At 36.5% G+C, this 104,016-nt stretch overlaps 1 protein-coding gene and 1 non-coding gene across 3 annotated transcripts; one reads left to right on the forward strand and one right to left on the reverse strand.

The window, feature by feature from the left end:
• Nucleotides 1-398: 398 nt before the first annotated feature.
• LOC144246458 (uncharacterized) lies at nucleotides 399-58,429 on the reverse strand. Its single transcript, XR_014955731.1, has 3 exons — nucleotides 58,317-58,429; nucleotides 57,336-57,401; nucleotides 399-3,338 (listed from the first exon to the last, which is right to left on the reverse strand). It is a non-coding gene; the product is annotated as an uncharacterized LOC144246458 (transcript).
• Nucleotides 58,430-58,493: 64 nt separating this feature from the next.
• Nucleotides 58,494-100,705, forward strand: TDP1 (tyrosyl-DNA phosphodiesterase 1). Of its 2 annotated transcripts, none has more exons than XM_077783988.2 (16): nucleotides 58,494-58,539; nucleotides 59,128-59,678; nucleotides 61,098-61,141; nucleotides 61,801-61,856; nucleotides 63,854-63,950; nucleotides 65,055-65,089; nucleotides 66,165-66,257; nucleotides 67,886-68,056; nucleotides 69,634-69,712; nucleotides 72,531-72,716; nucleotides 73,474-73,522; nucleotides 76,650-76,716; nucleotides 81,591-81,698; nucleotides 83,223-83,325; nucleotides 92,783-92,897; nucleotides 100,228-100,705. In XM_077783988.2, exons 2-16 carry the CDS (start codon nucleotides 59,132-59,134, stop codon nucleotides 100,299-100,301), a joined length of 1,824 nt encoding a protein of 607 aa, XP_077640114.1. In that variant the 5' UTR covers nucleotides 58,494-58,539; nucleotides 59,128-59,131; the 3' UTR covers nucleotides 100,302-100,705. The 2 variants fall into 2 exon arrangements, with proteins under 2 accessions (XP_077640114.1, XP_085436771.1); XM_085580645.1 differs by lacking the exon at nucleotides 58,494-58,539 and adding an exon at nucleotides 58,746-58,991.
• Nucleotides 100,706-104,016: the final 3,311 nt, after the last annotated feature.

The following is a 104,016-nucleotide window of genomic DNA, read 5'->3' on the forward strand; positions in this document are numbered from 1 at the left end:
ATGATTGCAACTGGCTAAGCATAAAAAGGACACATTTGAAAATAATTTAAACAGATGATCACAGATGATTATTTGGAAAGTAAATATTTTTAAATGGATACTTTTAACAAGGAAATCCTGTTTGTTAAGCAAATGAGGTGTCAGAATACAAGAAAAACTTTATGTAGTAAGAAAGCAAATGTACCCAAATTTGAAAAGACAGTATAATATTCTGGTAAGCAAATCCTGAACATCCCCTGTTGCATAAGGTACATGAATAACTATTTGTTAGAGAGCAATGGCTCTTTAGCTACTGCAACTTTTTTTTTTTTTCAGTTCTGGAGGTTCAGACAGTTATGGCTCCCAGGAGCAAAGATGGCAGTGATCAAACAAAAAAAAATTATTATCTTGGCCCATACCACTTCCATCATTGATTTATTTACAGTCTTGGAAATGTTGCAGATAAGAATGTAACCTGCTAATGAGTGAATAATCTTGTTTTATATCACTCTTGTTAAACTGAGTTGTCAGAGTTGCAGCTTGTAGGTTAAGGTTGATCATAGCTCTTAGCTCTGCCAATCCTTCCATGTTGACATTTGATGTTGAGCTCTAACACCAGCAGCAGAAAACAAAAACTGAGGAGCATGTAGCCTCTTTCACCCAATGGCTGGGTAGCTATTGCTTTTGTTTAATTCCCAAACCATTAGTAAGAAAGGCCATCACCTAATAAGTGTCACTCCTAATTTTATCTGGTTTTAGCCAAGGCTGAAGTGTTTCTGCAGTTTGCTAGCCAAAACCCAGACAAGCAGTAGCTAGTAATTAATTTCCATTCTAGTATTCAAAAGGAATATGGCCTATTCATGGCCACGGCCTATTCAGTTCCACTTCACTGTGGTCATCAGCAGTTCCTTTCTGTCAGTCCCCGTGGGAAGAGAAATGAGAGTACTTATCATCCTTTAATATAGATCTGCTCTTTTCTAAAAAAATTCCAACATGGTAAAAAAAATGTCATTGGCCTCTCCTGGAGTTTATGTTGTCTCAGAAATTCGAGTTCATAGCACCTTTTCAAATCCTTGAGAAAATGAGGATTGAGAACATATGAAAATAAAGGAGATGAGAGCACTTTCCTCTCTAGAGTTCCTTGCCATATATACAAGATATATACATTACTCACTGTTAAAAGCATACAAAGATCTTTCTGTTTGGTAAAATATTTAACAGAATATTATACATGTACAATATAACATATACATTGGCAGCTATTTATACAACAAATCACACATATAGTAGAAATATAAACAGGACCCCATAGCATTTTTAACTGCTCCTTATGAACTAAATAATTCTTTTAAAATAAGTAAAATAATAAATAATGATAAAATAATGTATTACAATAAAATAATACTGCATGGATTTAGTGTTTTGGAAGGGTACAGGGTCTGGGCACCAAAAAACTGAGGTCTACTGAACAAAAAAATACAGTCTAAATGATAACACAGCAAAGTGTCATACATTTTCTCATGACTGTGCATAGACCTGTAGCAACTATCCCTGTGGGATAATAATTCCATCTCCTGCATCTCAGAAGAGCATGTGATGATATTGCTAATTAACATCTATGGTGATGATTTTCTTATGAAAACATTCATCTATTGGGAAATGGCATTTCTAAGGCAAAGCTCCAACTTATTAGCATGTCTTACCATCACCTTTCAAAGGCAACACCAGTTTGCTCCCACTGATTAGCCTGATATTTGAGTTACAGCTCATTTCATCTAGCAGGTACCTGGTTTTTATATACAGAATCAGGTATATCTGCTGATATACTCCAACTTCCTCTCTTTATTTACATATCACCTGCCCTATAATTGTAAAAGAGAAAGATTCCAGTTTCATTGTACCTAGAGAGAAACATACATGTAACAGGAACAGAAAACATAGACATTATTTTATAAATACTTCACCCATAAATTGCACTCTGGAATGTCTCACTGAAATTTGAAAAAAAATTGGGGACTCTCTTGACCTAAGGGTAAAATTGATACTCTCTTCCTCTTACTGATCATTATTATTATTTGTTATTTTACTCTTTAAGCAGAATTAGGTACATGCTACAGACTCTAGGCTCTCTTGAGGAGAGGATTGCTTCTGGGCAGTTAAAAAAAAAATCTCTACAACAAGCAACTTAACAACTGGCAGGTAAATAGAAATGAAGCCATGGCATGGGACACATGATCAGAGACAGTGCCCATAATGAAATCCCTATTTTCTGTTACTATTACTGCTACTAATATGAACACAAGACGACAGTAGGAAGTGATCACAGATAAAATAAATAGAATAAAAAGGATTTCTCTCATTATAGCACAGCTTGGATAGATAGATGTATATTAAGTTACAGCAGGTAAGAACATCTCCCAGTTACTGGACAGAATAGACTGAGAGAGAGAGAGAGAAGACAACTTCATAACCAGTGAAAGCTTCTACCTTATACTGTCCCTCAACTGTTGGCAAATTCTGTCATCTTGCTAGTGTATATTCATCTGTGTGTCTACAAATTCTTCCCTAAAAGTCAGCTGGAGGTTTGAATACACAGAATTTTCAGCCTGCCAGGCTGAGGTCCAGGCCTAAAAAAATTATTTTTAAATCCATTAAAAAACTTTAAAAAAACCCTAAGTACTTATGATTGCTTCCTTACATACACAGTTCTTGGGAATTGTTCAGAACTAAATAATGTAGCTAATTAACTAATAAATGTTAAATTAAAAAACAATGTGTAATACATAAAAAAGAGCAATATATGTACATAAAACAATAAAGGGAATACAAATATACTACTGATAAAAAAACCCAAAACCAACAGGCATTTTCTACCATAAATTCAATCTACATGTCTCTATACATGTGAGATATTTTGGTCTACTGAAAAAGTGAACAAGTAAATTTCACAGTAACTGAAAATTGTAATTGCTCCTTTCTTGTCTGTTAAGTCAAAAAGAAAAAGTACAGAGTTCCAACCCCTAAGTAGTGTGATTGTGAATCAATTGAGATTTCAAATATTTTAAGCATTCTACACACATATACACATGTAAATTAATACACCCAACTTGTCAACAGTAAATCTTCAAAGGCTGCTCTTCAGAGCTACACTTACAGTCAAAGTTCTTAAAATGCTGGCTGAAACAAATGAAGTTTCATTGATTTTTAAATATCTTGAGATCTAAAGTTTTCACTTTGTCTTTTTACCAGAAAATATTCCTTAGGCAAAGTACACTGGTGATACTTCATCTTGTCCATACTTCATTGCAGATTCAAAGTCTTTGAAGCTGATGCAGCCATCAGAATCCTGATTGACTTCTCTGTAAGGAAAGAGATTTGGTATTTAAAACCCAAAAGACTATGCAAAACAGACATAATTAACTGTAGATATCCAACACCAAAATTATTTTTGATGAGCTCAATAGTCCTAAAATTTAAATACTGTATGAAGAAATAATGAAGTAAAAAAAGTTTTTTGTGTAGTGCATCTATATGAGGAGCTCAGTTTTTTTAAAAAGAAGTATCATTATATATATTCAACAGGAGGTAAAAGTTAATTACAGTATGACCTGTGCAAGTTTAGCACTTCTAGCACTAATTTAGATCCTACACCTCATGCCTAATTCCCGAAATTCAATCACCTGTGGCAGAGACCCTCAAAGTTGCATAGTACAGCATGCAAACCAAGACCTCTAGGCCTTAAGATAGGTCAAGCTGACATTTAAAATTTCAAGTGCCCCATGACCTTCCACATGCTGCAAGCTTATGTTGAAACAAAGATTATGTTAACGGAAGACTTACTCCTTGTGACTGTAAGAAAAATAAGCTAATTTGTATGTTATTATATCCTAAAGTGAATATTCCAATAGTTAAAAAAGGTCTCTGAAGAGTAACAGTTGTTAATATTTATTTCTGAGACAGAAGCTGGTAGAAAACAGCAATTCAATTAACAACAGAAGCACACAGGGCTAAGTTTTATTAAACACATCTGGCAATATTATTTGATGCAGTGATAAATTAGGCTGATAAAATGGTATTAATGGTATTCTATAAAGTATTTGTCTTAGTTCTCCATAGCTTTTGTACTAGAAATTCATTTATGCAAAAGTTAAATAATTTAAAAAACTGATTAATTGTTGAATCTCAACATTCATTCATCATTTAGAAAAATATTTCATTGGTTTATACCAATGTCCAGACCACAGCTTTATTAATAATTAATTCATAATAATTCAATTAATTTAATTAATAATTATGTTTTATTAATAATTTAGTTCAAAATTGTTTATTATTACTGTCAACAATTACAGATGACAAAACATTGCTGGAATTATAGTGCTGCAAACTCTTCCATCATCATTAGCATTTGATGGTAATATTCCTGCCATCTTGCAGCATGCAAAATGCAACTTCTACATAGATGAAACTGAAAATTCCAGAATGATCCATTCTCTTTAGTAGAGGTACATTTTATTATCCTTTGGATGCTCTGGAAATGTCAAAGAAATTCTATACTGAAGAAGTAGTTTTGTAATTCAGTTTTCAACAAAGCTTTACACAAAGGTATAGGATGTCCTGTTTAACTCCAAAAACACCCTTGAGAATAACCTAGTAACATTAAAAGAAAATAATCTATATACAACAGCCTAAAATGCAGAAATTCAGTTTGTACTATGTTCTTCCCTTTTCGCTAAAGAAGTCTTACTTAGATTAAAATTTCATTATTTTCCTCATCAATAAATATTATTAATCTTCATTTATTTCAAGAATCCCTCAAACTGTCAACTTCCCACCTTTTTTGAAATTTTAACATTGTTTGGTAAAATTAATCTATTGGCAATAAATAATCTATACTAGTGCTTAATTTCACTATCAATGAACTATTAACCTCTTGTGATGTACACTTGATCAGACAAAGTTCAAGCCTTATGGTGCAATGATGAACTTTACATGTCCATAACCATTCAGAATGTCAGCCTGACATCACAGAAATACTGAAATTAAATTCCTTCAGCTCATTTTTGGCTCTGGTGTAAGACTAAAACATGATGACATTCTATTGCTCTTCAGGTAAGGACAAGTTTGAAATGTGGCCACACTTAATCAAGTCTTTAGAGAAAACATGATAGCCGGAGATAGACCAGTCACACAGTTTCTTAATGAAAAGGATCCTTTAAAATATCACATATCATAATATAAATGTAAGTTTATTCACCAGTGAAGGATGAATGCAGGTCATAATCACAAGATGGAGATGCTGTCCTGGAAGCAGGAACTGAAAAGGCCGAGGAGTCATAGAAAGTAATCAAATGAAGATCATCTACTCTGATGCTTTACCTAAGACTGTGAATACAATCCTTGAATGTATAAGTAGGATAATATCTAAATTTAATGCAAGAGTGATTTTATTTCAGATTACAGTATTAGGAAAATTAGGAAGGAATTACTGTATCTACTTTCTGGTGCCTGTACTTCAAGAAGGACACTGAAAATAATTGAGAAAAATATTAACAGTAACTATACAACTTCCAAAAAACATACCTAGCATGTTACATAATGTCTTGTTATAATGTTACATAATGTCTTGTTATAATGTCTTATAACAAGTTTTTAAAATACTCTGGAGAAAAAAAAAGATTGAAGAGATTGAAGGACTGATCCTTCCATCAATTCAAATCAAGACTATAATGGTATCTCTCTAGGAAATGTATTTTGGATAGTAAATACCGTTTTATGCTTACAAGGAATGCCATACAGATAGGTGCAAATTGAAGCCAAAGCTAGAAAAACTCTGAACTTAAATTAGAGAGTTTTTTTTAAAAAGAGGTTGATGGGCTATTTAAGTAACTTACCAAGGGGCCTAGGAAGTGATAATTCCTTTATTTACCTTCCCTTGCTACATTCAGGAATCTCTAAATCACACATGTATGGCTGCAGGACATCATGATGTATATTTATTGCATGGATTTGTTTAACAGTTTTTTGAACTGTTGTGAAGCCCCTGGCCTGAACACCTCCTCTAGGATTCAGCACCACCTTTCATTTGTTTTGAACCTGCAAGTGATTCGGTGCTCTTTATAGCTGAAGCGCCCTTCTCAGTGGCTCTGTGTGTCAAAAAATGCATAAAATGCATCTATGTTTAGAGATCACCCACTGAAGAACCTTTCAACAAAATAAAAAAATTGTTATAACCTATGCAATTTGCAAGTAATTCAGATCATTCAAAGAAAAATTACAGACTTAAATACCTGAGAGATTGCACAATAACCACATAGCAAAATGTGTTTTTTTAATATTATGATGAAATCTCAGAATTTAGCACTGGAAGATCACTTCATGAGTGTTTTAGAAGTTAATGCCGATAACCTGGCTAAATGGAAGTTAACTGGAGTTTCGCTATTAATTTTCAGAAGGCAAAGGTTTCATCCAAAATATCTGAGTTATAGCCATAAATAAACCAGGACACATGCATTTAATGTTTGGAAGCTGCTCTTGAAAAATGGCCCTCAACTTTACATGGTGTTTGTTCAACACCCTGAAGGCCACTGACTCTTTGAATTAAGAGTCACTTTCTGAACAGCCTTTCAGCAGAGATTAGCAAAATATGTTGGGTGATAAGTAAATGACAAATAAACTGCTAAGTACTTAGCTGTTGTAATCTGAAGAAATGCTACATTTATTTAAAAGTTGTGGAGTTTTGGAATCTTGCCAAAAGTAATCTGCAAGCGAGATGGCCTTGGAGTGTTAAATTTTCATTTTCATTTAGCTCAAGCAAATGCTAAATTCATCCCTGTGATTATGAAAATACTGTGTCACAGCATATTGATCTTTATTTCACAGGTCACTATTCATTTGACGCTCTTAGCAAAATATACTGAGATATTTCAAGGTATGTAGTGCCTCAGGTAAGCTGTCTGATCTTACACTGAAAATTGATTAATAATCAGCATCTCAAGTTACTGACTGTGAGATCTAAATTATTCTCTTATACAATTAGGTAATTGAAGTCTTCCAAAATCACCTAAGTGTATTTTCATAGGAAACTGGATTAGATAAATGGCACTTTATTTCTGACAGGAATATTTTAACCATAAATCGAAATGGAATAAATGAATAACCTAAAAGACTGATGTTTAATATAAGCTGCCTTTTGAAGTTTTATGTTTATTAGTTCACTGAAATAAGTACTTTTTAGAAAGGAATGCACATTCTAATATAGCCTAGTCTTTTATTTTATAAACAGCTGCATATATTCACCAGTCACTTCAGCTTTTTTCCAACAAACCCGACAACAATTTACATATAGTCAAATCTCCAAGTTTCTGAAATAAAACCATAAATATAGAATTTGGCCATAATATTTTTTTCTTTTTATATGGAAAGACTCTCTCATAGGCAGTACTTCTTAGTCATGCTTTTAGAAATATACTATATTTATCTGATAAATAATATTTTTTCATTAATTCATATCATTATAAAACATGCCAAAATATACAGCAGAGATTGCAATTCTACTCTGTATTTATTTAGATAATTCAGTATCTGTCCTAAGTGGCAATCAGGGAATTAAGCAACCTTCTCTATTACTTAAACAGAAGAGTAGTGAATGCACTGCAGAACCAGCAGAGACTGACACTGAGTTGGCTTTCAACAGGTTTGCTCAGTAGGACAAGTCTCTAAAGCCAAATAAGACCCAGGATAAATTCAACTGTGCTGAGATCCCTGATGCTATGGCCATACACCAGATATTTACAAATGAAGAAGGTAACTTCAAACTAGCTTAGATTTCCCCACTATGCAAACATTCCTAGCAGTCATTAATTTTACTACTTAAGATGCATGGTCCTCACTTTGACTTTAAAGAAACTGAAGCTGACCTTGGGAAGGAAGCTGTCATTTAATGTCTTTTATGCAGGCAGAAATTTTTACAGAGACCTGTGAGGAGCAAATGTCACACATATCACATAAATAAATACAGGAAGACAAATATAACATAAGTGATAAACTAATGAGAATGAAAATGTCAGGGTTCTTTCTCACAGCATTTCTACGTGTGTAAAGGTTCATTTTGGTTACTACCCAAAAAGCGCAAACAAACAAAAAGACTATTTCTTTAAAAGTCATAGAAATGGTTACTTGGCTTTCCAAATAATTTCTTGTCTAATGTATGGTTTAAATTGGGTAAAATAATATACATTTAAATTGGGTAAAATAATAATACATTTAAATTGGGTAAAACAGCAAAAGTTACCTAACTAAATCCAAAATTACTACTTTCTCTTTAAAAGTCATAGAGTTTGAAATCAGAGGAATTTCATATGTTTGTTTCCAAAAACTTTTGGTTTCTAGTTAACTGAGGTATTATGAGAAACAACAGGTTACAGAGGCCCCTACCTTCCATACACAGTGCAATTTATCAAATGCCTATATCTGAAGGCATAATACTTTGCATTTTAGGCTTTGCTATAGAACAACCATTTTTTAAGCAGAGAAAGGTATAACAAGATATATACCATATGTATAAGTAAATTATTTCTGCGGCAGTCCATGAACTAAGTTATTTTCTTAATTGTTCATATCTTTTTCCCCACACTGAAAGGCTCAGCAATATTATATCCTAGTCCTCCTGATTTAGAGACAGAAGCATGCCAAGCACATAGGCTGGGTCTTCAAATCATCATTTCCCTGCAATTTACATTTCCCTGCTTTTAGGACATGCCATGAATAGCAGAGTTTCCCCCCTATTTATTGTAGTCATGCAAATGAGATTAAGCATTCATAAATATTTCTATCATAACTCTTCAAAATCTATATATATCAAGTTCCCTACTATCTCATTATTTAGGTGTATACAGTAAGTAAAGTTGTGCATTTTCTTTAAATTATTTCAGGAAACTGCTAAGGATTGCAATTTCCTAAATTAACATACTAGATTGTATCTGAACTGCTTTTGAGTACTGTGAGCCATTCAGCAGCACTGCCTTGTTGCTTTTACAATACACTTATTGTCTCTTTTATAAAATATTTTCCACATTTCAAATGCAATGGATGATTTAGGCCTGAAGTCCTGGTTCTGGTGCCCCCAAATAAGGACATGGAACTGTTGGATCAAGTCCAGAGAAGTTGAGAAATGGACTGGAGCATCTCCCCTATGAAGAGAGGTTGGGAAAGTTTGGGCTGGTCAGCCTGGAGAACAGGTTGTGTGGAGAACTCACAGCAACCTGCCAATGTCTGAAGGGGCCTACAGGGAAGTCAGAAGTGAACCCTGTGTCAGAAACTGTAGTGATAGGACAGGGAGTAATGTGTTCAAACTGAAAGAGGGGAAATTTAGGCTAGATATATGAAAGAAATCCTTTACTGTGAGGGTGGTGAGACACTGGAACAGGTTGCTCAGGGAAGTTGTGGATGTTCCATCTCATGATGTGTTCAAGGCCCGGTTGGTTGGAGCACTGAACAATCTTGTTTAGTGGAAGATGTCCCTGTCCATGTCCATGTGCTAGAACGAGATGATCTTCAAGGTTCCTCTCAACCCAACCCATTCTATGATTGTATGATTCTGAACATAGTTCTTTTTTGCCTAATTTCAAGTATAGTGATGTCTCCCTTTCACTCTTCTGATCTGCCCATGATAATCCAAAGCCCATTTTCTATTAAAATACCTTTTCTCATTGTATAATTCAATGCAATCTAAGTTGAATGCCACAGGGAGCAGCCTACTCAGAAAACCCACGGTGACTTCACAGGGAGAAAGGACCTAAGAATCTTACTGCCTTTTTCACTAATTTCAAATTATGTTAAATTTTGGTCTTACATTTTCAAGGAAGCCAAAGTACTGAAGAAATGCTACTTACTTTGTGATTAATTGATTTTCCTTTACTGCTTCTCCACAATTTCTTACACTATCTTTCCTCTGCTTCAGTCAGAAAGTTTGGATTCAATTTCCAAAGGGACCAGCTTTCCTGTTAAAAATATCATTCATTGTATGTGGCCCAGTGAAAAAAATTTCCAAATCATGTTTGTCTACTGTATGAAAATTCTATTTAAACCTTGTACTGACATCCTTTTCTTCAATATTCATTTGCTCTATAGAGCCACTTGTTACAACACTCTCACAGCTCTCCTTGATGCACTGAGCTCCAGAGTAATACAGATATATTATATTTGGCTCTCATACTGTTGGTTCTTCTTCCAATTTATTCCTTGTGACTTGAATAATGCCAAAAGGTCTGTAGAATAACATGTTGTCTGCCTGCCATGAGGCAGAGATGACTGCTTTACTGCCTTTTCATTAAAATAAATGATATTAACTGGAAAATGCCAAGCCTCCCCCCATTTTTTTTTTAACTTCACATGCAAACTGCTTATGGAAACATCAATGAAAAGAACAGAATTTTTCACAGACTTTCAAAGCAACAGCCTGTAAAACAAACAGATTAAAAAAAAATTTCCATATTGTTTACAATATAATTCAAGAATTTATCATCACTTGAATATACATTAAACTATACAATGATGACACAGGCATGAAATACTGTATTTCAGTTGGAATTACTCTAAGAAACACATGACATGAAAACTTCTCAGAAAACAACTACCACCACCAAATAACCTGGAAACAATTGCAAGAAACTGCAGAAATTGACCACATACACTATCTCAATGGTTTAAGAATAATGTTTACATCCAGAGTTAAAATTTGATTATATCTGGCACATCCAAATTTTACTGCTTTTCCATTCATTTGATATTTCTAAATAAATTATCAGGGAATAATTTAAATTAGGGCCAAGACTTTCACTGCATTCAGAACCAAAGCTGTCATCCTGATTGAGCAATGAGAGAAAAAATTACACTTAATGTAAGGAGACCCTGCCAATGACAAAATGACCGACCAATTGAAGATTCAGGGATGACAGCTTCTTCAACAAGCTGCCCTCTCTTCTGATGAACCAGCTGGTTAATTCTACTCATCCTGCTTGCTTCCCTGTTGGTGGGATTCCTGCAGGGCTTCACACCTGCTTTGTTACTAATGTGTATATTAACTTCACTTCTTTAAAAACCTAAAAGTGGAGAAAATACTTTCTGATCGTTAGTAAACACAGAAAAATAATTAAGAACCCCCTGGTTCTGCTTCCTAAAACAGCACCTGCTATCAGAGTAATAGCAGTCAGAAGTTTTAGCTAGGTAGGAGAGCATCAGGAAGAATTTAAATTGTCACAGAATTATATTACTTTTAAGATAGAAATGCACTTCCCTTTAACTTCAATGCTGTTCAGTTTTTTTTGCAATTATTTTGAAAGGTGGACAATAAATGAATTACTAACAGAGAGGAGAGCTGCACCAACAATATATACTACCTTCAGTTATTTCTTCTCTGTAATAAATAGTGTCCTTTTTTTATGAGTGTGCTCCCTCACTCCTGCTTTCAGTACATTTTGTTCTTGATGCCTGTTTTCTACCTGCAATATACCTTATCCATTGATGTGTACTTTCCCTGATTTTCTTCTCTCTGAACGATGGAAGTAGTCTTGGACACCCTAGACCTGCCAAATTTTGTCCCTTCTTTCTTAACTGGTCCAATTTTCTGAATTCCTTATGGGTGATGACATAAAGAATGGCATCCTTATGATTGATCCCACTGTGTCAGTGGAGGTACTTGGGTAGGTAACGTTTGAGTGAATCCTTCTCAATGACCATACTACCCCAGTCCCCTCCTCTCAATCACTTTTGCCTTCTTTTTCTACTGACAAGGAAAACTCCATAGAAGAACCTCTGAGCCTCTGTATCTGTGTGCTGGCTCATCTTGCATTGTTAGGTTGTGCAGTTCACCTTCTCATATCTTCCCATTCTGTTTCGCTTAGGAAAAATTATTTTTCTGTTGAATATAAATGACCCTTGCTTATGTGAGTCTTGTTTACTGCTTGTTTTTAATCTTCTGATCCTTGGACCAGATCTACTGAAATGCACAAGGATCTCCAGGTTTTATAGGCAAAATAAGAAATGTCTTGGAGAGCTCAAGAAAGAATTGCCATTTGGAACTAGCACCAAGTGTGTGCCTCTGGTGGTTTTATTTAATGAGCAATTGTTGGAACAATATCATTAATAAATATTTTAATCCCTGATTTGGAATTAAGTAGAACTAATAATACCTGTATTATTATAATATCTAATAATACAATTGTATGTACCACATAATCGATAATACACTCCATAATTCTTACTAGGTAATGTTTGATGTGTAATACAGAATATAATAACTGTATAATGATAAAATGTTATGTCATATTATAAAAAATATTTTTTATGGATTAGTCAGAGAATAATGCAATAGCTTGTAACATGGAAGGCATGGTACTTGGATACAATAAGCTGAATTGTGGATTAAATTTGTCTGTTCAAACAAAATACTTATTGTAGTCAAATCTAGACACCTGGAGAAATCTGTCCCAAATGGGAGGTTTATCATAGAAAGGTGACCATACAGAGCTCTGGAATCTTACTGGAAAAACAACCTGGCATGAGCTTTTAAGAATCTTACGTTGACATAAAGAGTGAGCCCATATTTAGTTACACACATAAGAGAGAAGTGTTGTTTATGCTGCAGATACAAAATGCCCTGTATAACACCAACACTGGAATACTGCCTTCAATCCTGGTATCTGCTCTTTAAAAAAGAATACTTAAAATATTAAGTGATACAGAAACCTAACCTGCCAAAAAATCATCTGGAAATAGAAATTCCTGTTCCATCAAGCCCTTTTGACATGACCATAGTATAGCTCCATTGAGTTATTACTTAATATCAAAAAGCTGGTGAACAAGAACCAGAAACAAATGTTAAGAAGAGATAAAATGAAGAATAAACCAAAAATGTTTAGGAAAAAATGTGTTAAATGATATAGCTTACAATGTACAAATATTCAAGCTAATATTTTGAAATAAATCTTAATCGCTATACTTAGGTCAAAATAACATAAAATTCCTCATCTTTTCCTATTTCAATGAGTGTAGAGTTGTGTTTGCACTGTATAGCCCCTCATAATGGTTTGTCCCTCCATATGCCTTCTTTGTACCTGTTTGGTCCATCCCAGCTTTCCCATCAGTACCTGTATGTCCATCAAACCCAACCCATCCCCCTGTCTCCTCCCAGGGGATGTGTCCATCACCTGGTGACCCTTCCCCTTTGTCCAGATCCTTCCCCCAGGGTCACAGGGTAACTGGACCCTGGCTGGGGCTCCTCCCCAGCCCCTCCTCAGGGGTCACTCTGAGGCCTTGGCCCCCGAGAGCCGCTCCCATGTCCTTCCCCATTGCCTGCTCGGGTTTCCTGCCCCCCTATATCGGCTGCTCTGGGCAGGGAGACTCCCTCTCTTGCTCGGGATGTCCTTCGAGGTCAGATGTGGCCTGGGATCTCTCCAGGCCCTCATTAAACTTTGGAACTAATCCTGAGGGAGAGCGCCTCTTTCCTTTGCTTGTGGGACCAGCTCATCTTTGGACTCACGAGGGAGCTTCTCCAACCCCCCCGGGATCCAAGAAGAAATTCCTTCCCTCTGCCCGCTTCGCCCACTGCCCAGCTGGCCGGGCTCCACAGGGGATCTGTTCCCGTGGATTCGAGGGGGAGACGCAGCAACTAAGTGTTACTGCTTTAAAACCATCATACTTGCTGAGAACTAGATGCCTAACTTCAGAGCTTTTAATTACTCCGTAAAAGCCCTGAGGCTGATTCAGAGACTGACTATTTGTTCCACTTGTCTGATGAGGAAAAAACGCAGGAATTTAAAATTTTTAGGTATATATAAAGTATTTCATATTTTTTATCCTTTTATCTCTTCTGAATAGATTTATTTGAAAACATGAAATGCTTTGCTTCATGGTTTACACAGTTAACTATTTTTATCATTAGTATCCATCTACTGCTATTGCCTTAAAGTTCCAGTCAAGCTTGAGGTTACATTTAACAAGAAACTATAAAATACAACAGACAAAACTTGGGAAAGAAACGAGCACATACCTATAAAAAAAGACATGAAAAAACCTAATCAAAAATAGACGAGTAGATTAGTACACTGAAGTGCTGTCTAAATTGGAACTTAGTTTAAAACTCCCTTAAACTCCAAGTGGCAAATGGTCACCCTGCTTTTCAGTGCTGCCAGATCTCTAAATCTGCTCATTAGACATCGCTTTGCTGAGCCAAGGGTCCACTGTATGACAGCTGTTTACCTCACTCACCCAGCTTTGGTAGATTCAGAGGAGGATGTGTATGTACCCACCTAAAGCTCCAGTTTGAGCAGATGAAACACCTGCAATCTCCCCATGTTCCTTGGAGAAACAAGTTAAACATCAAGCAACATTCAGTGTAGCTAGATGGTGTATAATTTTTGCCTCCTTCGTATCTTAATATATTTTATTCTAGTACTGAAAAAAATACTATTCTCTAGCTTACTTGCAGACTCTATGCAAAAAAAAAAACACACACACACACACATTTATATATTTCATGTTTAGCCTTACTATTTAAAGGTGCATTCAGATCTTGCAAGCTACATAGAGTCAGATATGGAAAGATTCAAATAAAATGCATACTCTGTAGAAAAACAGAGTCCTGCTAATGGTTCAATACTCATTCCTCTAAGTCATTCTTGAGACATTCTTGTTCTAGAATGGACAAAGTAGATACTCTGGGACACAGGATTCTGTTTTTATAAAAGGATCAAAAGTTGAGTATTGAAGGTTATGGGCACATGAATAGGTTGAGAGGTGGTCAGTTGAGTTCCCCTATTTGTTCAAGGCTGCAAACCCATGGTGCAAACTTTGAAAGAAGTGGCAAATGTCCTCCAATGAGCCCTGCAATTTTCTCACTGTCTTAAATGTTTATCTTTTGTGAACAGTCTGCTTGGTTCTCATGATTTCAAATGCACATCTGCTCATTGCTGTGCAGCTGCCATGTTGCAGCAGAGTTTATGCTTTGGGCTTCACAAGTTAGGACAGCACTATAAGCACACATCTGAACCCAACATCACATTCAAAGTATATTCTTGTGATATCTTGATTATTATATTCTTGTTGCCTACACTTTCAACCGGGTACTAGGAATCACCTGTCATGATTTGAACTTCTTTCAGGACATGGGCTAGAAAGGGCATTATTGTCACTGTTAGACAACCCACACCATGAGCATTGAAGTCTTCCCCACTCCTTTTTATTCAGCCTCTCTACAACATTTGACATAGCCAATGAACTATGAAAAGCATGTAAAAGTGGCTGACTGATTTGAAACAGTTTATTTCAAGAGAGTCATAAGCAGAGAGAAGCAGTTCTTCATGGCTCTCTTTTTCTTCAAATTTATTTAAAATACACAAGTAGTGAAAGAACTAGAAAGATGTCATGAACTCCACTGAAAACACTGTGTAGACTGCCTCAGTACTTGAGCTCATGGATCAAAAGCAGAAAGTGGAGGCAGAAACTGAGGAAAAGATAAGTTACACTTGGTAGCTGGAAAAAACCATTTCAAAGAGCTCATGGCTGATATTACATAACCCCATTTAGACAAGTCAGTCTGCAATTTAGAACTGATCCTGGACATCTCTCTCTGACAATGAAACAGGTACAAGAATTTATCCCATCTTTACTGTTGATGATTTGGCCTCTGTAGCACATACCTTTGTCACCTTTCAGCTGGGCTACAGCAATGCAATATCTTGGGCATGGAGCTATTAGCCCTTGGGAAATCAAAAGAATACAGAACATAGCAGCACATTTCCTTTGCAGCCCAGGGGACTATAAGCACCTCAAATCTGCTTTCATCTGCACTGGCTCCTATGAAATACTGGGCCAAGTTTGATGTCTCTGTCTGTCCAATAATCCAGGAGCAGAATACCTAAAGGATCAACTGAGAACCTGCAGCTCCATTAAGGACAAAACTTAGTTTTGCTATAGATAGAGATTTGAGAGAGAAGCGTTTAAGCAGTTGAATGTTGAAAATGTGCCTAAAATCCAAAGCATGACCTCTTGCTGTTGAGTACAAGAAATACTGTTTTAGATTTTAATCTCAGTAACTAGCTCTTTTATAGTAATAATAACAACACAGGAGTTTGAAACAAATTCACAAAAATACAGCAAGGTTTTCTTGCTGTAATAGGAGCCAATGAAGGATAACAGAACCACACTTAAGTGTTACCCCTATTTGTTCTGAACAATGACTCAGCTACAAAAATAATAAAGTACATAAAAATATCTGAATGTAAGAGAATTCACTATTTCATCCAAATGTAGTAGCACTGCCTGTCTTACATGAATCTGGATATTCCAGGTCAGTTATGTTTAATATAATTGTAAAAAAAAAAAAAAAAAAATCCTACAAATGACAGCAACATATTTTAGAAACCCTCAGGAAAAAAACCCAAAATATTAGGAAGTGTAGTAAAAATTTCCAAAATACTTAAAAAGCTTGAGGACCAAAGTGTAATTTATTTTCAGTGAGACAGAATTGTAAATGCCTAACAGACCAAGAAAGTAATGCATGTGTTAGGCATTTTTAATAATACCATTTAATTTTTATTAGACCATAATATATTTAAGATTATATAAAAAACTGAATTTCTTATGCCACATCTCATGAACGAAGATTAAATTTTTAAAAGGACTGAAAAATCTAGAAACACTATATTCAGAAAAGAGTGAATATAAATGAAAATTTCTTGAGGAATATATGGATCTTAGCAACACTGTATAAATTAGCAAAATGAAAGCCGTACAATATTAACTAAAATATTGATTTTATCAATAAAAACTGTTCTGTAATCAATTCAGATTAGAAACATTAACAATTATATAATCACAATGTAAAAAAAGCTTTTGAAAACTGGTGATTATTTAAGTGAAAGATCCTGTCTCCCATTAAGTCTTCTCTGAAATACTAAGCTTCCATTCTCTATACCTAACTCAGGTACAGAAATATTTTGTAATTTCTTAATTGTGTTTATTAGTATTAATGTAAATAAGAGAGTTTAATATTTTTCCCCTACCATATGAGTTTATGTGAGACAGGTTTATGCTCTGAATGTCACTCAAATATTCCAGTAAGGGAACAGTTATAAGGAACCAGAAGTGTATTAACATTAATGGAAAGAAATACACCTGTTTAAACATGGTTAAAAAGGAGATCAAATACTTTCTAATTCAAATATCTAATCACTTCACACTGAGTTATCCAGTACCATCTTGAAGTTGATTATAAGATGAAAGAAACACGACAGAGATGATAATAGTTTAATCCCTTAAGAACAGCTATTCTGAAGAGCTTTTCACTTTGTCCACAACAGTATTCCAGAATGCTACAATCCAGCTAGAAAAGAAGTATAATGAAGAGGAAAATCATGCCTCTAGCAAGAGAATTTTCACTGTAACATGAAGTCCTACAAAAGAAGCAACACAGGAAAATGGACCACTTGAACAGATCACAGTCTTAATGAATCACAGTCTTGGATGAGTGTGTCGATGCAGTCCTTGGCAGTGACAAGTTCATAGCATCAGACGTGGAAAGGATTTGTAGCTTCTGATCTCATGTCATGAGAAGCTTGTCTTATGTAGCTTCTGATCTCATGAGCTTCTGATCTCATTTGCCAATTCTGGATGCTGAGAACGTATGCAGATGGACTGGTACTGACTGCACATTCACTGATATGTTCAAATCCTAGTTGTGGTTCCCACACTGAAGGTGCAGCAGGTGACACATGAATACACAGGCAGTTCTGACTTGGACTTCAGGAAAAGGCTGTGCAGTTGCTCAAGAGGGAGTTTCAAGCACCCACTGAGGATGCTGGGCTAAACACAACCTTCCTGTCATCTTCCTGGAGTTCCTGGCTGCTCACAGACTGGGATGAAGCCCAAGAGAAAAGGCAGGTCTGGCATGTCCTGAGGTCTGCAGGAACTGTAAGTGTTGTTCCCATGGAATAATAGTACTTCTTCCATGGTGAGCTGCAGAACACACTTCAGAAATAGCTCACTACAGGGAATTCCTTTTCCTACAGATTAAAATACCATGAAAATGACTGTGTAATCTTTCTATCAAGTAGTTTTTACTGAGATCACCTTTATATTTTCAATTTCAATTTTGAAATACTTTGGAGAAACTTGTCTACTACTGTGAAATGTTATAAAATGTTTTAACCAGATGCTCCTTAGTGCTTGAATAAACATAGAGCTAACATTGCAATTGAATCAGATTTGCCTACAGTCTAAAAGACCAGTAAAAATGCCACTAATGCAACTAGCACAGCAACATTTGATTAAGCTTGACTTCTAAGATCTGCTTTGTATACAGCTTACCAAATAGTTATAACTAATACAACTTCTTTCTTCTAATAGTATATGTGATCTAGGGAGGACAACATTCAACAGATGGTATTCTTTCCAAACAATAACACAATTTTCTTAAAGAACAAAATAAAACCAATGGGAAAAAAAAGGAACTAATATCATTTACTGTGCTACATTAAGGAAACAATAATCATCATAGAGCTCAGGTTCTTGATGCTGCCATGTGTTAACAGCAGCTGGAATTCGTAAGTACCTCTTGACTGAAGCCCAGAGACAGAGCTATAATAGATTTCTATTAGTACTTCACTTGGTAGACCTATCACACTGCATCTTCTACCTTCAGTAAGTATTACATAGCCAATTTCTTAAACTATGCATTAACTCTAATACTATTTTAAAGATGCAGTTTTGAGTTGCAAACACAGTATTTTTGCTTCATTAAAAAAAGAAAGAATGTGACAATTTTCTTACATGCACTATTAGAAAAAATAAAATGTCAACAAGACCTCTTTTTAAAACATTGGCATTCATATGAGATTTTGTAATTTGTTATGTATTTGGCTTTAACAGCTATGATTTTAATAGATAAGAAAGGTAGTGGGAAAGAGTAAAAATAACAGGATGAAGATTTCAAAACCAGAATCTGTTTGGACTCAGTGTAAGTTTTCACTGGCACTTCAGAGTTTTGCAAAATTCATGCATTCCTACCACAATCTTTAGAAAGCTACTTCTCATTTTATGGATAGATGTTCTGGTACAACTGCACGCTCTATCATAAGAGGATTTAATGCAAAACCTAACCATTTGCATGGCATCTGAAATGAACTAGCTGTCCCTTTAACCTTATGTATTCACATTGGAAACAAAGAATGTAAATACAAAAATTGCCACATTAGATCAAATCACTGTTTTAGCTTGTACCCAGCCTTTGACAGTTACAATGGCAGATACTTCAAGAAAATATACTAGTACCTGTCAATAGTTCTAAGAATGGACACAGGCATTTAGAGAATGACTGTTCTTTCCAGTGCTCATTGATAGGTGGCTCCCTTTTACTCTAAGTGTTCTTATTTTCTCATCTAAGTAAAAATCTAATTAATATAACTTTGTGTACTCATAAGAGTAAAAGACCTGAGCCCTTTCTACTGTTGAATTTAGAATTCATATGTTTTGTGTTTGTGCAAGGCTCCTTGCATTTTTTTTTCACAAGATGGTGTTTGGAGTTCCTTGACTTTTTTAACATCCTCTCTTTTGTTAATTTAATCACACCTGCTCTTATTCATCTCTTATTTAAGATGATTGATCCTAATCTTTCCAAGTTCTTCTCACATGCAAGTTTGCCCTCATTAATAAGAATTTTTGCCTATTTCTGTAATTGTTCCATTAAAAACAAACCCCTTCCAAGCCAGGAGGTAGAATATGTGTGGCCAAACTTGTCATTAAAAAAGATTTGTATAGCTGAAACCAGTTATCTCAGTTTTATCTAGCCACTGAAGACAGGGAGAGGATCTTTCTGAGAGGGAGTGATCCCATTCTGCAACAGGTATCTACAATAGGTGAGATGAATCATTCCCTGTAAATAATTCTTAAAAGAAGAGGAGAGATGAGACCATCAGTTTTCCACATGGAGCAACCAAAGGAAAGGAATAACAACAATTTACAACACTGTACAACAAATATTCCAACATTGGTTTTTCTTGCTCATTTTACTTTTCAACATCTTCACATATTTCTGATATTGCTGAACACAAGCAGAAATATGAAATTACACATCTATGATGGTATGGACGTAATTTCCTTGGGAGTTGCTGAATTAATTTAGAATTGAGAATGCACATGACTATTGCAAACCTTTGCCTTGGCTATATATAAACACTAATTCTGAGGCAATGGTGTTCATCTCACATTGGGCTAACAATTTCCTTTGCACTGAAGTTTCCACTAGCTATCTTGATAGACTCACACAGTCTCAAGCAGCATATATTATCTGACATTCTTTACTGAGCAGTAACTTTGTTATTCTCCCCTGTTCAGTTAATAAATTTATATTAAAACCAGATATTTTAATAAAACGCCATCCTACTATTCAAGTCTGTACACTTCTGTTTTCCAGACATAGGCATGGTCCTATTCCTGAGAGTGCCCAAAGCTCCTATCAACATGGAAGCTTGTATGGACCAAAAAATAAAAGTCCACAGAGGATCTCTAGCATCTTTGTGGAAAGAAATGTATTTTTGCCATCCTCAAGTCCCTTTCTGAATGCAAGTGTGCTTCTTCTCCTTCTACATCTACCAAGACCAGGTAAAAAGGTAAAAACTGATTTAAATTAAATACATAAAAGCAGAAAGGTACACTGGCTTCCCCATGCCCAACGAAAGCAGTGTGGATGTAAAAAAGATCATGTGAAAAAGGAGGCAGACAATCTGCAATGGTGTAGAAGCACAGAAGATAAGAGGCTGATGTGCATGTCCCAAATGCCGATAGCTGCTTGGATGTGAAGCCAACCATGGACTGTTGGTAATAACTACCAAGGATTGTTGATAATAACCAAGGATTGTTGTGGGAAAGATCAAGATGTGTCTGGAGAAGGGGCTGTGTGGAGGTAGGGCAGCGTTTCTCCAGGACAAATGTCCTTGTTCTTGCTCCTGGAGATAAGCACAACATAGTCCAATGCAATCACAGGAATGAGACTGAGAAGTGGGCAAGGACTGTGGGGGGGATCAAGACCACAAAAGAGCCCTGAAGCCCTCAGACATATTTCCAGACAGGTCTAAAAGAGCAGACTGCACATGGTAACAGTTTGTATAGAAAAGAAGAAACCTTTCTCCAAGGCAGAGAAAACCTGTCTCTAAAAAGGGATCCCCACCAAGCCTGGGTGGTGCCTCCCAGGAACCTGGCATCCCATCAGCGGGATTAAAACTGGAGCCTGGACTGGTGATCTCCTCTCCTCCTTCCTTTCTTCTTCCACTCTTTCCCCCTTTTTCTCTCCTCCTCTTTTAATCTAATCTCTCTCCTCTCTCCTTCTCTCTCTCTTTTTTCCCTTACCCCTTAATCCAAAACCCACTGCCATGTGCTAATACATGAAGTCAGGGACTAAAATTCTATGCTAAGTGTGTAATTTACTCATAAGACTTTCTGAGTTATTGTGGACCCTCTGACTTTTATAATTCCTTTCAACAATGAGCATTTATGAATCTTAGGTGCTCCCATCCCCTTAAGGGTGGAAACAAACAAATTATCAATGTTTAAGAAAATTTTTTAAATCTTCTTCTATGTTGTATGATTAGTTTATATGTAAATTTATTTGTATTTTTTTATTAGAATTTTATTTTCTCAATGACAAAAAGTCTCTTTGATCAGATGCAACTGTTTATTTTATGCTGAAATACTGCTAACAATTGTCAACAGCCCTATAAGCAAAAAAGAAAGTCAAATGAAAGCAGAGTGGAAATTAATGTCTATTATACTATTTAGATATAAATACTATATTCTTTCCCTTGAAGGTTTGTAGTTGCTCAGTAAATAAGGTAAATTCTGTTTCTCAAAGGAAATCATAGAACTGGAAAGGCACTGCATGAACAGTGAAATGTGTCATTCCATTTAAAAAACTGATATATTAATTTAATAACTGGTCATAGACAGAATCATAAATAATAAATATGGCTGGCAAACAGATGGTCTGGTCTAGAACTGGAGGTCAGTGTTAAGTTACTGGTGCTTCTATTTGTTCCATGTGTGACACTGGCCAAGCCATTTAATCTATATTCTGTTTCAACCTTCTTGTTTACTACACAGAGAGAATACAACCCTTCCCTCTCCAAACCCCTCTTACTAAACACATTAGGAGTGGCTGGAAGGTACTCAGATCAGAGCCTGAGCACATAAATGTTCCTAAGAAATTCATGACACTCAACACTAAGGTAATTCATAACTCAATAGCCTGAATTAGCCTAATCTTAGCATTAAAAATGCAAGAAAACTAACTTCCTGAATTTCACAGGCAGGCTTCTTGTGTTCACAGAAGAAACTGCTCATAGTTTTTAATACAAAAGGGAAGACATTTATAGAAAATTAATGCAGCTTTTGTGGATTCTGATTTTTTTCTTCTTTGTTGATCGGCTGCTTTAAAGGCAGTATATGTAAATATAGAATGGCTAGGCTGCCTAATTCTTCCTGGAAAGTTAGACATGTTATGAAGGATTTTCATGTTTATAGAAGAATAATTTCCCCTGCATTTCCAAATGAGTAAATAGGGTTTTTTTTAAATTTGGAACTCCAACATTCAGTTGCTATAAGACAAAGAACTTCTGAGCTTCAGGATATCAGTTATGATAAAATCAGTGTAATATTGTTGCAACTGAGATAGACCAAAACCTGACAACTTTATGGGAAAAGATAATATCTTTCATCAGACAGCTGGATAAATAAGGCCAGATTTCAGGCATCCAAGTTCTCCAAATCTTGTTTCTTTTATTCAAATAAATTCAGTTTTATATACAGACACACACACACACATACAAAACATTAAATTCAAGACAATAATTTAAGTAGAAGTAAGACAAAAGGGAGCTTAAAAATAAATTAATTTTTAAAATGAAAGTAACACATTCTAGATTTTAGCACATTTGGAGGCCACCACTAAAATTTCTTTTAAGTGTCACATCTACACAGCTGTGGTACATAAAATTCTTAGCTATAGTGAAAAACAACAGGAAATAATGGTGTAAAGATAAAAAATCAACTATATTTGACATATGCAACTCTTACTAGAGCTAATAAAGATACTAATTCTCAATTTCTATGAAGAAATAACATTGGAATTTTTATTTTGTTATGTGACAATAGTGGTGGAATGTTTGAAGGAAAATTGTTTGATTACTTTCATTCTACAAAAGTAGTTTTTTTCATTGCATCTGACCAGCTTTACCCATTTGTGCAGAACATAGTGCAATTATTGTTTTAGAAATTACACTTTCAAAGATCATCAGTAGAATAGAACAAAACATTGAAGTGCTGAAAAGCATATAGATGTCTATGAATTCAGGTGGGTAATTATGCAAAATAAACATTATACATTTGTAGTAAATGGTATTTACCTTCCATTCCATCCAATGACTTTTTTTATAGAGGTGAGTCATACTTTTAATTTGTAGATCCTCACATTTTTATTATGTAAACCAATGAAGTAATAAATTAATTTATATAGAAGGAAAAAGTTCTGCCTATTGAAACTTTAATGATATCAGCATCACAATACACATTTGACCTGATAACTATGAAAAAGAACAACTAAACTAAATTCACATATGCACTAAGATATATTTAAAAAATACTCTTCGTCCTTAGCTGTGACCTGTTAGTAGATTGTTCACAGGTCCTAAGTTCACCATATTTTCCAATATTTCCAGTACTTATTAAGTACTTCTGTTCAGATAATATTGTTTAAATAATAATTTTTAAAATTAATTATTTTAGGGAAAGATAAACCATCTTTCTCATGTATGAACAGTACAGAAAGCAAATAAGGAAACTAATAAAAATATAAATCTGTTTAAAATTTCATCATAGTTTGAAGATATATGCTACCTGGTTCTCGTCCATTCATTAAGTGGTATTTGCAGCCCAATTCCCGTTATAATTTTTGAATTTGTTTCCTTTCTCTGAATTAGTATTCATCTTTCCAGACTACTGCTTAAATTTTCAATGTTATTAAATTCCTTCTTCCCTCCCCTTCCCTTCCCTTCCCTTCCCTTCCCTTCCCTTCCCTTCCCTTCCCTTCCCTTCCCTTCCCTTCCCTTCCCTTCCCTTCCCTTCCCTTCCCTTCCCTTCCCTTCCCTTCCCTTCCCTTCCCTTCCCTTCCCTTCCCTTCCCTTCCCAAGGATGAAGGATATTATTATGAGGATCCTAATGGCAGGAAATTTCTAAGTTACTAATGGAATTCCTTGCAATCCTGATTCCACACTGAACAGTCACTGCACAATATTCGAGGTAAGCCTTGTCAGGAGCTACAGATGAGTGCTATAACATGTGAGTGTAGGACACATGCTGCACCAGAACTGAGGGTTACAACACTCACGGATAGAACTGTCAAGAGGATTCAAGAGGAATTGACAGCAGAACTGAGATTTGCAACCAGGAGGGATAAGGAATCATGATCTAAAAGCTTCAGAGGAGAAACAGAGACACTCATCAGCTGAGAGAGAAAGTCATCCAGCCTGTCTACTTCCCTACTGAAGAAATTCTCTGAATTCTAAGTGATTTGATATTGAACCTTTTAGCAAGAGATTATTTATCAGTTGGTGCTCTTTATGCTTAGTGTTTGGATAGGACATTTAGAAGGTCCTTATTAAAGCAAATATATCATTTTGAGGCAGTGAAAAATTCAAGAAAGGGAGAAAAGGGATAAATATTCAGATTTAAGTGACAAAATTCTTGATGCATAAAATAACACCGAGAAAGGAGTTCCAAAGAAGGTTTTATTTTCTCGCAAATTAGGACCCACTTCTGGAACACTTCCATTATTTATATGACTAGGTATTTAAACACATTTTCAGAACTGAATTAAGAGTATTATTTCACATAAGTATAATGGCCTACACTCAATTTTTCAAAATGCAGAAACATAGCGATTCCTTGTTTGACAACAGTAGAATTGGTCTTTTACCTTGCAGTGGCTTAAAAAATCTAAAATTCAATGGGTTAAAGAAAGATTATTAATAGATGAATGAGATTAAAACGAAAATGGCTTGCTCTAACCATTTAGGCCCTGAAATTTCCAACAAATAATGCTTCTGATGAAGTAAATGACTCAGTTTGGCTTTACAGCTAGTTAATTTTGGTTTTTATCTTAGATAAAACTTCTTTATTTTCAGCAAGCTTTGAAGAAATAAGAGCTGCTTTCCCTGGGATAGGTATCTATATATTCATTAAATATTTTAATGAGCTGATTTAGATAAATGGATGAAAGGCAATGGCTTTGATCATAAAATACTGTTTTACTCTTGGAACCCATCTCCTTCACCATAACCTTGAATAATATAGTTAAGGAATATCACTTTACATTTTATACTGTTAAGTTACAACAGTATAATTTTATATTGTTTATGTTTGAGATATTCCCACAACATCAGTATATTGCAAATAATAAAACATTTAAAAAGCTAAATTTCAGTTTAGGAGACTCACTTGTAAGAAAGTTTTATGACAAAAATAAAGGATCAGCCTAATTTATAAAAATCCACTCCTGAAACACATCCTGTGATGAGCAGTTTATCACTCTGGGAGAGCCCAGATGACCACTCATACCTCCTTGGGTCTCAGCTGTACTAAGGGCTAATTTTTATCTGTCACAAGAAATAAGAAATCAGATACTCCTGTCCATGCTTATAAATGATATCATATAGGAATGCTTTTTAATTTTTATTAATATTATACCTGCTTGAGCCCGTGGAAAAAACCTGATTTTTTGGTGAGCATTAACAAATTGCAACACAGAGTAGTTTTAGTTAGTAAGGGCCTTACTTAAACATATACTGAATGTATTCTATCCCTCACAGACTTCAGCTCCCTGTAACTAAGAAATCTAAATTTAACAGTAAGGTTAGCTGCCAGCCTAGCTACAAAAAAAGTAACATTTTCTTTATTTTCTTTTCACATACAATTCCATGGTCACAGATGTACAATTCCTACCCAGAATCTTTGTGAACCATGTAGAAATGAAAAAAGCCCAGACTCTTAGCACTATATATCAAACTGTCCAGAGCTCAACTACAAAACTTGCTTATAGGAGAAAAGCTAGTAGGAATCATCATACTAGATTCTGGTTGCAAACAGAATGAAATATTTTATTTGACTACTCCCCTCATCAGTCTCACATGCTTATAACCATGGAGGCAGAGTCTATGAGGGAAAGATGCAAATTTTGCTACTGATTTCATTCAGCATGGCACGATGTTTCTTGCATTATATCTCTCATATGGTAAATTGAAGTAAAAGTTACTTCTTTCTGTCTGATGAACAAAGAAAATAGAACAAACCATAAATACAAGAAAAAAGTATAAAGTTGTAAAAAACTGTATCAAAGATTTGGCACGGTCCCAGATCATCCTAAGAATGGAACTAATTGTGTACAAAGCCAACACACATAAAGCAAATGATTCCTAGAATGGCAGAAACTCACTAATCAAAAGATTTGCATAATAATCATCCATCTGTATGATGCACCATATGGCAAACAAGACTGTAATTTCACTAAATATGTTTTCCAGGGGAAACAGGTTGCTTGAGTTTTCAACTAAGTGAAAAAACTCCCCCAACCTTAGTCATAAATGGCTGATACACCCAAGTCAGGGAAAACTTTTTATGTAAATATGAGGAAGGCATGGAAAGCAGCATGTTGCAAGAATCACACAATCTGAAAAATATATTTCATGTGTGTAACAGAATATGTAAAAAACAGTTTCAAGAAGAAGAAAAGCAGTGAGCTACTGGCAATGAATTAAATGTTCTAATCTTCATAAGATTTGTAAACACACATAATTCCGAGTTACCAATGTACCAAAAACTGAATTCCAGTTTTGCTTTTCAGTTACATCTGTAAAAATAAAATGAATACTTCAACATTACTTTCACATACACATTTGAAATAACAGAAAATATAATCAAGATTACACATGTAGGGATAAGAGTCAGAACTCCTGTATCTGTTTATGTAAATCCTGAGGATATTAATACTGACAGTTTCTACAGGAAGAGAATCAAACTGTGGAATATCTATATAAATCATGTACCAGTCTTCCTAAATTTAAATAGCTGTGCTTCAACAGAAACATGAATTCACTGATTTTATAGTAAACAACAATTTCAGCAAAGCAATGCTTTCAATAAGGATTTTAGGAATGCTAGGGAACTGCATACTTCCTCTTTTTAAACATTGATGGGACAGGTTTTTGGGAAAAGTATTTAAGTAGATTATTCTAGGCATTATAGCACATAAATTCATTGCTTGTCTTTTACAAATTCAGGTGCTTAGAGAAATGTCCAATAAAGGAATAAACAGAATGCAGCAATAGCTGAATGGGCCTATTCTGTGGATATATTTTTATACATGGGGTTTGGTGAGTGTGGTGAGGAGGCTCTTGCCTTTGGAGGACAGACAAATCTACTTTTGAAGGCATATATACTTAGCTGTTTGGAGCTTTCAACAGACCACTCACTAAGACGATACAAGAACAGCTGGGATTAAACTTTAAGGGAAAAAACCTGTCAAATATCTTAATCTATGGGAGTAAGTAAATAAAATTAAATAGAAGAACAAGAAGAGAGTATTGACTAGACCAAATAATTGCAACTATATAGTAGAAATATGTAGGATTCTTTTATTAATCGAGACTTGCATAATCAAATATCTAAATGGAACTCACACAGAAAGGAAGTACCTTATGGAACATGATTTTCATTTCTGGTAAAAGGAAGTAAAAAAACCCATCTATGATCCCAAGGGATGTTATTGAAAACATGTTCATTTTGCCTCCACTAATCATGATTTCCAGTATGATAGACCCTCTTGTCAGCTGACCTTGAAAGCACTAGAAACTGTCATAAAAACTACAACAAAAACAAATTGGAAAGAGCTTCCCAAGCTTATTTAAAGAGAGGCTACTGAGAACAGAAGAGATTCCATTCCATGTCTTTGGATGAAATCCTGTCCCACAAATACAATAGAAATTAATAATTGTGATGGAATTAGCCATGGATGTTTCTTCACATGTAGCATTTTTATGTCTTCATATTAAAATGGAATCTGCTCCAAAAGCAAAAAATTCTGCCACTGCTGGGTATAACACAATTTTGATCAAAGAAAGTTAAAGAATGCAACAAAGTATGGAATTTCTGCCATTTTTCTTACTCTTCACGCTAGTATTTTGAACAACTGTACATTTGGAGGAACTGAACTCTGTTCAAAGAGATTTGTAATTGGACAGAGGACTCCACCTTCAATTTACCAGATCTTATCTATATTATTTAAAATTATTAAACCATTAAACCAATTATTACCCAGTTACAGTGTTTATCTAGTTTCTTACAAGTTAATGCCTCTGCCAAAAACCTACCACTTACAATAGCTCCATGTGCAGTCTCAGTAAAGAAACTAGTGGGTAAAAGCCAGGAAAACACAGAAATGAAGTGATAAAATCAGCACAAAAAGGAATTATTTTCTTACTGTTACAGTGGGCTCCACTAGCCTAGGCTTGAAGCACAAGAAATGGGCAGTGTAGAACAGAACACAGTTCAATTATACCTACAGTAAATAATTCAGTTAAACATAATTTAGTCTAATTTTAGATATGGTCTCTCTGTATGGCCATATATTTATGGCATCTCTGCATGCCCATGCAAAATCTTGAGTATCTAAGAGACAGAGATGCCCTGATTTGGTTAATTTGAGATTATGGAATTACTTTTGAATATTTAATTTGATTACAAAGAAACAAGAGCTGTGAATTATTTTTCCTTGATTTGTATGACACAAGTTGGCCATGAGTCAGCAGTGCCCTTGTGGCCAGGAGGGCCAATGATATCCTGGAATGCACTAGGAAGGTGTGGCCAGCAGCTGAAGGGAGCTGATCCTCCCCTTCTACTCAGCCCTAGTGAGGCCACATCTGCAGTGCTGTGTCCAGTTCTGGGCTCCTCAGTACAGCAAAGTCAAGGAGCTACTGGAGAGGGTCCAGCAGGGGCCAAAAAGATGGTGAGGGATCCGGAGCATCTCTTTAATGAGGAGAGATTGAGCTGGGCCTGCTTAGTCTGGAGAAGAGAAGGCATAGAGGGAATCTCACTAATGCATGTAAATATCTCAAAGGCAGGTGCCAAGAGGATGGTGACAGACTATCTTCAGTGGTGCCCAGTGACAGGACAAGGAGCAATGGCCATAAACAAAACCACAAGAAGTTCCACCTCAAGAGAAGGGAAAACTTGGTTCCATTAAGGGCAGCAGAGCACTGGAACAGCTGCCCAGGAGGCCATGGAGTCTTCCTCTCAGGACACATTCAGAGCCCACTTGGATGAGTACCTGCTCTAGGTGACAGTGCCTTGGTTGGATTAGATCTCCAGAGGTCCCTTCCAATCCTAATAATTTTGTGATTCCTATGATAAAATATTGCTAATGTTGAAGGAATGTATACTAGGAAAATGGTTTTGAAACACTTTCTTCTGACCATTAATAACATTATGTTTTTAATTTTCAAAACTGGAGCACAGAATTTCAAGCTGTTATCAGGATCAGCAGAGTCCATAAAAGTTCTATAATTTTAACCAGTTAAAGAATTTAATTGTTATGCTTCTGGGGAACTTTAACATTCCCACTATTTATTTTACAGAAAAAAAAAGAAAAAGCATAAATACAAGATATTAATGGGTTTATGTGGACAAAAAATTTCACATATTAAACTTAAGAACCTCAGCCATTCCCAGTACATGTAAAAGAAACTGCTTCAGGCTCCATATTTAAGTACTTGCATAACTCCTGCTACTGATTATGTACCTTTATGAAAGAGAAGATGTGGGTAGAATAATTAGTATTATCAGGTAATCACGAAAAAGTACACACATAGGGCAGGTAGGGGACTCTAGTTAAAGACAGTCTTTTTACTAACAGAGTCTTCAAAACTTATATGGTTGCACATATCTATCATGTTCATTTTAATGAGCTCTACAAAAAGGTTACATTTTTGACCTGCAGAGCTCAAAGATCAAGTTATCACAGTTTTACTTCTTGTTAAAAAACTCTGGAATCTATTCATATCATGGGCATTATATGACCAATTGTTATAATGAAAATTGGGAAAATTCTGAAATATGAGTCAAAGTAACATGTTGCCTACAGCTTCAGTGTCCATAATTGATTCATCTTTAAATAATTACCATATCACCTATAACCCTGCCAACACATGTTTTAAGACCCAGGACTCTCTGGAGAGAATTGTGTTTTATTACTAATTGCAGTAGAGAGAAGAAGATGGAAGGAGAAGGCAGCTGGCTTTATCTCTACTTCTTCAATGTTAGTATAAAAAACGGGTAATTGTTTCATTTTCTGTTGGTCTTTAGCATTTCTATGTTTTTTTCAGTGCCCACCTTTATGTAACTGTGTAGCAAGACTAACTGCAGGTTAGTACCAGGTCTCCAATGACGAAACTGCAAACTGCCTAATTTTAGCAGCTATGGTGCAGTAATTTCAGTTTGCACTTTACTTTGCTTTCTGAGTAGAGTTAATGAAGGTGAGGCACACACAGAACCTGAGGCAAAATACAAACCCCCATGTAATTATTTCAAAAAGATGGCAGGAACCATGCAGTCGCTCTGAATTTGTTTCCTTTCATTAAAGGACACAGACCCATGCACACTGAGTAACAGAACTATGATGCTGAATGTCTTTGAAAATTTGTTAAACAGGGGAGGAAAAAGACCTGTCCAAGGAAAAGAGAATGACTTTGGGGTCCCTACATCTGTCAACTCTCATAAACTGTGTTCAGTTTATGTTTCACCTACAGATTTCATGTGTTGTCTTCTGTATGTCTCATTTCTGTGACTCAGTTTTTGATCTGTCAAATGAGAATTAAACCCCATATTTATTTTCCTTCTCATTTCCCTCAGCTCTGGTATAATTCCATTTGAGAATATGTAAAGAACCTGGATATACTGTCATAGTTCATATTACCTCTAAATGGTAGCTGCAAAAAGCATGGTCTTTCCTAATGGTACTTTATAATGTTCCAGAAAGCTCAGTTTTGAGCCAAAGACGAATACCAGACACTTCAGAAACTTGTTAACCAAAGAGCATTATTAAAACTATAATTAAATGTCATTCCTTTTGTCCAAGCTACATGAGATGGGAACTCTCAAGGGCACTTACGCTTCATTGCTGGTATGTGACCTTGAATTTAAAACAGATGGTTGGTTTTGACCCAGATCTGGAAATGAGACATTTGCATCTCACTGGACTGTCCCACTAGCATCACTTACAGTGCTGCTGCTAGGAGAGGTCTTGGATACATGTCTACATCATCCTGTGAGCCTGAAAAAAGGGCCTGAGGAGTATGCTGAAGAATTCTCTGAGAATGGTGAGCCATGCCTATGGATGTGCTTAGTAGCTGGGTACACCATTACAAACAGCTATATAGGCTATTTGAGGATTATCACAGAGATTAATATGTTAATCTGACCAATGACAAGTGTTTCTAAAAGCAAATTTAATTTCTTACTTGCCTTCTGCTACTGAAATTTCTGGCCACATGAGGAAAGGTTGAGATAGCTGGGTTTGTTCAGCTTTGAGAAAAGAAGGCTTAGAGAAGACTTTATTACCTGGTTCCAGTATATAGAGGATGGCTGCAAAAAATATGGAGACTCCCTTTTTACAAGAAATTGCATAGAAAAGATATGGGGTAACGAGTACAAGTTGCCCCTAATGAGATTTCAGTTGGTCACAAAAATAAATTTTTGCACAATGAGAAAAATCAGCCCTTGGAATATCTTCCTAAGGAAGTGGTGGATTTCCCAGTGATGGACACTTAAACGATCCAGATAGACAGGGTGTTGGAACATGTTACCTAGACTATGCTTTTGCCAATAAAAGTTGGACCAGATGACCCATGAGGTCTCTTCCAACCTGATATACCATGTACATGGTAGAATTATTTAAGATAATAATATACTGAAATCACCCTCTGGGAGTAATATAAAATTGGATTCTCATTCAAAACCCAACACTTCACTAGTCACTTTCCTGTTCAACAGCAGAAAAATTAGCCATCACATGGGTCCAGGAATGGGCATAGAAGCATCACAGTTCTGTTTTTGGTAAGGACTTTTATAAGCTGCAATTATCACAAGAGAGATTATTCCCTCCAAGCAATCACATGGCTATATCTGCTTTAACAAACATAATTTTAACAAATCTCTTTCTTCTCAGGTTAGAACTACTGCCTCTACAACAGGAAGTTTTTTACTTTTGGAAAGATTTTTACTATTAAAAAATATATTACCAATAAAGTCAGATGAAAGACAATATGAGGATTTGGAAGTGCTTTAAGTCTAAATTCCTCTTATCAACTCTACAAGAACTAATACTTTAAAGAATTTTTACCTTAAACCCAAGCCAAAGGTATTTCATTGTGTACCTGTGAAATTGGAGTCTTGCCCGTGTTTCTTCATGCTCAGTTCAGAGCAGCATTTGTTAAGCAATTGATTCTTGATTCAGCATATGCTGAAACACCAGTGCAGCTGTTAAAATCAATGGATCTCAGTCAAGAGTGCATCACTGATTTATCTACGTACAGGCCTACAGTCGAAATATATATTTGTACACGATTTAAAGAAAGATTGAAGAGTCAAGATCAGAAGTCAAATCCAAACCAGACAGTCACTATGGTAGAACAGTTTTCTACTTGCTGTTTTCTCTAGGCAACAACATGAGTGTGAGATGGCTAAGGTTTGGTAGCCCAGCCTAAGCAACTAGATACCCATTTACAACTGATGAATTCTGGCACAAATTCAGATAAAAATTGAATTTATACACAAGACTGATAAAGAAAGGCTTGGCTTTCTGACCTCAATAAAAGCTGTAACATGTGAAAACCTGAAGGTTTTCCAACTGCACCAGGTTTTCTATAGAAAGTATTATTTGCAACCCAGCTATGAGTTTGTCTCATCTATGTCAGTGCTGACATTTGGCCATTCTCTCAATATATCCAGGGAAGTTGAAAGTTAGCTCCCAACTCGAGGACCTTGTACAATCCTTAAATACGGAGAAACTTTGTTTCAACGTTCATAGCATAACAATCCTACACCTTCCAAAAACTGCCAACAAGAGTGAAGAGAAAAAAAACATAGCAAAAGAAAATACTTTCTTCATCTAAAGAACACTTAAAACACTTAAAAATGACAGATATTTTACCATGAAATCACCACATTTTATTTGTATGAAATGAAAGAATGACACTCTCTCTTATACAATGAGATTTGTGATCTGCTGATGAGAAGTTCTATATACTAATCAGGTATTTTTTATGTAGTTTCCACTGATCAAGCTCTCCAGAACTATATCTTACTCTAACTTTGATTAAAAAATACTTTATCTTCCACTACAGAGGAGAAAAAAAGGCTAATATTTGATACACTTTTTATACAAAATTCTTAACTATATTTGAAGAGAGTTAAGTGAACAACTGCACTATAAGATATTTTGCCTAATCATTTGAAAATAAGGCTTTAGAAGAAAAAACACACACTCTTTGGAAAAGTGATTCAGAGACAGGCAAATTGGATTCTTGCTAAAAAAGAATGTTATTATTTCAAATGCTCATTTCCTAAGTAACTTAAGTAATTAAAACTCCGTGATAATTCTATGTCGCCAAATAAACTTTTATTGTATTTTCCATTTATTATTTTGTGGGAGTGGTGTTTTTTACAGTTAATTCACATTTTCACATTTATTCTTCCTTAGAATAAGTTGTATTATAGTGAGGCATTATTACAGAGGAAATTGCTGCCTATTTTTTCCCAGCTAATGTTACAGGGAAAAAATCTGCCTACAAAGAATTAAAAAAAAAGTTTCAATATTTCTCTCAACATTCTTTAAATCTGCTTTTTTCCTCCATCTTTGCTTTTCTCATCTCTTTTGTATTTCTGGTTATTATCCATACCATGCCATGCATATGCCTTTTTCCTTTAATTACTTTTTGTACTCATCCACACTTTTACTGCTTGTTGCTAAGCAACATACATGACATTAGGATATACATTCATTTATTTTTTAACACATTCTACTTCCTGTTTGTGTCATTAATTTCCAGTATTTTATCCCATTCCATCCTGCTGTTATTTCCACATTTTTTCACACCTTGTTCAGAGTAACTTGCCTAAGAATACCATAGACTTTAAAAATAATTCCTAAACAGCCAATATAGTTTAGTATGCAGTGTTAATGGTATTTATTTGATTTTTATCTCTATTTAATTAAAAAGAAAGATAATGCACAAAATATTCTGTATGAAGAAATGTATCTGTTAATTTGGATACAGGTGCAAAGTCAGGAATACAAAAAAGAGAAAAACCTTCAAAAATAGAGCTGCAGGAAAGGTAGAAGACACCATGAGCTAGTACCCAAGATGGACCTTGTTTCGTAAATATGACAGTCATGGAGGTTGAGAGCAAATCTGACGTAGTTAAGACACAGGAGCAAATGTAGGAGTAAAAACATAGGATGTTTTGGATGAACCAATTGCTTCATCCACTGGGAAACAGAAAACTTTGGTACCCTATGTTTCTTTTAAGATACACAGAATAGCAAACAGGTTAACTTCAGTAAGCTTTCTCTGGAAGACTGTTAAGACTTCCTATAGAGACATCACTGGTGTCCGCTTTCAAGCATTCATATTAACATTAAAACCTGAAAAATCTTGGCCATAAGTTATTACAGAAAATGAAAGAAATTCAACCACCTGCCATCCTTCAGTCTCCTGTAACTCTATTCATTTTTGTTCTCTGACATTTCAGAGTCATGGAATATTTAATAAATTCTCTTCAAAAAGACACTCAGGGTTATAGCAGGCTAGAAAGGGGTTAATAAGGTCCTAAGGAATTAGCCTTGCCAATAACAGTGGCTGTCAACATCAATTCAATTTTCTCTTCTAGAAAAAAATTACTTAGAGAAGTAGAAACAAGTAGATTAATGAAGGGAGAAATTCATCTAGCCTTCCACAGACTTGCTTCATCTACCTACCACAATAACCTGGCTCCTCAGTGACTTGTCACTTACAGTATTTCTGGTTCTCTTCATGTTTCTCACTCTTTTCTTTTTCCCTGTTTGGCTAGTGCCATAACTGATTTAAGCTTTGGCTATGTTTAAAAATTACATATATGCAAGAAATTAATAAATACAGGTTTAACAGATCATTTGCTTCTATTTCTCAGACTGAATTTCTGCCTTAGGTGGAAAAAAATACATGTTGCTGAATTATAGAAACTTAGGAAGATTTATCCTCTATTTGTCTCTAATTCAGTTGAAATTGCACAATGTGTTAAAAAATAATTACGACAGGATAGGCAGAAAGTGTAAACACATTAGAATTTCTTCCCTAGAAAACCAGAATTGTATACAGTGAAAGAAAAAAAGAGAGTTAGTATTGATCAAAAATCACCATAGAGAATGAAAGCCAAGATGTCTCCCTACTCCAGAGTAGGCAGCATGTTGCAATGAGCTCCAGCTACCCAGTCTTAAATCTTTCTTCTACATGTCAGCACATACACAGTCCCTTCACAGAACTTCTAACTTTTCCTTTAACTTGGCACTGAATTATACAATAAAGATGGACCTCTTAAATCAATACTATATTCAAGAATTGACAAAAATATTCTGTACCCCTTTCTGAAAGTATGTCAAATGGCACCATCCACAGGCAATGCACAAGGTCTTTAATAAACTGCACTTATATGATATGTCAGTCTTGAATCACTCTTTTGACACAAAGAAGAAAGCTTTATTCTTTGGCAAGGAATTTCATTTCAACCAAGTTTTTCTATTTATTCAAAAAATCTTGTTCCACTTTATACATGTCTTCCTGGGGCTAAGAAGCATTAAAACATTAAAAGGGTTGAGGAGGAGGTAGTAGAAACCAGGAATTCCACAGATACAACAATTTCTCCTAAGATTTTCTCTAATACATTATACCATCCATATGGGAATACAGTTTGGCAGCACCAGCTTCAGCAAACAAGCCAACCAAACCAAAGGTCCCATATCCCTTTGGTCACCAAAGGTAAATCACAGCTGGATGTGGCTGGACATCTGCCATCATGCTGGATTTTCCTGAATTTTCAGAAGTTTAAACCCACTTAATCTAAATGAACTTAAAAACTAACAAGAACGCTTCATGATTCCCTATTAAAGCTGCACTTGTAGATAATATTTTCTGTAACATCTAAAAGACCTTATACTATTGGCCTGTTTTTGGCAGTGATAAATATTTTCATGGTAGCTGATACAGTGCTATGTTTTGCATTGAGTATGAATGTCATGTTGGTAACACACTGATGTTTTAGTTGCTGCTTGCAGTGCTTGCCCTAAGTCAAGGACTTTTCAGTTTCCTGTGCTCTGATGGTAAGCAGGTGCCCAAGAAGCCAGGAGGGAGCATGGCCAGGACAGGGGACCTGAACCAGCCAAAGGGATATTCCATACCATAGAGCATCATGGCCAGTATATAAACTGGTAGAATTGGCTGGGAGAGGCCAATCATTGCTGGGGAACAGGTCTGGCGTCACTCTGTGGGTAGTGAGTGTCACATGTTCCTCTCTGGAATTCTGGAATTGAGCATCATTTGTTCCTCCCTGTTGTTACACATCTCTCCTTATTATTATTATTATTATTATTATTATTATTATTATTATTATTATTATACTTTGTTTCAATAATCAAACTGTTCTTATCTCAACCTGATGCACCTCCCCACTGAGGGTGGAGTGACCAAGCAGCTGCGGGGTACTTAGTTTCCAGCTGGAATTAAGCCATGACAGTTATCAAGTCACAAGACTATGAAGGTGATCACATAAGGCTAGGAGGCTGTAGATGGTATCTTGTTACATTGAAAGTTCATGAAGATTTGAAAATGAAATAACAAATGCATTAAATAAGCAATAAATGCATATGAGTGCCTCCGTAGGCTTCATTATGCATTCAGTTCAGCAAGATAACATCATTTCAATTCATGCCAGTGAAAAAATCCTAATCAAGTAACATAAAAAGCTTTGGATAAAGTTTTAAGGCATTATCACCATATTCCTTGACATTGAGTTCTGGACTTAAATTAGAATTAGTTGTTACAAAAAATAATTAATCAAAATAACAGGAAGACATTATTTTCAGCTTCTGTGTAGATATTCCACTCCTCAAAGTGCAAGTATAAAGAGAGATAAAATACAAAAATGTCCACTATTACAAGCCATTAATATGAAGAACTGTTAACATGTAAGAACAGCATTTTCCAAATCCATTAAAGTCTAAGTACAGCCACTGCTCAGGGGAAATCAATGATATTTGAGTACTGATAGTATTAGTCACTTGACTTGAGAAGCTACTAAAATTCATACCAACCTGAGTTATCTGCAGGCATATATGTGACGTATGACTATTGCTTACTCTTTTCTAAGTGATGAACCTAAGCAAAAGGAAATTCACTATGACAGAGGGTTGATGGTGAAAATCCTGCAGTCCTATCAGTATTTTAAACACGAGAAACAGAGGAATGAGTCTGTAAAACAGTATAGCTGTACTACGTACATCCATGAAAACAAGCATAGCACATATTTACTAAGATAGACAGAAGAAATAACATTCAGGTGAGGGTCGAAGAAATTAGTTAATTCTTGTTACTGAAATGCATCTTTGACTCCTTACTGACCATTTTACTAGATGACTCCAGACATGACTCCATTTGAAGTGTTAATGAAGCACAGTTTGACAGCATGAAAATGTTTGTCTGAAGAATGTAGTCATCTTCCAACATAAGAAGCCAGGAGGAAAAGAACAAAGAGTAGATGTTCTCCGTCTTTCAAATAAAACATAACACGGCCTTTAAAATTACACTAAAATGCTACTGTTTTTGCAGAATTATTTTTCACTATAAAATTAATATTAATATTTTTAAAAATCTATTAGGTCCTTAAATGAGAATAACACTCATGCTCAAAAATTATAGTAATAGTGCATTATGTATATTTATGCATAAGCAGAAGACAATGCCTATGTATTTACATTCCCTTACTTAGGTAAAGAATTAATATTACAATTGGCATTGTAGTGCATATACTATATTTATGTTACTCAGGGGAGAAAAACCCAGCAGATAAAAACCAATAGAAGGAAGAAGAGATTTGCTGCCAAGTTTGTGATTTAGATGTGTAAGACAAACATCTTAGTATTTATTAGATTAAACAAGACACACAGTTAGTTGCTGTAGATAAGACAAATCAAAGCTATCTGTCATGAAAACAAGGGCTGTTAATTTGCTCATTTCCTAGAATTATTTGATTCCAAAAGACATTAACAGTACTAGGAGTTTATAATCAGGAGACAAAGACACACACATATAACACAGTAGGCAGAATATGCTAAGAATGACTAAGAATATGCAAAAAATAAAAAATAAAAATCCTTAATACAAAGTAGTTACAAAAAAATCATTATTTTCCTTTGGTAAATGTACTTACTAGTTAAATGACAGAGATAATTGATTGCTTTCTCAACAGCAAAACTGCATTCTGAATATGGGAATTGGCTTCCTTTCAGACTCATAAATAGCTTGGAGAATAAGACTTTCAATCATGAAGAACTCGAAATAATTTCTTTACCTGTTTCTGCAGGCCATTTGGGAGTATGAAGTGTTGGTTTATCTTGCTAGCAAGATCTGAATTTGTCTCTGTATGCATTTTTGAGTGTAGAAATACAACCTCTGTGTGTGTCTGAGCAACCCCAGGGCTGTTCTCTACTGCTTGAACAGTGCACACATATTCTAATGCCTTCTACTAATTCTGACAACAGGCTTTCAACAGTCAATCAGAGTAATTGATTGAAACATGACAAATAAAACCTTGGTTTTCTTAAAATTGGTTTAAATTTTCCAAACCAATTATTCTGTAATTCTTATAATCAAATTCTATAAAGAAAATACTTGAACAGGTTCAAGAGACTCCACAATGGCTAAAACCCACAATCCTATTTATCAGAGAAGTCTTAGTGAATTCTAGATTGTTAGCAGCCAGTTGGAACTGGAGAAGGGAAAAAAGAGAGGAATCTCTGCTTCTAAGCTAACCAGCAGTCTGAGGATCAGCAATGTGCCTTAAAGCTCTAAGCCTATTGGTACTTGATTATTATCTTAGAGGAAAACATCCTGAAAGAGAAAAAAAACAAATCTAAATATTAAATGAATTTAGAGTTTGTTAAACACAGCAAAATATTGCAGGAATACACATACAATACTCATACAGTATATGTAAGGCATATCCCATATCAAGATGGAAAAAATATGTCATGCCTAGTAGTCCTGACAGAGGACCCATAGCACTGGTGGTACATCAGATTTTTATAAAAGGTTCATTTATATTGTTAACATCTATCTAGGTCCAAATTTAAGTAATGAGGCCACATCAGATTAATCCCATGCCGTATCATGTGATGATAGAATTGGAAACTTAAAGCTTCAACAGCATTGGCAGGGTCTGAAAATAAATAAATAATAGGAATTGATTTAGAAGGGTCTATGCAGAGAATACAATTTCAGTTGTTCCAGTCTAGGATACAGAACCTGAACAGGGACATTTCCTGACTGAAATGGAATTTTGAGGAGCTAGGGAGAAAGAATGTTTTTCAACAGCAATATAGCAATAACAACAGGATATCTGATGAGTAACTAACATTCTCCCCCATTACCTATCTATCTCAGTGGGCATCATCAGATGTTCCAAATAAAGAATAATTATGGAGCATTTTGCTCTCTAACAAATTTTTTCCTATTCCTACTTAATAGCCAAAACGGACAAAGAAATAAATATCATAAAACATAGTTATGAATTAATAGGAAGGGTGTAGGATGGGATGAAGAACTAAAAAAATTTAAGACATTAGAAACCAAAGACCAACAGGGTGGGTAAGAAATTGCCATGAAAGATCTTTTTTGCAAAGGAATAGAGAATTTAGTGTGAACTAACTACCTTTCCTACAATGATTGCAGTGTATGAACACATTGAAGAAATCTGACTCAATTTCTGGTTCCATCTGAGAGAAGGAAATCTAGAGTGGAGCTATTCTCAACAATGAAGATTTTTTTTCTCAGTCAGCCAGAATTTTCCCTGACACAATGTGTACACTCTGCCTCGCGTCATGGTGCATTGTCACGTACTGAAGACTCCTCTTCTGTAGTATCATCAATGCACCAAAATGCAAGATGCAGCATGTGCTCAGGTGCAAATGTAATCTTATTTTTTCTAGGAAACTACGATTAAAAGGGAATATTCTCTTGACAATGTTTATTTCAAGACAATTTGAACAAGGTATAAGAGATTTGGAGGAAAAAATCAGTGGATGCATTTCAAAAATTCAGATATTGTCTTAAACTTTCAGAATTTATGGCATTATGCTTTTCAAACTTCTGAGGGAAATACTACAAGAAAAGAACACTGAGTTATAGATCATATCAAACAATTCTGGGAATAGTTGAACTAACAATTCCTAATTCCTTGTGTATTTGTATGCTATGACTGACAAAGTATCAAGTCTGATGAAATCTTTGTCTAAAGCTTCTTCACAGTAGGGCCTTCATGAAGTCATGCTTCCATGAAGACTCTGTGGTGCTTGCTAAGATTCTTTAACTCATATAACATCCCTTTCCTCCACTGGGGCACTTCCAGCATCTCTCTCTTCTTCTTTGCTCACCTATTTTTATAAAACTTTAAAACTTGAAGAAGTAAAATTATTTCTTTGATCTCAGCTCTCACTGAAACCAGCCTGTAGGCTCCACAGGTATCATTAAGTGGTCACCCATTATTCTATAAGTCTCATTAAGAAGACAGTTAAAAATCCCACAGAATTTCTTGTAAAGTTGAAACAGGAATATTTTAATAAACTTTGTTCAGTTCAGGAATATGAGGATTGCTAAGAGCATATAGATCAGTTAAATGTTATTAATAGCATCCTTAATTTAAACAAAATACTAATGATGAAGGGACACCATGAAGCTGTGTTATAAAGAATACATGTTGCAACTTGAATTTATTAAATTAAATAACAACTTACTTTGTCACGTTAAAAACAAGTGCTGTCATCAGGTATTTTTTAAACTAGTTAAGTTTTGTTAGAATGTAGTATTACAATATCCCCTTTTTAATTTTGTTACATTTCTGATGCTGATTCATTTTCTCAAAATGCAGCAGAGACTGCAAGAGAAGAGAAAAAAATCTAAACCTAAATAAAACTAGTTAACTATTTGACATAAGACTGTTATTTTATTATGCCACACACTGGCTCATTTTTATTTTTGTAATTTTTTTCCCCTACTATAAAGGGACCCTGGACTTTGCAAACACTTTTTTGCTACTGTAAAGGAGTTATTGCTATTTATCTTATTCATACTATTTGTACTATATTATTCTACCGTACTCTCTGTGGTTTTTTGCCTCAGTCTTTAACAACACTGCTGGACATTGGCCTGCTCAGGCCCTTGGCTTGGACTACCACAAGTGTGGGAACAGTGAATTTCCATTTGTGGACACAAAATTGTAAAGGATCAGCTGTATTGGTTGAATGTTTACAGGTACATGAGGCCCGATGGGATTAATCCCAGAGTTCTAAAGGAGCTGACAGATGTTATGGCAGAATCCTACTCTGTCGTCTCCTAAGGATCTTGGGAGTCTGAAGAGGTCCCTGCTGACAGTCAGTGCAAGTTCACAAGGGGAAAAGTCTTGTTTAAACAATTTGATATCCCTCTATGATATGGTCACCCACCTAGTGGATGAAGAGGAGGCAGTGGATGTAGTTTTTCTGGATTTTAAAAAAGCATTTTATACCATCCCTCACAACTTCCTTCCAGACAAGTTGTCCAACAGTAGAACTCACAATTTAGAATTAGCAGTTTCATTGCATTCTGAATGAAGAAGTGGCTGAAGACCTGAGCTCGAGGAGTTGTAGTGGATGGGGCTGCATCTGGCTGGTGCCTGGCCACCAGTGGTGTGCCTCAGGTTCAATTCTAGGGTCAGGTCTGTTCAATATATTCCTCAATGATCTGGATGCAGGAGCTGGAATGCACCATTAGCAGGTTTACTGATGATACAAACTGGGAGGTGCTATTGACTCTCTTGAGGAACAGAAGACAACGGCAGAGGGATCTAGATAGACTAGGGCTTTGGACAATGAGTGATGGGAGGAAATTTAACATGTCAAAATGCCGGATTTTGCACAAGGACAGAGTAGGGCCAGGCACTAGTACAGACTGGGAGAGGAGTGGCTGGAGATGAGCCCAGCAGAGAGGGATCTGGGGTGCTGGCTGGCAGCAGCTCAGTGTGAATCAGCTGTGTGCCCAGGCAGCCAGGAGGGTGAACTCCATCCTGGGGTACATCAAACCCAGCACAGACAGCTGCTCAACAGAGATGGTTATCCCACTGCGCTCAGCAGTGGTGGGCCTCCCCTTGAGTCCTGTGTGCCATTCTGGGCCTCACAATTCAGAATGATGGGAAACTCCTTGTATGTGTCCAGAGTAGGACAAAAAAAATCTGGAAGGAATGTCCTGTAAGGAGCAGCTAAGGACCCTGGAGAAAAGGATGCTGAGGGATGACCTCATTTCTCCCTGAGGATGGGAAATGGAGAGGGAGGTGCTGAAGCATTCTCCCTGTAATCCAGTGAGAGGACATTTCAATGGTTCAAAGCTCCATCAGGGGATTTTAGACTGGGCATTCTTTACCAAGAGAGTGATCAAACCCTGCAATGGCTTTCCTAGAGAGGTGATGGATCAGGTTTTCAGTCTGTCAGCATACATCAAAAACTGCACTTCAAATAGAAGATGCAGTTTATATTGAAATCTTTTTTTCTTAATTCTGGAGAAAAATCTGCTTTTAATAAAATGTATGCTCTGAAAGAACTTCAGTAATAATTCTCCATTCAGGGTAAATGTTCAGCTTCAGATGAAAATGAGCATGAGTTGTCACCTAATGGCTGTTCAATAGTTTATTCTAAATGAGTTTGGTTGGGTCAGTTTTTTCCAGTTTTTATCATCGAATGCAATTAAAAAATCATTAACATCTGTGTGGGTAGTCCCTGTAAAGACATCACTAAACTGAATAAATATAAGCTATTGCTAAAAGAACTGATTGACGTTTGAGGCATGTTGGCAGGTGTACTGCTATTACCACAGATGTTAATAATAATAAAAAAATAATATTTGATGCCTCTTTTATAGCTGCCACATTCTAATAGTTTCATTGTGTCACAGTTTTATTGAATATGAAGGAGAATAGCTTGAAAGAAGAGTCCTAAGGATATTCCAGCTAAGCACTTCCTATGGCATTAACATATTTTAATAAATTGTATTACCATGAATGTATTATGGCAACTGACCACATGCATATCCCTACTTGCAGCAATACAAAATAAAAGTACTCATGTTAAATAAGAATGGTCTCTGTTGAAACAATTTATGCTGAAGCTCAAGGCCCAGTGAAAGAAGGTCAGTGTGAAAGGCAGGACAACTAAGAGGTAGGAACTACTGACTTATTTAAATTTTCTAAAATAATTTTAAATACTTGTTTGGACATACCCTCAAAAATAGAAAAAGCACAAATTTTAAATTTACATATTAATTTAAATTAATAACTTCAAATATTGAAATACTTATTTCACATAGTACTTTTGCTAAAATTATTTAGAGGGGATAAATGTGTGTTGCACATTGTATAAGACTTGCATGCTTGGTTTTGCTTTCAAATCTGAAAAAATACACACCTGTACTTATGCAAAATTTTCTTTAGAAAAAGTGATAAGAAAAAAGGTCAGATTTTTTAAAGAATTTTCTGTAGGATTGGGATAACAGACAGACTTGGGTTATAACCAATAAAAATTATATTTAAAATTTTTGTTAGAATGCTTTGATGTCAGATTTATCTATAATAGTAGTGACAAGATAGGAGCAGTAGTTTTAACTATCAGAGGGCAGATTCAGATCTGCTGCAAGGAAGAATTTTTACAGTGAGGGTTATGAGACACTGGAACAGGTTGCTCAGAGAACTTATGTATGCCCCACACTTGGAAATGCTCAAGGTTCTGATCAACCTGGTCTAGTGGAAGGTGTCCCTGCCCATGTCTGGGGAGTTGAACTAGACAATGCTTAAAGGTGCTTTCAATCCTAAACCATTCTATGATTCTTTGACATCGTGCTCGGCAATTAAAGTTTAGGGAACAGACAAGGAAGGAAGGGAAGTTTGTGGTTATGGAGTTTATCTCCCAAAGTAATGATTAGCTGTGCTGCTTTCCAGAAGGCAGCTAAACATCTGCCTGCTGATAAGTTGTGAATAAATTCTGTATTCTGCTTCGCATGCTCGCGCAGCTTTACTTCACTCATTAAAGTGTCCTCATCACAACCCACGAGTTCTCTTGCTCTCGCTCTTCTGATTCTCTCCCCACCCCACTCTGGGGGCAGTGAGTCACTGGCTGGGGTCAATCCACCACAAATAGCAAAGTATGTTGTTAAGTAATTGGATAACAGAATTAGCAACAGTTAGAGAGAGGAAAAGCAAAACAATACTCATTAGTACTACTACTACCCAAAAGATACATCTATCTTTAGGTGTTAACTGAAAAGGTTTTGTTGCAAAGTATCACTCCACTTATGCAGAACCTGGGACACATATACTCTTAATTATTGTGCTGGTTCCCTGTGCAACCAATTATGAAACAGATACTGCCTCAAAAAAGAACTTGTGTTAGGGTACAGCCTCTCAATACAATAAATATTCAATTTGACTTTTGTTCCCTGTAACACCCTTAGTATATTTTTAGGTAAATTATGAAGATCTCCCTCTACTTCTCCAATTCCACCCTCACAAGCGTGAAACAGAGTGGGTATTTTGAGACAGCTGTTGGATTTTTGTACACTTCACAAATACCAGCCAAGGACAGGTAGGAGAGATTAATTTTCCTTTCTATCTTCCTTGGGTGGGATACTGGTTAGAGAAAATAATTCTTAACTCTAGTCCCTGACAGGAAATGGTAAATAAAGATGCTGACACATGTCCCTTACATTCTGATGTGCAGTCTGGTTTGCAGCTTTTTTTACCAATGTTAGGGCAATGGTATATTATTTTTGGGCATGGGACAAGCTTTAAACCCATGACTGAAAAAAAAAAAATACACTGATGTGCACAGGTAGAAAAAACCCCAATCTTTTCTATTAGATATGGTCCTCAAGAGATAAGGAAAAAGATTTGTATAGGTGATGAAGTGTGATAATATAAAAGGCTGCAAGACAGTTGCTTAAGAAACAAGAACAACAAAGGGATAAACTACTGCAGGCATCACCAGAGCTGAAATGACATTGTACTGTGTACTATGTTTCCATAGCAACTAGCCATAGGAAGATGAATGTCTCATATTCACTGTGCTCTGCAGTACATGTCTATAAATCAAACTTGCATAGAAGAGCATGAGATTTCTTCCATGGGGTGGTTCTGAAAAACAGGTTATTTTCTCATTACTGGATAATTACATGAAAGAAATATGAGACAATTAGGTCATTTTTTGTATGGAAAGTACCAATACATACAAAAGTACTAATATACCTCTACTGTGAGATACTATCAATCTAAAGGCACAGTAGCATAGAAAAACTGCTTGTGAATGCCTTCTTTTCTTCCTTAAGATCTGAGTTATGCTTGCTACCTTTAAAAACTGTATGGGAATTTTCTGTCCACTTTTGGTTTGTAAGACATTTTTCATAATTTATAGGTTCATCCACATTCACATGTGGTTGGCTTGCAGCTTATTTCTGTTACTATTCCCATTATCATGCTCTGAGTCTTTAACATACATACAAATAAACTATTTTTCTGAGCAAATGTTACAGCTAGGACAAATATTTTTTCAGCATCTGTCATTAATAATATTGTATAATTCAAATATGACATTCATATTAATAAAAAAAGGAAAACAGTACTTAAAATCGTTTTTTAAGAATTTGAATCCCACTTTAAAAGACAACATGCTCACTTACAGATGGCCATTTATCACAAATAATTGTTGCAAAGGACTTGACACACTTCGTATACTTGTAGCTACATCAAGATCAGCAGCACTAGTATAAAGCAATTCTTCTGTGTGCTACCCATTACAGAGAACCCCACCATGGAAAAACGTACCATTTAACTTCTGCAACTCCTGTGTCAAAAACATTGAGTTTTTATGGCACAACTGCATTCTAATCAAGTGCACATCAGGTGTATAATAAACCCTTGATCATTTTGTTAATATGACTGCAATATTAGATCAGAAACAAATATTACTCTACTGAAATGTTGTTCAGGCAAGATTACAGTCAGTTAATACAATCAAATATAAACTGGAACCCTGTCCACATTCTCCAAACTTCAGCAACAGCTGTGTGCAGTATATTACTGACATTTGTAAGAAAACAACCTCTGAGGAGAAAGAACATCTACATGAAATATTATTTTATCATGATGAGATGAGATTAGATATGGTCCTCAAGAGATTTCAGTCAATTCAGTACAGCCACTACAAGTAACAGGCCACAAACTCTGCACTGAGTTTGCAAGGAATGAGGCTTTTCAGGCTTTGTGTGAACTTGTTTGACCTGTCCTGGAGATTCTACTTGCTTTATCCTTTACAACAGTTCTTTCAAGCACCAGGTGGCTATGTCTAATTTGTTCTTAACTTTATACAGGATAAACATAGCTTTACATGGATAGTACTAACAAGAACTTCTATGTAAAATTTTATATTTATGTAGAGAAATATAGGCCTGGGGTGATAGCAGATGTAAAGACATGGCATATGGAGTAGTAAAGTCATGGGATGTTAAGACACAGGACACAGGCTAACACTGGAGGACCAAGACTAAAAATTCACTTATGGTCAGTTAAAGACATGCAGAACAGGAACTAGACAAAAATATTTTTATAGGTGACAGAGCAAAGAACAAATACCTGAAATATGTAGTTTGCGCCATACATTAGAAATTAGAATGCAGTGTGGGCTTGCAGACCTCAGAAGAAAGAAGGTGTAAACTTTATTTTTAAATAACCCAAAGCAGATGCTAGAGAGAGAACAAAACATGAATGTTATACTCCTTCTGGTGAAAAAGTCGGGATAATGGTAATTCACTCTAGCATGCCTGCCTTGAACCTGCCATCTTGAGGACTGAGAGGGACAGTGGAAGATTGAGAGTAACTACAGAGAAAGGATAGGTAGTAGGAGGTACATAACTGCATTGAGACATTTTGCTGCATAGTACTTTTTTATCTTTTTTTTCAATTATTAAATCTGTAAAAAATAATTATTTAATTAGATTGCTAAGATTTTAGTATGTAGTAAAGTTAAATACTGGTTTTAAGTATCAAGTGGATCTCCTCTGTAGCCATATAAAAACTTTGAGCATAAAAACTCTTTACATGTAGGTTAGAGGAATAATCCAGAATAATCCATTATTGTCTTGCTACATTATATTGAACATTTAGAGATTTTTTTTATATATTAACAATGCATATATATGGATGATAAACAAAAGGATTCAATTTTCAAGCTGCAAGTTTGTTAAAATTAGTTCAACATGTATGTATGCCCTTATTATGAGCATTTTGCATACCTACAAATCAAATCTACTTTCTCTGAAAGCTAAATGACTCTGGTGGGGCCCTTCACTCTTCATGCAAATTAATTACTGGTATTATTCCTTCCTTGTGTTCTGCATAGCTTGAATACACTTGTTTTCAATTTTACATCTCAGAATATGTTGAGAATTACACTCCATAGCAGGAAATTCCCTGCTCTGTATAGTAAGTAGATAAGTATCATGAATGTGCCTTGAACTTTTTTCCTACCTCCCTTCCATTCCTGCTTTTGTGACACTAGCCACAGACTTTGCTTATTCTGCAACATTTTACTTAATTTAAAGTATAAGAAAATAATGCATTCAACAATGAATTCCAAATTAAAGACACCAGTTTGAAGCATTTCCACCAAAGGGAAAATTTTATAAATAAACATAAAAACCCCTTTTCATTTAACAATATCACAAGCTCTGAAATATACAAATTAAGCTTTTTCCCCCTTGTCTCGATATTTACCTATGTTTTACTTTAGACTTGGAATGCTATTTTATGTTGAATTTCCCTGTCTTCATCACTGACTGTACTATGGGGAACATCACAGTGCTCACAGTATACAAACTGCATTTATTCCAGATGAAATTAAACTGAAGGATATGCTCCTGGCATGCACCCAAAGGACTCCACCTTCTGGGGATCATTCAGCCTGTTGACCAGACTAGAATTAGGCATAGAAACCCCCTCAATACAGATATTGGGTCCCCATCATAAACTTCTTGCTTTACAGACCTGATGCTTTTGTGCTGTATTAATTGCTAATACAGAGATAATTCTAGAACACACATTTGGTCAGTCATCACATTTAAAACCCCTAAACATCTTCTAAGTATACGTTATTTTACTTAACATAAAAGAAACATTTTAAAATTATGTTCAGTCCCAAAATTTAATTTTGATGTCTGTGATAAAAAGAGGGAAGAACAAGAAACATATCTATTGAATTTTTTTTAAATTTGAAAATATATATGCTTCATTTGTTACAACAATGTGTTGTAATATAGATTCTGTGTCACAAATACATGAAACTTCTCACAAATATCTGTGTCCAAAATATTTCTTACAGCTTTCTTTTCATACAGTCTTAATCCAATTGTACAGATCAATTTAGGACAAAAGTCTTAGGTCTGTTTCGCTAAATAAAGCTCAACATCCATACCTCTGAGCCAACCTCACCTTGCAAGAAATCTCAGTACTACTAGCTTGCAATATGCACGCCTGTTTAACTAAATTTTTTTAAGACAGCTCTTGAACATGGATTTCCTGATTAGAGGAGGAAAATATAAAAACAAATAGCTTTAAGCTTCTTAAGAAACAGTACGGGCAACAAATTAACTTCTGTGCCTGTTATGTATTATTTTTAAGTACTATTTATAAAATTTATATTCATTATTACATTATTTACACATTCATTTGTGTATTATCTTTATTAATAAAAGCACTGAAACAGTAATGGGGTGCTAAAGCTTTTATCTTCAGCTGCACGCTAGAATCTAATAATTTCAATTAACTGAAACAACAAAAGGACTGCTATCCAGGAATATGGATCAATTTGTTAATCTTACCTGGTGGCTTCAAATATGATTTTTTCAGATAACTTAGAAGAAACAGAATTGAAAGCTCTCTTGAAGTCTTCAAAAGCCAAAAATCCTCTATCTTTTAGATCAAGAATAGGCAAGAGAAAAATAATGCAAATGAGGGTGTTTTTTAAAACTACTTAATAAAATGTTTGCATGTAAGCTAATCAATTCCCAGTTTTGAAATGATGATACATTCTAAGTTACTGCATTATAAAATTTTTTTTAAAAAGGCAACTATATAAAGATGAACAATCTTAAACAGGTTTTATACTGACTATTCCCTTTTGCCAGTGTGAATTCTGTTCAAAAGTCATGTGCCTACATTTACAACTTTCTTATTTAAGTTTTCATTTTACAAGTAGACATTTTGATAAATTGAACAAACGAATTGAAAATTTCAATTTTGCAAAGCTTTGAAAATATAGACTACAAGATATTCAAAATTACTTTTCAAATCTACCATTTTCATTGACAACTTAGGTATTTTGAACATTGTGTTTCAATTTTTTTTTCCACAAATGTTACAATCTACTGTTTCAAATTATTAGTTCAGTTTAATCTTGCTGAAAGCATCATATCAGAGCAATATCAGCTGATCAATCAAGGTTAGGTTATGAATTCACTTTCAGACTCATCTGGAAAATAATGCATCTCAAAGAAGGCTACTGTGGACTGTGTGCAGCAGATAGTAAGGCAAACAAAAAGCACAGTGCTTGAAACAGTTAAGTCATTTGAAATAACCCACTAAAAATAACACTTGAAAAGCTACTTTTAGTTCATGGTAAAAAGCCGAATGTATGCTTATCAGATCATCCCAACATCTGATCTGCCATATGTTTCACTTTCCTCTTTTCAAGGACCATAGTCCTGTCTGAGTTCAGGAAGAAAAAGGCAGAGGATCTGAAAATCCATCAGGTTCCTGATAAAGTCTTCCCCTTTTCAATTTGGTGATGGGACATCCTCTGCTGTTTAACAGGAATGAGAAAGAATCTCTGTACCTACTTCCCAATGAGAATGAGCAAAAAGCCTTTGTTCCTTTGGTTTTGGTTCCTTTGGTTTCCCTTTCTTGGTCTGTTCTGAGAAGTAAAAAAAATCTATAGCTAAAACCAAGGAAATTGGTAAAACCTATGGCATACATGATTCAGGAAATATGAGTCATAGAGACATAATGAGAGGCAGTAACAGCAAATAGGAAAGGTGAACAGCCAGGGATTTCCTTTAACAGCTGGAAGAGCTCCTGCTACCACAGACAGAGCTACAGCCCAGAACGCCACAGTCCACTGACCCTGACTTTATTCATAGTCACATCAACACCATCTTTATTAGTCTAGCAGTGCTTTATTTAACTTTGCTGTATCCAGGATATCTTGTCTTTTTATTTCCTTCAGGTGTTCTATTTTGCTTAATTGCTTCAGAATTAAATTCATATTTCAAATATCAAGAAAACATCCTTATGTTGTGTATCAAGAGCTGTAAATATTTACTTGTTTTATTACTGTATAACTGTGCAATCTTCATTTTGCTGATAAGATTTAAAAAACTTTTCAAATAATGGACCTAGAAAAATGTAAAATTAAATAAATCTCCCTACCAAGAAAAAAAAAAAAAGCCAGTTTTATTTTCCTCCTTAAAGATATGTATGACTAAGGTCTAATGATTATGAATAATTTAAATTATATAAATATAAATAAAACTGAAATAATAACCTTCAAAGTTAGAGAATAACCATGAAATCATTTCCATATAGTTAAAATTTTCTCACATATTTTCTATACTTGAGTATAATGGTTCTGTTTACCTCTACTTTTTTCTTGTTACCTGCCATCTCATGTTTCTTTACACTGGAGAGAAACCTGGACTTTTCTATGCCAATAGCATTTGCATGCCATGGATAAAGATCCATGCTGCATAAACAATCTATCTGGCATCATTCCCAGAAGCAAAGTCTGAAATAATGTATAATTCTAGCTACAGATTCTTGTGAAACCCATAATAAAATTGAGTGCAAAACTGAATTGGTTATTCTTTCTGCATGCTGTATGAAAGTCTTGAACACTTAACTTACCTTTTTAATGAATAGAAAATTAAAGAAATTAAAATATAAATCTAGTTTGTAAGCTCTTAATTTACCATTTCCTCTAAAATCAAAGTAAAATACAAAAAGTAAGAAATAAAAATCTGACCCCCAAAAGTTAAGGCCTCTCCATAAAACACTCAAAAATCCTGATAGAAAAATTCACCAGATGTATGGTTTTTTTTGAAAAAGGGATTCCACTTCAGCTTAATAGGTAAACACAGATAAATACTCTTTTATCACGATTTCAGAGATATGACATATGTTAATTTTAAACATATTCATTTTCTTGAGAAGAGAAGATGACTGTATCCTACATGAATTTTTCCTTTATCTAGTAACATAACAAAAGCTCTGCACTTCTTTTTCTTTTGATTCATTCATATTCTCTTATTTCTGCAGTGGTTCAAAAGCACAACTCCTTCAGCCCCACCTGCTGTCTCAATTCAAATCTTGTGTACCAGTGTACAGATTTCCACTGCCTTTTTGCTTACTTCTTCTTTGAAAATCATGTATTAAGAACTATTACTATCTCAGTTTCCAGGATTACACCGTCTTGCTGCTTTCAACTGCTAGGATCTGTACATGCACCATTTCTATAATAACAGAGGTTGCCCAAACATGCTGAACTTGCCTGCATGGGCAGCTTTCCATTCAATTGGATAACTATGGAAGTGAAATGATAAAAAAGCAGTATAAGCTTTCCATCCATTTACTCCTTCTCTTTCATAGTAACATAAGAGCCCAGAAAATTACAGTATACAATTTTCCTTTTATAGAATGACTCCTATAATAGAGTCCCGCCTCTTCATTGATCTGGAGAGCTGCTGATTCATGTGCTACTAGAACAGGCTGCAAAGCTATGTCAACACACAAAAAGGACATCTTAAAAATTATAAAAGTCATTAGGTATTAACAAATCCACGATCTATCTTTTTATCTTAGTTCACTATTTCTGGTTCAGACATTCATGTGGTTTTTCTCCTGGGAAAAAATCCCAAACCTATCTTTTTTTTGTATTTGTTGCGTAAATTAAAGATTTACAAGAAAGGGCGTGGCTCAGTGAGCATGTGTTCTAGCATCAACACTAGAATAAACACAATCGCCTTCCATAATGCTTTTCAAATATATTGATACAAATACCTGTGGAGCCATATGGCAAAAGCAGAGTTTAGCAAAAAAAAACCACCTCAGTTTTTTGCAACTTCATTTTTTATATGAGTAATTTATCCAATAAGACTTGCCACATGACCCCACAAACAGAAGTTTGAGTGTAAATTGGTAAAGTCAAGAACAACAAAACCCAAGCAGGACTATATAAATGAAAAGCCTATGTATTGAATTATGGTGTAGGACTCCAGTATTTTCCCAAGTTAATAGTGTATCATTATCAAAAAAAATCATAGAAATTTTCATCACTTACCAGCTTAAACACTAAAAATTACTAAATACTTTTCTCTGTCATTAATCAGTACAATGTTGCTATTAAGAAATGCCGCTTTGAGTGGCAAGAATAAATTCAAGCTAAGCATAACATAGAAGCACAAAACTATAACAAAACAGGATGAAATCTCTTTAATAGCCATGGTCAGCTCATTTACAGAATCAGAGATTAGAATCATAGCATCATTTTGGTTGGAAAAGATCCTTAAGATCTTTTAAGCCAACTGCAAACTTAGCACTGCCTTGTTCACCACTAAACCATGTCCCTAAGTAGTGCATCTACATGGATGTTAAATAACTCCAGAATTTCCACCACCTCCACAGGCTGCCTGTCCCAATGCTTCACAGGCCTTTTGGTGAAGGAATGTTTTCCTAATATCCAGTCTAAACCTCCTCTGGTGGAACTTGAGGCCATTTCCTCTTGGACTTTTGCTGGTTATTGGGAGAAGAGACTGACCCACTTTCAGGCGGTTGTAGAGAATTATAAGGTCTTGCCTGAGCTTCCTCTTCTCCAGGCTAAACAATCCCAGACCCCTCACTAGCTTTGTGATTAATACATATTATACAACAGTAGCAACTATGGCATTAAAATAAGAAAATATTTCATTCTAATTAAAATGAAACCACCTTCTTAGCAAAAAATTATATATGTAGTCCTAATAGAGTCCTAATCAATATCAAAATCTCAAACTCAATATGTTTAAACAAAGATGCTTAACTTTGTAGAAATTTTTATTTCTATAAAGTTCTTTATACAAAAAGTGTATAAAGTTCTTTATACACAAAGGAACTATAATATTTAAATCTAACTTCTGAAGCATCAGCATCCACATGTTATTTCCTCTAAGCATTGAAAAAATTTCTGGTTTAATATTCAGATTAGAAACCATATTTACTGAAGAGTAGCTGGATCAAAATTAATTTAGTAAATCTGTCTAAAATAAAAATTTAAATAAAAATATAGAAAAAAGGAAGAGGAAATGCAAAAAAAAATTGCATCATTTATGCTTCTACAGCTTTTCTGAAAACCATCTTATTTCATGCACTATATATTTCCTTTAGTGTCTTTCAGCAGGTTCTTACCTCAAAATTTTATCTGACAGGGGTACTGGAGCAACAGTTACATGTTGATTAGCAAATTTCCAAGATTCACTAATACTCACTAATATTAGTGTGTTACCAGTATTCATTTATAGTACAAAAGCAATAAGTTAATTACATGATGAAAACAATAAAAAAAAAGATTTTTCAGAACTGATTTAGGAGCTGACCAAGAGATCCGTGCAAAACATCTATGAACAATGTAAGAAACAGAAAGGGAGAATATAGCCAAGTAAAGCAGAGAGGTCCACTTTGAGCTATGTCATTTTTTGACATGACTGCATGCTCATGAGTCTAAACTCTTACATCTGTGTTATGAGAGTACAAGACTGCCCACAGCTGCAGCACTGAGACAGCCACCTGAGGGGATGTGAGCAGATTCCAGAGCAATCTAGGCTTATTCCACTCTGGAGAAAGAACAAGCCAAACATGATGAGACCACTTAAGCTAAAGCTGTATGTTCCACCATGCCCGAAACACTTCCCCCAGGACCATGTCAGATATATAAACAGACTAGGGAGTTCTGTCTAGAAAGCTTTGATAATATATGCCAGGAGAGCAGCTGAAAGCAGCCTCAAGCTCAGACTGCCCTTCTCTACTCTGGATCTCAGAGTGTCCTGCTGCTGGCATCTTGTTCAGCAGCAGCTGTTGACCTGCTGGTGTCCTCCTGCAAAGGTACAGCTTCGGGTCAAGGAAAACACTGGACACTGGGGGCCTGGACTCTCAGGAACACTGTAGAGAGTGCTTTTAGTTAGATCTAAATGTAACACTACCAGGAAGGGAACTTCAGCTTGGGAAATGATGTATTTTAATGACTACAATTCCTGAAGTCTCCTTTTCATTTGGAAGATGAAATGCTAGCAGCTAGTTAGCTGAATGGTTGCTGAAATATAAGAGCATTTTAGATGACTTTAAATAGTTTTGGGGAAAAGAGGATCATTGAACCAAACTGACAGAGAATGAAAAAAAAGTCACATAGACATGATTCCTACAATGTTGCTATTTCCCAGAAATGACAGTATTTATATGCAGACATACATACAATATCCATTCAACAATGAGTTTAATCTCTGTTTACATTTTTTCCCAGTTATTTGCCTCAGAAGATTTAATTATAAACATTAAAATTATATAAAGTTCAAATTTCTATTAATAACCACACTAAAATAGTATTTTACTCACAATATAGCATTGTTATAACAAATTATTTAGAAAAATCAAGCGGAGCAGGAATGTGATTCAAATTCTTAGAGTTCACCTTTTCCAAGGAAGAGTTCATTCATGACATCTAGCGGGTAAAGTTAGTATTACTTTTAACTTACAGAATAAAGGCAAACGCGACAAAAAAAAAAAAAAAAAAAAAGCAGCAACAATTTACTAAAAACTGCTTGATTGCAGTTGATGATGCTAAGCAATTGCCATTTCTACTGAAAAAAAAATGTTAGTATGTAGTGCAGCTGAAAAACAGTTTCACCTTAAGAAATAATGTATGCACACTATTCCCCATGTCCTGCAAAAACAATTGAAAGGACTCTCCTTGCCAGGGCTGTTCTTAACCATTTCCAAAATAACAGAAGGGCTGTTCCTTTAGCCTAGGATTTTGTTAATTTTGACAACAAAGCAATACGCACAATAACATGCTCAAGAACTGGATCTTAACAACTTTTAGGATTGCAACATCTGCATATGGTTCCTCTCTGGTACACAGTGAAAGTTGTGTCTCTCAGAACCAGATTAAAAACCATACGCACGTTGAAAGGAACAAACTCAGGACCCAGTCATCAGCAAAAGCAAAACATGTGGTTGTGCTACAAACCTTGCCTAATGCACACTAGCAGAAGCCACAAAAAGAAAAGTATCTGCTTCCCCAGGGACCTTTTAGAGATCTTCACAATGAGCAGTAATTGGGTAAAGGGCAACAGTTGCTGGAATTGGGCCCACTTAAGGAGCTAGCAAAACCACTAGATGACAGAATCAGCCCTAGAACAAAGGTTTCTTAATTAATTTTTGTGCAGCTGCACAGACCAAATGGTCACAGTAGTGCCTAAAGCCACAGCAGGTGTGATTTGGCACCTTTTCAGGAAGAAATAACTAAACCTGCATCTCATGTCTTCCCAGGAGTCCTCTACTTGTATTCTCTTTCCAAGGAGATGCCATCAGTGACTCATACACAGCGCCTGCTCTTGTTTAAATGCCTTAAGCATGTTTTGAGTACTCCTGCTGTAAGAAACACTCAGGGAATTTGACAGAACACTTAATTTTTATATAGTAAAAATATCTAGGAGAAGATAGATAGGGAAGAAGTTGAGCAGTTTGAGATTCATAATTCAATAGTTAGGACTCACATCAGAAGCCTTAAGCATTTTTAGATCTGGCCACAGTTCATTGAAAAAATGTTTACCCACAGCTGAAATATATAAGAAATTACTACTTTCATAGTTTACTAAAATATTTTTGTGGGTTTTACTAAATTATCATAGGTACAATTTTGCTTATGACCTTATCAAGACAGTTTTTGTAAACTATGTGCTTAATGTAAAAATAATAAAAGTAATTATTTGCAATCAGTCATTGGGGAAGAAGATTGCTCAAGCTGGAGAAGAAAGATGATTCAGCCTTTCCATACTTTATATATATAATACACATTATAGTAATTGGTCTCATTTATTGACATGCCATGAGAAAGACAGACTCACAGATACACTATGTGTATTCTGAAATCTTTTGTATTCTTTATACTCTTTTTAATTCACTTGTACTTACTTGAGTAAAAATATTACTTCTAAAACTACATCAAGCCATACAATATATCCTGTATTTTCCTGTAAGTATGGAAACACATTATTTCTCTCAATTAATCTTTCTTTTCTTAAGATTTCTATAGAGCTGTAGATTTACATTTGAGAAGTCATGCCTAAAAATGTCCAACTATTAACTATTACCTGAAATCAAAACCAGATATATTTTTGAGAATACGTGTTTATTATTGGGACATGTAGCAGTTTCACAGTTACTGAGACCACTGAATAAAATTGAATGTACCACTGATAAAAACCAGTAACAAGCTCAGTAAGTCACTTATGTATCTTGTACACATATGAAATACAATACAACTTTCTACTGATCACAGTCTTCAACAGAAAAGCCAGGGTTTTGATTATTTTCTTTTGGAATAAATATGTGCAAATTAGAAAATTAATTTTAGGGTTTGTAGGCATTTCTGTTTACCACATCTACAGCAATCCACTCCAGTTAGTGTAGGCCAGTCAATATATAGTATTTTCAACAGTGAGACATCTATAGGCTGGATCTTCAGAACATAAATGGAAAAGTATATACCTTTGAGGGTTTCTAGAAAAAAAAAAAAAAAACATTACCAGACCAACTGTAGAGTCTTCTCTGCTTAAATAGCCTTTGCTATCTTCATTGCACACTTCAAAATCCTGCAGAAAGAAAGTGATTCACATAAAAAAACCAATAAACCTAACCTAGGATTTTTTATTTTGCAAAACTGTTATGGGGGAAAAAAAGAGGCACTTGTTGAATCACTTCTATTCATCTACTCTGTTCCAGTAAAATTGAAAGTGGGAGCACATTCAGTTTGGGATTTTAGGTTAAAATAAAATTTTTCATACTATTACATTTTATGTGCTTATGATGAAAAAGCTTTTTGCAAACTTAGACTACATAGTACAGACTTATAGGAAACAAATCACATGAAATTTCCTTCTACCAGACTATACTTTTTTTTTCTTGAAAAATGCCAGATAACTTTAATTCTCAGTTAAGTCACCACACAGACAGGAACTATAAGGAGAGAGTGCAATGAAAGCATAGTCAGAAGCCATCAAACTTTCTGAGGTACTTGCAGAAAACAAAAAAACATTTCCAAAGAGAAGAGACTACACAGAGAACATACAAAGCCATCCAACGTTCCTAAGAGCTTTTCCCACAGAACACCTTCAGGAAGGGTTGACAATACAGCATCATATCAGCAGCAGAACATTTCAGGGAAAAGTTACGTACGACTCTGCGGACAAGCACTGAGAAAATTACACAAACCAGCGGAATTGTCAGGAAAGCTTTTCCTGGAGTAACCTGCCGTTTTCATTGCGTGTTGGCACTTCCAGAATTTGTTAACTGCAGCCACAAGCTTGCAACAAATTAGAGTAAGGAGAGCCGAGCGCTCAGTTCACCGCAGCGCGCTTTGATGCGGGCCGCGCTCCTCCTTTGATTAATTTCACACCTGCTTTCCTCCCTCTCCTTCCCGAACTCCTCACGCACTTATCTCATTAGCGGGGCACTTCAGACACAGTAATTAACACCGCGCCGAACGAGCCATTATGCAAATTCCGCACCTGCCCATAATTAATATTAAGGTCCATGACGGCTGGTTAGAATAATTCAGCTCGCCAAGCCTCGGCCGCCCTGCCGCCGCAGCTCCGAGGCCCCGGAGCGCCTCACGGCGGCCGCGCTCCGGCGGCTCGGGGCGGGGCCGGCGCGGGCGGGCGGGGCCCGGGCCTGCTCTGGCTCTCGCTGCCCTGCGCGGGCGCTGCCGGGCGCCGGCGGTCGGTGAGCGGGGTGAGTGAGTGAGTGAGTGAGTGAGTGAGTGCTGGCGGCGGCCGGCGGGCTGCAGCCCCGCAGCGGCTGTCGGGGCTCTTTGCCGCGGCGCCGCCGCGGACGCTGCCTTCGCTGCGGGGCGGCCGCGGCCGGGCTCCGCCGCCGGGGCTCGGCGGGAGGCGCGGCGGAGGGGCGCGCTGCGGGCGCGGGGCCGGCGGAGGAAGGCCGCGGTCCCGGAGGGTTCCCGCGGGGCCGCCCCGTGCTCCTGAATCCGCTCAGCAGACGCCTCAGCCGCGGGGAAATACCTGTGTCGTGCAGCTCGCACCTCTGATTTTTAGAGTGCTTTCTCATAGGAGTCTGTGTCTTATCCCGCTTTCCATGTGTTGGTTTTCACATTTGCTGCTTCCCATTTGATGGTTGCCACCATTGCACGTGTTTCTTTGTTTCCCGGGCACAGAAACAAGTCGTGTACGGTATGAAGTTTCCCAGAGAACCTGCCAAATACCAAAGCACGGTTCTTAAGTAATAAACAAGTAGGAGGTAGGAAGGGAGACAGACTTGAGCGTAGCAAAAACGTACAATTTTTGTTTGGTGTTTTTTCATTCCTAGGAACATGCTTCAGGAAGGTGCACACGGTAAATGGACAGTATCTAGCAGCGATGAAAGTGCCGATGAAAATTCTGACAGTGAAAAACCATGTACATCTTCACTATCAGATGCTACATGTGGTAAAACAAGTGGACCACAATATCCATGCTCTGAAGCTAGGAAAGCTGCTCTCAAGAGAAAAACTTCTCCCCTGAAGTTCACTGATAAAAGTCTTTCTACAGATGCACCTCCAGCAGTAAAACAGAGACCAAGCCAAGAAGGCTCAGGTTGGTGTCTTTCTAGTAGTGATGAAGAGCCTGAAGATCAGCAAAAGCATGTTCACAAAGAAACAGTGAAAGAAGAAAAATGTGATATGCCTGAAGAGCATCCTCTGAATCTTTGCAAAGATGACAAACTCTCGGAGAATCTGAAAGAAGAGGAGTATAATGTAACACCCAGTGAAGCCCAGGATACCTGGGATTTGGTGACTGGAGGCAATCCTTTCAGGTTTTTTCTCACTAAAGTCAGTGGAATTGAACAGAGCTATAATTCTGGAGCCCTGCACATAAAAGGTGAGCAAGTGTCTTCTACTAGAAGAGGGCTTTTGGGAGAAAGCAAGAGAATGCTTATTTTTGGTTTGTGGGTATTTTTAAATGCATGTATTTCTTAGTGTTGCTGATATTTCATATTCTAAATGGGGTGGTTCACAGAAATTGTTTCTTTTATTTGGGCCTTTCTCTTTCAGAGGTATAAAGCATTATTTGCTGATACTTTGTTGTAACTTGAATTAGGTGGCAGAAATATAAAGTGTATTTAGCCAAGACAAATCATGCTGCTTCTTACTGCTGCTTTCTTTATGAGCTAGTCTGGGGAAAACCACTTGTGGCATTTAAAGGGATGCTTTTCTTGGGTGCATAACTCTGAGTAGTTGTTTGCACCTGCCTCTGTGCTGTTGATTGGTTTGGACCTAATAATTCACTATTAATAGGTGAAGTACTTCTGAAGTTCTGTGTCTGGGGTTCATGTATCTGTTTAAATTCAGCTGTGAGAGAGCTGTCCATCAGTCAAGATGGAGTGGAGCCTTTGGTGTGCAATACTGATGCTTTAGGAATGCTCTGTTGTCATTTGATGTTGGGGGAAGAGCTTTGTGCACCTTTAAACATCCCTGTAGTTAGAAATAAAATTTTATACATCACAAGACAGAATCAGAAACAAGTATCAGTAAGAGAATTGTGTACAGAAATACAATAAAATAAAGCAGAAAAAAATAGTAGTTCTTTGAGGGAGAAGAAATTACTTAAGACCTATATATACAATTAGGTTGTAACTTTTCCTCAACCTCATGCCTACTAGCACAAGCAGGCGTGAGGGACTTTAGAGCTTTAGTCCAGGATGTTTTTATATGCTTTGTGAATTTGTGGCTTTTGGACTGTCCTGTCCTGGGAGTCCTGCTAGGTGATTAGTTGAGCTGGTGGACAGGCAATATTCTTTGTTTAACCAGCTAAACCAGCTTCAGTTGTGGTTATAAATCCCCAGTTGGATTAGTTTCCTGTGCTACTGTGATTGAACTATGAATACACATATCCCACAGTCAGTCTGCAGCAGATAAATAAGCATTGACTTATTGCTTTTAATACTTAAATAAGCATGCCCTTATTGCTGCCACCCTGCCACAGTTCTTCAAGTCCACTCAATAGTGGAGAGAGTAATTTAATGGCCCTTTCTCAAGATGTTGTTGAACTTTTTCCCTATCAGCTTTTAAAACTTGTTTAATACTTTGAGAGGATTATTAATTTTTGTAAGGATATGATCCTAAATGATTCACAGGGGAGTCAGTGACTTGAATACTTAGAACAGTAAACTTGTGAATGCCTCTGTTACACCAGGTCTATGAACAATCTGGCCTTTGTGCTGTGGTATCAAGCTGTTCAAGATGCAAAACATTTACTTGACGTCTTTTTTATTTATTTATGCTTTAATATTTTTAATAGATATTTTGTCTCCTCTTTTTGGAACTCTCGTATCTTCTGCCCAGGTGAGTTTCCTGTTTGCCAAACTGATTTCACTTGCTTGCTTCACTTCATTAATCTTAAACTTGATAATCCATGCTTGTGCTACATAGCTGCTATTAACAGGGAACCTTGTTAAAATACAGAGGGAATTCTAAATATTTTCAACTGTTGAACAATTTACTGAATATAAACACTGTCCTATGATCTGCTGTAGAATTCAGGGAATTATAAGACTACTTTCTCCAGTTTTTGAGGAAAGTGAAACTGAGAAGCATGTATTTATGCTCATATAAATGAGGATTTTTGAAAGAAAGAACACCTTGCAATTTAGGAATAATATCTTTGTTATTGCCTAGAAGTTTTGCTATCATTGATGATATAAACACATGGCAAAGAGATGATCCTTCAACCTAAGCTTTTACATTATGTGCATTTGATTCTTTTTTTCCTGGATGGTAAATTTTATGAGCATTTTTGAGAAACTTAAATTTAATTGTTAAAGAGAAATGAAAGGATATAAAAGTTAAAAATACACCTGTTTTTAGAATATGCTATATTCTATATTATATATGAGGTAAGTAGTAATGTATGATTAACATAAAAAGCTTTTTTTTTATGTAGTTCATTGATCTAGTTGGTTTTTTATTTTTAATTAATCTGTTTTCTTTTTCTTTCATACAAGTTTAACTACTGTATAGATGTGGGATGGCTTGTAAGACAGTACCCACAGGAATTCAGGTATGTTCATTTTACAAAGGTGAAATGATGACATTTCCAGATCATTACTGTTCATACAAGGTCCCACTATAAATGAATGATAAACACTTCTTTGCAGTGCAGATGATTATTACCAATTTGCACAGACTCTTAGTTTTCATTCTTCTCTTATTCCACAGCTGTAGTTCTCTGATTTATTGACTCTTTTCTAGACTGGAAAATAGTCAGAGTTCAGGATAGCTGGTTTCTGATTGTTATTAGTTAACACTGAGGACTAACACCTAAGACTAACATAATGGGACTGAGGTGGTCCCATTATGGGCCTCAATGACATGGCAGTAGATGACCTGTAAAGATGGAACAAGAAGCTTTTTGCCATACAGTTTACTGAGTCAAGAGCCAGATAGTGCAAGAGAAAAGAGAGAATGTAGGAAGGGCACAAGAAAACTCTGTAAAAAGGATCAGGATGATTTCATTGATATGATAAAGTAAGTTTATGGGTATTGTCATAAAAGCAGTTCTTGTTTGCTTGAAATTCCTTTCTGATAATTGCAAATTCCTGCAGATGAAGTGAGCATATATTGTGCCTTTTCTTTTTTTTTGTTTTGTTGGAATGCAGTAGGACCAGATTTCACAGAATCACAGAGTGGGTAAGGTTGGAAGGTTCCACATTGGGTTGAGCAGCACACCATTCCTCGTGGGATCCTCCACTACATGTGTCAGAAAGCTGTCATCAGTGCTTTCAAGGATCTTCCTGTACTGTTTATGCTTTGCTGTGTTGCTTCTCCTGCACACATCAGGATAGTTAGTCCCCCACAAGAACCTGGGTCTGAGGCTGCTTGTACTGCTGCTGCACTTAGCCCTGCTGATCAGATGGCAGGCAGCAAACACCCACAACAGTGTCACCCTTGTCTGTTCTTTTATCCTAACCCATAACAGGGGACATATACACGTCCCATAACACTTGGAATATATCTCAATTGATACGTTCCAAGTGTTGCCCCGTGTAGAGGTCAACTCCACTACTGCACCTTCCTGTCGTTCTTAAATAGCATGTAGCCCTTCATGACAATATTCCAGTTGTGTGAGCTATCCCACCATGTCTCTGTAATTGCAATGAAATCAAAGCCCTGTGACTGCACACAGCTCTCTAGTTCCTCCTGTTTGTTCCCTGTACTATGCAGGTGTTTTATGGAAGTATTTGGGTGTGCCAGTATCCCAGTGGGGGTCATAAAGAGATACCCTATATCCTGTTCTGTGGTTATGTATTTGGCTACTTGTACTCTGTGCAGTAATCTCCATCCTTTCCCATCATTCCCTGTAACTGGCAGGAGAGAAGAGAGCACAACTTGTGCTCCAGATGTCTTGACCAGTTGTCCCAAGGCCTTGAGGTCCCTCTCACTTGTCTGCAGTCTTGTTGGGCCTTCGTTAGTACTCACTTGAAAAACCCATAATAATCAGTGGGCTGAGTTTTCTTGGTGGTGTCTCTTACCTGGACCCCAGGGAGGTAACACACCTCCCTATAGATTAGATCTGCTTGGCAGGACCAGAAGTTTACTTTGAGGAAGTGAACACCAAATTACTGCCAGAATAGACGTTTTCCTTTTCCCTATCAATCTTCCACCTTCTCTGTAAGATAATTACTAAATTGTCTTAGATCCACATTGTGTATATCAGTTTTTTGGGATCTTTGTTTCGAGCTATAGACACAAGAGTTTCTTTCATGATCTTTTGTTAAAAGTTTTTATTTTGATGCCTGCTTTACTCCACATTTCTAGTTTCCCTTCTTTTTTGTTAAAATTTTCCAGTGTCTATTCTTAAGAGGTTGTATTGTAGTTACTGCTATTTTGAGTTAGTTAATATTGATTTCAGTGCCGTCTTTCTGCTGGACTATCAGATTTAGGGACCAGATGTCATAGCTACGTGTAGGAATTAGGTTTAGGCTAATAGTCTAATCAATCATTTAGGCTAATTGCTGATTCACTTGATTTTTTAATGGTAATCTCCTTTTGTTTAAGGAAGAAGCCATTGCTGATAGTTCACGGCGAGAAGAGAGAATCCAAAGCTGAACTAATTGCACAAGCACGGCCTTATGAGAATATTAGCTTTTGTCAGGTAATCAACATTTGTATCATCCTTTGGTTGAAGTTAAGCCATCTCTTACATTCGCAGTCTTGTTACTGATGAAGACACACTTTATGTGGGAAGCTTTTTGTTTCACTTTGAGGAATATACACACGAGAACCATAGGAACATGGTAACAGTGATCTTGGTCAGATGTGATCGTGGTGGGCTTCACCCACAAAAGTTTGTATAGAACAGCTGCCCACAGACATGTCAGGGCTCACAGAAGAGCTACTCACCTTCTCCACTAACATGTTACGTTCAAGTTCTTACAGTGGCTGAAAAGGAAGCATTATTTTTGTGTAAAGCACAGATCTTAGTCCTAGTGTCACTATAATCTTAAATATCACTAAAGAGTTATTTCTCAAATATGTTCTATGCAAGAAAATGCTGATACAAATAATCTCCATAATAAGATGAAAATTGCTGTGAGCACACACTTCCTGGCACATGCCATTTTATCTCTGATGTCACGTTCATTGTTTTGCTGTCCCTAAGTGGTGAATACATTGGCTTCATCCTGGGGGAGGGTGTGGCTATGGCAACATGCCAGTGTTGCAAGATTTTTGCCAGGTGAAGTATATTAACACTCATGGGGATGCTGTGCTCTTTGTTAGGAGGAGAATGATCTTGGAATTTTGTTATCTTTGAAACAGTCTGCTAAGCCTGAGTTTCCTGTTGAATGTGGACCCAGTACTGCAGGTGTGTCTTCACTGGTGTTTGACAGTGGGGAAGCATCTCCTTCCTTGACCTGCTGGCAGCAGGCCTTCTAATGTAGGCCAGGACCCTGTTAGTCATCTTTCATGCAAGGGCACATTGCTGGCTTCTGTTTGGTGTCTGGCAGGAGCCTTGAGCTATTTTCCGCTGCTATTTCTGAAAATCCTGTTAGTAAGAGAGGCACAAATTTTGTAACAGTTCCAGCAAGAGTTACATTGCCATTTAAAATCTAGCTTGTAGAAAGTGGAAAGTACATTAGAATTATGGAGAAGGAAGATAATATATTTTGTGATCTGTCCACTAGATAGCAGTGAAATTACATAAAATAAGAAGCAAAGTACAATAGCAATTTTTAATGAACAACTTTTAATTTTGTAGGCTAAACTGGATATTGCATTTGGGACTCACCATACGTAAGTAACATTGAAGCAGAAAGGTCTGCAGCAAAACTGGGTTTCATAGAAATTGTTGACTCTTAAAGCTTCCATAAACATCTATTTAGAGATGGCAGGATTGTTGGAGTTTAATGAGACCAATTAGCTGTTGAGTAGATATGAGATGTGCAAGTTACACAGTTGAAGTTGAACTGGTCTAAGCCAGGTTGACTGCAGGTCCTGGCTCTTAACTCATGCCTTAATACCAGAACTGTAAAGTAAACTTGTTCAGTCACAGGCAGGACCAACACAACACTGATTTACTGATCATGTTTTCCAGTTCATATGGACAAACTAGTGAATCTAGGGCTCTTCTCAAAAAAGAAAAAGCTTGAATTAGATATAATAGAAGTGTCTCAAAGCAAATTTTTTGGATGGAAATCTGTAGAAAAGAGCAGATGTTATGTTTTGGCAAAGATTGGTTCAGTTTGGGTTTCAGATCTCATCCTTTGGGATCACATGGATATGCTGCCTTTACACAGGTAATGAAAACTTGGATATGAAAATTTGAGGAATTTTTTTACAAAATATACAGATATGTATATTTATCTCAGTTACTATTTTTAAAATTCCTTTGTGCTGTAGCTTGGGTTAAGAGTTATGATAAATAAATTGTTTTTTGCCATCACTCTGGCAATGATTAGCTGTATACATACATTCTTTTAAAGTAAAAGTCAGTTTAAGAGAAAGTAACTAGGTTTTAATAAATTCACTTTTAAGTAAAAGCCTTTCAGTGTTCCTTAGTTCTTTTTCTGACTATCTGCAAAGAGATAAGTTTCTAAAGAACTGTGCAAATAGAGGAAGTGTTCTGCAAATATTCACTTTGTTGTGGATAATTAGTTGCATGAGATGTTAAGCGGTACTCTGGAATAAAATATATGGGGATAGTCTAATGACTGCCATGTGAGCTGCGAATGCAGATGAAGTCCAAGGGCTTGCAGGGTGCAGAACATATTTTTGAAAATAATGATCTTGGACCCTTTTAATGAATTGCTAATTTATCTCCTACTCTGTGTAGTTAAAATACATGAAGAGTTGTATATTTTTTTTAAAGGAAAATGATGTTGTTGCTGTATGAAGAAGGTCTTAGAGTTGTGATACATACATCCAATCTTATTGCTGAAGATTGGCACCAGAAAACTCAGGGGTAAGCAACAATCTAGCAGGTGAATGTTTCATATTTTCCATAGGTATTTGCTTCTGCTGGCAAAGGGATAATAGTTGATCTAGTATTGCAAGCGTTACACTCTTAAAATAGAGATATTCTAAAACAAATATTTTAAAAATTTGACTTAGAATGCTGGTAGCTGTCTAGGTCTGAATTTTACTTGCTTTCTCCTGTAAACAAAACTATGTTCCTACTTGGCTGATAGTTTAAAATCAATCTGACTGATAAAAAGTTTTATTATTCTGTGCTGTCTCTTTATGAAAAAACTTTGTAGCTATAAAATGCTATTTAGATCTGAAGGAGCTATTTAAAACTTATCTTAATACTGCAAAAATAATATGGATGTGTACGGATTCTGGTTTTGTTGTGACTGTATCTAAAATATAGTCTGATACATTTTGGGCATTATTGGTTCTGTAATACAGTAGATGACCTAGTATTCACCCAGTATCCTTTCCTGGAAAGGAATTTTTTTTTCCTGTTTTATTTTTTGGTAGAAGTCCTTAAACTTAATGACAGGCTTAGGATATAGTTTTGTTGAGAGCACAAAAAGCAGGATGAAGTGGCATGTTAATATAAGGGTCCTCAACCTCTTCAGCTTTTTGGCTATTTTTATGGGAGCATTTTTTTAGTTAGATGACCACAATAAATCAGGGTATAAAATTTCTTCACTCTAATGGAAAGTTGCTTTTCAGAGGTTACTGTCACTTTGACATCCATTCTGCTGCCATTAAATATGGCAGGGTTTTGAGACTTTACTTGTCAGATACTAGCTCTTTGAGTGGCAAAATTACACACTGATTTTTTTGCCATTAAATCTTATGGGTGGCCTTAGTATCTTATGACAGTTAGCTTTTCAGAAAGCTAAGAAGGCATGAAAATACCTATTGGGATGCTAAATAAGTTCCCCTACTTGTCAAATATGAGAAATAGTTTTCTTTTTTTAGCTTTTGCATACTGTGGTGTTATGCAGGATCACAATATGGTGGTTCTGAATTTCAAAGGGTAGTATCAACACATTGTAAAGTTGATAATGCAGAATCTTTGGTTCCCATGGCTGCAGTACAGTGTGACTGGAAAGAAATGCTAAATGTTTTCCCTGTGTGGTGCCCATCCTATTTTACTGATGGAGGTTCTTGAGAGGCAACCTATATTGTGGGCTACTCTTCAAATTATATAAACCTTTCAACCTTTCAGATGCTTTAATTGGTGGTTTTCTATGCAGTTGCACAAACTGTTTATCAGAACACACTGCAGTGTTCTATTCCTATAGAAAATGTTGATGAAAGGACAGATGGTTGCTAAGTCTGAGCCTGACCAGTTCAACAGTGGTGAAAGATGTAAATGTATGTGTGGATAAATTATGAGAATGTTATTTCATTTAGTATTAGTAAGTATTAGTAAAGTATTAGCTTTATGATTTCAAGTATGAGCTGATTCTGTAGATGTAAAGACAAAGTATCTGTGGTTAGTATCACAATCAATCTGTCAAGTATTTGTTTAGGACTTTCAGTTGTGTTTTACTCCCATACTAAACCTGTGTGTTAATAATGCATGGTGTGCTTGTTAATATGGCTGATTTTTTTTTCCTTTTTTTTTCTTTTAAGAATATGGCTAAGCCCTTTATATCCAAGGCTACCTAAGGGAACATCTGGTTCTGCTGGTGAATCTGCAACTAATTTTAAGTCTGACCTAATAAGTTACTTGGCAGCTTACAATTCTCCTGCACTCAGGGAATGGATAGATCTGATTCAACAACATGATTTATCAGAAACAAGGTATATGTAATCTTAAGTTTTTTATAACTTGCACAGGTGGTTTTTTTTTTCTAATTTCACAAAAATTAGATATCTGTGTTAGGATCTGTTAGACGTCGTGCTTATTTTGTAAGGTAATCTTGTTTCAGGCTTGATTGTTCAAACATGACTTAATGTAGTTTTAAAAAAATTCTCTTATGTAGATTATGTCAAATAGACCAACTTCTAGTTTTATAAGCATGCATTTTAAAAGAAGAAAGACAGCTGCACCAGCAGTAACTTTGCAGAAAGTAGCTATAAAGTACTAAAGGCTTGGTTTCATTTGAGCCAGTCTGGCTCAAAATATTTACTCCAGTAATATCACCAGTGGAAGAAAAACTGTGTTGTATATGGTTTGTCATGTAAGAGTGATCATAGAAGCAAAGGTTACTGGAATGAGGGTTTTATTCAGAGTAGGTTTCTGTTTGTAAGGCAGAATTTAATCAACATACGTATCTGTAGAATTTTGCCTGTAACAGGCAAGGATTGGTTTTGGTGGGCAATGTTGTGTCTAGCGGGTCTTGGAATAGTCTTCTCTAATGTCACGTTCCTGATATTACTTAAAAATAATTCAGGATGCTTAATTTACTTCTAATAAATAGTTGCACTTAAATATGAGCATTTACTTCAAAAAGTGTAAATCTCCCTGTCAACTTAATTGCTCTTTTATGATCAGAACAAAAATTGTTGAAAAGCTGAAAATGGTCATACACTGCAGTGGTAATAGAGACTGAAACCTTGTCTAGTTTTTACATTAAGAAGTGCTTTTATCTTTACATGGAGTCTTAAAAGATCAGAGAGAATATTAAAAAGAAGTATGTACTTTATAATCAGGTGAGCTAACAGCTGCTCTGATTGCATTGATCCTCAGCATGAGTTTAAACAGATGAGTTGAACCCTAGCTAATAGGAATTTATGCGTGTGATAGGGAAGGGTCACTTGTTAGGATAAGGATTGCCATTTGATGTGCTGTAGGGGCCATTTAGTCATGGGTAAAGTTAGGCATGAGATGTATGCAGTAGGGAACAGTTTCTTAAGGCATCTGTTTGTTATGACTTAGGCAGGACTCTTCCCTGTTTTCAGGGCAAAGTCAAATAGGTTACTAAACCTATTATTAGGAAGTGTTGAAAAAGCTGTACTTTGCATCTGAACTATTAGATGCCCAAATGAAAATCATACCTGAATCTGCTGATTTGGATGTAGCAGTAGGTTGGTTTTACTCAAAATTACTGCCCAGTTATGTGTCAAATGAGCTATTCGTGTTTATTGCTAGTGTTACCTATCTTCTGCATTTTTGCACACTGAAAAAGATCTAGTTCTTGTCTCTGCTGTAGAACAATCTGGTCATGTGTGACAGCTGTGTAGGATGCTGATAATAAATTATACAGCTGAAAATACACTTTTCTTTTTCATTATAAATACCATGGGAGACATTAAATATTTCTAGTTGCACTTGAGTGTTCAATCTTGCTGGTAAGTTTTACTTAAATACCTTGCTACTTTGCAAACCAAAGTTCTTGAGATCTACAAAAATCTGTTGGTTTTTTTACTTTTTTTAGAGTATATCTTCTTGGTTCTACCCCTGGACGATATCAAGGCAGCGATAAAGAAAAGTGGGGCCATCTTAGGCTCAGAAAGGTACCAAAACTATAACCTTTATTGTTAATATCTCTTAAAATGTAAATAGAATTTTGGACAGAATTTTCCAGTTCCTTCCAATTTTTCCAGCTGTCATCATGAGTCTTTTAATACATTGTTAAAGTTAGCAATAACATATATAGGCTTGCAACTTAGAACTTAATTTGTCTACTGATGAAAAATAGAATAAAAATGCTTTTATAAGTATATTAGCAATAAAAAGAGACTAATGAGAATCTCCATCATTTATTGGATGCAGGGGGAGACGTTGTGACAAAGGATGAGGCAAAGGCTGAGGTGATTGATGCCTTCCTTACGTCTGTCTTTAACAGCAGGACCTGTTCTCCATATGTCCAACTCCCCAGACTGGAAGGCAGGGACAGAGGGCAGAATGTAACCCCTGTAACCCAAGGGGAACCAGCCAGTGACCTGCTGCAGCTCTGAAATGTACACAACTCCATGGGACCAAATGGGATCCACTGAGGGAGCTGGCAGAAGTGCTCATTGGGCCACTTTCAATCATTTATCAGCTGTTCTGGCTGACTGGGGAGATCCCAGTTGACTGGATACCCAGGTCATTAGGCTCAGTCAGCATGAGTATGAAAGGCAGGTGCTGCTTGGCTAATCTGATTTCCTTCTGTGACAGATTAGTGGGTGAGGAAAAGGCTGTGGATTTTGTCTACCTGAACACTAGTAAAACTTTCATACAGAATTCTTCTGGAGAAACTGGCTGCTCCTGGTCTGGATGGGTGCACTCATTGCTGGGTAGATGGCTGATCTCAGAGAGAGGTGAATGGAGTTACATCCAGGTAGTAGACAGTCACAAGTGGTGTTCTCCAGGGCTCCTTATTGAGCCCACCAAGTTGGAGGGGAGTGTTCATCTGTGGGAGCGTAGGAAGGTTCTGCAGAGGGATCTAGCCAGGCTGGATCAATGAGTGGGGACCAGCTGTGTGAGGTTCAAGGCCATGTGCCAGGTGCTGCATTTGAGTCATAGCAACCCCATGCAGCACTACAGGCTGGGGGCAGAGTGACTGGAAAGGTGACTGGTGGAAAAGGACCTGGGGGTGCCATCTGACGGCAGCTGAACATGAGCCAGTGAGTGACCAAGAAGGCCAATGACGTCTTGGCCAGTGTCAGCAATAGTGTGGCCAGCAGGATCAGGACAGTGATTTTTTCCCCCGTACTCAGCACTGGTGAGGCCATACCTCGAGTGCTAGGTCCGGTTTTGAGCCTCTTATGACAAGAAAAACATTGAAGTGCACTGGAGTGTGTCCGGAGAAGGGCAGCAGAGCTGGCGAAGGGTCTGGACCATGGTGCTGATGAGAAGCAGCTCAGGGAGTTCGAGGTGTTCAGCCTGGAGAAAAAAGGGTTCAGGAAGACCTTATTGCTCTTTGCAGCTACTTGAAAGGAGGATGTGGCTGACTGGGGGTTACTTCTCCCCAGTAGCAAGCGATAGGAAAAGAGGAAATGGCCTCAAGTTGTGCCAGGGGAGGTATAGTTTGGATATTAGGAAATATTCCTTCAAAGTCTGTCAAGGATTGGAGCAGGCTGCTCGGCGAAGTGGTGGAGTCGCCATCCTTGAAGATATTTATCAGATGTGTAGGTGTGGGACTTAGGGATATGGTTAGGGGTGAATATGACAGTATTATGTTAGTAGTTGAACGCTCTTGCCTTTAGAGATCTTATGTTTATTTAGGTAAGATGTAATGGCAGATCTTTAAGACTGCATATATCAAGTTTGCAGGGACCCTTCTTGTTTGGTTTGGACTCTGATTTGGTTGGTGTTTTTTTGTTTTGTTTGTTTGTTTTTGTTGTTAGGTTTTTTTTCCGAATTTGATGAGGTATTTCATGTCATATATTAAATGCTTCTCATAATTGGAGAATATTTTACCTGCACCTCCTGCTGAAGTGGCATTATTTCAAATACTGTAATGAGTTTTTTATGGAAATGTAATGCTGTCTGTGGCAAACTTCTGTAACATACAGAATATTCATGTATCACATTGCTTTTCAAAATGAGGTTACTCTTATAGACATCCTTTTGCTCATTAAGAGCTTGCCCTTTGTGGTATGCAATGTCTGATGTTTTTTGCCTTGTTAGACATAGAATGAAGAAAAAATAAAACAGAGCTTGTAAGGGAGAAACATCATCTTGTGGCAAATGTTTCTGTGATTTAAAAAGGTTTTTAGTGACAATACAGATAGACCTAATGATACTACATTGATGACTGAAGCCATTAGATTGTGTGTTTTGTCTAGAGTGGGGTAAAGGTGGCAACTACATACAATTTAATATCTGTTTATATCAGTCTGTTTTTAATGTGACTTTAAATTCCATTCACAGCTGAAGAACTCTAAAAAAGGATAATTTTAGTATTCTCTTCAATTGTTCTTTTTTCCCCTCTTATTGTAGACTTCTATTGTAGCTGGGTGTCATGGCTTTAGGATACGAGAGGAATTTTATGGCCAGCAACCACCAAATATGAAAAATATTTAGTTGTTTTATTTATTGGAACTTCTGAAGCTAATGTTTCATGTTTTTAGAAAGAGCTGCTAACATTCTTTTCACCCATTATTTAGCAGTTGGCTTTGGTGCTTTTGGATAAAACTTGTGATGTATAATCTTCTCTTGAAATGAATTTGTTTGGAAAGCCTGATGATTTTTTTTATTGCAAAGGTAAATATGTAGTATGAATGATAATCTCCTTCATTATCAGAAGTAAATTATAGAGGATTTATTATATCAAAACTGATATCAAACTGATTAATGTATTCTGTGTGTGTTGAAGTGTAACAGTGTTTTAATTCCCCTCACCAGCTTTTGAAGGAGCATGCTTTGCCAATATCAGCACAGGAATCCTGGCCTCTCGTTGGACAGTTCTCAAGCATTGGTTCAATGGGAGCTGATGGATCCAAATGGCTGTGCTCAGAGTTCCAGGAGAGCTTGGTGGCTGCAGGCAGCAGTGTGACAACTTTCCGTAAATGTGATGTCCCAATTCATTTGGTATGTCTTTTAGATGCTGGCGAACTTATTTAACACTTAGTCATTTGTTTTGGAAATCTTAGTCATTGTTTTGCTTTTAACTTTTGGAAGACAGTAATGGAGTTTTCATAATGAAATTATATATATGCCACTTAAAGCTGTTTAGTTATGGGTGGTTTGCTATAAAAATGTACCATAATTTCCATCTGCATGACACTAGAATATATATTATCTCATCAAAATTATCTTCTCGGTCTATAGCTTGTCTTCCATTTGGTTTTTTAGATGCAGCTGTTTTTCCTACTGAGATATAACTGAATCCTTAGTCATTAATACCTTTGGTTATTAGCACAACTAAGGGGAGGAGCAGAAAAGTTTGTGGCAGGGCTTTGTTAAATCAAGGAAAAATGATGGTCAAGCTATGCCTTTACCATGTGCTAATTGCCCCTACGTACTCATGTCATATTTGAGGTGTGAGGCTAAAATCTGATAATATAATGTTAAGAACTAGCTTTGGCTACTGTGGAAGTGGCTGAAGCAGTATTACTTGAGACTTGATAGCTAGTTTTGGTTAGCTCTGTAAGAGCTGTAAAAATATTAGACTTTATGTTACTGTCACAAATGTAGTTGTAAGCTGCAGTGTAAATTTATTCTAAAAAATGTAGCTTTTAATATTTGTTTTTTCTCAAGTTTTGTTTAAGGAGTTTATGTGAAAATTGACAACTTGTCTATTCAGAGCTGTGTTATTAAAGTTACATTTTGTTCTACCTCCATGAAGGTTTATCCTACTGTGAACAATGTGAGGCAAAGTCTAGAAGGCTATCCTGGTAAGCAGATAAATCCCTATTTATTTGCTTTTTTTGGTCATGTCCTGCAAAATCATTTCAGTGGTTAATGGTAACATGAAGTTCTCATCTTGCTGATAATGTGATGGAATAGGTGGCCGTAGAATCTTACTGCTTTTGCTGGAGCTCTGACTCCAGCTTTTCTGTTGTGACTGAACAGATAAGGGTTTGTGGGCATTGGTATGTAAGAGCTGTCTGCCCTGGCCATGTTCATATTTCACTGTATAGCAAAACAACAGCTCCTGCCCTCTTACTCCAGTTATTTAATTTTGGCAGAAAATTCAGGTTTGAGTGTGTCAAGTTGTTCTTCTGTTTTGATTGCAGTATGATTCTGCACATCATATACAATGGAGGCCTAGGTGTTATTGGTGCTTTCTTTTAATATTGTAATACACAACTGTTCTGTTCATTATTCCCATGTTTATTTTCATTAAGTGATATTTGTAAAAACATAGCTCCAGCCAACCTGAAGCACAAATGGGTACTGTAGTATTCTGATGCAGGGAAGCTTCTGTTACTCAAAAACAAGCCTTCAAAAGGTCAAGGCAATTGGAAGAGATTAATGAATACTGAAAGAAAGGAATTCTTTCCTGTCTGTAGGAAGGGGACCCACAGATCTGCCAGCCTCACTTTGATCCCTTGGGAAAGTAATGGAACAAGGAATCCTGGAAATATTTCCAAACATATGATGGAAAAAAGGTGACTCAGAGTAGTCAGCATAGATTTTTTTAAAGGAGAAATGATGCCTAATTAACCTGATGTCCATCTATGATAAGTGGCTTGATGAATGAGCGAGTGCCCCTAGAAGTTGTTTAACTTACCTTTGTCTTTAAACACTGTTTTCTCTAACATCTGTAGAATGATGTGATTAAGTACAGGCTGGATGAGTGGAAAGTGGAGCAAATTGGAAACTGGCTGATCTGCCAGCCTCAGAGACTGTGGGCGTTGGCATAAAGGCCAGTAGGAGATCAGCCATTAATGGTGGCATGTGCCAAGCACTGGGTGCTGGGGTGGTGTGTTTATGTCTTCATCAGTGACCTGGATGGTGGGACAGAGTACACCTTAGGGAGTTTCCAAATAATGCAGACTGGGGAGGAGTGTATTGGATGATTGTGCAGTCAGTCACAAGAACTGTGCAGGCTGGAGAAATAAGCCGACAGCAGCCCAGCAACCTCTTGCAGTGCAACCTCGGAGAGTGCAAGGTACTGAGCTGGGGCAAAAGTAACCCTAGGTGTGAGTGAATGCTGGGCGTTAACCAGAGGTGAACAGCTTTGCAAAAAAAGACCAGGAAGAAGACCTGATAGTCTTCCAAGCTGAAGATGAACCAGTAATGCACCCTTGTAGCAAGAAGGCCAGGAGAATCCTGGGCTGTGTTAGGAAGTACATTGCCAGGAAGTGATCTATCCTCTCTATTTGGCACTGGTGAGACCACTTCTGGAGTGCTGTGTCTAGTTGTTGACTTCACAGTACAATACAGATATGGACATACTGAACCAAAGTACTGCAGAAAGCCAGAAAGATGAATAAGGGATTGGAGCCCTCCCCTCTGTCATAGGGGAGGCTGAGGCAGCTGGATAATTCTTGGAACATAGAGAAGACTGCTTTCCTGGGAAATCTTATCAGTGTATATAAATATAAATTATGGGAAGATGCGAAGTAGAGGCAGATGATATGCATGGTGACCAGGGAAAGAACAAAAGGCAATGTATGTACATGGGAATCTCTGTATTTCAATTTATCCTTAAAGCAATATTGTTTTCTGATGTTTAAATAGAATAGGTTGTTCATAGAGGCTGTAGAGTCTCTGATTTTGAACATACTCAAAACCTGACAGGGCACTCTACTGAGCAGTGTGCTCTGTTCAACCCTGCTTTGAGTATGGAGTTACTCTAGATGATCTCCAGAGGGTCCTTTCAACTTCAGCAATTCAGGAATTCTTTGGCTTTGCTGAATCATTAAAAGTGTTCCTGTTCCAAGCTGGATACCTATACTCCTATGCACAAGAGTAGCTTTTGAATTCTAGCAGCTGGTGGGTTTTGAACATGGAGCTAGCATGAATGTTTTCAAAGTTTTTCTTTCCTCTGGTTAGTGTTTGGACATGCATAGAAATTTCCCTTTCCTAGGCGACTGATTTGCTGTGACATTAAAGCCACGAGAGAACTGTTTCTTTTGGGAAGTCTCCATGGCATGTCAAGAGAGACTCTTCTCCCTAAGAGAACTGAAGAACGACTATTTTAGAAGTGTTAAACTGACTGAAAGTTGTCAGTGGGAAAGAAAAGAGGGTATGGGGGAAGGAGAAGTGTTCTGAAGGCTTATTCTTATTTCTTATTATTTTTCTTTTAATTCTGTTAATAAAGTGTTCTTTATGCCCTTTAAAGTTTGAGCCTGCTTTGCTCTCTTCCTAGTCCTTATCTCACAGCAGATAATAAGTAAATAATTCTAGTGGGTGAGACCCACTATACTTGGTGAATTACACGACTCTGTGCAATTAACAGTTCTGTAGACTCCTGCAGTTAGTGTGTTCCTGAGAGTAGTAAAGCTTTTGTAATGAGTTCTTTTGGTGTCTTCTAGGACATGTTGAATATAGTAGGCTTTACATCATGCTTTTTACTACACTACACGAATATAATTAGTGGCAGATTCTTCTTAAAACAAGAAATCGCAAGGTGCATTAGCCAAAGGCCAAATCAATACAGATACAATTTCATTATAGAAGTTTTTTTTTTAAATAACATTTTTTGGGATTTGGAAGGTTTTTTCTTTCTTCTGAAAGCTGTTTGGTTTATTTCCCCTAGTTTGTATGGGTAGTTGATTCCAATCTATTGATATCAAGTAGTATCACATAAAAAAAACTATTCTTAGTTCTGCCTGTATACAATTTCTGACTTTTCTTAGTGTAAATGTGCTGTATACTGTTTAGGAACTTGCTAAATTATAAGAGTGGAAAGAACTCCAACAAGTATATACCATTTTATACTACTGGAGCACTTAACAGTTTCCTGAAAATAACTTACGAAGTTAGGAGAGATAGCTTATTCTCCAAGATGCTTGCTGTTTTTAGAATGTCTTTCAAAAAAATAAATGTACATGTTCTATTTTTTTCCTTAAGCTGGTGGCTCACTTCCGTACAGTATACAGACAGCACAGAAACAGCTGTGGTTGCATTCCTATTTTCAGTAAGTAGAACTCAGTTCTTCGGTTTTTTTAAAATTTCAGGCTGTATGTTTAAAGTTAGTGCTGTAAGGTTTGAGTGTTAAAAGCAATTAAGGGGAAATGGTTACAAGTATGGTATTTCCTAAACTCCTTAAAATAAAGGCCTTTAGTTCTGTATCAGTTAGTCTTATCTCCAACAGTTGGTAGAAAACATACTGTTTACCTTTAAAATTTTTATGGGATAATGTTGCTACTGGATTTAGATTTCTGTAAACTTTTATATAATGTTTCCTTCTCTGAACAGGAATAATGTTAGTTCTTTTTTTTTAACTTCCAGTTGTATTTCACTTTCCCTGCTTGTGCCTCTGTATTAATGGAATTTCAACTGAGCCACAACAGGACTACGAAGGCTTTTTTTGGAAGTTGCTTTTTTTTTTTTCTTCTAAGTACAGCAGTCCTGCTGCAAAAAAATCTTAGTCCCTTGTGGCAATATCTTTTGTTAAAGATGCCTGACATTTTCTATTAAGAATTTCTATTTCCATATGCTATTAGTTGTGCCAAATTCTAACAGTCTGACACGTTCCATGCCAGATATCTCCCTCAGGCTGAATCCTTAAAAACTTACGCATGTTTAGAGAACAATGGGAAAAGTTGTTTTGCAAAGATAAAAAAAATTAATAGAACTTGTAACCTCTTACAAGACCACAACTTCCCATTCCTTTCATCAGAAAATTTTAACTCTTCTTGACAGAAGTTGCTCTGGTAAGAAAATTTACTAAGTAAGATTCTGTTCAGTTGGGTATATATTCAGGAGACTGAAATAGAATTGCTAGTGGCAGAGAGCATCCTCCATTCCAGAGTGAAGGTGACTGCTATTGTGAACCTTGCTGGTCAACGTCTAAGGAATGGAACTCGGGCAGAAAGTATGTGAAGCTTTGTCTCCCACCTTTAAACTGTCTTCTGAGCATATTAAGCAAAGGAAAAAAAGCTGCAATCAACTTGAAGCTTTCAGATTGTTCAGTCATGATTCAAAAAGCAAAAAAAAAAAAAAAAAAAAAAATCTGGGGGTGTTTGTGCAGTCTTAATTTGGTTCTGTAGTCATACCCCATGAGAATCTTACTAGAAAAAAGATGTAACCTCTTTTCAGTTAGTCTCTGATTTAGTACACAGAATGTTACTTAATAATGATTTAATTCATTTATTTATTCCTTTTCAATGAGAAAATGCCCATGTACCTGTCTCCTTGGACGTACAGGGGCCTGTTCTGGCAGCAAAAGGGCTGTTTGAAGTTCATCTCTGGAACTGGCTGCAGATGGCAGTGGCCCTGCATAATTGCTCTGTAGTGACTACCCCAGATGCAGGCTCTTACCCTGCAATAATGTAGGACAGCAGCCCTTGAGGAGAGCCTGCATGTAAACTCTTACCATAGGGCAGGAGAAGACTGCAGCTTGTTATCTGTAGAACCTGGGGCACACAGAAAACAGCAGGTTTCAATAGATGTAAATAAAAGATGAGCTGTTTGAAAGACTTCTTATAATGCAAATCTTTGGGCAGTGGAGAGATTAGAGGAATTTAGAAAATTCTTCTTCAAACTGGAAAATAGTATGAAATCAGCAGGAGACTAAGGATTCTACCAAAGCTGCAAGGAAATAAACCCCAAATCTTTTATGCTTACAGTAAAGGAAAATGAATAACTCCTTTTTTCAAGTAGGGAGAAGTTAATGGAGTTGGAAGATGGTGTCCTGCAGCCTCTCAACTGAAGAAGCAGGATGTCTGCCTCAGACATGTAACTTTTTATAATGTCTGTGAGCTGTTTTTCTCTCTTCTGACAGTTGAGTGTGTTTAACCTACAATACAGCTCAGAACTTTAATTTTTCAAAAAAATAGTGTGACTAAACTTAATATTGCTTTTACTTTTCTGATTGTAGCAAATGATGACTAGAGTGTTAGATTAGCTACTGTGTAAACAGAGTAATTTGCAGAGTTCTCTCTCTGGTATTATTGCTTTTTTTCCTTCCTGAATTAGTAATTTATGAGGACACATTTGCAATTATTAATAATTTCTGTTAATTGCTGCTTTCAAAACATTTGATCTGCTTTAATAGTATTGTGTTTTAATGTTCCTTTTAGTTGATTTGCTTTTAATACAGCATGCCTTATGTTTGTGCAGTTACTTTGTCAAATTTTTGATTTCAAAGAGTGGAAGAAGCTGGTTTGACATATGCCTATTTGTTTGACATAAGTCCATAAGGATTGTTGTATTAGAGCTTTGCATGTTCTTTAGATTTATAAAGTTTTGAATAAGTTTTGAGTTTTCTTCTCAGTTTGCAGAAGTACAGTGTTGTTCCCCTAAAATCACAATAGATGAGAGAGAGCATCTACACAGAGATCACAAGTGTTCTTTTAGGCTGAAACTAATAGTATTAGTTGTTTTAATTTTTCGTAAGCCTTGTTGCCAGTATCTTTAAAAATTTATTTCAGTATTTGAAGTTAGACAATTAAATACTGAAAGAGGTGATGTTGTAGAAAATTAGTTATACCTGTTTGTTTATGAATTGGATATGTCTGTACAGTTAAATTTCCAGGACTTTGTGATGGCTTAGTCTGGCCTGCAGCTTAGCACCACAAAGCCATTTACTTGGACTCTCCCACCCTCCTTCCCACCCCGCTAGGGGGATAGGGGAAGGAATCCTAAGAGTAAAATGGGAAAACTTGTGGGTTGATATAGAAACAGTTTATTAATAAAGCAAAAGCTACTCCTACAAGCAAAGCAAAATTAGTTGATTTACCACACCTCATGGGCAGGCAGGTGTTCAGTCATCCCCAGGGAAGTAGTGCTCTATCATGCTTAATGGTTGCTTGGGAAGATGAAGGCCATCACTCTGAATGACCCTCCCATCACCATTTCTTCCCTCAGCTTCATGTGCTGAGCATAATGGTGCATGGTCTGCAATATCCCTTTGGTCAGCTGGAGTCAGCTGTCCTGCCCATGTCCCCTCCCAGCCTATTTGCTGGTGGGGTGGTGTGAGAGGCAGAAAAGGCTATGTATGACAGCCGAAATATCTGTGTGTTTGTGCTGTTTCTAGCACAAATCCAAACATAGCCCCATACCAGCCAGTATGAAGAAAGTCAAACTCTATCCCAGCCAAAACTAGCATGCATTTTCCCCTTTTAATCCTTACATGTTTGTGCTGTCCTACTAGGGAAAACGTGGCCAAAATATATTTTCCCCTTTCTGATTTTAACTTTCTAAAACAGGAGTTTCAATCACTTTTGATGAAATCAAACTGCAGTTAGAGTACTGTAGGTCATAGATAGAAGTGGTACTACTCTAGCTAAGGCACACTACTTGTATCTTAAGATAAGGAGGCAAAAAGGCTGTAGACTGAGATAGTATCACAGAATAACTGCAGTTAGTGGTGAGTGGAGAAGTTGTCCTGGGGAAAAGCAGTGAGGTAAATCTAAAGAAAATCAATTTTAAATTCCCAGTTCTACTGTTTTTCCTGGTTTTCATTTTTACAATTTTATTAGAGTTACATAATTATTTTTGTCCCATGAACTTTAAGATGCTTGTCTAAGCTGTCAGTTGTGAGAGAAAAGCTATTGACCAGGGTGGTTGGGTCATGACTCAGCCTTACAGTTTGTATGTATGGGAAGTGTGGAGTTTGTAGGGAAACACAAGTTTAGTCAGCTAATTCTGTATCATGTGTACCTTAATCTGTCCTATAGAAACAGATTTTGATGCGGTTGGAATGAAAGCATAAAGAAGTATAGTTTGTATCAAATGTGCAGAGTGTTTCAGCTCTTGTCCTTTAAGAACACAAGACCAGTTCTCAGAGGTTTGTTTTTTCCTCTGTCAGAGGAGACAAGGTTGTTAAAGTAACTAGGTCCTCACCCATTAAATAGAAAGCCTCTTTAATTTTAAGTGCACTGTATGTAAGTGTTAGTCCTGAAAGGCAACTTAGGTAAACAATTCCAGCCCTTCCTAGTCAGTCTGTCAGTCTGCTCAGGCTAAAAGAGGAACACAGTGCACTTAAGTTTTTCAGAGGTAATTGATCTTTTTGATTTGCCTATTAGAAGAGAATGTTGAGTTAGGGAAACAGGATTGTGACAACTGAAACAAGAGTCTTCTTCAAATCTGGGGAAAGAAATGTCTCTGGGTCAAGGAAGTTGTGTTAAGAAGCTTTCTTCCTGAATTTGGGTGAGGACTAACAGCTGTGAACATAAAGTGCTTCTTAATGCTATGACTACATACCTTCAGTTATGTACATATATTTACTGCTTGTTTACACTTTAGTTCTGTAACACTGATGTTGAATTAATCCAGCAATGGCTTGTTATTTTAATCTAGTTTTATTATATACACATAGATATGACCTCTATTCTCTTAAACCCTCAAATTTCTCGGTGGCTTAGAGGCAATAAAAGGGGAATAGCAGCAACAATCTACCAGTTGCTCCCAGCCTTTATGTCATGGATAATAAATTGTAATAAACTTGGGGAATTCTGTGAGGTTTAGTTTGGTGCCAAACTCAGTTGCTTGAAGTCATAAACATTGATAGTCTTCAAAGAACATGTATTGTCCAGAAGGTTAGACTTAGTTCCTTGAGTGCTGTCTGGAACAGAGAAGTGGAAAAAACTTGTTAGTAGAACCTGACATACTGAGAATATCTCTCTGGGTTGGTTGTAAAGAAAAAACCTTTGCCCTTCTGACTTCTAGTAGAATTGTTAACAGTTCAGTTAAATGTAGTATTTTAACATTTTCTCTAGTAGAAATAAGTATTGAGTGTGACAAGTATAAGTAGTGTTCCTGAAATCATGGTACTGTCATATGGTGAATATTTTTTAGACCAAAAAATAAAACTGTATTTGAAAATAATTCCTTTTGTTTTTCTAGCAAATGGTCAGCAGAAGTCACGGGTCGAACTCATGCTATACCTCACATTAAGACATACATGAGACTCTCTCCTGACTTCCAGAAGATTGCCTGGTTCTTGGTAACAAGGTAAACATCTAACCAGTACAGCTGTCACTGAAGAACTTGATACATGGGGTTTTTTTGTCAGCTGCAAGCCCAGGTGATTTACTTCTGTAACCTACATAATACTTCAATTAGTGATACAAATTTTTGTTCATATTAAATATTTCTCTATTGTCTTGCCCCATTTGAAGCTGCAGATTGACATGATTATGTCAGAAACTGTTGATAATCACACTAAAATCTTGTCTGAGTTGTGACTGCCAGTTTTGGGGTTCAACACCAACTAAAGTGATAGATATTTTTAAATTTGGGTTAAGTTTCTTTAAGACATGGTGTGGTTTAGTATGAATGTGCTGGTTTCTACAAAATAGGTAGAGTTTGGGTTAGCTGGTTATTTTTGGGCTGCCTACTGTTATAAAACATACAAATACATAGAATTTGGAATCTGACCTTTTGTCAGATTGAGTTGCTTAGCAGTCTGCCTTGAAGTATAAGCTTTATATTTCTATTGTTTAGTTGTTAAAAAAGCCAAAAGAGGAAACAAGATTTCTTGACTTGAAGGGAAAATGTCTTGTTGTAAATGAAAAATACAGATGTTTCAGTTTTGCCAAAACTGACTTTTATGCAGCCTTATAGTCTACAGATTATGATCTGTCCTTACTCTTAAATGCTCAGTTACTTTAGTATTTTTTTCTCTTTATATTTGGTCTCTTTAAATTTCATCGCTCACTGATACTGTTGCTTGCAATAGTGTTGGTGATTAATGTGCTTTTTAAAAGGTTTTAAGTCATTTAAATGTGATGCTCACTTCATCTAATAGAGAAATTCACAGTTGCTTTATTTTCTTTTCATGTTTCTTCTGTTCCACCATTTGCTGTTACCAAACAGCATCCAGTTGAAACATAAGGTGTAAATTTTGTATTGTGCTGTAGAAGTAGGTTCTGACAACAAAATTGCATATTATTTTTGACTCCCAAATTGATCTACTTTGTAGTAGATACTGATGAAAGATTAACTGTACCATGGTGCTGAATAGCAAATGGAAACAAAACCTCTTTGATAAATATTTGTTTTCATAAATTGATCCAAGAACAAAATGCCAAGAGCAAAAGATACTGTTTAACACTCTGTACTAAAATGTAAAATGCAAACCCACTCTGTACTGAACGTATTGTAACTAGTCATAACTAAGCTAGCCTTTAATCTTCTTAAGTCATCAAATTGAAGCTATTTACCAGTACCAAATTCCTTTCTGAAATGTGCAGAGAAGATTCAAAAGGCTGAATTTGTCTGGTAGATCTGTATGACAGAAATAGGCTTGTATAATTATCCACATGTGTTGTATGAATGCCTTTCTACATATTGTCTCTGTTGCTCCCACTGTGCTGTAAAAATAGCAATAAGGAATAACAATCAAGTCACTTTTTGTGAGAAGATGATTCTGATTGAATTTAAGTTCTGCTAGAAGGACATTGCTATGCTATATTATTTAAACATTTTCTGCATTGAAGATTGTGCCTCACTAATATGCTTTGTTTCTCTTCACAGTGCCAATCTCTCTAAAGCAGCCTGGGGAGCTCTGGAGAAAAATGGCAGCCAACTGATGATCCGTTCTTACGAACTTGGAGTTCTTTTCTTGCCTTCAGCATTTGTAAGTCCATAGTTCAAGCACAAATCCTGGCATATGAGGAAAATCTGCTAATATTTATGAATACAAGCATAACTGAATTATCTCATCAGTAGATACTCTACTTCCAGATAAAACACTTAATAGGAAATTGAATTTGTGATGTATTCATAGAGTCTTGTTTTCCTACACAGCAGGTATGGATTTGGTATTGCTGTGACATTTTTCTTCTTACTGACAGGCAAAAATGTTTTGAAATTGTAACATATACCTAAGTGTTACTGGAAAGGATGAGCAAATCTTTTCTCTTGTGCTTTTTAAAACTAGGCTGTTGAGTGCATATTCACATTGAAGTAAAGTGTGTTTGTGTGTGTTGTAACTTGAGAAATGATTCCTAATGTTGCACCAGTCACTCGTTCTTGCTTGTTCTCTGAAGTGCATTTGCAGTCATGTGATTGTCTCTTGATATCAAGTTCTTTATTGATCTGCACTTGCTGGTTTTTAGCCCTCTATGAAATCCTGTGGCAGAAAGTACTTAAAAGTACTTAAAAGAAAAAAAAGCTTCCCTTCTTTGTTTAGGTTGGACTTTGTCTCTTACCTGATGGGGGGAGATGCAAGTTTTTTGTTATGTGGCTGATTCTTCCTCCTTTCTGATGAGCTGACAGTACCAAAATGTTCTCAACAGCAGTTAGTCTATGATCACAAACTATTTAAACTACTTCCTGTGTGAAATTTCCTCTTTCCAGGGAAGAATCTGCAAATTTCTCTGAAAAAGTATTTGTATGCTAAAAGTCCTTAGAAATATTTTGCTGATAAAGAGTATTTATTTCCTAGATAATGTTCACAGATGATCACATAATGTTCTGTCATTTCTGCTCATTAGTAATGTAGTCCCAAATGAATATTTACTAATATGATATTGTAAAAATGTTTGCCTCCCATAAGTGGATAATTGTAGTCTCCTGAGATTGCATATTAAGATTGATGGTTTCTGCCTGCAGCTGAAGAATTCCTGTATGTCACTCTTGACATTTATAATGAGTTTGCATAGTAGTGAGGTCTCTGATATAATGAACCTTAGAGATGTTTTTCTTCAGCATGGTTTATGTGGAAGAAAATGTGTTTATCAGAGAGTGAAACAAGAAAAATCCTACAGCTTCTTAGAGTAGGAAGCATTGTTTTTTTATATCAATGAGCTCAAAAAAAAGGAAACCATTTGTGTAAACAACTATTAACTGAATAGTGAAGCACTGGGCAAAGAAAGTTGTGCAAAAATTTGACAGCAAAAGATCTGAAAGGGACAAATTAATGTTCTTGGAAGTTGGGTATTCCAACTTCCAGTTGGCTATCTCTGGGTGTTGCCAGGCAAAGAATTTATGGTACTGGTCTATTTGTACCTAGTAAATGATGGGTTTTGTATGAACATAACTGACCACCAGATTACACAGTCATGTAACATAATAACTTTCTCAGTGTGTCTCTGTGAGAGAGGAGCTCCTGCCCTCTGATCTTTGTGGCCCTTCTGTGGGCTTGTTGTAACACATCCATGCTGGGGGACCCCAGAGGTGGATGCAACACTGCAGGTGAGGTCGCATTAGAGCAGAGAAGAGGAGCAGAATCCCATCCCTGCCTGCTGGCCACTGCTTTGGATGCAGCCCCAGGACACATTTGACTTTCTGGGCTGCAGGTGCACATTGCCAGGTCATGTCTGGCCTGTATCCCAAGTCCTCCTCCTCTCAGTGACTTCTCTCAGTCTATGTTCCTGGATGGGGTTGCCCTGACCCAGGTACAGCACCTTGCTCTTGGTTTTGTTGAAGCTAATGAGGTTCTTGTGGGCCCTTTTCTTGAGCTTGTCCAGCTTCCTGTGGATGGCATTCCATTGTACAGCTTCCTGTGGATGGCATTCCATTGTCAACTGCATCATTCAGCTTGGTGTCAAGACAGGTTTGCTGAGGGAGCACTCAGTCCTGCTGTCTCTGTTATTGGTGAAAGTGCTGAAGAGCACCAGTCCCAAGACAGTACAGAGGGACATCACTAGTCACCAGCCTCCACCTGGATACAGAACCATTGACTACAATTTTCTGGCTGTCTTCATTCCCTTAGTTGTACTGGCATCAGTGCTGAATGGATTCCTTATCCCTTAAACCAGCTCAGACTGACCAGAACAAAACAGGACAGGTTTCCAAAGTCATTCCATGAACCAACTCGAAATGATTAGGTGAGGGCTAATGCAAGGAAGAAGTAGGAAGGACAAATTCAAGGGACAGGAAGGTGAGTGAGGAAATCATATTGAGGTACCTTTCTTTCAGCCTGGCTCTGGAACCAGAGCTTATGGAGAATGATGGCACATGAAGTTTTGTATAGAAAATAGGAATAAATGGCAAGGATCTGGGTAAGAAAACATGATGTGCTGTATGAAGTAGAGCCAAGCTTCCAGATCTTTCCCTTTTGTCACTCTGGGTACTTCAAAATTGCCATTGTTGGGGGACTGGAAGGCTTTATTTTATCATATCAAAGGAACATCTCAAAACTCAGTGGTCAAAAGCAGGCCAAAGCAGTGGTCAAAAGCATGGGAAAGTATAATGGCCAGGTATTTAAGTAGTAGTTTGTCTCTGCGTATTTCATGATTTAGAGGCCTATTCTGTTAGTGTCTCTTGTCTGCTCTTAAATGTCTGTAGGCTTTTGGCGGTCACAGTAACGTAATAATGTCACATGAAGCACTTCTGAAAGTTAATCATTTGACCTTTTTTTCTTCTTGCACTGAAAGATGCAAGAACCATGTGATTCCTAATCATCCTTTTCATATCTCTCTTTCCAGACACCTTTGTCTTTGTCTAGACTGAGGAGTTCTTATCCTGCTCAGCTGTTCCTAGGGGGGAGATTTTTTTGATCACTTTGAATTCTTTTCTCAATTTTTTTTCCTTCTGTATCATTTGAGTTGGGAGAGTCATAAGTAGAGGGACAAAAGTTGTATTTAAAACGCAAGTATGATTCTAGAGAAACAGATACAGATATAAAACAATTAAACAATGATGTTCTCGGGTCTCCTTGCTGGGTCTGTTTGTCTTGCTGTATTTTTACAAAGTGGTGTGTAACAAGTTAGCTAACTATGGTGTGAGTTCAATGCTTTCTCTCTACAGCTCTCACCTCTTGTCTTTGTGAATTATAGAAAGCTCCTATGCTTTGAGATGGCTGTACTAAAACCTGTCACTGTGCACAAGATAGTCTTATGTTTGAGTTTCAGACCTCTCGGAGCACAACTTAATTGAAGCTTATTTAAAACTTGCAAGAATATGTAACAGTACATATTTTGGGAGAGAATATTTAGTTGTTTTTCTCCCAGTTTCCTACATATTGACAATTAATTGTGAAGACTAGCAACCAGAAGAGAACGAGTCACCTGACTATCACATGGGTGTGATATCCCATGGTGTATGTGGGTGCAAAGCAGGGAGAGATACTGCAGTTGTTTTTCTTGTTTCACTGAGAAGTGCCTGCAGAGACTCTTGGTAACAAGGAGATAATCAGACAGATACTGATACTGGGCTTATGTGCATGCAGTCATCGGATACTCAAGTTGCACTGCTTAGCTTGCGAATTTCTTATGCATATGCCCTGCAGTTAACTGCATAAAAATGCTTCTTTGATAAATTAGTGTGCTTGTCACAGTGGCTCAGTGTTGTTTTAGAATGCTATGTGGCAGAGTAGTTTTAAGTGAAGATAACAGAGAACTGGGAATAGACTAAAATTTTTAGAAACAGAAATGCTTGTTTACAACTAAAGTTATGCAAAGTATAAACTACATTAAGTGCTTTGAAACATAACTGAGCTTTCCTAGGCTTTGAGGGACTCGCCATGATCTATCAGAATGCTGATTTAATGCTGCCAGTTTCTGATAGTTCTGTTTCTTTAGGTGGTTTCATGCAGTATTATCACAAAGTTCATGACATGTACTCTTGTAGAAGTTAAGACTTAGCATCACAGAATCATTTAGGCTGGGAAAAGACCTTTAAAATCATATAATCCAACCATTAAAATATCCCTGGCATTGATGGAAGTTGAATCAATGTTGTAGAAGAGATTGGAGCCTTAATCCAGCACCTGGGACTATTTGGCCACACTTAATGTCACTTATCTTAAGACCTCCTCTAGTGTTGCAGTTTTGTGCCTTCTATTTTCTGCTGGATACAAATTTGGAAGTGGATCGTTCCTCACTTGCTATCAGCTGACTGCCAGTTTTTGTCTTTTTTAACAAATGCTTCCAGAATTATGCTTTGAGGCTGGGTCTTGGCCTCGTGTGCTAATACAGACTCTCAGAAATATGTTGAATGGTTGTTCCCAATATAGCAGCAGCTGTTATCATTTACAGTTTCAGTGTTCAGGGAAAAATCAGCTGATGCTGGCATTAGATCACAAGCTTCTATTGAGTAAATAATAATGTTTAAAAGAAAGATTGTCCTGTGTTTGAACTACATTTCCCTTTCCATCTCCATTTCTATTTCTCACCTCCTACATCTACACTCTCTTTTTCAACTTGCTCTTTCAGCTGCTGGGGATTCCTTTCCACAGGCTATGATAAAGTGCATCTTTAACAGGTAAAACATACAGTGAGAAGGCAATGACCAAAAAGCATGCAGTTCTGGGAAGCATGTTCCAGTAATTATTTTGTTTGAAAAACCTTGGAAGTGACTAATGGAAAGCCTTTTAAGTAAATAGTTCTTCCTCACAGCTTCTGTGTCTGATAAGATGCTAAGATAAATTGAGCTTGACCTGTAAAACAATATAAAAATTTGTGAAATACTTAAATCTTTCTAGATGTTTGTTGAATATAGTACTGGCTCAGTCAGCTTTTAGAAATAAAAGCTTAGAGAAATATAATAGATGCTATTAAACTGAAAACCTACCCATAATTGCTTACCTAGTGCTATCAAATCCTGCAATTATATCTAGATAATCAAACCCAGACAACTAACAATTTTAGATTCTGAAGTGCTGTATTTGATGTTGAATACTCACTGGAGTGAAGTACTGTTTTGTAGTTGACTCTGGGTCTGGGTCTATGAACTGAATCTGGATTAGAGATCAGCCAGGCATTGTGCATGTGATGCATGTGAACTGCTTAAATTTTTGCTGCATTCAAATAACTGAGCCTGGCACCTTCAGTCATAGCTCAACTTAGAGCAGAACCAAAATCAAGTCAATTAAACTCTTTGACTGTAATACCAACTTCCAAGGCAGTGTAGTACCACTTTCTTCGTTGGTTTCTCCAGTTTTAGATTAAGTCTTTCATCCCATGTAAAACGGAGTGGGAGTGGGAAAGTTAATACAGTGTAAGTAAACCAAGATTTTGTATGTAGACTTCAAGAAGTTAAGCCTTGCTTTAAGTGTTCACAGAACCGCCACAAGGTTTTAAAATTCCAGTGTTAAAGACACCCAGACACATGCTTTCCAAACCAAGAAACTTTGGGTTTGTGACTGTGAGCTTCTTTAAAAAAGAAAAATCTTCTGGTACAGTTGGATAAAGCTCTCTTTGGAATAATTGCACTCAGTGCGGGGGAAGGATTTTGCTTTGTGTTCTGCTGGCCAGATGAGTGTGGCCAGCATAGAGTTTGTGTGCATCCTTTATTCTTTGCTGCCAAAACTAGCAAGTTTTTAAATAGTTTTGCCAAAGAGGACTATTTTTCTGTTTACTGGCATTGGAAACATTAATTCCATAATCATCCAGTGGGATAATCGGTTGTCTCCTGTTAAAAGTTACTTTGGTAGGATCAAAATGATGTAATGGTATCAGTCTGAATTCCCACTTCAATAGGGCTAGCAATTCTTATCTTTATCTTCTGTGATTTTTTTTTTTTAATAGCCTGCAGTCTGCTTTGTGTTTGGGGCAAAAAACACTCAAAAAACTGGGAGTATTTTAAAAGCTGTTAAACTTCCTTTTCTCATTCTTCCCAATGACTGCTTTTTCAATATATTATGCTAACAAGTAGAAGCCATGTCAGCACCTAAAGTTTTATAAGTACAAAAAATATTCTTTCCCTATTGAGATATGTATTTATGAACATTTCAAAATGTATTGCTGGAAACGGCAGTCAAAGAGCAAATTAAAGCTGCTGAGGGAACAATTCTGAAAGACTAGAATATGGCTGAGGAGTATTTACAAGTCAGACAGAATTATTTTATGCAAGATCCTGCTGGCTTGTTTTTTTGGAAACAGCAATGAGAGCTGTTAACATTCAGGAAATGTTCAAAACAGACGAAGTGTGTGACTTACTTCAATTTCTGTGTGAAGATAGACACATGAATTATTTTTAAAAGCATGTAAATCTCCTCAGAGAGCCTTGTTAAAGAATGTATTCCACAAACTAGACACTTACTCCAGGGTGCTTTGAGGAAAAGCAAATGTCTTTTTCTTAGGCGAGTGTTTCCTGAATGGAGGCTCTCTAGAGGTTAAATTCTGATGGACAAAGAAAACAGTTTTGGGATGAACTGGTAGAGTCAAGCAGCACTGGGGGACAGCATCAGAGTCTTTCAGAAGAAAGAGAAATATAATTGCTGAGTACTGAGGAATAAGAAGACAGAGAAAACCGAAGTTGTAGAACAAGAGAAGGAAGCAAAATGCCTGAAAAGAAAAATGCTGAAGAAATTAACAGGGCATGGAGTGTAGAAGAAATTAAGTAGAAACAAAAATATTGCTAGGTTGAAGAAAACAATGGATAATGGAGGAAAAAAACAGATGAAAAATGTCCTTACTTTGTAGGTAGAGGCTGAAGTAGGTTGTGTTTTACACTGTGCTTTGTGATAGTAAGGGTTTCACAAATGTCAGATAGTGCCAGGCAGCAGCTTTTTAATTTTGGTGCTGTCCATCAGGCGTTTGAAGTTTGTTGTAGCATATAAACCATCTCACAGGATGTCTGGGCAATCAAATGTCACACATGTCACATACATGCTGACAATTTAAATGCCATCTTGTGAGTAATATCTAGGAATATACACCACCCAGACCCTCAACCAAGCGCAACCTGAGTGCTGTGAGTTATGAAGAAAATCTCTTGGCACCACCATCACTAACACAGTTCCTGTTGTTTGTGAGCTGTAGAATCCCTGGCATATTTCATGTTCTTTCCACTACAAACAGAAGTATGGGTTTTGCATTTTTACATGACATTTCTACCAATCCCTGAGTAATTCAAATTGATTGGAAGTAAGGCTATGCAACTTGATGGTTGCATTTTGTGTAAGTAATTATGAATTTTTTCCAGTCATTTTCAAACCCTTAGATGTTTATGAGCTTTTAAAAATAATCTTGCATATTTACCTTGATCAGTTTTGAACATATTCTTGTTACCTCAAGCCTAAGCTCCATAAAATGCTGTAGCCTGGTTTTAATGCAGATTTATCAAAATATCTGACTGAAATGGTATAAGAAAGGGAAGTTTAAACTGGATTTTCTTTCACACAGTCCTTTAGCATGGACCTTGTTTGTTTGTTTCCTCTGTTCTTTCATTTAAAGGGCAGTGGCTTTTGCCTAGTCTTTGAAATAATATATAACGTTTCTTACATCATAACCTACAGTTTGCTCTTACTTTGGGTCATGAGCCAAAAGATGCATCTATATTCTAAAGGAGATTCTTGAACTGGCTTGCTCGAACTGCTGTCTGACATTGTCTTTGGCAGCTCTCCTTTTTGTAGGTTACTATTCTTCTTGAATATTAAAGAAAAAGGCACAAGGCTACATTGTTTCCCATACTTTGGTCATGTGGATGTTGCTGTCTCCAACTTAAAATGATAGCATTTGATGGTGTGAAACTCCAGTGAAGAAAGACTTGCAGTATTGTGTATAGATGGGACTCTCCATTCAGAGACAGTGTGTGTTTGAATACCACGGGATGTTTTGGTAATTAGGATGCTTGCTATCACAAAACAGTAATGCTGTGAAACTCAGACTGGTGGACCACAGAGTTTGAATTAAGTGTAAGTCAGTAACTGGACATGAGCTGGTCATGTGCACACTCACAGCCCAGAGAGCCGCTTGTGTCCTGGGCTGCATCCAAAGCAGCGGGCAGCAGGGGAGGGAGGGAGGGGATTCTGCCTCTCTGTTCTGATGAGACCCCCACCAGCAGTGCTGCACACACTTCTGGGGTCCCAGCACAGCAAGGACCTGTTGGACTGAGTCCAGAGAGCAGAACAGAAATGGTCAGAGCTGGAGCACCTCTCCTATGGGGAAAGACAGAGCTTGGGGTTCTTCAGCCTGGAGAAGAGAAAGCTCCAAGAAAACTTTATTACAGCCTTTTAGTACCTAAAAGGGGCTTATTAGAGAGGTGGGGACAGACTTTTTAATAGGAACTTCAGAGACAGGGCAGGGGGAAGTGATTCTGAACTAGAAGAGGGTATATTTAGACTAGATCTAAGGAAGAAATTCTTCACTGTAAGGGTAGTGGAACATTGGCACAGGTTGCCTTGAGAGGTGGTAGATACCCCATCTCTGGGAACATTCAGGATCAGGTCGGACGGGGCTCTGAGCAACCTGCTACTAGTGTCCCTGCCCAGTGTACAGGGATTGAACTAGATGACACTTGAAGATCTCTTCCAACCCAAACTATTCCATGATTTTAGAAAGAAAAGTAGTGGTTGGTAATATCTTATAAATAAATAAACTTGATAGCCCTTAAATTTCTAGTCTGTTCTAATCAAACTGTACTTGATTGACAGTAAGCTACTTCAAATTTCAGAACTAAGAGATTTTGCTTTTGTGTAACTTGCTACAGTTGGGATCCAATTTCTGTGGAGAAGTAGTTAAGCAATACCACCTGCCCAAGTTACTTGCATCACTTTAAATCTGTCTACCTTTGTACTGTACTGCATTTTTTCTTTTTGTAGTCCTTAACCTTGTTTGACAGTAATGCTGTCATTATAATGTAAGTGTAGTCTTTGAAGCTTTTGTGCAAGCAGTTTCAAATCTTCATTAAATTTTTTTGTGTCTGTGGATGATGTTACCCAGCATGTCTGAAAAGCACAGATTTGAAGACTTGCTTCTATAACACCAAGTGATTTCTAGTTTAATCCATGAAACATACTGAGCATCCAATTAATGTGGTCAGAATGAAACTAAGCAGCAAAGAGAAATTTTTAGAAGCTTTTCACTTTAGTTAAATATTAAACACTGAAGGAGTTCACCTAGTGAACATGGAAATAAATTGGTGTACATGTATATTCTGCCTGAGAAGGTAGAATATATCCAATATGGACCCACATGGCCAAGCCAATGGATGTAATAAAAAGAGAAGAGCAGAAATAGTAGAAGTAAAAAAAGCTGCGTTTTTAAGACATGAAGGTGCTTCATGAAGTATGTAATCTCAGTAAAGGAGGCAGAAAATTTTGTTCATTAAAGTAGCTCACTGAGAAAGCATCTATTATAGATTGTTAGTCTTTTTCCCCAGAAACTAATGAATCTTTTCTTCTGTATGTTTCCCTTCTTTCATAGGGATTGGACAAAGGTTACTTTCATGTAGGAAGGGGAAAGCTTCCAGACAGGAAAGATTCAGCAACATATTTTCCTGTACCTTATGACCTCCCACCAGAACAGTATGGAAGCAAAGGTAAGATGTGACTTCAGAAGAAAAGTAGGCTTGTATTCTACATGAAGCAAGCTAATTGAGTAACTCTGAGTCAGATGAATACTGCTGTGTTCCAAAGATTTATTTTAATTTTTCTGTGGTGTGATTGTATGCCATTTGGTATCAGTTCCATGTTCTGCTTGTGACTTCAAAGAAAGCAACTAATAAGGCTCTTTCTTCTAATATTTTTCTTTATTGTTTTAGGATCAATAACTTTATTGTTTTTGGATCAATAACTTCTATGCTAGTTTTTATTCCTCTTTTGTGATTCTTATATGCATTAAGAAAATAGATATTCTTTATAAAACAAAATTTTCTTTGCAGAACTAATAGGGGAAAGTGTTGAAAAGGGAACGTTTGGAAGAGTGCAGGCATGAGCTAAAAACAGTCATCTGGAAATGGAATGTGAAAGAAATACAGCAGTGCAAATGTGAAAGTATTGCTGTAAATCAGAAGAGAAGAGAGTTGCTTTTGCTTCGTTCTATATTTCATAGGTTATATTTCATAATATTTTAAGTGTACAAATTCTCAACTGTATCAGTTTCTGAGATCATCTCTAGAACATGCAAATCAGGAAAGTGATAAGAGTGCAGCTCTTGGCTGAAAAATGGCTGAAAAATATAAAAATATATTGAGGATAATGTTAAGGTGCAATCTGCAATACTTGGGAAGAGTAAGTTTTTGGGTTTTTTTCCTTAAAAGAAATGTGAAAATATTGTAACTAACTTTCTTTTTAAGAAGCCTTGATCTAAGAAATACAGCATCTAAGACAGAGCTTGAAATAGGAGTAAAACACATAGTTTATTAAAACACAAATGTTTCAGTAAATTTTTGAACTAATGAATGAACTCTTAGTTCAAAATGCTCTGAAACTTCTTTAACTTTCTGGAAGAGAACCCTATAAAATAGGGGGTAAATGCATTCTAATAAACAAATTGTTTCTCATTTAATTTTTTCTTAAGTGTATATATTGAGATCAAAGAGAGAAACTATTAGCTGATTAATAGTATATAGGAGATAAATGTGTATGCAAGAATATAAGACAGGTTCCAACTCAGCTGAGATTAATCTAGAGTGAAGCTACATATTAGTCTCTCTACATGCCAATTACATTAATTACCTTCGTTGTTTTGCCCTTTATTGAAGATTTCTTTCCTGAACAATACTTACAACTTATAAAAATGTATTAATATGTATTTCATTATGGTCCTATGGGAAAATCTATTTTATCCTTGGTAAATGGGGGCTAAAGCTGTCCAATCTCATGCTGGAAAAACGGTGATGAGGCTGAAAAAATATTAGGGAAATTACATGAAAATTAGCTTTAATACAAGTTCAGGCATTGTTCAGAAATTGACAGTCCACTTAATTCATTAGTTCTCTAGCTGAAGTTTTCAGCCACTGACAGCTGTGATTTTGTTAAAGATGCAAAAAAGGATCTTTAATCTATGTCACAAGACCAGCACTCTCCCTTGTGAAGGGCCCTGTTCAGTGTTCCACTGCCACAGTTACATGAAAAGCAAATTACCATTTCTTGTAACTTCAGATATTCAGTGATTAATATTTTGTCTGATATTCAATGAGTGGGAATTGGTAGTATGGTAAAATTACATTTGTAAATACTTATAGTGATTTCAGGAAACTATAGTAACACTGCATCTCATTTATTACATATAACATGTGCTGGATAAAAGGAAGAAAGAGTTCATGACATATTTGCCTCCAGTTCTGGTAGGCTTACGTATTTGTGTTTAACCTGTTACTCAAAGAGTTGAAAGAATTTTCATTTACCCTGCCTTGTGCTAGTGGCACAGTGCTTAAAAGAAGAGATTGGTGTTGTGTCCAGCAAAGCTTTAGGAATTCTTTGTTACTCTGAGCTCCCTCACATGAGGTCCTGTAAGTTTTGGGAAAACTTGTATTCTCAGGAGGTCATATAAGTTCTGGGAAAATGTCAGTGTATGTGGTCTCCACCTTTCTCTCACCTTTGCTTCTTCTTCAAAGTTCTAAAAGTAGTTAAGTAGTTAAAATATTTTTCAAGAAATTAAGATAGAAGACTTCTGGGAAAGTATCTAATTTTCAATAACTACTTTTTTTTCCCTAATTAATGTTGCATAGCTGCTTGAAACTTATATACTTTCTGGGGTTTGCAAGAGCTAGATTAGCAACATCCTGTATAAAATTTTAGAGAACTTCAAGTACTTGCAGTTTGCCTAATATGGTACAAAATCTAAGAGAATATCCTTTCTTTTTAGTAGATGACAACTAGAAGCTAGTCCAGTTTCTAGTGATTCTAATAAATTGAACAGAAAATATTTCACTTATTTAACATTCAGAACAATGGTAAATATGAATTAAAGTATGTTTAGAAGTTTAGTTTTCAATTTTTCAAGCAACAACTGTATATTGTCATTGTAAATCATAGCTCAGGGTGAGGAAACCCAGGGTTGGAACCAATCTTATTCGTGGTTGCAGTTTGCTTCCTCAGCAGAACCACAAGCGTTATTATTGACTGATAAACCTGCAGTTTGAGATTGAAGCTCTCATAATGCAGCTTGACATCAGACACTGTCTCAGAAGACTTCCTAGAGCCCAAGTGTAACATTTGAGTACACTTGTTCTCCCACCTATTTATGACTGTAAAGAAATTAACACTTTGCATGAGAAGAAACTTAAGTTAGAGAGTCAGTATGTAGTTTGGCCACTTCTGTGTAATGCTGTGATCAGGTTGCATACTTGCAGACTGGAAGGAGCCACTTGACTATCTGATTTGCCACATGTTGCCAGTCTTTAAACTTCTTTGAGTTCAAAGCTTATGCTTGGCTAAAGGAGATGTGCTGCAGATTATTAGGCAAGAGCACTGTCATGAGATGGCAAATTCACCAGATCGTCAGTATTTTTCTTCAACAGTTGGTCAATTCAAGAATTTTAAAATGCAGTTTGGTTTGAGTATTCTTCTTCAGGGTAAATGTATGATGCCCAGTCTAGTTTTGGAACTTACATGTGATTTGAGACACCTTGTGAAGAGTGCAACATTTGTAGTTGAAGTCTGAGGAAATCAACAGTATGACATCCTGACAGATCAGAGTTAAGGTTGCACAGGGAACTTTTACCTAGGTATTTTTCCTGTAGACTGTTTCTTCACAAATGCTTTAAATTGCCAGCACAAAAGATACGAGATATATGATTGTGCATGATATACATAGCTGGCATGATTCCTTGTTGCAGGAAATAACATGCATATTTTACATCTGGCATTTTTAAAATAAAGAATAAGATCATTCCTATTTTGACATGACAAAGGACCCCGTTAATCTTTAGCAGGTAACATTTGTTGTGTGCAACATGTACATTATTAACTCTTTTCATATTGCTGTTTTGAGCAATTGCAGTTGATCACCTCCAATAGTCAGCTGAACAGCAGAAGGCCATTTGTGGTCAGCAGATGTATCTTTAGGGAAAAACATTTAAAGATTTAAAAGAAAAAATCTGGTAGCTGACTCAATATCTAGATACATCAGTCTCCTGAAGGCCTCTGTAGTTAACCAACAGATTCAGGCTGTCATAATAAAAAAGACTATTGCAAAGCTCAATGTATCGATGACACTAAGATAAATTAAAACTATAGACCAACATTATGATTTGAGAGTTCCTTGGAAGGCAAGCTGAAAATTATCCAGTCTGGTATTTGGGAATCATGTACACAACAGCCTGTCTTACTTAGCAAGATATCATTATAAATAAAACTTCTTTGTATCTTTAACAGTGCTCAGATTTTATTTTTTGTAGAATCTTTTAAATGAGTACTGCAATTTTGTTGTATAACATTTTTATTGTGTAACATTATATTCTCATTGAGCTCCCATCATCATATTTCTGTTGCAGTATTGCTATTATCGCTCTTGCCAATACAAGTTGCTTTCTGTAGTCAAGGAATTTCACTTCATTCGTGATTTAGATATTACACTGACTGAGGAAATCATATGTTGTGTGGAGGGAACTTGAAACTTCTAATTCATAAGTATATCAAGGTTTTTTAATAACAATTTGGGGGAGATATCAGAAAAGTACAAAAATTTTTTTTCTCATCACATCAGCACTTTGAGAAACAAAGTAAATCCTTTGTTTAAAATGCAGTACTGGGTTGTGATTTTTTTTCTCTTTTTATTTTTTCCCCAAACAAGTGGTCATTGTCCTGGCATTCAGAAATCATCACTTTGTGAATATTCATATGGATCCCACATCTCTTCCCCATCTGCCTTTTCTCCTCCTTGAGATTTTTAAGTATGATTTTTGCATTGAGAGGAGCAAGATTAGTTGTTTTTCAAATGCCATGCTCATTCAGAGGGAAGGGACAAGAGACACTTAAGTGTAGTGTGCACCTTTTGCAAATGCTTAAGGAAGAACTTTTCCAGATTCATGCAGCAGGGAGTGAGTTTGCCATGTAAAATGACTTGAAGATGTCTGGTTATTTGTGACCTTTCTGTATATGTGAATACTTGTTGCTTTGAAGCTATCTTTTAAAGTAAGTGGAGGTAAGAATCCAGTCTCTGTGTTTAGAAATCAACCAAGAATTCTCTCATCCAGATCTCCACACACAATGCAAGAGACACCCATAGGAAGAGGATCACAAAGGTGCTTTCATTGTGTCTTATACTTTGCTATTTAACTGTGTTCCTAGTTTTGACTGTACTGCCATCTGTCATATTTGTGAGAACATGGAGGCATGATGTGGCCTGCCAGCATGGATTCTTTGAGTGGTACTCAGGTGTTACTCAAAAAGAACTTGTCTTGTTCTGCAGAGCCTCTCTACCTTTAAGTAAAATGTGATAGTCTATTCAGTTGTGAGGGGATGTTCAAAAGTCCAAGTATAACTGAAATAGTGCTCCACTTGAGCTTTCAGAGAATGTTTAAGTAGCAGTGGGGCTGGAATGGCCCCATTTATTTTACTGAGTGCTGACTCTACTGCTGGAGTTCAGCTGCTTGTAAATGAGGAAAGAGCAAAGCTGTGGTACCAGCCTAGTAGATAACACTAACTCCAGTGAGGTGCAGTTGAGACGAAGTTGGGGTATTGGAAATGAAGTGCTGATCTTGAAATGTGTGGAAGGTAGTTATGTAAGGACACTTTAAAAATTATTTAATGGGGCTTTTGTTTCTGCCCCCCAAGAAGATAAAGGAATTAACTTTGAGAAGCTTGGCTGTCATTTTTGTGTGCAACAGTAAGCAGCTGCCATAATACAGTATTTTTACACAGTCATTGTCTTTCTCTTGCTGTTAGAGATCCTATTAAAAGTGATGAATAATTTAAAATTGAACCTGACATTTTATAAATAACTGAATTATAATTTGTATCATCAATGGTTCTACACATGACTTACTAAAATACTGTCAGCTGTTTTATAAAATCAGCAGCATCCCATTAACAGAACAAAGTTCCAAGTATAATAATTGCTACCTTGAGCAAATTTTATTTAGATCGCTACAATTAGAAAGAACTAAATTAGGTATTGAGACCTCTCAGCATGCTTTAAGGAGGTGACTGGAGTTATTTCTGTACGTCTTAAGTTTTCCTCTGCCTGCCTGTTTTGCTGAATTAAGCAGAGTTAACTGCCAGATGGTAGGAAAGTAGGGAAGATGGATACGTCTAAGCTGCATAATGTACTCTTGAGTGACAGATTCCAGTACTTGAGTGGGACTGGATTTATTCTGATGTCATAGATAGAGTGTTCAAGTCTGAATGTATGTTTGAAATCCTCAATGCTTTTGCCAACATTTGCTTTATTCTGTACCCATTTTTTTTAACTGATAATGTTTACTGTCTGGTAAGGTATTCATTCACCTGAAATACAAAAAGTACACATGGCTCTCCAGCAGGAGACTGACAAAATAAGCTTATGGAAATAATGGTGCTACTTTTTTTCTTTTTAAGAGATTACTCAAAGTCTAGATATCCTGCAGTTGAGCCAGAAACCTAGAGAGCTTTCTTGGCAGTGCACTGAGTTAAGTGGTATAATTTCTTCTGGTTTCTGATGCCTTTTATTTTTTATATGTTATGAAATCACTTGTCCACTGTAACAAAAAAACAACTAACTACCTACTGCTCTCTTCCTGCTATGAATAGACACATTTTAAAACATTTGTGTAGCTGGGATATGTTTTACTGCGACATACAAAACTAGAGTACGAGAATTAAGGACACTCTAGTAGTGAGTAATAATGAGTACTTAGTAGCAGTGATCCCTCTGCCCCATGTTTAATTGCCATGGTACTTGTCACAGTATGCTGTTGTGTAATTTATATAACCCTTCATTACTGATTTTGTCACTTTCTTACTCTCCTTTCCTTGCTACAGTAATTCTCACTTCCTGTATTGTCAGAGTTGTCATTGGGTCCTGTAAATTTAAAATTCTATAAAAGTAATCTCAATCAATAGCTATTCCTGTCATCCTTGGTACAATTCAGTTTAATCTATGCATATTACAGATTAATGTAATCGTATTCCTTCAGGGCTCATTTTGTACATGGAAAGAAGAAGCAGGCTAGATGTATATAAATTTCTTAATTGAGAAAACTCACCCTGAAATAAAAGATTTTTCTCTATTTCAGTGGGAGTAGCCTACAAGAAGTAGAATAATACCTTGGATTCACAGAACAGCTGCATTTCTGCCACATGTATGGTAGGAGGAAGAGCACAGAGCAGGTTGCAGAGCTAGTAGCTAACTCCTGGTGTGTTGCCTTTTCTCTTCCCAAGAGTGGAAAGAGCTTCTGTATTCAGAGAAGTGGGAGGGAGGGAACTGTGTGGTGCAAACCTGTTGCTCATCTGAAGGTGTTATGTGTGAAGAAGTGAGGGGTAAATGTGAACTTTTCAGAGATCAGGCAGTGTCATTCTTAGGTACTGAATTCTTACCTTCCCTGTTGAAAATATTAATATGTTAACAGTGCTTATTTATAATTACATTAGATTAAGAGAGATGCAGTACAAAACTTGCTGGCACCAGGCCATACCAAATTTGGCTGCATTACTGTACTTGTATATTGTCTGAAAAACAATCCTTATACAGCTGGTGAGCATGTTGGGTTATAACTATATTTAAAATAATATCTGGAGGGAAAGCAAAGCTTTTTGAAAACTCTTTATCTTACAGTTTAAAAAAAGAAAACAAAAATGTCCACTACTGAAATTGCACATGATGTTAATTGAAAATCAGTGAGAATTTTGACCTTCCTCTTCCCCTAAAGGGAGAAGAGGAAGAGAATCAAATTTTGCATTTGATAAATTAATTTGTCATGAGTATGTTTCTGTTTTGGTTTACAGATCAACCGTGGATTTGGAATATTCCTTACACTGATGCCCCTGATACACATGGAAATATGTGGGTTCCATCATAAGTGTTTCCAGTACTCGGTGATGTTCTCCTTGCTGACACTGAGCCTGCCATGCTACTTGCAAAAACTGCTTGTTTCTGTTCTATAAGCTATAATGTCTGCTATAATGGGTAATTTGTAGTTGAAACATTAAAATGTTAATAAGGGAGAGATTATTGGAGACTCTGCAACCATATTATTACAAGTGAACCTGCTTTTTTTAATACCTTTTTATATGTTTTTTCTTTCCTGTGGTTCCTAATATGGTTTTCAAGATAAGAACTGTTCTCGGAGAGTCTCTCTGCATTTATAGCTGTAATTAATTTTAAAATAACTGTTCTGTGAGTCTGTCAGTTGACCCCAGTAGCTGGAATAACATTTATTATATGCAAAATTCAAATTAAAATAAAGGCAATCTTGTTGATATACCTTTTGCTTTATCTTCTAAATGTGTACATTTCAGATTGTGTTGGAACTTGCAGCTGTACTCCCAGGTATTTTATAAAATCAACAGCATCCCATTTATAGAACACATTGCTTGTATCAAAAATAGTGTGGCCAGCAGGACCAGGGCAGTGATTGTCTCCCCACACTCAGCACTTGTGAGGCCACACCTTGAGTGCTGTGTCCAGTTTTGGGCCCCTCATGACAAGAAAGACATTGAGGGGCTGGAACATGTCCAGAGAAGGGCAATGGAGCTGGCTGGAAGGTCTGGGGCACAAGTTTTCCAAGGAGTAACTGGAGGAGCTAGGAATGTTTAGCATGGAGAAAAGGAGTCTCAGTAGAGATCTTACTGCTCTCTAGTTGTCTGCAAGGAGATTCTAACCAGGTGGGAATCAGCTTCTTTTCCCAGGTAACAAGTGAGGGGACAAGAGGAGCCTTAAGTTGCACCAGAGATGGTTTAAATTGGGTATTTGGGAAAAAACCTTCACTGAGGGTTGTCAGGCATTGGAACAGACTGCCCAGTGAAGTGGTGGAGTCGCTATCCCTGGAGTTACTAAAAGATGTGTGGATGTAACATTCAGTGATATGGGTTAGTGGTAGACTTGGTAGTATTTTGCTAATGTTTGGACTAAATGATCTTAAATCACAGAATCACTAGGTTGGAAGAGACCATCAAGATCATGCCTTAACACCTCAACTAAGCCATGGCACTGAGCACCACATCCAGTCTTTTTCTAAATACATCCAGGTCTGGTGACTCCGCCACTTCCCTGGGAAGATCATTCTAGAACTTTATCACTCTTTCCATAAAAAACTTTTTTTCTAATATCCAACCTGTATTTCCCTTGGCACAGCTTAAGATAGTGTCCTCTGGTTCTGTCAGTTGCTGCCTGGAGAAAAAGACCAACCCCCACCTGACTACAGCCACCTTTCAAGAACGTTTAGAGAGTGATAAGGTCACCTCTGAGTCTTGTTTTCTCCAGGCTAAACTCGCCCAGCTCACTCACCTGTTCCTGACAGGGCTTGTGTTCCAAGCCCCTCACCAGCCTCGTTGCTTCCTCTGGGCATGCTCAAGCATCTCAATGTCCTTCCTAAACAGAGGGGCCCAGAACCGGACACAAGGAATCACAGAAGTATTTACTATTTCACATTGAAAAGGAGTATCCCAAAGATGGAGTATCTTTGAAACTCCTAGCAAAGCAATATGGATGTTGAAAAATTTAGCCTACTCTAGATGCCCAGTTTCACATGTTCATGAAGTTTTGTAATTTTTTTTGTTGTTCAAATTAGTTTGTTAGTGTCAAGGTTATTATGTTCCTGAAGAATATTTGTTCAGTATCAAAAGTAATGAAGGGCTGCTTTATTTGCTTCTCTGTCAGTATATTTCATTAGGCATTAAAGTTGGCTTAGGAGTACATGGCAGCCATTCCATAGCTTCACTAAAGAAAAGCAGTGAGTTTTAGTTAAGTGTAACAGCTAATCACTTCTAAAGGAGACCTCTAATTAAAAAGTACTGACACTGTCAGTGAGAGTAAATAAATCTCTGCATGAGTCTTCCAAATAATTTCATGATGCATTAATAATAATTCTACTCTGACCAAACACTTAGTAGTAATCATTATTGGGGTGCTCAGTGACTGTTAGCTTTCTTAATTACAGGGGTGCCAGTCAATATTATCAACAGAATTGGTAAATATATTGATTTTTTTTCCTATTATTTTACAATTGTGCTAAGCCTTACCACCACCAATCTGTTGTCACCAAATGCCTACACACACAGACACTAGGGAGTGTGTGCTTGTGGTGCTGAGAAGTAGGGAAAACAGCATGTTTCCTGATAGTGATGGCAAGTGGCTGTACTGAGGGTAATGGCATTGCATTCAGGGCTCAGGCTTACAAGATGTTCACTTTGATTTGGGGTTAATTTAAATGTCAGAATATGTTTAATAATTTTTTTTATTTTTACCTGAAACTAAGAGGTTTTGTTTTTTTCCACCTTGCTTAAATGTTATGGATGGATGACTTATTGCACTCTTAGTGCTCTCCACACACTCCAGTTTTCCAGCTGTTTACCCAAGAGCAGTGGGAATGGTGACGTTATTCTAAAATATCCTTTAGAATAAGCCATATTCTTATTTTCTTTTTCAAAATTCCAGTCAGTATCAGCTTTCTCTTGTTCTATCCTTTAATAGGGAGCGTATCCTTAAAAAGCCACCTTCTCAAGAGATGAGTAAATCACTGCCGAGATCAAAGTTGACAAATTAAGGGAATTTGCAATTTTTGATGATCAATGACATTAGTACACATGTCTTTTAAAACTGTGCCAGATGATCTTACCTGCTTTAATGCAATAACTATCTCTATGCCCAAGACAAATACAAAAATGACTATTCCACACTAAGAAAATTATATGTAAATAAGGAAGAACTCAATAACCTTGAATAATTTGCCTTGGATATGTCTTTGAATAGTGTTATTGTTGTTCATATTCCTTTGGGCAGTCACACTGATGTCATGTTAGCAAGCAGCTAAAGGCTCTTTTTCCCACTGTGCTAATCCAAGCCATCCTTGAACAGATTTGATGGATGGAGCCATTGGTATGGACAGAGGGTGCTCAATCAGTTCTGCTGCCTTTGCTGGTTGAGTGTGCACTGACTGAGTTCTGTCTTCCTTCTGACTGGCAAAGCAGGGAAGTATAGGTTGGGTTTTGTTTTTTTCTTCTAATAGGAGCTGCAAATATTTTTAATGATTTAAAACTGCCAAAAATTTTAAAGATACACCAGCATTTTTTTTACGGAAGCATGTGGCACCTTTAGCACTTAGCACTGTCTGGTTAGTTTGGCTGGCATCTCATCTTCCTATTTTTGGCTATTGAATGTCTTTCAGCATTGCTGCTAATTTTAATTTCCATGCTAAAGTCTATGCTAAAGACTAATTATGAGGGAATAAAAACCTGCAGCATGATATATCACCTATGAAAAATGACAAATAGGAAAAAATAAAACACAACTCCCATTTATCCCTATCTGCTGGCTTACTGTGCAACATAAGAAAAGGACTCATTTTTCCCTGTGCCTCCTGCTCTATCAGTTTCACACAGGTGGATCCTTTCTCAAACACTGGCATAGGAACTGCCCACAGTGCACCCTTAGGGCTCAGACCAATGCTTAAATATACCTCAGGCCATGAGACAATCAATGGCTCTTACACAGATTATACAATTATCTGACATTAAGGGCGATTTCTAAGATTGTAGTGTTCATTCCCATTGCATTTTGACTGCAACACAATTATT

The sequence above is a fragment of the Lonchura striata genome, chromosome 5 (genome assembly GCF_050655825.1).
Source record: "Lonchura striata isolate lonStrDom1 chromosome 5, ASM5065582v1, whole genome shotgun sequence".
NCBI classification, from domain to species: domain Eukaryota; kingdom Metazoa; phylum Chordata; class Aves; order Passeriformes; family Estrildidae; genus Lonchura; species Lonchura striata.

Coding starts and splice junctions, on each gene's coding strand:
- TDP1 (XM_077783988.2), top strand. CDS start 59,132: ATGCTTCAGGAAGGTGCACACGGTAAATGGACAGTATCTAGCAGCGAT. Junction 69,713..72,530: donor GCCATCTTAGGCTCAGAAAG/GTACCAAAACTA, acceptor TCCCCTCACCAG/CTTTTGAAGGAGCATGCTTT. Junction 92,898..100,227: donor AGAACAGTATGGAAGCAAAG/GTAAGATGTGAC, acceptor TTTGGTTTACAG/ATCAACCGTGGATTTGGAAT.